General features: G+C 45.9%; 3 protein-coding genes across 3 annotated transcripts; all 3 read right to left on the bottom strand.

Annotated features, from left to right (window-relative positions):
- Positions 1-267: 267 nt before the first annotated feature.
- Positions 268-45,531, bottom strand: CD4 (CD4 molecule). Its single transcript, XM_048504392.1, has 10 exons — positions 45,459-45,531; positions 20,529-20,632; positions 18,951-19,115; positions 18,717-18,851; positions 17,064-17,309; positions 6,828-7,112; positions 4,391-4,606; positions 3,606-3,727; positions 3,378-3,445; positions 268-298 (listed from the first exon to the last, which is right to left on the bottom strand). The coding sequence occupies exons 2-10, from the start codon at positions 20,569-20,571 to the stop codon at positions 268-270; spliced, it is 1,311 nt and encodes a 436-aa protein (XP_048360349.1). The 5' UTR covers positions 20,572-20,632; positions 45,459-45,531.
- Positions 45,532-63,180: 17,649 nt separating this feature from the next.
- Positions 63,181-74,042, bottom strand: LAG3 (lymphocyte activating 3). The gene is made up of 8 exons (XM_048504394.1): positions 73,988-74,042; positions 72,561-72,720; positions 72,152-72,378; positions 70,601-70,858; positions 70,123-70,416; positions 68,026-68,304; positions 65,929-66,047; positions 63,181-63,291 (listed from the first exon to the last, which is right to left on the bottom strand). The coding sequence occupies exons 1-8, from the start codon at positions 74,040-74,042 to the stop codon at positions 63,181-63,183; spliced, it is 1,503 nt and encodes a 500-aa protein (XP_048360351.1).
- A 20,424-nt stretch (positions 74,043-94,466) lies between these two features.
- Positions 94,467-104,220, bottom strand: PTMS (parathymosin). Its single transcript, XM_048503591.1, has 5 exons — positions 103,864-104,220; positions 99,211-99,279; positions 96,505-96,589; positions 96,329-96,396; positions 94,467-95,517 (listed from the first exon to the last, which is right to left on the bottom strand). The coding sequence occupies exons 1-5, from the start codon at positions 103,909-103,911 to the stop codon at positions 95,467-95,469; spliced, it is 321 nt and encodes a 106-aa protein (XP_048359548.1). The 5' UTR covers positions 103,912-104,220; the 3' UTR covers positions 94,467-95,466.
- Positions 104,221-128,150: the final 23,930 nt, after the last annotated feature.

The raw sequence follows: 128,150 nt of genomic DNA on the forward strand, positions 1-128,150 counted from the left end.
TTTGGGAGGAAAGACCTGTGTGAAGTTCTTCCCCAAAATTCTATTTAAACCGCCCTGAAAATGTTCTATTTGTGGAGTGCAGAATCCACCTATAATTATATAAAAGAAGGTTAGATCAGGTGTCCCAAAGAAAACTCTTTGTATTTACATTCAGTATGTCTCTGTCTTGTAATGCAGGTGCATGTTCAGATAGGTAATACAACAAGACAAAACAGTGAAATGAGCCACCGATGGATTAGGTATCACGAGCAGAGTTGTTGCTGGATTTCAGGTGTGGTGGTAATCATTGCTTTTCTTTCTGGAAGAGAAAATAGTGACATACATTCTCTATGACACAGGCCCGCAGGCAGCAGGAAAAACAGGGTGCGCTTTTACCCTAGAAGAACAAGTTTCAGGGTCAAACTACATCATATGGCTGACACAAGTTGGGTCACAGGGGCATAACTCAACTTGCAATCAGACATACACAGGGGGAACCCACCTTAAACAGCACTTCTTCACTTGATGCTGTGAGGGAGTACTGACTCATGGGGACCCCTTTCATGGGGTTTTCTGGCCAAGGGAAGGGCAGAGGTAGTCTGCCATTGCCTTCTCCTGCATAGCATCCCCAGTCTTCCTTGGTGGACCACCATACAAATATTGGCTCAGGTGCCAAGCTCTGATGACAGCTAGATAAGCTAGGTGATTTCAGCTGCTACCAAGTATACATGGAGACCTCAACAAAGCAAATAACACCCCCTTAGCCCATTTCAGTTCAGGAAAAGCACAGGGACAAAGCATGCTCTGCTCACCTGTTGAACAAATTGCACATGGAAATCAGGGCTGCCAATCTCCAAGCACCATCTGGAGATCCCTCTCACATTACAATTGCTCTCCAATTGACCAAGATATGTTCCCCTGGAGAAAATCGCTGCTTTGGAGGGTGGACTCTTTGGCATTGTGGCCCCTCCCCAAATCCCACCCTCACCAGGCTCTACCCCCAAAATTGCCAGGTATTTCCCAAATCAGAGTTGGCAACTGTAATGGAAATTAAATTCTGGGCATGGAATCTGCAACACTCATTTGTTCACAATGGCCCCAAAGAGAAGAAGAGTTTGAATTTATACTCTGCCTTTTTCTCCTGTAAGGAGACTCAAGGAAGCTTACAAACCCCTTCCCTTCCTCTCTCCATAACAGACACCTTGTGAGGTAGGTGGGGGTTAGAGAGTTCTGAGAGAACTGTGACTAGCCAAGGGTGTGAGAGGAGGGAAGCAAACTGTGACTAGCCAATGTGTGAGAGGAGGGAAGCAAATCCAGTTCACCAGATAAGAGTCCACTGCTCATGTGGCGGAGTAGGGAATCAAACCCAGTTCTCCAGATTAGAGTCTACTGCTGTTAACCACTATTTCATGCTGGACCCAAGGGAATACATAATGCAGTTAGGCTGTTAGTAAAGCACAGAGTTAATGGCATATTGGTTTTATTTCTTTATGTTGTCATTCAGGCTGACATGCTTCCGGTCTGTCTTTCACCTGTGAGCAGTCACTCTTCTTTCTCCTATCTGCCCTGCCTCTATATTGAGAATTGACACAAACGCCAACTACTTTGGCTAGTAGCTCTGGCAGTACTTCCAAAGGAAACTGGGAAGGACTTAGGGCCAAAATAAGTGGCACATGTCACACATGTCAGGTTGAGTACCCTCACCAGATTTGCTGTCACAGAAGAGTCCAGGGATCGAATGTTTCTAAGTGCTCTGGACCCAAATTGACTCAGGAGCCCAGTGTGGAGGGAGGGGAATCTTCAGCCTTCCCTTCTGCACTGTTTTCCTGAGCAAGAAAGCATGTTTGCCCTGATGCAGGTTCCACATTCGCTGATTATAGTACATGGAGCTCCACCGCACAGCAAACTGTCTGCCCCATGACCATTTGAGCTCAGGAAAACAGCAAGAAAGGCCGAAGCCAATGCTGGCTCACAAGCACATGGAAATGTTCATTTCCTAAGCTCACATGTGACTGTAGGTAGTGTTAGGGGTCCCACACCAGGTCCACACCACATATATTGTCTGCTTTGGTAATAATTTTTGCAAAACCACAAATAATTGGCACTGGTGCATAACCAAATATATCACAATATAAGCACCACACACATCAATGTATTGTCGAAGGCTTTCACGGCCGGAATCACTTGGGTGCTGTGTGGTTTCCGGGCTGTATGGCCGTGTTCTAGCAGCATTCTCTCCTGACGTTTCGCCTGCATCTGTGGCTGGCATCTTCAGAGGATCTGATGTTGGGAAAGCAAGTGGAGTATATATCTGTTGGAGTGTCCAGGGTGGGTGGAGAAACCTTGTCTGTGAGTAACAAAGAAGGCAACCAGGTCAATAGTTGAGGGCATCTGAATAGAAGTATGAGTAATAATGAAGACTATAGCATGGGTGTAACACTGGAGATAGCAAGGTCACTGGTGGGAGTATCTGAATAGAAGTATCCTGGCCTTTGTTTCTTTTGTGTATGGTCATCCTGTGTTTGTGTGGAGCTGGTTAGACACTGTCTTGACTCTAGTATTTTTCAACACTGGCAGCCAAGGCCTTGCTATCTCCAGTGTTACACCCATGCTATAGTCTTCATTATTACTCATACTTCTATTCAGATGCCCTCAACTATTGACCTGGTTGCCTTCTTTGTTACTCACAGACAAGGTTTCTCCACCCACCCTGGACACTCCAACAGATATATACTCCACTTGCTTTCCCAACATCAGATCCTCTGAAGATGCCAGCCACAGATGCAGGCAAAACGTCAGGAGAGAATGCTGCTAGAACACGGCCATACAGCCCGGAAACCACACAGCACCCACCACACACATCTATCAAAGTCTAGCTTCTTCTTTATAATATGCATAAATACACAACTCATACATAACCCAATTACAGCATTGGTCTTTTATTAGAAATAGTTGCACATCTAAATAAACATATATTGACAATAATGCTTCCAAAAAGGAAAAGACAACTAGATAACTTAATTGCTGTTTAGTTAGTTTAACCACCACTTGACAACAGTGCTCCTCCAAATATTCCCCACCCCCTGCCCCAAGCCTTGTGAATTTATTTATTAATTTCGAGCACAATTTTTATATAACCTTTCATTCATCCATTTTTAATGATACGATATTTTATGTTAGATTCACTGATGATCGATTCATGATTTACAGGAATGGGGGATGAGTGGAATTATTTTTGAAATGGGTTAGTTCCCTGCACCCCTGTATAAAGTTTACGGGATCACTCAGTAGCTCTGAAGCTAGCCTTGGATATATGTGTGGGTTGCTTATATTTTGTTATATTTGCTTTGGTAATAAGGCTATGTGCCTCTTGAGGGGATGCTTCAGTATTTGCTTACCTTTGACACTGGCATGTCCTCTTTGCAAGCAAATGTTGCTTTGCCTGGGCCATCCTCTCCACCCGCAGCTACCAAAAGAAGCAAAAAACCAAGAGTTTCTTCCACATTCTCTAATGCTCTTTTGAACCCTCCCCCCTCCACAACCTGCCTCAGCCTAGCCACTAGTTTTTGCACCTGGGTAAGACTTTCTGCCTCCCCTTTTCCCACTGTCAGCATCCAAAGGCTCACCTTTTTCCGTTTTATAGTAATGTAGGCGAACAAGCATCCGCTTACGAGAATCAGCAGAACCAGTGGCAGACCCACTCCCAAGGTCACGCTAATCAGAGGGAACTGAAGTTGTGCCTCCTCTCCTGTAGAAAAAGGTGGAGTTGAAACAGGTTATATGGTTGCCAACCTCCAGATGGGGCCTGGGGATCTCCTGGAATTATCACTGATCTCCAGGCTACAGAGATCAGTTCCCCTGGAGGAAATGACAGCTTCAGAGGGCAGACTCTATGGTGTATCATAGATCATGGGTGAAGATAAACTCCCTTCTGAAGCCTGCTCTCTTCAGGCTCCACCCCCAAATCTGCAGGAATTTCCCAACCTTGAACTGGCAATTCTAGATAGCAAGAACAAGACAAGACAGTGATTGTGAAGCCCACATGGCTTCTAGCCCATGGAAGCCTTGGCCCAGAGGCGTAGCTCCAAGGGGGCTGGGGTGTGTGCGATGCACTGGGCATGCTGCCCTGTGGGGCCATGGTGGGGGCGTGGCAAGGGTGTGCTTGGGCGTGGTGGGGGCGTTCTGGGGCAGGCCTGGGGCGGAGGACGCACCAGTGCACTGGGTGCTTTTCCACCCTTGCTACGCCTCTGCCTCAGCCAGCATATATGTTGCCATTTTTTGCATTGTTAGCTGCCTTTTGTCTAAGACAGGGTGAAGGTATTTTAAATAAAGTCAGGACAATTGTTGTTTCAGGTGCTCCAAGATGTGTGAGTTGAAACAGGCAAACATAACTACTCCCTTCGGATCGTACCCACAGTGTAATTCATGCTGATCTTCACTTCCTCCTCCACAATGAGACTGCATGTCCACAGCCCTGCTGTTCGAATTACAAGGCAGTGGGGAGTATCTACACTTTCATCCACAGCACCCCAGCGCAACCGAGCCCCAGGCGGGAGAGGAGACGAAATGTTGCAGCAAAGGTTCATCTCCCCCTTTTTAGGAAGGTGTCCTGAGGGGTGGGCAAAGACTGCAGCAGAGACAAGAAAGAGAAAGGGAAAACATGGGCTGGCTGCAGACAGCTTTTAAAGTTCAATCTTAGCCTATCTTCATCCTTATTAAGGCCCTGATTTCATGTGGCCTTCGTCCATGAAGGCCCCATGATTCCAAACATAGGCCCTTTCCGCACAGCCAAAATAAAACATTTTGAGGAAGAAAATAAAACGTTTTCTCTGAGGAGTTCCACACAGTTTTTAGCTTAAAACATTTTATTTCAGCCTCAAAATGTTTTATTGGATCCTGGTTTTAATGATCTTTTTTCCGGATACATTCTGGATACATTTTCAAAATGATTTCTTCTTGCCTGTGCGGAGGATCAAGAAATGTTTTATTTATCCTGGCTGAATTTGCAGCTCCACACCCCTTTTTACTCTGCTACTTTCTTTTCTTTGGCCATCAGCCATTTTCCGTTGCTTCAGATACTCTGTCTGCCATTTTCTGAAGTTACCTAAGGACGTTTTCTCATCTGGCATTGTGGCTGTCTACCATTTCCTTCATTGCTGTACAGTAAAAAACGTATTATTGCATGCCTATTGTGTGAACATGCCATTTTTCCTTGTTTAAAATTTTTGTGTGTTGTGTGTTCAATGTTCACAATTTTGTGTGTTTGATGACATCAAATCAGATCACACAAAAAATCAGCATGCCTTCATAGCATCAAATTCACACAGGCATATCTCTTGTTTAAAGGAACTGTTTTCACAGCAAACAACCTGGAATGTTTTATTTTTATGGGCTATGTGGACAAAAAGCACAAAAAAGATACTATCGCCTGGTACCATAACTCTATTTTTCAGGATTTTGTAACCCTATTAATCAGCTGCAAGACAAACAATGAAAATTCTTCAGTCGTTGGTAGCCCTGGTTCTAGTCAATTGCAGATTGCCACAAAGATCACATAAGTGACAAACCTCCCTTAGTAATCTAAGTCTACCTGGAAATGGCCCTGCCCTGGATATACCAGGCTAACCCAATCTCATCAGATCTCAGAAGTTAAGTAGGATCATCCCTGGTTGGTTCTTGGATGGGAGACTACCAAGAAAGTCCAGGAGTTACTACAAGGAGCAGGGACGTAGATATAGATGTTTTATGGGGGGGTTCAGGGGGCGGGGCCAGGCCCCCACCTGCCCCTGGGGGCATGGCCACACCTCCCCAAGCCCCGCCCCCAGCCTCAGTACTCATAAAAGCAGCTCTCTGAGGCCGGGGACAGCAGACTCCCCTGCCCCCCCCGCCCACCCACCAGCTGGGCTCCCAGCCGGCAGCTGGCAGTCCCTTCTGCCCTCCCCTCCGGGCAGAGGTGTAGCTAGGGAAAATGGAGCCTGGTGCAAAATCTGAGTTTTGCGCCCGCCCCCCCCCAATGGGTGGCCGCTGTGATGCTGGAATCCACCATTGAAAGTGGTGTTTAAACTAGGGAGCCCAGATTCTCCTTTTAAATCCACCTTAAAAGGAGAATCTGGGGTCCTCAGTTAAAACAACACTGAAAGTGATGCTGTTTTGTGGTGGATTATCCCCCACCCTGAAACAGCATCACTTTCAATGTTTAAACTGGGGACTTAAAGGAGGCAGACCATGGCAAACCAAACATTCATTTCTTGCCCTGAAAATCTCACAAGGGCTCATCTCATCTCAGCTGCAACTTGACTGCACTTCACACCATCAGCTGAGACTGAGATGTAGGAGGAACAACAGCAGGAAGGAAGACTCTAGCAAGAAGTCATAGTCTAACAAGCAATGATCTCTTAAGATTTTGGATTCTGGCCCAGGAAAAGTACAGGACCACTTCTATCCCATCCATTGATGAGGGAGTGTGAATGTGCTGGACTCTGGAATTCTCTTATTGCTGCTGTAGTTGTTTCAAATTTCTGCACTGACGAATCCTTTTTTTAATTGGGAAGCAACTCCATTAATAAAGTTCTGGATAATCATTGGAAGGGGATGACTCTTGAATTGGACAGACCCTTGCCTGGATATAGAGGTGATAGTGGCCCTGGTAAGTGACCCTGGTAAGAGTAGAAAGGTGGGATATGCATAAATAATTAATATGCATAATAGTTGTGATGCTGTTCTCCTCATAGTCCCCAATTCCTATGATCAATTCAGGCATACCCTTAAGATTGCTTGGCCTGAGAAATCTCACATTCCTAAATTATCCTCATGTTGCTACAAAGAAAGGGAAGAATATTTATCCTTACCTTTCATCACTACCAAATGGATGGTCTTATTCAAAGACTGACGGTTAACGTTGAGGTGGCACCGGTACCATCCAGCATCTTCAAACTGGACTTCGGATATGTTTCTCGAAGGACAGGAACCATTGCTATTGGGCGAGATGGGCTTTCCTAATGTTTCTTGGGTCTGGTGAACTTCTATACTGTTGATATATTTTTCATCCCTAGGGTCAAAGTTCAGCTCATATGAAAGCATCGCTGTGCTATTAACAGCTGCAAAGATCTCTTCTTCCAATGGCTTGAGAAACCCTGACATTACAGCAGAAAAGAAGAGAAAGAGATATGGGTTTAATGTCAGTTTCCGTCTTCTTCATTCACTGAGGATGTTCCTTTTCCTTTTAGAGTTTTATTGGCCACATTATGATATTAAGCCAATTTTAGGGATTGTTTGAAAGCCAAACAAGCTGAAAAGGAGGAGATTCTTCATTCTGAAGCCATGGAAACAGGAAGAACGAAGTTCAAAGCATCATCAAAGACCTCATCTGAAGTTTGGCAAAGCTGCCATTCAAAGTCCAATAGGGAAGCAAGCAGGCAGAAATGGGCCATTTCAGAGTAGCTGTTGTTATTGATTTTACAGATCAGATTTACTGATATGGGTACCAGAATGTCTGTCCCAAAGGGCAACTGGTATGCTTGGGAGCTGGCAAAGGTCAAACTGGCAGGGGAAGACTTAAACAAGGGGTTATGGGCAAGGTTACCAAGCTCCAAGTGAGGATCTGGAGTTCTCCCAGAATTACAACTGATATTCAGACTACAGAGATATGTTCACATGGAGGAAATGGCAGTTTTTCAGAAGGCAGAATCTATGGTATATCATATACGTCGTCCCCAGATGCTCCCCTCCCTCCAAGTACAGCCCCGAAATCTTCAGGAATTTCCTAGACCAGAGTTGGCAATCCTGCTTTAAACACCTCTTCCCCTGTGTTGTAGCTGTGACTAGAATCATGCTCCCTACCCCCATGTACTGGGAGATCAGGACACAGCATCCGATGCACCCTCAGCAGACTTGTACAGGAGCAGTTTAATAGAGAGGCGCAATAGGGTTTGCAGTCCATGCTCTAGCTTGTAAGCTAGAGCAGGGCTCACCAATGTTTCTGAGCCTGTGAGCACATTTGGAATTATGACACGATATGATGGGCACAGGCACAAAATGGATGACCCTGGAGGCAGAGCGAGCCACAAAATGACCGCCACAGATTACCTTCAGTTATGCAGTGACAATCTTTGTGCTGTAGTGGCAGCTGCTGCCAAAGCAACTTTTTAAAATGCACAGCCAACCAGAAGCCTTGCTGGACGAAAACCCCACTTGGCCCTGCCCTCATGCTAAATCCACTTGGAGAGCACCAAGAAAGGTGTTGTGAACCCGTTACTGATCCAGTGGACCTAATCCTTCACAGTGCCATTCCTGGTCTCTGGCTGTATCTCTTTCTTTTATCAGTTTTGGGATAGATTTTTCCAGTTTCTTTTTGTAAATGTGTTCTTGTGGGAGGGGGAAGAATAGCTGCAACTATTCTGCATGGGGGAACTAGGGCATGTTAAGGAGGAATAAGCTTGGAAACAACCCCCTTCCGCAAGTGCAGAATAATGCACTTTCAATCCACTTTCACAATTGTTTGCAAGTGGATTTTGCTATTTCGCACAGTAAAATCCAGCTGCAAAGTGCACTGAAACTGCATTAAAAGTGCATTATTCTGCATGTGTGGAAGGGGCCAACTTGGCAAGGAGAACAAGAAGACCATATCTGGCTCGGACAGCATGCACCATCCTTGTCTGGTTCCCTGCAACCCCTAGTCTCAGCGGCTGCAGCCCTTGGCTGATACTCTGCAAACTACAGCCAGCCAAAGGATATATTTAGTTATTTTTTAAAATCCTCCCAATCTCCCCTCCCCCATCCTGTCGGGAGAAAAGACGGAGAGCAGCCCATTGCCAGTGTCTTCTGAACAGGCAGACACAAACAAAGCCAAGGCAATTAAAATAATTTAATGCTTCCTATCTGAGGGATCCTCCAGGGATGAGAGCCAAGTCCACGATTCAAGGGAGAGAGCACAGCACAGATCCTTCCAGTGAAGTGCTAATCTTTTCTCCCCAGCCCCCAGAGGGAGATCTAAAAGATCCGGAGTCTGTCTGGATAACACACTGGAGTCCCTCCTATTGTCAGTATTATTGTAGACCATGTGGAAGGGAGGCGGAGGCAGGAAGGCAACAATTTTCCCCTCCTGCTTCTCTCTCCACCTCCACCCCCTGTTTTTAGAAGGTGAGGGAGGCAGGAAAATGAGGACCCTCCCAGTTTTTAAACCCCTTTCCAAACTTTCCCATTGGTGCCTGGGATTGCACATCTCCTCAGCAGCGTGACCAAGGGGGATGTTACAGAGAGGGAGAGAAGGAAGGTACGAAGGAATCTCATCCATTGCATGCCGTCCCCCCCAGACTCTTTCCTGTGCAAAACCTGCCAGCACTTTGCAATCGCAGCTTGTCTCTAGCAAAGCGAAGCAAGTGTGGACAGTTCCTGATTTCCTCGCGCCAGCAAGGCAAGAAGAACCTGACCAATCGACAGATTGTGTCCCCATCCAGCTTCCCAAACTCACCTCCCTAAAAAGGGGAGGGGGGATTTGCAAAGCAACATCAAGATCTCAGCAAGATGCAACCCAAGATGACACGTATTTAGTATTGAAGTTTGCTGCACAAAGAAGCAGCTGACGCACTGATTAAAGGGGTAACAACAGGTAAATGTTTATCAGGGATCACATTTCGGCTAGGAAAGAAGGAAAGATAGCATGCTGCTATCTTGCTAGCTAGGAAGAGTTCTGAGAAGAAGCAGGATATTAGACCTGAGAATATGGTATGGTAATTTAATTTATATACCGCCCTCCCCTGAAAGTCTCGGGGGGGGGGGGGGTACAACACTATAATAACAATGTCAATAAACATAACAGCAACAATAATAATAATATCAAGCAGCAACACCAATAAACATAATATCTCAAATCAGTCTAAGGACAGACAAGAAGTGACACAAAAGGATGGAGGGGTCACTAATTTTACAGCCCTCTCTAGCTGACCATCCCAGTTCCTTTGCACATTAGACATTGCTACATCCAACATTCAGGGCATGGCGTGCATAGCAGTCAGGCAAATGGCCGCAGCCTCTGACCTGGCTACACCATCCTGCTCTGTGCCCGCTGCCTGGGGCAGCTGCTCCCCTTTGCCTCATCTAAATTTGGCCCTGCTTCTGCCAGTCAGAGTAGGCAAGATCGACCTTGATGGACCAAGGATCTGGTTCAGTGTAAGGCAATTGCATGTGTCCAGGTTTCTAAAGAACAGCTGTCTAACGTGGAGAGGACAACATACATGGTAAATTCATGGGAGGACAATAATTGGGCCTGATTCACACGTTACAAAGCCCGCTGTCTCCTAAATGCCCATTACAGGTCCTGTTGGCACATATGTGCAAAGAGTCATGTGCTCAGAACTTATGCCCCAGACTTATGTGGGCCTAATTTAAATCAAGACTATGATGAATGGGGAGAGCGGGGTTATGCCTTCCTCCCTTCACCTTGTCCTAAGTCAGTTCTCCACATACTTGGGAATTAAATTTTGAGCATAGAATTCCCAGAATATGTGGGTCAACAGAACCCATGCAAACTTTTTAATGTGTTAATAGGCAATATAGGAGTCGAGAAACTCAAATACCAACTGGTACAAACCAGTGATGTACCAGGCCTAAATGGCGCCCGGGGGAATGACCGCCTCCCCACGCCCCCCCCCAACTCCTTGCATGCCCTCCCCATACCCCACTTACAGGAGCCAGCAGGGAGGCCAGGGGAGGTATAATGAAGAAGCAGGGCCTGGGGAGGGCAGGAGCCAGCCTGCAGGGAAGCCAGGAGGGGGGCAGGGCTTGGCGACGGGCAGCCTTCTTGCAGGCCGGCTCCCTACAGGCCGGCTTTGTTATGTGATGAAATGGCATGCACTCTGGGACATATTCCTGTTAGCAGTACGCCACTGGTACAAATACCCTTTAAGGATTAGGAGCATCCTTCATCACTAACCATTTCAGAAAATAAGAACCTCCTGTGCAATACGATTTTCCTGCCATCCAGGTACCAATGACTAAGCTTTTCCTACCTGTAGGGATGAACTGCTGACCCAGCAGCACCGTAAGTAGAGCGCTGGAACACCGGCGCTCCTACGGCCTTCTGGTCGCACCGCTTCCCCACCCCTCATTCCCCGATGAGTCACGGGTCATGAACTACCTGGCTCACAATCACTGGGTGTCCCGGACAAAGGGACAATGGTCTTGCCCCCAGGTGAGGATTAGGCCCAGACGCTGATGCTCCTCTCCGCACGTAGCAGCCAGGTGAGATCATGCATCACATGATGATCTCTCAGTCTCCCGCTCTCCCGGAATCCCCCCCGTTCCGGGCCTCATAATACGCCCCCGCTAGAATCATAATAAAAGGTGCCAAGAACCAGCACGCTGCAGAGTCATCATAGGAACACGGACACCCGCGCTCCCGCTGCTGGCACTCTCCACCCGATGTTATCACCGCGTCTCGCCTCGTTCTTGCGCTGCCCTCGCTGGGCACGCACTACAAGCTGGTGCTCTAAACCCGGGAATCCTCGGGGAATCCTCCACCCTGCTTTACCGTCAGCTTCGGGAAAGGGCCGTGGTACCGACGCCCGCTGGATCGGCGCGAGATCCAGGGACTCCACCTGTCAGTATCGCCACCGCTGGATCGGCGCATCCAGGGACCCGAAGTTCTAGGACACTCTCTCGTCCGGTTTAAACACCGGTAAGTATGGGAGCTGCGTGCAAAAGCAGGGCTTATGACAAGCACGTTAATCAACTAAAGCTGCGAAGCGAAATGCGGCAGGGTCTCCATAAAGAGAGGGGAGCTGCGCAAATTGGTTGAGGAGATTGGGAAGCTCACCGTCCATGGTACCCGGAGGGGGGGGACATTGAATCTTGCGATTGGGAAAACATCGGGCGCACTCTTCGCATTGCAGAGCCCTCGGGCGCCGATGTCAATGCTACTGACGCGTGGAGACAGTGTTATGTCGCCATCAGCCTGGTAAGGTCTATGTATTCCCTGCTGTAGATTGCCCTCCTTTCGACCCCTTCAGCTTCAGTTTCCCACCTCGGAATTTTCTCTATCCTCTAAACTGGACACCTGTCCTCCTTTCTGCCCTATACGCCCGGGCCTCCTTCAAATTCTCCCGCGGCTCAGCTCGCTCCTTCCCCTTGTTCGGGCTTTCATTTTCTTGAAGACACAGCACCTCCGTCACAGCCACGTAATGGCGCTGGTTTCCAAACCCTCGCAGAACGCATTAGCCATGACCTGGGCGTAAAAGGAAAACCCTGACAGAAGACGATGTTGATATCCTCGCCCCTATGCCCTTCCGCTCACTTCACGGATAATGAGGGGGAGGGTGGCATTATTCGGGCGGGTTGTCGAAAATCGCCTCTTTAGGTTATAACATCCTCACCGAGCTCCGCAGTTTACGCGAGACGTAGGAGCCACCAGCCTTAAGTGTGAGAGGCATGCTAGAAGCAGTCGCAATGAATCACCCACGGTTCCGGATGACTGGAAGACCACCTTTCGCGATGCTTTTGAGCCCTGCACAATATGTGATCTTGGGAAAGCGAAGTTCCGCCATAAATGTTTCGCTAGGGGATTGGAATTTCGGGCGGCGCTTTCACTGCTGGCAAGCAGCTTTACGGCTTCGGGATGCCTTCGCCAACCCCAACGATCAGATTGTCCTTGCCAGAAGCCACCACCCTTACGGTCGCCTCTGAGTGCGCCTACTGCTTTCATCAAGGTTCCTAATGCCGGCCAGCTAACCCAAAGCTTCTCCGCCTATCCGGCAAAACCCTGGCCATCTCTACGCTGAATTTAGAACAGGCTCCAGGAGGCTCTTAAGAGGTAGGTAGATAGCTTTAGGAGGCTCCAAAACGAGCTCCTCATGCGCCTCGCCAAGGAGAACGCCTCCACTGGAGTGCCGCAGAGCAATCACGGGCTTAGGCAAAGATCCTGAACTGGCCGATATGCTTAAGGCTTGCCAGGACATCGGATCCCCTCTGCCCAAGCTAGTCTCCTCGCCGCAGCACTCTCCACCGCCAGGGGACAGCCCCAGGATGATTGTTTCCACTATGGCAGATCAGGACACTTCCGGATAGAGTGTAGGTGGTGCCCGGTGGGGGGGCCTCATAATCCCGATGGAGGAGGATCCCCCCAGGAGACCTAAGACCCCCGAGGCCGCCAAAAACCCGGGGCCCCCAGTGCCAGAAAGGCTTCCACTGGAAAAGCGATGTCTGGCCGGGAAACTCATACCCGGGCATCTCCCCAGCCCAGGACCAAGGGGGAGAGTACTCAGGGCAGCCCCCGGAACACCAAGACCCACACCCAAACCACCACTCTCTCGTGGCATCTCGCTCACATGCACCCAGCCTATCTCCTTTAAGTTCCCCCACGCAGGTCCTCGTTGCCCCATCTCCAGTATAGCAAATTCCCATCCCAACGGGGACCATTGGGCTGGTGCTGCCAAAGGCCTCCTCCGCAGCTGAGCAGGGATTGTTCATCATCCCCGGAGTCATCGACTCCACGCATCAGGGACCCATCCACCGCCAAGTCTGGACAAACATCCCGCAGGAGCTACCCAGCGTGGAACCAGCTTACAGCTGATCCTCTTCCTGCCCCATGCGCTGCCCGCCACCAATGCAATAAAGGCCACGAGCCCCGGCAGCCATCAGGGCGCAGCTAACACCACCATCGCAGCGGTGGAAACTCCCCATCGGAAGCTCCCGCCTCGCACTTGGAGCCTACTATAGAGGGGTGTCTGTTCAAGGGCCTGTGGGACACCGGTGCTGGGATGTGACTGTCATCAGGGCAGCCGAGTGGCCTGACCAATGCAATAACCGAGACCTGTCCGCACATCTGGGGGGTGGGGGGAAAACAAACCATGACAGAGCATCCCTACCGCTCACCGTCCATTGTGCCCAGAGACTTGAGCGTCAGCTCACCGTCCATTCCCATCATTCTGGACATTCATGTCAACCTCTGGGGAAGGGGACTCATGAGTCAGGTCAAAACGACCTTAGTCTGGGATGGATAAACCCATCACATAGGGCATTGACCCTGATTGTGCCTTCTGGAAATTCACATTCGAATTCTCGCGAAAGAAACTGTTTTTTCCCTCTCCCGGGCTTCTCTCCCTTCTATTCTTCGACTAGCAAGGCGGGAGGGCCAATTGGCTGACTGGGTCTCTCCCTTGGATAGAAAAAATCTGGGCCCATCCTGGTACCGGCAGCACTGCTAGACCAGGCCCCAACTCATAGGGGTTGCTGCAAACACAGATCCACTCATGATTTGGGTGGGTGGTGTTTGCCAAAGCCGCCAGGGAAGCTGTATGAATTCAGCGTGCAGGCCCATGCGCTTGGCCAAAGCCGCCCCTTAAGGAGCGGTCTCGGCAAGCAGCATCTCCCCTGAGATACTCCGGTCACAAATTTAGCACCAATCCAGCCTTCCTGCTTTAACCACCAAGATCACGGTAAGTACATTCCCCTTGCAAAGAAAAAAAAAACCCCTTTGTCCTTGTGTGTGGAAATTCACCCCTATTGCTTCCAATCGCTTTACCTCCCTGATGTATTCGTTTCAATTCCCCAGAAGCGCTCCCAAAGTCCCTTTTGTGTTGCAAATTAGCATGCATACCCACATTTCCCCCAGGATCCGCTCGCCTCCTCCTCCTTTGAGGCTCAGACCCTCGACTTGGCGCACTTCTGATGACGCTCTGAAGTTGAAGCTTCCATCGGGATCGCTTTACCCTCTGCCCTCCCTTCTGTCAAACAACTTAAAGAAAGAGGGAGTAGGCGGCCCCCCCCATCAGAGCGCATTAAAAGCAAACTCTACGCAGGCTGCAGGATAAGCCTTCGTGATATAGTCTTCTTATATCAAACACTAAAATCCAAATAAAAAACTTGATCCTGGATCTCCCGCCATCGCCTCTCCAAGCCTGGTATAGGACCTGGCCTCCTGGCTATAACCTGGGGAAGGGGGTGTGTTTCAGTCCTTCTTCCTACAGATCTCCTGCGGGATCCCTACTCGCTATGGACAGGCCAGCCCCGGCGGAATCGGCGCCAGGAGAAAACCAACCCTTATCCCAGAGATGGAACGTGATCTCTCTGGAGGATTCCGCCCAGCTGCCCTAACGGAAACGCCACCACCGACGCCCAGACGCACCCAGCACCCGGATGACCTGGGGGAATGTCAAGGCGACCGCCAGCCAAGCTTCAAGAGCTGCTGCGCCCAGCAAGGCCACCCTCAGACGCCTGAGAATCTCTGTGTAGCCCTCTTTGCAATCATCATCACTGCTAACTTGGCTGCCACTCATCCTTTGCCTGCTCTGCTGCCTCCTGCCAGTGGCAGTCGGCCACCCCCCGACGAAGCTTTGACCAAACCAACATCTGGGAGCAATTTGCTGCCGCTGCCAACGTTTCGTCCTTCTGCCTGGGCCAGTACCTAGGAGTCGGGAGCCTGCTAAGCTCCTGCCTGCTCCTCATTGGTGAAGCCCCTGGAGACTTCCCTAGTGGAGTCTGGCTTAAGCCCCTTTATGAATGCTCGGCCCATCAAATACTCTATGAGCGTTGACTGGGGACCCGACGCCCAAACTCTCCCGTCAGGCGCTCTCTCCCTTGTCACCAGGGACTGTCGCTAATCACAAGTCTGAACACCTGCGCCTGCATTTCGTCGGGCGCGACAAGACGAGAAACCCACTGGCCCATTCAATCGCCTCGGGCTAACTGGAACTGCATGCACACGGAGGACATTCCCCGCGTGTAACGGAAATATCTTGCTCCCCAAGGGTTGGTTCTGGACTTATGGGGAGAGAACTTTCTTTAACTACATCCCTGCTCGGCTTTCTGCCGGGACTCTCTGTTGCCTTTAGCCGCCTCACCATCGTTCTGCCTCAGGCTCCACCTCGGGAGCCCGTGCGGTATACCGCCGCCACCCTACCCCTGCCCCCCGACTCTAATCTCTTGCCAGAGCTGATAAGCTGTTGCCCTCTCCGAAGCGGGAGTTCGTCTCTCCTCGCGATTCTCCCTAGTGGGAGTCCCCGGACTCGCTTCATACAACGCTAAGACCATTGGCCGGCTGGCTCGTGCCCCATGCGAAGTCCATCAACTCCACATCCATTGCTCTGGATGCCCTGGCCTCCTCGAGCAGCAGGAACTTCGGGCTAAGCGACTTTAGATAATCGTGCCGCTATTGATTATTTGGTTATTATTACATCACCAAGGCTGTGAGAATGTACATACTATGTGTTGTTTTAATCTTTCTGATAATTCCCATTTGATTCATATGAAAGTGCGTGAACGGCAAGATGTTGTATCTAGCCTGGAAGTATGATGCTGTGCCTCACTGGTGGTCAAATCTCTGGAGCTGGCTACCGGGGGGATGGTTGAGTGCTATTGTACAGGCCCTTGTATTGGCTTGATTGTGTGCCTCGCATCGCCGGATCTTTTGGTTTCTATCTAAATGTGTATCTACATGGGCTCGTAACATGTGTAAGAAACCCCTCGGACTTTCCCTTGCATCGCAAATCCAAGTTCTCATGTTGCACAAGCAGCTCGGCCAGCTTGGCTAAACGGGCGAGGAGGCGAAGGTCCCCTTAAATCGCCTCCTAACAATTCGGCCTCCCTTCTAAAATGTAAAAGGGAGGAGATGTAGGGATGAACTGCTGACCCAGCAGCACTGGGTGAAGTAGAGCGCCTGGAACACCGGCGCGCCTTACGGGCCTTCTGGTCGCGACTGGGCCTCCCACCCCTCATCCTCCGACATGAGTCACGGGTCATGAACTACCTGGGTTTCACAACCACCGGGTGTCTCCGGACAAAGGGACAATGGTCTTGCCCCCAGGTGAGGATTAGGCTCCAGACGCTGATGTTCCTCTCCCCGACGAAGGTGCCAGGTGAGATCATGCATCACATGATGATCTCTCAGTCTCCCGCTCTCCCGGAATCCCCCCCCGTTCCGCCCCTCTATACGCCCCCGCTAGAATCATAATAAAAGGTGCCAAGAACCAGCACGCGGCAGAGTCGCTAGGAACACGGACACCCGCGCTCCCGCTGCTGGCACTCTCCACCAGATGTTATCACCGCGTCTCGTCTCGTTCTTGCGCTGACCTCGCGGGCACGACTACACCTACCTAATATGGTGACTTTGTAGGGGATCATTTGCCCTTGGACGGAACACTGCCAAGTCCCACTGTCTTGAACTTGAAGATCCTTAATCTGTAGTCTCCGATTGTTGTCTTTTAGATTCCAGCGTGGTTGATGGCCTTTCTGATTGTGAGGGCCAGTCCATGCAATCATTATTTGTTCCAGATTAGGAGCATGCAGTTGCAGCTCTAGACTCTCACCTTGCAGGAGATATCTTTCTGGAGAGCTAGTCACTGTGCAGGGGAAACAAAACCCAGCCTGTTAATCCTTTCTGTTCCAGGCTCTCCCTCTCAAGACACTGGAATATGAAGGATAACTTGGCATTTATTTTTCCTTCTTTCCAGTAAGAACTTGAGGACCCTGATGGATCAGAGAAGTGGTCCATCTAGCCCAGCATCATGTCTCACACAGAGCTTCCCTGCTCCAGGTTAGGAGATTTGGGGATTGGAGCCCGAGGAGAGCAGGGTTTGGGAACAGGAGGGATTTGAGTGGGGTACAATGAAGAAGCAGAGTCTAGATTTATACCCAGCAGCCTGTCAGCATGAATGCAATGTAAGTGAAAAAGGAAGCTGTACGAGCAGGAGTGCAGAATGTACACAAAACTGTCCTGTGGACATAAACCAGTGATTAAGTTGTGAGGTTCTGAGAAGGTATTGCTAAGGAAAGGCGGTCAGAAGTCGGAGGACCTGTCTACCACAGAATGCAACTAATGCAACTATAGTACAACTAATGATTGTATTATAATTGTTGTGACCCATCCTGAGCCCTGCGAGATAAAAACCGAATAGAATGAATGAATGAATGAATGAATGAATGAATGAATGAATGAATGAATGAATGAATGAATGAATAAATAAAATGTAACTTATAAGGAGTTATATTTACTACATGAATACAATATTATTTTGAGACATTCCAGAGAATCACTTTGGTGATCTTTGTCATTAGGCCATACGCTGATTTCAGTAAGCACTGTATGTTTTGCATATTTGTGGTATTTACATTAGTGGTAGCTCTTACATAATTGCTTCTTGCTGTTTTGACTTTGATCTGTTTGCCCGCTGACATTGGATTTTTACCTTGCCTTTCTCTCCAGTAAGGAGTACCAAAGTAGCCTATAAATTCCTTCCCTTTCTCTCCCGACAAGAGACACTTTGTGAGGTAGGTGGAGCTAAGAGAACTGTGACTAGCCCAAGGTCATCCAGCAGGAATGTAGGAGTGGCAAAACAAATCTGGTTCACCCGATAAGAGTGTGCTGCTCATGTGGAGGAGTGGGGAATCAAACCCAGATTAGATTCTACTGCTCTTAAACACAACACCACACTGGCTCACCATGCCATAATGCCATAGAGACCACTGTCCAAAAAGGCTATTTTCTGCAGGTAAATTGATCTCTGTCACCTCGAGATCAGTAATAATCCCAGGAGATCTCCAGCCACCATATGGAGGTTGGCAATGGCAACCCTATCTCACAAAATGGCCAACCAGTTACTCTGGAGGGCAACAGTATGGCTTAGCGGCTCAGGCTCTGTTGTGGTCCCTAGCCCTGGGTTTCGGAGGTTTACTGCCTGTGAACGTAGAGGTTCCCTTTAGTCATCATCATGTCCAGTCGCCTCTGCTATACCCCCAACAACTTTTACCTTTCAGAATGTGAAGGTGAACATTTTTATCTATTCCAGACCCATCACAAGTATAAAGACCTCCCTCTGCTTCTGACATCTCTAAGGAGAAATTCTTGTTCTTTACACCTTTGTATTTGGTGTTACTGCGGTCAACTGTGAAGAAAATAGAAATATAAGGATAAGACAGTCATTAAAAGTATGGAACTTATTCCATGTGCTGCCTATGTATGGAATGGTGCAACTTGCATTTACCTTTCCAAGGTTCTCCTTTTATGAATTTAACAATGTTTGTCTCATTGTGCTTCCAGTATACAGTGCCCTGATCTGCGTTTGGTTTGACATCAGGACAATGAAGGGTAATAGGCTTGCCAGCAACAGTATATTCATGTCGGTCTGCTGTTACAGGTAGCAGTATACCTGAAAGACAGACAAGTGGGAAAAGTGAAAGGGCAAAGGGAGATTAATCACATGACAGGAGCATGATCTTCTTAGAACTCTGTGGATTTGGGGCTTTTCCGCATTCTCATTTTCCTCGCTTGTGTATTCCTGTTGCTTTTTATTGGGGCGGCAGGGGGGGGGGGCGTCTGTTTAGGATGTTTTTTGCTCCCTGTAGTGATTGATTTGATATTATACTGGTTTATGTCCAGCATAAAAAAATGCAGTTTAAATTTGCAGGGAGATATGATGGACATAAACCAATATAATATCAAATTGACTAGTAGAGGAAGCAAACATGTTCAGAACAGGAAAAACAACCAGAAGTTTGGGTGTGTGGGTTTTCTGGGCCGTGTGTCCATGGCCTGGTAATTTTTACTCCTAACGTTTTACCTGCAACTATAACTGGCATTTTCAGAGGCATGTCGCAATAAGATGTGTTTCTCTCCCTAATACAGCAACAGGGGTTTAATGTAACCTAGAATTTGGATAAAATGATACTCAAACTAGATATTATGGTTGCAGATCACATTTCATATCTATCTGAATCCACACATTGTCAGATATTGCACATAAACATTAGGAAGAACGTCCTGATGGTAAGGGCTGTTTGACAGTGGAATACGCTGCCTTGAAGTGTGGTGGAGTCTCCTTCTTTGAATGTTTTTAAACAGAGATTGGATGGTCATCTATTAGGAATGCTTTGATTGTGTGTTCCTGCATTGCAGGGGGTTGAACTTGATTACCCTTGTGGTCTCTTCCAACTCTGTGATTCTATCACATCTAGTGGCACCCACACATTGTTGGATATTGAGAACATCACATCTATCTGCATCTACACGTTGCTGGATCTTGCACACATCACATCTAGCAGCACCCACACATTGTTAGACATTGTATCTTTGTATTGCAACAGCAATAATTTGTATCTAGATTTTCACCTGACCAGACAATCCAGAAGATGAATGACTGCTATAGCGCCAAATACTGCAATATCCAAACACTAAAAAATGTAGCAGGAGGATCAACAAGGGTTCATACACTGACTAGATGAGCTATAAGAGATAATGACAACAGAGAAAAGCTAATGAGTGGGAAATGGGGGAAGGGCAGAGAGCAGTGGTTTCCCCTCCTGCCAGTAGCTATTTGATGACTAGACACAACCACAACCCATCTGATGTGTGACTGGGACATTTAAAGAAAGGGTTATGCTGTAATTTCACATGGAATTTGGAGCTGCAGCTATGCAGAATCCAGGGGTTCTATTGCTGGACCTGATATTTTGTGATACAGAATGGGAACTGTAATGGCCAGTCATCTCACCTTTAATACAAAGCCTGATTTCTCAGAAACACTGCCACTGTGCCCTGCATATGTCGCAAAAGGAGAACTCACCCAGGTGAAGCAGAAAGGAAATGAGAAAGTTGTTCAGGGCCATATCTGTGGATATGCACTTTCCATGCAGAAACTGAGAGCTGGAACTTCTATCCAAGGGGACCCTAAGAGCGAAAGGACCAAATCTTCTGTCAATACAATCACCAGTGCTTTCTTCCCAGATTCCCCCAAAATGTTTTGTATCACACATTAGTCAGACAATCATTTATTGAGTGTTCCATTTGTTAAACATGCCCTCTGGACTGAAGGGTAGGCATATGGATGTTCGCAATCCATTTCTCCTTCTCCCCTGGATTGTCTTAGTAATGCCTTGCAATAGACATATTCATTTAATATATTTTTATCCTACTCTTTATCCCCAAATTGGATTGAAAAATACTTGATAGGAATCAAAGGTCCCATTCACCAATCATGGAGTAACTGGGATGTTATTCAATTGAAAATACTTATATCCTGCATCTGCAGAGATTTGCTCACCACAAAACAAAATAATTAAAACAAGAATGATCAGTAAAAGCCAGGAACATAAAAACAGCAATGTAGTCGACCCACGCGGTCAGCGTAAGAACGAGACGAGACGCGGAGATAACATCTGGTGGAGATCGCCAGCAGCGGGAGACCGGAGGTCCGTGTTCCTAGCTTTGAAGCCCCCCCGCCTGCCGTTCCTGGCACCTTATTGTTACTCTATCGGGGCGTAGGGAGGGAGGACTGGGGAGTTCCGAGGATGGAGTCGGAGATCATCATGTGATGGCATGATCTCATCTGGCTACGCATGGAGAAGAGCTGCATTTGCCTGAGCCTAATCCTCACCTGGGGGGTGCATCATTGTCCCTGGCGCCGGTGATTGAGCTATGCATTGTTCACGACCACCTGTGACTCATGGGGATGAGGAGTGGGTGCGATATGACCGCAAGGTTGCAGGTCCGCTACGCCCCCAACGTTCTACTACGGCACTGCTGGGTCGGCAGCGCACTACTACACAGCAACCCCCTTCCCAACATTCAGCAGCATAAATTATATTCATGAGATTTATCAAGCAACAAGCAGATGACCAAAACAGCTTAAAAAGATGGAATGCCTCAGATAAAAGCCAGGCTAAAAAGAGAGATGTTGGTTTGGTGCCTGAGGACAGGGAAGGTAAGATCCCACCCCTGAAAAAATCCTGTCTCTGCTTCTTATCCACATAGGGCTGCCAGGCATGGCCATCAGCAGGAGACTAGGGGACAGGAACATGAGTGAGCACTATTGGAGATGGCATGACATCACTTCCAGGAGAACCCCAGAAGTGATGTCACAACTCCTTAGGAATTGTTGATAAAAACCATAAAGTTCCCAATCATTACTAGAGAAGACTAATGCCACTTCCAGATTTTCCCCAGAAGTTCATGCCATTGCAATTTCTTTATTAGGCTAAGTTTCTCTCACTGGCTGTAGTGGTGGGATATGAGTCCTGTTGTAGCCATACTCATGAAGTAAAGGAAAATAGCTTTAGGTCTGTCTAATATTATTCAAATGATTGTATTTCTCTGTTAATTTCAAACTAGGAACCTGTATAACTCAATCTTTCTTAGTTACTCTAGATCACTGCAAATAAGCTTACTGAAATTGTGATTTTCTATAAATTGTAAGGCTTCAGGCAGGCCAAAGCTGTTATTTCAGCCCACACACACGCACACCTTTGCAGCCTCTGCTGTGAGAGAAGAGCAAAACATCAAAAAGATTGCATTAACACATTTAAGTTGAGTTATCTGTCATCTCCAAGTGTAAAGGAAGTGAGCCTTTGTTTAAAGAACACAGTGCACAAGTGCTCAATTGTAAATTCTTCCTAAGAAGAGCCTTGAAGTTGAAATACAAAAGATGTGTCATTTTAAGAGCTGGGTTATTTTGCATCACTGATGAAGCAATAGAAGGCTTTCAATAATGAATGTCAGCATAGAATCACCCATTTGTTATTCTGACAACTTGTACCAGTAGATCAGTCAAATGCACAACTAAAGTGTTATTTAGGATTCTGGGACCAGGATGACTGGTACTCCCTAACAGATAACAGGAGGATGTTTAATTTTGAGGTGTTAATGGAATGTACCCTTTATTGTTTAATTCCTTTCCCATGGTGTTTCCTATATAGGAGGGCTCTGTTGGTTTGAATAAAATTTGTTCACCTTTACCTCTCGCCTCTCAGCTATTCCCTGTCCACTGCCTGGAGCTGGTAAGCCGCTCTGATACTTATACGGATATCACTGTGGTGCTTTGCCAACCCTGCCCCCACATCACCATTGCAGGCAGAGGCACAGAGAGCTGGGTGTGCAAAATGAATATTAACTGACAGGCTGGAACAGCATGGGTGGGAAAGGTCCTTCAAACACTTCTTCCCCAAACAACTATTGAACTATAGCAGTGATGGCGAACCTTTTCGAGACCGAGTGCCCAAATTGCAACCCCAAACCCACTTATTTATTGCAGAGTGCCAACACGGCAATTTTACCTGAATACTGAGGTTTTAGTTTAGAAAAACCGGTTGGCTCTGGGGCACGTGTTACTCAGGAGTAAGCTTGGTGAAGCAACCATGCAACGCTTCAAATGGGTGAATCACGATCCTAGGAGGGTTTACTCAGAAGCAAGCCCCATTGTCAGCAACCAAGTTTACTCCCAGGTAAAGGATCATGCCCAGGCCAGCCTAGATGTGTGTGTGTGTGTGTGTGTGTGTGGGTGATTTTCCACCGCACTCCCACATGATGAACTCTGTGCGCGAGTGCCCACAGAGAGGCCTCTGAGTGCCACCTCTGGCACCCGTGCCATAAGTTCGCCACCACCGAACTATAGCAATCTTTGACAACTGGTTGTCTTGTACATGCAGGAAACTGTGAATGGCTGGTAAAGCAAAATGATTGTGCAAAATTCAACAACACATGGATGTGGCCAAAATGAATGACATTTGATGTGGCAGTGTCCCTTTCAGCCATGGCTGCAGGGGTGTAATGGGGGTGGAGCAAAGGAGGCCTTTGCCCCAGAGGCAAGTTGTCTGGGAGTGCCCCTCCATCACAAAAAAAACCACACGCCTGTGGTTCCTTTAAAATTAAGTCTAATTTACTTCTAGGCAAATGGTGCTGCAGTTGGAAGGGACTGGGGGAGGGGACAGGCCAAGGAGAGCACACTTTCTCTGGTCTTGTCCCCATCCCCAGTCTCCTCCTGGCTGCTGCTCCCCTGGAAGTAAGTTGATGTGGGTGAAGCAAGGAAAGTGCAGCCTTATTTATTTTATTTTATTTTATTTATTTATTATTTGATTTCGTATACCGCCCTATCCCAAAAGGGCTCAGGGCGGTGAACAATATAAAAGCATATATAAACATAAATATATAAAAGTTTAAAATTTTCATTCTAAAACAGTATCCCACGAACCCATATGCAACCCTCCCAAGAAGAGTGATGGGTCCCGATGATGTTAGGGACCCTATACAGCAGGGGGAGGATGAAAGCAGGGCACCCTCAGCGGCTGGTCTCTCCGAAGGCCCGGTGGAACAATTCGGTCTTGCAGGCCCTACGGAACTCTCCAAGGTCCCGCAGGGCCCGGACAGCTGGTGGTAGAGTGTTCCACCAGGCAGGGGCCAGAGCCGTAAAGGCCCTGGCCCGAGGCCAGCCGCATCATTGAGGGGCCAGGGATCTCCAGTAAATTGGCCTCTGCTGAGCGCAGAGGTCGACTCGGGACATATGGGGTAATGCGGTCCCGAAGGTACGAGGGTCCCAGGCCGCGTAAGGCCTTAAAGGTCAACACCAACACCTTGAAGATGATTCGGAACTCCACTGGGAGCCAATGCAGCTGGTGCAACACAGGCTGGATATGATCCCAGATGGCACTGCCTGTGAGCAGACGTGCAGCTGCATTTTGGACCAGTTTTAGCTTCCGAATCAGACGCAAGGGAAGGCCCGCGTAGAGCGAGTTACAATAGTCTAGCCTGGAGGTGACCGTTGCATGGATCACAGTGGCTAGGTCAGCGTTGGAGAGGAAGGGAGCCAGCCGTCGGGCCTGTCGAAGATGGAAAAACGCAACCCGGGTTGTATGGGCCACCTGGGTCTCCATTGAAAGAGACGAATCCAGGTGGACCCCCAGGCTGCGAACGGAGGAGGTCGGCGCCAATGTGACCCCCTCCCACACCGGCGGCTGGAATTCCCCAATCTCTCCCCCCCGGCCAAGCCAGAGGATCTCCGTCTTCGATGGATTAAGTTTTAACCTGCTCTGTTGTAACCAACCAGCGACCGCCTCCAAACAATGCTGTAGAGCTGCAGGGGCGGTGACAGCTCCCGCCTCCATCGACAGAATGAGCTGAGTGTCATCAGCATACTGAAGGCAGACCAGCCCAAAGCTCCGTACCAACTGAGCAAGGGGTCGCATATAGATGTTAAATAACAGTGGGGACAACAATGCCCCCTGAGGCACACCACAATGAAGCGGGCACCTCTGGGAAGCTTTGTCCCCACACCACACTTGCTGACTCCGCCCCCGGAGGAACGAGACAATCCATTGAAGGACAGTGCCCCGGACCCCGGAGGCGGCCAGGCGGTGGGCCAAAAGGTCGTGGTCGACCACATCAAACGCTGCGGTGAGATCTAACAACACCAGCAGCGCCGATCCGCCTCGGTCAAGTTGCATACGGAGCGTATCTGTGACAGCGACGAGAACCGTCTCCGTCCCATGCCCAGCACGGAAGCCGGACTGGAAGGGGTCGAAAGCTGATGTTTCATCCAGGAAACCCTGAAGCTGCTCCAACACCACTCTCTCAATTACCTTCCCCAGAAACGAAAGATTCGAGACGGGGCGGTAATTGGCCAGATCTCCAGGATCTAACGATGGTCTTTTCAAGAGTGGGCGGACCACTGCCTCCTTCAACCCATCTGGAAAGACTCCTTGCCCAGTTCTCCTTATGGGGAACATCAGACTCAAGAATCTCTGCAATGCACCATAGCCATATATTATGCAAATCTGGCATAAAGTCCTCCAGGACTCGCTTCAGCAAACACATGCGCACACTGATATTAAAGGTGCTTAGCGCTTTTTGTGCTTATCACATTTGTGATCATTGTTTTTTAGCTGGCTATAGTTTGTTCTCGCTTGTGTTGGTTTTTGCACATTAATGGAGCAGAGGCAGAGCCGTATATTATTTGAAGCAGCCGAACAAGATCCCATAGGGCACGCTGGCTCTCTCCATATTTTTCCCCCCTCCCAGAGAAGCTTTGCTGTAGTCTCAGCCTGAGCCACTCCTGGTCTGAACAAACAATCATTTCAAGTGTCTATTCCATGACAGTTAACATGAAGAGAGGCAATTTAACTGGTAGACAGCAAGACCATTAACGTGCTTATTTGCATAACTAGTAAATAGTTGTATAATATGTAAGTTAAATTATCTGGATTCATAGGATTTGAAGATGGCAACCCTATATCTGGCATCTTCAAAAAAGTTTCCAGGATGAACGGCATGAGCTGTACCACTGAGTACGGTTGCCAAACTCCAGGTAGGGCTTGGTAAACTCCAGGAATTAAAGCTGATCCTCAGGTGACAGAGATCAGTGACCCTGGAGAAGATGGCTGCTTTGCAGGATGAAGTCTATGGCATTATACACTGCAGAAATGTGGGTTGCCCACACGGGGTTGGGAAATACCTGGAGGGTTTGGGGAGGGGAGGGTTTGGGGATTTATATCCCCCTTTCTCTCCTGTAAGAAGACTCAAAGGGGCTTATAAACTCCTCCCCCCACACACACAACAAACACCCTGTGAGGTGGGTGGGGCTGAGAGAGCTCCGAAGAACTGGGACTAGCCCAAGGTCACCCAGCTGGCATGTGATGGAGTGCGCAAGCTAATCTGGGTCACCAGATAAACCTCCACAGTTCAAGTGGCAGAGTGGGGAATCAAACCCAGTTCTCCAGATTAGAGTGCACCTGCCCATAACCACTACACCACGCTGGAGGGGAGGGACATCAATGGGTTTAATGCTAGAGAGGCCACCTTCTAAAGTGGCCACTCTCTCCAGGAGAGCTGTAATAGCAGTTGTAATTTCCTGGAGATCAGTTGTAATAGCAGGAAATCTTCAGCCATTACCTGGAGGTTGGCAGCCATTGTTGACCCCCTTCCCCTCTCCAAAACCAGCCTTTCCCAACATCTGTCCCCCAAATCTTCAGGAATAGAGTTGGCAACTGTATGAGAAGGATGTCAAGGTTGTGTGAACCATAAGCAACCTGAAATGACTAGTTCTCTGGGACTTTGGCGAGATGCTCACTCCTTGGTCCCCGCATCCTTGTGTGCAAATATTTTTGGCTGCCACTTCAGAGTCCCTTTTAAGAGTAAAAAGGCTCTTTCCAAAAAAAAAAAAAAGCATGACCTACAAAGCCACAGGTATCAAACCTGCCTCAGAGTTTGGAGAGAAATACATGGCAGGATCCATAAGTGCTGTTTTGTGAGTGTGTGTGTGGTGTTTGTATGAGGGTTATGTAAACAACACCTTTTGTCCTCCTGCGCATGCCCGTGCGCTTCCTTTCCCCCTCCTCCCTCTCTCTCAGCCTTCCTCCTTGGGCTTGTGGTCGGCTGGCTCTGTTCTTGCTCTTGTTTGCGGCTGGGGTTTTGTTCAGAGGCCTGCTGGGAATTGATAAAAAGGTTCTGCCGCCTCAGAGCGCCAGGCCTTCCTGTGGATTTCCCTCTCCCCACTCCACCCTCCAGGGCAGCCAGAGAACAATCTCCTTGCCACTTCCACAGTGTTTTTCAAAATCTGAACATTGTCTTTTAGTTTTGTTAAGCAGATGGTTGATGCCTGTTCCTCTTTATCAAATAACAAAGAACTGACGCACAGCAGCAAAGAAAGCTTCTTTTGAAAAGAAAAAGCTTGTTTAAAAATGACGAGATTTTCTAATTTCCAGGTTAATGTACACCTGAGAAATAATCACATAAAGGCCCTAATCAAAGGTATAATTTGTGCCAGGCAATTTACTGACAGTCCCCAATTGTGTTTAGCGGTTAAATGCTTAGCATTTCCTCCCAAAAGCTAATGCTTCAAATATCAACACAGTAGACTTGTAAAGGCAGGTCTATACGTTGTTCCTGTATGCAGAACAGAAAGATGAAGCTGAGAAAGGGTAACTTGGCAGAGGCATGGTTTGAACTGGGGACTTCCTAGTTCACAATTTAGGTTGTTTGAGTAAAGTCTTCCTTAGCAATCTCCCTTCCAAGGAGCAACCCTGATTAGCTTCTGAGATCAGGTGAGATCGGTAGAGTTGCCAGCTCCAGGTCAAAAAATTCCTGAAGCCTGAGGAGGGTGGGATTTGGGGAGGAGAGGCACTTCAGTGGGGTATAATATCATAGAGTCCACCTTACAAAGTGGTCATTTTCTCCAGGTAAACTGATCTCTATTGCCTGGAGATCAGTTGTTATAGTGGGAGATCTCCAGCATTTAACTGTACAGTTTGAGGTGAATTTGCTACAGCATCACCACTCTAGGGTTGCCAGCATCCAATTCAGCATCTCAGATCACATGTGATCCATGAACTATGGCCAACACAGTGGTTGTACACACTGAACAACGCTTATTATAAAAAATAGAATGGCCCAAAGTGCTTATGCACACGTGCCCTTTTCTATTTAGAGAACCGAACTGGAATTTCCCCCATGTCACTGTGGCATTGTGGTGAAGAGTGGCAGACTTTAATCTGTAGAACTGGGCTTTTCCCCACTCCTCCACATGAGTAGTGGATTCTGATCTGGTGAATAGGGTTTATTTCCCCACTTCTTCACACAATGCCTGCTGGGTGACCTTGGGCTAGTTACAGTTCTCTCAAAACTCTCTCAGCCCCACCTACCTCACAAAATGCCGATTGCGGGGAGAGGAAGGGATTGCAATTGTAAGCTGCTGTGAGACTCCTTAAACGCAGAGAAAAAACTCTTCAACAGTTTGCTGTACTGTAAAGCATGACAAATAAAATAATTTTAAAATTAACATTCTTAAAATTTCTGACATTTCCAAGCTTGGTTGTACCTGAGGTCCTATCCATGTATTACAGTTCCCTCATGTTCTTCCTGAATTGGTAGGATAAGCCAGTCATGGCAAGACTAGTGCTGGGAATGTAATTCTCAAGCACACAGGGCCCAATTAGAATCAGGACCACGATGCATAAGGAAGGGGATTTCACTCAATTTCTCTTGCCGTTCAGTCCTGCCTTTATATTCACAAGTGGCAAAAACAGTGTGAGCAACTTTCAGGAGGAGGCTTTTTGGTGTGAAAATGATCTCACAATAAGTTTCCTGATCCTCCCTCCTTTCCTCTTCTACCCTTTTTCCTGACTCGAATAAATAAAATTATAAGATTATAATTAGATGGTTTTATTGTATTATTTTTAAATTATATTTTTGAATTATTCTTTTATTGTATTTTAATGATGAGCACTCCCCTGAGCCTGCATAGTTGGGGTGGGAAGGTGGTCTAAAAATCCAATAAACTAAACTAAACTAAATTCCACTGATTTGTTTCACATCATGACAAAAATCAATCACACTATTATTTTCTTGTGCAGCCAAGACTACTAGATTTGGTAACTTTCAAAATGCTAACTTTAAAATATTCACAAAAATGTTACTTTTTTGATTGAAAAAATAAATCAGCTCATATCCATAAATCCAATATTAAATAATTTAACAACTGCTCCCCTATTCCTCAGGAAATCCTTGTTATGCTGTGAGCTGGCAGTGAGAGACTTAAGAGGGTCAAAAATAGGACCTGGGTTAACAGGAATAAATAAACTGCACACTGATTTTGTAACAGGTAAGAGGGCTGAAATAGTAAGAGGGAAGTCTCATGCAGCATTACTATAATCTAAGCCCATTAATTTTCTAATAAATATTTTAATAACGTAGTCCTATGTAGAGTTTCTATGGCCACTGGATGGTCCAGGCCAGAGCCGTAGGGAGGGGAAACTGTGCACAGGGCACGTGTGTGCCCTGTGCCCCCACCACGCCCCCACCCCAGAACACCATGCCACTCCTCCACACCAGTGGGTGCCTGGTGCAAGACACCTCCCCCTGTCCCCTGGGTGCTACCAGTGTCCAGGCTGGCCTGATCTTCTCATATCTTGGAAACTGAGCAGGGTCAACGTTGGTTAATACTTGGATGGAAGTCCAGGTTCACTACTGCAAACCACCACTGTTAGCCTCTTGCCTTGAAAACCATACAGGATCATCATAAGTCAGCTGCAACTTGACAGCACTTTCTACCATCAAGCCCACTTAAATTAATGGGCTTGCAGTGGTGTAAATCTGCACAGGATTATATTGTAAGGATATTTATCAGAAAATTTGTCCATACCTTCGTCAAAAAATAATTCCCAGGATTCTTTGAGGGAAATCAGGGTGATTTCTACACAGCACACTAATAACATGTGTAGCACATTATTAAATAAGCCCGGTTTCCCCTGTTAGCCTTTGTACAGGAGATTTCACCCCTCCAGGAAGCAGATGCAGACAGTCCAGGTTGCTGCGGCTCCTTTGGTTTCTCCAAAAAGATTGCTAGTGTAGCGATTTTTATAAAACCTGGGTTGAGGAAAATATAACAGGTTGAACCCATTTTAGGGAAGAGCCCTGTACGAAGTTCTTTCCCCAAAACAGGATAAATAGCTTCCTCAGCCCATTATATTTTGACTGTGAAGAAACCACCCATGACCGACTAATACAATGAATACATTTGTAGTGTCTCTAGGTCCTTATTTGTAGCTGGTTTTAAAACATTTTTGTAGAAGTGATGAGCTACAAACTCCTGAGTTTGTTCATACTTGCTTGTTCATAACACTATTCATTGAAGAATGGAAGGCACCCAATATTCCAGTTCTATAACCCAAGCTTCCCATAATCTTACATTCCCTTAATTCACCAGATGCTGACAAACCAACCCTCCAATTGGCTCTCTACATCTGTCTTTTCTTCAGACTCTTCTTCACACATAATGTTTTCTCTGAACACTACTAAAAAGGCAGGTGGGGGAGTATACAGCGTATGTGTAGTTGAGGCATGTGTCTATTTTATCATTTGAACACAAATGGGAAGCCATGGTTCACAGCAGGTTCCCAGTGAGGGAACCAGCATGTGTAGTGGTTAGAGGGTCAGACTATGGAGAGTCACGTTTGTGTAACCCCCATGCTCAGAATGGGTTGACCCAGAAAGGGGTGGAGACCCAAAGCAGGAGGAGGCTGCAGAGCTCATGTGGTTTGGAGGAGACAAGGCTACCAGACTCGGACCTTGATTTGTATAAGCCCTTAACACGTTGTTAAGGATTTTTTATGTTTGTAATGGGTGAGAGTTCTCCTGGAAACCTTCATCATGTTGAATCCTGTTCACCAAGCCCTTGGAGTCTTCAGGAGCCAACCCACTTGCAAAGAAGAATTGGACTTGGCAATATCAGAAGACTGTAACTAGAAGGACTTGAAATGAAACCTGAACAGGACCTTGAAGTGTGATGTTAAATGTTGATATTTGATGTTATATGTTAAGAAAGTAAACCATTTTGTTTTTAAAATTTGTTGTTGCAAACTCATTCCAAGTTCTGCCCCACAGAACCCACAGATAGAGGTTACATTTGCATCCCTGCTCTGCTATGAAAACACACCAGGATGACATAGTCACTTTCCCTCAGCCTAATTTACCTCAGAGGGTGACTGTGGTGAGGAAAGAATGGAAGAAGGAAGAATGATTTGTAAACTGCAGAAAGTCCCTATGAGAGACAGAAGTGGGCATAAATATCTAAATTTAATGTGGCACTCTCTCATAGGCTTAATAAGAAACCATGTACTTGTGTGGCACCTGTATTTTCCCAGTTGGCCGCTGTGAGTTCTTAAAATGGGACTGCCAATTCCCTGGCAATGTATATATGTGCGGAGGGGGGAACCTGTTGCCTCGGGTCAGATGTAGGTAAATGGTCACATCTAACAATTGGTAGTCCTACAGATTGCCAAATCTCAGGGTCTTACCCTCCTTTTCAGGATCTCCAGAGTAAGCAACAAAACAATCTAGGGAAAAAATCTGCTTTTCTTGAGAATTTTGCTATTTGCTTCCCGTAAAGCACTGCCTTGGTGGCTGCAGGCCCAGATAAGATCTGCCCAGACATAGGGCTTCCAACCACCAGGTGTGCCTGGAGATCAACTGAAATTCCAAGAGATCTCCAGGCACACCTCTCCAGGCAGAGATCAGTTCCCCCGGGGGGAAAAAATGGCTTCTTTAGAGGGTGGACTCTAAGGCATTATACCCCGCTGAGATCTCTTCCTTCCCCAACCCCACTCCTCAAAGGTTCCACCCCCAAATCTCCAGGAATTTCCCAACTTGGAACTGGCAATCCTACTTCTCAGCAGCCAATAAGTTACACCACATCCTAGTAGAGTCAGTGGCTTAGATACCCCAGAATATTCCACGGGCAAAAGTATTTCCACTTGCAGAGTACAAAATGAACCCCGAAATGTTCCTGGGGAACCAGGGATGCCCAAGAGCAGGATTTCAGGGGAGCATTTCATGAAGCTGTGGCAAGAATGTTTGTGAAGGACTGTTTGGTGTGTCAGGATGGTGAAGAAGGGGACTACAAGAAGTCTGCCTTGCAAAGCACTGGCAGTCCTCAGGGGGCAAAACATAGGGTCAAAGGGTGGAGCTTCCTCGCTCAGCTCGGGCTTCCTGGATGATTTTGCACGCCAAAATTGCCCCTCTGTTGCCACAGGCAATGCCCTGATGCAATCGGGAGTTTTGCACAGCCCCTGGGGCTGCAGCGTGGCTGCCATGTTTCTGCTTCGAAGCCAGCCCACAAAAGTTGAGGTCCTTTCAAAATGCCCCTTTGTTGCTCTGGAGGCTTCCATGCAAAACTCCTCCGTAGCAGAAACAGGGCCAGTTTTCCTGCCTCCCCACTCTGGCCTGACCCACCAATGGACAGGCGCTGAGAAGCAGCATCCTCCCCACCCCAGAGAAAAAAACGGAGGGAAAAACCGTGGTTTTTAGAAAGGAGGGAGAAACCTTGGGCAGAAAAATGACGTGTGCAGTCTCTGCGAACATGAGGATGTCGATTCTCTTGCACATGCAAGAATTGTAGATTTACATTTTAGACCGGGGGAGGGGGGGGAGTGGAGGCGGCAATCCCATCGCACATGCAAGGATTTTAGACGCGGGAGGGCGAGGGCGCCGATTCTCAGCGCCTGTTTTGTGTTCAGAGTCATGTAAAATTAAAATAGTGAAAGTGAGTGGGGGGAATGGGGCAAGATTCAGCCAATCCAAATACAAGAAATGGACGCTGCCCACACATGCATGAAAGAGACTATGGAAGAGTTCACGGTGCTTAAGCAGTGCTTATGGGAAAGCCCCGAGCTTGTGGGGAACCATTCGGAGCTTCCCACACCAGCCCTGACTCAAGCGAAGGACAGAGATTGGCAGCAGTGGGGAACTACAATCAGGGAGAGAAGCCCCGCAGCAGATAGACTCCCTGGCTCAGCAGAGCAAAATCAGCTCCAGAGCAAAATCAGCCCCTGACGGGTACATGCAACAACTTCCTGACAGATTCCTGATAGCCTTATGAATCCAGCATCTCTCACAGCAACAACGCTTTTAGGGGAGAGGTGACTCGGATTGGGCAGCAAAGGCTGAACAACATTGCAGAGGAATAGGAGGGAGATTCATTGTGTAAATAAATAAAATAAATAAATATTAAATGCCAGTGCTTTCACACATCACCACGTGTACTCTGGGGGATTTCTTATGCTGTTTGTTTGCAAGTGCATAGAATAAAAGAGAGAACTGAAGATTTTTTTTAAAAAATGGAATGTAGTATTTCATGCTCCTGATTTTGCCAAGTTTGCCGTGTGCTGATGCGGTATAGCCATTTGAGTTGGACTAGGGAAATCTGAGTTCAGATCTCTGCTCTGCCATGAAGTTCACTGGGTGACCTTGGGCCAGAAGGAAATGGCAGACAACCATGATGGCAGATGAGAAAACGATTAGGAAACTGCAGAAAATGGTGCAGCCAGAGAATCAAAAGCAGCATAGGAAGAGGGGGGCATAGAGCTGCAAATTTGGGCTGGAGAAATGTTTCAGATTTGATCACACAGCAAAGGTAAAATGTTTGGAAAACATTTCAGACTCAAGAATCATTTTAAAAGGAGATTCATTTAAAATGTTTTGAGGCTGAAAATAAAACCTTTTCAGAACATAAAGGGGGCAAAAAACCATGCAGCAATCCACAGAGGAAACATTTTATTTCCTGCCTCAAAACCTTTTATTTTGGTTGTGCAGAAAGGGCCTGTTTCTCTTATCCTAAACTAATCTCACAGGGTTGCTGTGAGGATAAAATGGATAAAGAAAGAACCATGCACACTACCAGGGGCGTACTGGCCCAGGGACGAGGGATACCTGTGTCCACGGGTGCATGCCTTTTGGTCACGTGAGGGTGGTGCCGGATGCCCCCCCCACATGATGAATCAGTGTGCGCCCCCCTGCCTTAGCACCCCTCACCCCTTGCGGCCGCCCTGCTGGCTGGCTTCTGCCCTCCCCAGGCCCTGGGGAAAGCAGCAGCTGGCCTCCAGGGATGTGCAGGGAGGTGGCACTCTGCCCCCCCCTCCCCTGCAGCCGGGCTTCTGCCCTCCCCAGAGCCTGGGGAGAGCAGGAGCTGAGCCGGCCTCCAGGGGATGTGGTTTTAAAAGCACGGAGACTTGGGGTGGGGCTTGGGGCGGGGTCCTTTAAAAATGCAGATGCACACCTCTGAATGTGGGTGGGACATTCCAGTTGCTCCCTTTTTAGACAGATTTAATTATTTTGTATATCACAAAGTTAAGGAGAGCAGGTTGCATGCTTTGTGTTTACATGTGTCATGATTTCAGTGCCCAAAACTTTTTTTCCATGCTGGAGAAATAGGAGTGGGAGGTCCTACTTGAGGTCCTGGGGTTGCTAGAGATTTTCCACCATATATGTTCCCTTAACAGAGGTGGAAGGGGGAGCTGTGATGATGGATCAGCCAATCAGAATGCAGGAAAAACAGGCTGTTTGCGCCTGCATAGCTACATATGCATTGTAAAAAAAATAGTGGGTTTGTGCGAAGAGGCAGAAAGAAAACGGATTGTTTCTCCCTGACGCATTGTTTCTCCCTGACCTCAACCTCAATGGGCACCTATGTGAAGGAACAGAATGGACCCGGATGCAAAAATAACGGATGCAATCCATTATTATTATGCTGTGTGGAACCACCATAGACAGAAGTTCCAGGTGGCAAGATTTCATTACTTTTCAATGAGAAAGCATTGACAGTTAGGGCGGTCTCTATCATATTTGATTCAATTACAAATTATAGATTGTGGTACATAGGAGCCAGAGCAAGCAACAACACTCCCCCCTCAGACTCCCCAAAACAACCCCTGAACCCTGATGCACTCAGAGATTCCTGCATCTCTCTTGCTACAAATCTGACTCCAAACTCTTCTTTGCTTGCTCCACTCTCTAGGTGTGTTACCACCTGAAAACTGTATTCCAGATAATCAGGAAAAATACCCCCCCACCCCGACTTAGGCCGGGCCATTAAAGTTCTTTTGTCAAGCTCTCCAACCACTCAGTCAGTCAGTGATCAAGAAACTTTTCATAGCTACTTGTCCCAGCCAGAGTTGCTTTTGGTGATGGTGGATAACTCACAAAAAATGCTTCCAGTCTGTGCAAAAGTGCTCTAAAAGTTCATTTAGCTTAATTAGAACTACACTTAAGGCCTTAATTGAAATCAGGTCTCCTTCACCCCCTTCTGGGACAAAACAGGCTTCCCTGCTAAAGGCTTTTAACCCACCCCAGTCTTTCCTGCTCACACCAGGTGAGCATATTGTTTGCCCATATTGCATGGTGAGGGAACAAGTAAATGAGTGGCTGTTAGGAAAGCCAGTAGAATGCCTTCCCTCAGCAGGACTGAGATATGAATATGGATGCTTCTCAGTTTCCCTGTTACTCAAACTGCAGGTTGCTGGGCCAATGGGTTTTTTCCCCCACTGAAGTAAAATTAAGGGTACCTTTTATCCCTTCCTCCAGATTACTTTCAGAGAAAGAACGTTTCCTGTGTTTCTGTTGTGGACAGCCTTCTCTAAGTTATTCCACTGTGTCTCTGAGCTATGCCCAACTCCAGGTGACCCATACGCAGAAAGGGTCACAGTGTGGTTACTCTCTCTCAATGGAAGATGTTTGGAAAGAAGCAAGGTACCCTGAGAAGTAACTCCAACAGAGTTTCAGCAGGCAGTAGCTGGGAACTTTTGAACCTCACAATAAGTCTTTAATTATTGAATGTATTAATTTTTTATTGAAAGTATTTACTTCAAAAAACTAGCTGTTCTGTGTGGGGAAATGGTGGGAATTTCAGATACCTAATTGGTAGATTCTGCACAGCACAAATATTATGTCTTTAGGATGTTATAAAAAAAGTGTTTTGGGGAAGAATTTCACACAGTTCTCTCCCCCAAAATAATTTCAGCCCGTTATATTCCTCTCAACCTGGGGTTTTAAAACATCGCTAAACTAGCGATCTCCCCCAACCCAGGTTGAAGATGATTCCTGCCTGCTGAGCAAACAGGCAGGAAACATTTTACTTCTCCCACCTAAACCTCTTATGTTTGTTTCTGCCGCTCGTAGCCGCCATTTTGTGTGCTGCAAACAGATTCTCCGTTGAGATTCCCCATGGAGATTTCCTCTGCTTGCAACTCATCCATTTGCTATTTCACTGTAAAAAATGGATGAATAAAGTTTGTTTTGCCTGGTGATTCCTTGTATGTGCTGTTCATCCTTTTTTTAAAAAGGGGATATCTGCAAAGCTACAGCAACACGATTAGAGAAGCTGCAATATATGCGTATTTGTGTCGCCGTAGCTTTGCAAACATCCCCCTAAAAAAAAGGATAAACGACACATGCAAGGAACTTCTAGGCAAAACAAACTTTATTCATCTACTTTTTACAGTGAAATAGCAAATGGATGAGCTGCAAGCAGAGGAAATCTTGGTGGGAAATCTCCACAGAGAATCTACTGCAGCACGCAAAATGGCGGGTGCCACTGTGAAACTGACAAGAACTCCGTGCAGGAAAAACGATCCATTTTGGCTGGCAACGCTTGTGTTCTCCCGCAATGTGGGAACACAAAATGCCAAAATGGACCTTTTCATAACGTCCTAATGACATTATATTTACGCTGTGCAGAACCCACTGTTGTGAGCCACTTGGTGTCACAAAACAATATAATGTGGTGCTTTGTTTGAAGAGGTCTTAGCTGGTCCCCCAAAACTGGTGTGTATTACAGTTAAGTAACCTGATCATCCATTAAGGCAATCTGAGGACTCAGCACAAGACATGAAAGGAGTCCTTAGTATGTTTCTCTCTCTAAACGTCACGTGTCTATGGGCCCAATTTAGATCAGAAATCCGTGGCACAAGGGGTGGTGGTGGTTCAGACTTCCTCCTGACCAGAAACAGCTCTGGGAAACTGCTGCTCCCTTGAGCCATTTCAGATCAGGAGAAGGAAGGCTTAATTCTCCTCTCACGGCAGTCTGGATCTGAACTGGGCCTCCATGTACCTAGATTTTCGACAGAGAAATATGGAAGAAATTGTATTCTCAAAGTTCTCAGCATCCTGCATGACTGGGTCCTATGAATACAGAAGGAATGTCTCTTTAGATGACTGTGTCAGCCCTAAGGATGATACACATTCTTGGTTTACAGGTCTTATAACTAGCCACTGGAAAACAGGCCCAACATCCCTTTATATTAAGGGGATCCGCTGTTTCCCCCTCTTGGGGAGGGCTTTAAATATGGGTCTTATTGGACCCCTTTTAATTATATTAACCGCTGTTTTTAAAGGGATTTAGTTATTATATTTTAAAACTAGTGGAGCCTGTGCAAATTGTAGTTTACTTTATGTAGTTAATTTTGCTCCCTTTGTTTGGTTTTATTGTTGTAGATTCTATGTTGTACATCGCCCAGAGCCCCTCGGGGATAGGGCGGTATAGAAAACCAAACTAAACAATAATAAATAACATGCCTGCTTCCCACAAAATGGATAACCCAAAATGTTGCCAGGAGGGTGGGATCCCTGTGGGGGCCTGGATGATTTTCAGGAATTGTGGGGAAACACTGGGGGGCTGAGGGGGCAGATTCCCCCTTTTTTTCTAGGCCAGAGATCCCCACCCTTCTTGAGTCTGTGGGCATATCTGGAATTCTGACATGGTGGGCACAGTCACAAAAAGGCTGTTGTGGGTTATCTTCATTTTTGTGTGTTGTTTGTATCTCAGTTTCTCCCTTTGCATGGCTGTCCGTTTTCATGAAGGAATCGAGCTGAAGTACTTCAGTTAATTCTGCACAAACCCCTGTTTTCTTTGTATTTACAACGCAAAGGGGGGGGGGCGGGGTTCCCCTGCTGGGTGCTCTCTTTGCTGCTGCTGCCGCATGGCCATCTGCCTCAGCTTCTTGCTTGGCTATCCCACCCTGCTGCCGCCACTCATCCAAGCGCAGGAAGGAGAGGAGGAGGAGGAAGGCACTATCCTGCCCCTCCAGTGGGACAATGCCCAGCTCGCTGTTAGCCGAACGGGGCGAACGTGGGTGGCAGCGGAGGAGGAGGAGGGGTGCCGGTGGCGGCGAGACTCTGGATGAACGCAGGGGCAGGAAGAGCAGGCGGCAAGGCAGGAAAAATAAATTAGCCCTTCTCCCGTGGTGTTTGCATGGCAGCGGGATCAGTGCGGGATATTTTAAAAGAACCGCCAATTTAGTGATTTTTGAAAACCCCAAGATAAGGGAAATCTTGCAGGGCGGGCCCAATTTAGGACCAGAAGCCGTGTGAAAATCATGTGCAGACCGGGATATTTCACCTCCCCATCCCAGGATATTTGGACCATGCAGAAAATGCCTTAGCTCCACCCACTTTCTAAAAACACTTGGAAGACACTAAGAAAGCTGTTGGTGGGTGTCACTATACCCATGGGCACCACATTGGAGATTGCTGGTCTAGGACCAATATGGAAAAAATGAAATAAAAAAAAGCAGGAAGCCAAAATGTTCTCATGAAATATTGTGTCAAGACATGTTCATTTCTGAAGTTTGGCTATAGAAATATTTTTTTTTCGTTCTGTGCTTTTCTGTTTGATTTGTTCTTCCTCAATGTTGACATCCACATACATTCTAGTACTATGCCCAAGGCCTTATTTTTATCACTATGCTGATGGTTTATTCTATTTTTTCAGTATATTTAAAGATAAATGTCAATGTCTAAAAATTCAGGCTGATTTCACCCTGGGAAGATTCTGTTTCCATGTTTTCTGCTGCAACAAACAGGGGAATTTCCACGGGCAACAGAGAATCCAGGCTGCCTGCACTTTCCTCCATCAGTGGCCATCTCTCCTGCATCCCCCATCTCCATGTTACCAGAGGGCTTATTGATGACTTTTAAAAAATCAGTAATTATTGATTACTATAACCATTTATTGCTGTGATCTAGCTCTTCTGAATTCCTAGCTTTGATTTTTAAAAAGAAAGTCATATAACAGAAAAGCTTAGCCGCTTGCACATTCATTGTGTATCTCTTTCATCTTCCTGAATAATAAGAGTTTGGATTTATACCCTGCCTTTCTCAAGGAAGCTTACAGACTCCTTCCCATTCTGTCCCCACAGCAGGGCCCTTGTGAGGTAGGTGGGACTGAGACAGTTCTGAGAGGACTATGACTGGCTCAAGGTCACTTAACAGGAATGTAGGAGTGGGGAATCAAATCCTGTTCTCCAGGTTAGAGTCCATCTGCCCTTAACCACTACCCCACATACACCCTAAAAATGTATAACCTTTTTTCCTTCATTAATATCTATCTGTCTATATCTACATTTATATCTGCATCTGTATGTAACAATACTCTTGTATGTGTTAAGTCATACAGAGAGCACTTTGGGTTCTTAGTACGTGAATTAAAACTTCCCAAAATGTCCCATTAAAATTGGGGATAGTTTCTGTTTCAAAACTGTGGCTTCAAAATATTTTCAGAAATGTTATATCTCCAGGCAGTATTCTCAGTGGAAGGATCTGTTTGGGAAACTTTATATTAGAAGGCAGCAGCAGGCTGCCAACAGGCCTGGAGAAAAATGCTCTAACAAGGCTTAGTGTGCAAAAATGGGCAATTGAAGCTTTTCAAGGCATGCAGGTCAATAGCATCAGGTGATAAATCACATGCTATGACGCTTCTGTTGAAGGAACAGTACAATTTTTTTCTTCGAGTGATTGGCAACCCTCCGAAGGCAAATGAGTTGCAATTTGAACACAGAGCAGTTTCAAATGCCTTTAGTGAACCATTTGATTTGTATGTTCCTGTTTTGTGTGACTTCATGCACAATTATTCACAGGATACTTATGGCAACTCTCTATTGTTTTTATGGCAGGTCCCGTTTTCCAGCCAAGCCACCTTAGCCAGTGTTTGGGGCAGTGCAGAGGGAAGAGTTTTGATGCTCTGAAGGGATTCAGCTTGAATTCAGCCCTTAGGTGTGCAGGAGATGACTGGAATCCCTTTGGGTCTAGTTTGCCAACATACAGCCCTTCGATGTGATGAGTGAACCTTGCTTGGAGTGACAAAATGATCTTGAACCAATTTTGGACTTTATGGATACTTGAGATGTGAGGCAATGGGGAGGGGTGTATTTGAGCTATTTTACTCTGAAAAAGTATTTAAAAATTCTGAGGACTCCCCCCCACCCCCTCAATTTTTTCCAATGGAGCAACTGGGACACTTTGAAAAGCACTGAAAAACATTCCTATTATCCCCCCCCCCCCACGTCCCAGTTTTTGAAATATGTCAAATGATAGAAAAGGCAAGGTTTTACTCACTCAAAATGTGTAGAATGAAAAATACATGTAAAACTCTATGAGGGATCAGAGAATAATGCCTACGTAGATATACATACAGCTTATTTTCAAGACAACAATTAATATGCTACAACAAGTTTAATTATACTAAATTATTAAAGTGTTCCATGTTGTCAGTGTCACGAAGTTTAACATGGTATCCAGATCTGATGCTTGTCCCAATGTAGTTTTATGAGACATGCTCCAAGTAATACACTTTATTTTTAACTACAAGATTTGTTTTCTAATTTCAGTTTTTCCCTTTCTCACATACACACAAAAAATAAGATAGCTATTCTAAGATAGCCTAGGGTGCAGCAGTTTATACCTCTCTCTGGAGTATTGGGTATATATTTGCAATTTTGCTTGTAGAAATCTAAGCGAGTCTCAGCAGGTTTACTCAGAATAGCCCAACCTGGCCCAATCTCATCAGATATGAGAAACTAGGCAGGGTTGGCTCTGGTTTGTATTTGGAAGGGAGACTACAAAGGAAGTCCAGGATCACAATGTGCAGGCAGGCAATGGCAAATCATCTCAAAATGTCTCTTGCCTTGATAAACCCATGACCGGTTGCCATAAGACGGCTGCAATTTGATGGCATTTTGCACCATCATTCTGAAATAAGTCCTGTTTTATTCAGTGAATTTTACTCCCAGGGGAATATTCTTAGAATTGCACCCTAAAATATTCTTAATATAATAACAGCCTAGCTCCTTCCTTCCTTCATCCCTCCCCCATTCTATTCCCCTTCCTTGAGCATCTAGCTTTTTTGTTATGCCAGAAAGTGTTAGAGGCCGCAAATTCTACACACCCTTGTTTGTAACTGGATTCTCCAATGAATATATACGTTTAGGATTGGACTGTTATTGCCTTAAACATTAGTGACAACAACAAACCCAATATAATGCAGTTATGACAAAACAGTTACATATGATTCAAATTTATAAGATAAATATGTCAAATTGTTAAAAAGTCAGGAATCCTTTAAGCAAGTGGTTCTGAAATGGTGGATTGGGCTCAAAGTGGGTCGTAACACTCTCATAGGTGGGTCGTAAAGTCTTGAGATTAAGAAAGGAATGGGAGGAGCTGTTACAGAGGAGGGAGGAAGAGGAGAGGTAGTTTGGATTTATATCCCCCTTTCTCTCCTAGAGGCTTTCAAACCTGTTTCCCTTCCTCTCCCCACAACAGACACCTTGAGATGTAGGTGGAGCTGAGAGAGTTCTGAAGAACTTTGACTGACTCAGTGTCATCCAGCAGGCTTCATCTGTAGGAGCAGGGAAAGAAATCTGGTTCACCAGATAAGAGACTGCCACTCAGGTGGAGTGGGCAATCAAACCCAGCTCTCCAGATTAGAGTCCACCTGCTCTTAACATCACAGAGGCACTGGGAAGCTGGGAGGCAAATTTGTGTTTGCGCCTGCATAAGACCAAAAAATACAGCATGCTGCTCAGTTAACAGTGTGCGTTTATAAATAGTAAATAATAAAAAGCAAATTATAAACTTGTCATTGTTAACTGACGTGAGAAATAAGTGGTGGAAAGTACCACCAAGTTGCATCTGACTTATGGCGACTCTTTGTGTGGTTTTCACACGAACAGAGGTGGCTTGCCATTTCCTGCCTCTGCATAGCAACCCTGGACTTCCTTGGTGATCTTCCATCCAAGTACTAACCTGAGCAAACCCTGCTTAGCTTCTGATGAAATCAGGCCAGCCTAGGATGTCCAGGTCAGAACATCTAGAAATCACTCCCTGAAAATTCTCCCTGAAAGGGATAAATTTGCACAAGGTTACTTTGCAAGCAGGTCTCCAAAAGTACAGTAAATCCTAATTCAAAAAAGTATGACAGCTGCTCACTGGGTTGTCAATTTGTCATTATGCGTATTTATTTATTTGTTTGTTTGTTTTAAAAACCCTTTCTGTTCTTTTCCATTTGTTTGCCAGTCAAAAACTAAGGCAAACTGAACTCGAATCGAAATTAGTAGGAAAGTGGAGAATGAATGCAAAATTAGCCTCAAGCATGCAAGATTCAAATATAAATTCCTACTCTACCACAAAAGCTAGATGGGTGATTTTGGCCCACTCTCTGCCTAACCTACCTCACAAGAAGGTTTTTATAAGGTTAAAATGGAATATGCGGGAACCTGATAATCCTCTACAGCCCCAATTCCTTAAGTTCTTTTGAATAAGCATTTGAACGGGTTTTCTTAACAGGCCAGGATCATTTGCTGAAATTCCAGCAGGACAAAAACCTGCTATTGGGCCAAAGTGATATTGATATCTGCAAAAGGCAGACTGAAGAATTTATTCGGCATTACACGCATGCTCTTTGGAAATCAATCTGTCAGCAGTGGCTTTGCTCAATTACAAGTTGTTTCTGGATATCTTTTTCAGCCGTCTTGTTTCCTTTGTTACTTTTCACTTCTGTTTTGTTTTCTGCTCCTTCTTGCTTCTGATAGTGGAAAATGTCATCAAGTCGCAGCCGGCTTATAGAGACTTTTCACAGGTGTTTCAAGGCAAGTGATGGTTTGCCATTGCCTGACTCTGCATAGTAACTCTGGACTTCCATAGTGGTCTCTCATCCAAATGATAACCACAGCTGACACTGCTCAGCTTCTGAGATCGGAGGAGATAAGGCCAGCCTGGGCCACCTGCAGTTTATGGCTACTTACTTCTACCTTAGTGGAATTGCAGGAATGGCTTGGTCCTTAGAAAACAAATGGAAGTGGAACGCTCTGTCAAGTAAGTTCCAGGACCTGCAGGACTTAGTACAATTTCTCAGGGTCTGAAAACAGAGCTGTTCCACCAGGCTTATGGTTGAGGACAACAATAGTATTCCACATATTTTGGCCTCCCCTTCCTGCCTTCCCTTCCTTCCTCTCCCTAATTCCCCTCTTCCCTTCCTCTACCCTAACCTCAGTCTTGGTGTGAGTGAGGTTTTAGAGGATATGGTTTAAATTTTAATTACCCGGCCTCAGTGGAGAACTTTGGCACCAAGATGTTGTTCGAATTGGCTTTTATTGATTTTATTGCCAACTGATGTTGCAGGCTGCTGTCCTGAACCCATCAGGGGAAGGGAGGCTCATAAATCGAAATAAATAAATAGTACAAATGAATCAAGCCACATTTGTTTATTTATTATCCTGCCCTCCACCCAGGAACTGTGCTTAGGACCCCTAATAATGTCTATATACATATGTAAATATATTTTAAAACACAGTTAAAATAATAAAAGCTCCAAACTATCCCATTCCACTTCAGGGGGTATAGTCAACAAGCAGTGGTCACCCAGTGAATGGTGATTTAGAAGTATGATCTTGGTGTTCTTTAGGTACTTACACTGAGAACATGTGGATGACTATCGGAGTGTCTAATGTGTTCCAGTCTAGCTTCTCATTCAATTAAGAGCTGTGCAGAACAGAGATTTTTGCAATTACGTTTCAACATTAATACACTTTTGATAGCTCATGTGCAGATTTGACCACCAAATTTGCCCTGCTCTGAGTTTGATGAGGCAGGCCTGAGATATATACAAATTTTATAAGGTGACAGAATGGGAGATGAACAGATCGGATCGAGAAATTATCCTGCATATATCACACTGAAATGAGCAGAATGACGGCATGCCCTTGCATTGCATATTTGATATTCGTGTTTTCTGTCAAGTTTGCACAGGAGAAATGTCCCTATGTAGTATTAGAGTGTTGGCTGGGATCTGAGAGATTCAAATATAAATTCCCACTCTACCACAAAAACTAGATGGGTGATTTTGGCCCACTCTCTGCCTAACCTACCTCACAAGAAGGTTTTTGTAAGGATAAAATGGAGTGACCTTGGGCTAGTCACAGCTTCTCGGAGCTCTCTCAGCCCCACCTACCTCACAGGGTGTTTGTTGTGAGGGGGGAAGGGCAAGGAGATTGTAAGCCCCTTTGAGTCTCCTGCAGGAGAGAAAGGGGGGGATATAAATCCAAACTCTTCTTCTTCTTCTTCTTCTTGAGGAGAAAAGCAGGGTATAATATCTAATCAAACAAGTAAACAAGTGACATATGTGTGTGATGCATGGGAATGTTTTTACCCTCAGGTTCAAAAAATGTCCTGGGTAGGTCCTGTCTGCTCATCCTGAAGCATATTATGTACCATATGGAATAGTATTTCAGTCTAACTGGAAGGAGCAGTGTGAATGGGCCAGAAAAGCGGTGAAGTCCTGGGTGATGATTTAAGCAATTTGCAAGACAAGTGGAAACAAAAATCCTAAGAAATTCAAATCAAAAGGAAGATGCGATGAGCAGGGCAGAAGAAGAAAAAGGAGAATGATGGGAAACTAAATAAAAGATAAAGGATTCCAACCAGATGCAGAAATAAGCAACTGAGAAAAAGCCAAACTAGAAAACCCCTCTACGGTCTAAAAAAACTCTAGAGCAGACAACGGAAAGGAAAGAGACAGATGTTAACTTGCAAAATATTCCAATAAGATAAATTGTGGAGTCATCAATTTAACCACCCAGCGTTATTTAAATTAGAATAGCAATTGATTTGGATCAGAGCTGCAGTGCAAAGTACAGAGGGGGAAATCCTTCCCTCCCAATGATTTTGCCCATCAAAACTGACCATTGCTATCTGGGACTGTTATTAGCCTTGGCTGGGGAAAAAGACAGGCACTCTCTGTTGCCTGTCTTTTTTTCTCTGCCTGGGCTCGATAATAACCTGGACACAAATGGAAAACCAAATGGGTAGAAAGAATAAATCTCTTAACCTACACATACAGTGATCCCAATCTAAACTGGTTCCCTTTTTTAATTGTTGGGAAGATCCACTTGGATCCTCTGCTTCTTGACTAGTTTATTAAGCGTAGTATTGGTGTCACACTTCGTACACTAGAAAGAAAGTAAAATGTTACCCAAAACAGAAAGATCTTGTTCTGCAAATAAATGGGAATCAAGACATAATTTTTACCTCACAGAAAATATTTTCCAGAAGAGCAAATGTGCTAGATCATCAATAAAGTTATTAGGCCATTGTTTAATCTGAGGTTGAGAAGTGAAAGTGGGGTCCTTACCTCCTGGTTTCTGCTGCTATTTCTCCTCTGTCCTATCTCTCTGCAACTGTTGCTCACCAGGTGTTCACTGATCTATGAACAACAATAACTCTGACAGTAGAAAGCGGGGAACCAAACCCTCGTTCTTACTCTCAAACCAAAGAGACGTTTGTTGATGCTGTCATGTTCAGAAAGCCACTCAGCATTTTTTCTTCTCTATTCGTAAGCCTCCACTCCTCAGTGGAAAGCAACCAATAAATTGGCACGGGGCCAGACTTCTCAAAGACTTTTAGTGAGGGAGGAACTTGGATGCTTTTGGGAAATGGGCCGCCTGAAGTTTTTAGGAAACTCACCGCCACTGCTTCAGTCATAACTTCTAATGAATTTTTTAACACCTCTCTCTGTGATCCAGTTTCTCACTGAATTTTCCTCATAAGTCATAGTTGGGCTTTGCGTAGGAACAACAGGCCAAATATCATCACTTTTAACCTTTGCTATTTTGGTTGCACTGTTTACAATTATTTTCTTTGCACGTATGTCTTGGTGTCACAGTTGCCTCTTATAGCTGGTGCAGTCTGGTGGCATCAACATGCCATTAAGTGGGGCATCTGGCAGCGCCCGCTGCCATCAACCTCCGCTGCCTTTCGCTTGAGCACCCTTCCCCCAGCCACTTGTCGCAAGCAGTCCACGTCCAATATTCCCGTCTGTCCTGGCTGCCCAGTTCCATCAGAGGACAGCATGTGAGTAGAGCATGCCCAGGTGCACACATCACCCAGTGCTGTTGAGGAAAAAGTGACCTTAAGCATAGGCAGTGGGATAGGGTCATGAGCGGGCAGGAGAAGAGTGCACAGGCAGATGGGGAGATGGAAAGGGATATATGACGGGGGACCTGGTGGGGGGCAGAGGAGGAAAGGGCAGTCTTTCTGCCCAGGGCTAAAAATCTGAAGTCAGCCTTGCATTATTCCCAGTTCCCTCAGGGGTCCTGTCAAGCCAAATGGGCCCTGGTGGTTTGAATGCCCTAGCTCTGGGGTGGGAAATTCCTGGAGAATTTGGAGCCTGAGGAGGGCGTGGCTTGGGGATGGGCAGGACCTCATCAAAGTATAATGCCATACAGAGTCCACTCTCCATAGCAGCTATTTTTGCCAGCGGAACTGATCTCTGTAACGTGGAGATCAGTTGTAATTCTGGAAGATCTCAGGCCATACCTGGAGACTGACAACCCTATCTGATCCTGCAGGATCTTTTTCAGCCTTGTTAATCTTGCAGCAGCAGCACAAGCAGCAGGGAATTCTGGGAAGCTGCAAGAACATTCTGAAGGTGACAGGTAAAAACCATTGGTCGTTCTGTTGTTCCCTGACTGACTGTGTACTGCTAATCAATGCTATGTAAAAGTGCCTTTGACTAAGATACTGTATAAGCTTACTATCACAACCAAACTGTAACAAACGATGAGCCGTGAATGTAACAATATATATGTGATACTTTGTTGATATGTATATATACTGTTTATTTTTCTCTTTCTGTTGTTCTCCTTATGTTTATGAACTTCTGAGGTAAAACAGCTGGTCTTTTGAGAGCTAACTTAACGTGCCACACAATCCACATTTTTGTTCATTACTCTGCTTGACAGGATTATATATTTTAAATATACCTGTTGCCCTTCAGATCTCAGGATATACCTGGAGATTGGCAACCCTATCTGATCCTGCAGGATCTTCTGACATGGAAGTGGAGAACTGTACTGCAAAACATGCAAGTTTCCCAAGAAAGCATTTTTATTTCATTTAATCAACAGTACTTTTAACTCAGGCCTGTGATTTTGCGCAGCCTACTAATTGTCATTCCCTAACTGTAGCTCAAAGAGTTCAGCCTGTGATTTACACAATATTCACCCTCCTCCTGTGCCTTTACTGTAACAATTTGCCAGAACAACTTCACACTCTCTGGAGGTTCAGTTTCTTAACTTCACAAGCGGCATTGATTTCTCACCTGCTTCCTAAACTTACTGCAGCAAAGTTTAACTAAATTAAACACTCCACTCTCTGTAGACCAGACTTACAAAGCTTATTGAAAATGGTATCACCTATAAGCTGATCAGAAGGTGGTCTAGATAGGCCCAGATATCATCTCTTCTAAAATATCACCATCCCCATTCAGGTGTCTTTAGGAACTGGCCAACATCCACAGTTAAAATTGTCCCTATGTGGCAAAAAAAAGTTGTGTTTTAGGGTCAAACCAGACCTGTGTTGAAAGTTAGAACTCCTAGTAATTTTTTTCCAAACTCAATTTGCAATTTTTAAAATTTGTGGGAGCTCCAGTCATGGGCTTCCCAGAGCACATCTGGTTTGGATCAATTAGCTTGGTATTCTAGACAAGAGTTGTTTGCTTCTTAGATGACTCAACCAGCACAGTTTGATGGGACATTCTGATCTTTTTTTAAAAAAAAAACACGGAGTCTTATGTATTCTAATTTTTTTAAAATCTCTTAGGCCAAGGTTAGGGTAAATGTCTACCTGACCTCTTGTTGGCTGAACAATGTTTAGGAGAAAGTGAAGTCCACAGGCCACAAAAAGTTCCAGGGGCCAGTTATGCTTATTACTGGGTCAAGCCTATTGAAGTTCATCTTAAGGTCAATCTTTATACATCTAGAATAAGATGGAAGCTGCTTCCTCATGGGGATTTTTGTCTGAATGGAAAGTAAGAAAGTGTCCAAGAGGAAGGTCCTCATGATGCCATACTCATTTTCACAACTTGTGGGATTCTCAGGGGTTTCAATTTTGAAGTAGATTTAAAATAAACCTGATTTAGTCCGTCTGAAAGGGGAATCTTCTGAGTGATTATAGAGGACTGTCCCTGTGAACTATCCTTACACCTTCAGTTGTGGGCTGGGAGTGTAATGGGGGTGAGAGCATTTGGGGGGGGGGGCAGAGACCAATGTCACCTGGAAGTGATGTCACAGCATTGTGCAATGCTCTAGGAATTCATCCAATCTCTATTAAGACAATTCATAGAGCTTTGCACGACTCTGTGATGTGGCTTCCTGGCATTTCCCCAGAAATGATGTCACCTCATCATGCAGTGACACGCATGTCCTTCACTCTTTTGAGCAAGGTGGAGGCCAGAGTACTGCAGTGGGATGTCACCTGCTGCAGCAGGCAACCTGGTAAAGCTATTCTCTCACCGCTGGGAGTGGGGAGGCACTAAGCTCTGTTTTCAAGTGGCATGGGGCAGCTTACTACCATGTGCCATTCCTACTTCCCTGTAGCCTTTTAAAGTGCTCTCCCACTTCCTCTGCCAAGCTGCATTATAGCATTACAACATGGCTTGGTAGTGAAAGAGGAAATGCAGGGAAAGGGGGCGTTCTATGCTTCAGGGACCCCAGTATAATTACCATTACTTTAGCACAGGCACGGTGAAAGATAAGGGAGGAATGGGAAACAAGTGCCAGCAGCAAGCAATGTGGGAACAAGTTTGTGTGTGACACCATTTCCCTTTATTTCAACTCCACTTGCTGCTGCTGCTAGATTGCCAGCTCCAGGTTGGAAAATACCTGGATATTTTGTGGGTGGAGCCTGTGGAGGGTGGGGTTTGGAAAGGGGAGGGATCTCAGTGAGATATGATTCCATAGAGTCCACACTTCAAAGCAGCCATTTTCTCCAGGTGAACTGGAGATCAGTTGTAATTCCAGGAGATCACACCTGGAGGCTAGCAAGCAACCTTAGACTGTTGCTAGGACGTGGTTTCTTGTTCCTGTATGGATGCAACCAAGGTTTATCTTAGAGTAAAAACACAGTTGTGAGTGTTTCAGTGTGATTATCAGATCATGATTATCTTCTGGGGCAAAACTACACATTTGTATTTGACCCTAATGCAGTAATGGGGGCAATAATATGGCTTGGAGTAGTAGGCTAGAGGAACAGCTTTTGTGACCCCTGAAAATGATCTGTCTCAGATGCATTTACCAGGCTGGGGAAAAGGACAGGCATAATATGGACAGCTATCTATTTTCCCCTACTGAGGCTTAAAACGTTAGGGTGGGAAAGCTTTTTGATTGGGGAAACAGCATGTGTTCAGCCCCTCTTTCTCAGAGCTGAAGCCCCAGCCAGACTTGTCTCCCCTTTTAGGGCAAAATAAACAAGTCCCGTCTGTGTCACATGTAACTTGGTTTTCTGCCACCACCACAACAAGGAGACTAACACCAGATCCTGACTGAACACGCTGTACGTAAATATATTTCATGGTGTTGATTTCATTTGCCTTCTTTTGGAGGAATAGGGTGTAGGGGGTGCTGTGGTTTCTCACCCACATTCTGTAGGTCTCTTTCTCTGAATCCCTGTCGAGTAACTGGGAGGAAATCCACAAAGCCCCTGAAGCTGCTGAGATTTCATCTCATGACAGCCTCCCACTCCTTCCGTGCCACTGCCACCCCTTCCTCATGTGGGGTGGGGGAAGATGCAGTGTTGGTTTACAGGTGTGAAGCCAGGAAGAGAGTCTCTGTCTTACCCGCAATAGATCGTAGTCAGCCATGTCTGAATTGGTGAACAGCTGTCGTATGCATTCTATCTCATAGAAGAGGCCTCAACCAGGTGAACGGATGGTGGCCGCAAAGTTTTGAGAATCAACAGCAAAGTATGAGATTGTCAGGACTTTGAGCCACAGTTCACAGGGACGTGGGGTTGCCAACTCATAGGTCAATTCCCCACTTCAAAAATGAAACTAGATACGAACGGGTTTTGTTAGAATCAGGATCTTTTGAGCACGGATTCATGCTCCCCACTGCAACTCATCTCCTGGAAATACTTAGATTTCTATCGCGGTTTCAAGAATGCAGCACTCCCCACGATCACGCGATCGGCAGCAATCGGCAGGGTGGGTCTCTGTTCCGACTGGCTGGAGTGCTGTTTTAGCGGCCGAATCTTTTTTTTTACATATTTCTTTCGACGAATCCACGTGTATATGTGTACACGTCATCACAAAGCTGCCCAATGTGATTTCCCCGCCTCTGGTGCTGGCTTTTGATTGGCCAGCGTGTTGTGGCACGTAAATTTCAAGTGACTTCCTGGTTTTCCGCGGGTTCGCCATTTAATATTTTTTGGCAGAGTAACAAGCAGAATGTAGCTTTGTGCACAACTTTATGATAAGAACAGTTATCTAGCTAAAGACCAGCATTTTAACCTCAGAAATCATTAACATAAGAGAGCTTTACTTAAACTGAGAGAGAAATAGCCTATATACATAAATAAAGTATCATACATCGATACATTCACAATTCATTGTTTGGTTACAATTTCAAGCATAGTCTACAATATTAAACATTTCAGTCAGAGCCTTTTTGGTTAAACACAATACATCTTTCCTCAGCAACAGTCAGGGAGCAACTGTTTCCAACTGTCACCTTTAGAATGTTCATAGAGAGCTCCCAGAATTCCCTGCTGCTACTGCATGCAAGGCTGTAAATTCCAACATGTACTGCCTCAACCACAGGCCTAAACATCTCTGATCTGCCCAAAAACCTTCAATTTTGTTTGCCCATGGTACTCTGAGGGGACAAGTTGGGCAAAAACCACATGAGCTTTGCACAGCTCAGGAGGTTTTCAACATAAGATTGCCATGGTCACCAGCAGGGGATAGGGATGTCAGATCCAGATTGGGAGATTTGGGGATTTAGCCTGAAGAGACCGGTGTGGAAGTGAGCCCACTTGGGGGGGGGGGGGATGTGAGACATTAAAATGTAAGTAATGGCTGACTGACTGGAGAAGAACGAGCCTCTGTGTTTTATGGACTGTCATCTAAATCCAATTGTTTATGTAAAATCACCCTTTAGCTTTTCAGTCCACTGTCCCTCTCCATGCTATGGTTAGGCCTAGATGGGCATCCTTGATCCCACAAGTGACTTCTAAATTGTGGCTACTTTCTCTGTGTAGCTTGCAAAAACTGGCAGGCGTTAGAATTCTGTTTTGCTCTCAGCCTCCCATCTGAAGCTTCCTCTGTGAACTGGCCCAGGTGTCAGGTGTTCCCCCAGGGGCCTTCTCCTCTTTGAAGCTTTTGACAATGAGCTTCAAGGAGACGTTCCTGGGTAGCAACTGGGCATTTTGCTCTTCTTGTTAAGTAGACTAAACCTCATTTGTAAGCATTCCTACTGGTCAGGGATGCCAGCCTCTAGGTGTGAACTGGGGATTCCCTGGAGTGACAACTCATCTCCAGACTACAGAGATTGGTTCCCCTGGAGAAAATGAATGTTTTGAAGGGTGGTCCCTGTCCTCCCCAGGCTCCATTCTCAAATCTCCAGGAGTTTCCCAATCTGGATCTGACAATTCTACTCTGCCCCTTGCCCCCCCCCCCCCCAATTCCCTGCTGATGACCAGTGGGAACCTAACAAACCTAGGCCCATTTAGCAAGGATCCAACAGTTTTCTGTGAGGGAGGTTGAGCTCAAGACTTCTTGGCTAGAAGCCAAAGCTTCTGTCTTGAAACACTCCAAGTAGGTCAAGAGAGAGCTACCATAAGTCTTTGGGGCCATTTCTGCACAGCACAATTATACTGGGTTACAATCGGTATCTTACAATCTGGGTCTATTTTATCCCGGATTCTCCCTTCGCATGGCTGCCCATTTCTGTGAAGGAATCGAGTGAAGACCGGGAAGAAATACACAAGTTTGTTTCACACGAGCCCAGATCTTTTGTATTTACACCGCAAGGATATACATGCATGTGCAAACATCTCCAGTGTTCTGCATTCTGATTGGCTGTTGTTTCAGGCGGCAGCTTAAATTAACATCTCTGCCCAGCCTGTTGAATTGCTGACATGAGCGGGGGGAAATAAAGCACTCCCTTTTCCCCAGGTCTGGATAGGGCCCAGCGCAGACCTCAACGCGGCAAGCGGCAGCAAAAAACAATGGGGCACAGCATCATATCACATTCCCATTCATGCTCTCAATTTTTTGTGGGAAATGACACACACACACACACACACACACACACACACACACACACACACACACACCGTGATATACCCAAAATGTACATCTCCCTAGCTATGCACTCTGAGCAAATAGTACATGTACAGAAAAGAAAATGTGAACTCTCATTCTATGTGACATGTTTGTGTTGTTTTGTCTTGAAGTATCAATAAAATTATAAGGGGAAAAAAGAAAATGGGGACTCCACTCCTGTTTAACCCAGGCAAAATAGCACCCAGTTGATACCATGAGCAGAAAACGTGCTTGTGGAAACATTTCGGGAAGGGCAGGCTGCAACAGTCGGTGGCTCAGCAGAGTTGAAAACTGACATGACGTCAGGTGGGGAGATCAGGGGGGCGGGGCAGGGAGATCGGGAGGCTGGGTGGGAAAAATAAACTGTTTCTGCTCCCATGGTGTTTCACGGTAGGGTGTTCAATGCAGGGTTTTTGAAAAAAATCACCAAATTGTCAGTTTTTGAACATCCTGGGATGGATTTTCAATATCACGGGACAAACCCGCTTTAGGACCTGGAACCGCATGAACTTCTTGGCCAAACCAGGATATTTCCCTTGCTCAACCCGCAATATTCGGACTGTGCAGAAACGACCTGGGAAACAGCAAATACCTAAAACCGTAACCATGGGTCTTCAGCCAGTTATCTAAGACCCCATAAGTAGACTGCAGATAAGGTGGCAAACTTGGCATTGGGAAATTCCTGGAGATTTGGGGGCAGAACCTGGAAAGGGTGAGGAGAGGAGGGAGCTCAGCACGGAGCTCATCATCCAAAGCAGCCATTTTCTCCAAGGGAACTGATCTTTGTAGTGTGGGAGATCAGTTGCAGTGACATAGCTGGGGGTCATGGGGGGCTTGAGCTCCAGGCACCCCCCAATGATCATGTCAGAGGCACATTGCACCCCTTCCCCAAACTCCTCACCAAATTTGGAGCAGGGGCTCAGTAGGGCTGACCTCACCCAGTCCCAAACTCCGCTTTTTTGCAAGGTTTCTCAAGGTTTTGCAAGGTTTCAAGGTTTTTATAAAGGTTTCTCCCTCCATGTTTTTTATTCCACTGCAAGGGGGGGAGGCGCCCATTCATTGGAGGGGTGGGCCAGAGCAGCAAGGCAGGCAAAATGGCCTCGTTCTGCTGCCGAGGAGTTTTCACAGCAGCCGAACCAACAGGAACGTTCAAAAAGGTCCTCAACCTTTGCGGTTCTGGAAAGTTCCAGAGCAAAGCCACTGCTGCGAGGAGGCTGCAGTGCCAGGAGCTGTGCAAAACTCCCCATTGTGCTGGGGCATTCCCCATGCCAACAACGGGGCATTTTTAGCATGCAAAATCAGCCCAGCAAGGTTTCCTCTATTTTACTCCAACTGTGAAATCCAGCCAGACAACAGACAAAAATGATCTGACTGGCCTCTACAAGGGCCAGGGCTTTTACAGCCCTGGCCCCTACCTGGTGGAACAGGCTTCCCAGGGAGATCAGGGCCCTGCGGGACTTACAGAGTTCCTGCAGGGCCTGTAAAAAAGACCTGTTCCACCAGGCGTTTGGCCAGCCAGATTAAGACCAACGATGCCCATTCCATCTGGCCCCTGTGGGCACGGGGGGGGGGGGGACATATGACCCATCTGTGTTTTAATGTTATAATGTTTCTTGTTTTATTAAGAGGATTACTGAATTGCTGCTGTTTTATACTACTTATTTTATATGTTTTATTGTTATTTAGTGTTGTTCACTGCCCTGAGCCCTTGGGGGAGGGCGGTATAGAAGTTTAATAAATTAAATCAATAAATAAAAATAAACTTCAGTAGCTTTAAAGCTTTGGTTTCTTTCATCCAGATTTACTTTCAGAGGTAGGAAGGAACAGACAAGAGCCAGAACTTGGTTTTAATTTATTCTTTGCTTTTTTAATTCGTGGCTTTCCATGAAATGCAAGAGATCTTTATCGTGTTTTTTAAAACTGTGGTTTTTTCGTATGTTCTTTCTGTTTGCCTTTACTTCAGGGTTCTGATTGATATCATTGTGCCTAAATGAGCTTGAGTGATAAACAGTCACAAGACAGGAAAGTAGAGGAGGGGAAGCTTAATAGTGCTTTCAGTTTAAGGATGTAAAGAAAAATAAGGCTATGGAGGCAGAAGGCCTGGGAAGGCCTGGTCAGCATTTAATATAACAGAGGTGAATAGTCAGGAAAAAAAGTGAGACAGCTCTATGTTACAATTAGGGTTACCGAGGTATGGGTGGGACCTGTAGTTAGCATTGCCAACTCTGGATTGGGAAATTCCAGGTAATCTGGGGGGAAGGGAGGGATCTCAGTGGGGTATAATGTTATGGAGACTGCCATGAAAGCAGCCATTTTCTCCTGAGAAATTGAGCTTTATGGGCTGGAAAAAATTGTACTTCTGTAAGGAAGTTGGCAACCTTACTTGGAGTTCTCCCAGAACTCCTAGACAGTCAGCTGCCAGCATCATGACATCACATCTGGTTTTTCACCAGAAGTGACATCACTAGATGGCATGTTGTCAGTGTGCCTGTTCCCACCCATCCCAAATTCTCCCAGAGTTGCCAGACAGAGCTTGGCATCTCTACTTTAACTGTATCAATCCTTGTTATATTAATACCCTTGGAGTCTCCTCTTATGTTCTTATGGAAAACATGCAGGATAATGATAGGATAGCCACATCAAAATGGTGACTTTTCCACTGAAGAACAAGAAAGGCCTTCCCAAAAAGGCCATGCTGACCTCCTCCCCCTCTGACCTCTCAAAGTGGCTATGTGGGGGATGATAGTATCTGCATGGAAAAAAGCCATGTGGGGTGGAGACTGTAGGATAGAGGAGAACTGGGGAAAAGCTGATTGGATGCAACCATTATGGTAACTCCAGGCTGGGCCATTCTTAGATATTTGAGGGTAGAGGCTGGGGAAGATAGGGGGTTTGTGGAAAAGAGGGATCTCAGCAGGGTGCAATGGCATACACGTCTCCCCTCCAAAGCAGCCATTTTCTCCAGGATAACTAATCTCGGTAGTGTGGACATCAGTTGTAATTTCAAGAGATCGCAGCTCCACCTGGAGGATGGCAGTCCTAGACACAAAATACAGCCTGGCATGAAAAGGGGCATTTGTATCATTCAATAAAGATTTGTATTTGATCAGGAGGTACAATCACTGAACAGGCCCTATTTAGCAAAGCCAGTGTGTCAAGGTTGAGGGGAGGTGGGCTCGGAACAGGAATTTCTCTTGTGCTATTCCATCCCACACCCTAAGGTACCAAGACAAAAGTGAGGAGGAAGGAGGGGATTTCCAGCACGTAGCTCGTTCCATTCAGGCAACATTTAGGAGAGGAAAAAACAAAGTCTTTTGTGTGCAAGATTTATATTCCACGGCCCTATGCACTAACCATCTAAGCTCCCCAGAGTTCCCTGGAGAAAAGACAGGACAAAAATGAAATAAACAACTGCCTCACCAGAGAAAGACAACGTGCATATAGAGAATCACACTCTCTCCAGAATGTTGATGAAGGGAAATTATGAACTGGGATGTTTTTCAAAGATAGCAATTTGCCAGCAACAGATTTTCAACGTTGCCTCTTTATTGCTTGCAAAAAAAAATAAAAAAATTAAGAGGTCTTTACTAGAACATGGGTTCCAAGACTTTTGTTCAGCTGGGCTCACCTGCTTCCCCATGACACATCCTAATTAACATCTATTCATTTAATAGCAGCATGTGGCACACACACACCCTCCACATTTGCAGTTACCTATATCTGTGGGTCAGGACAACCCAGAGGCTGTGCAGATTTTTCTACAACTTTGAGGTACTCCCCAGGTTTACCAAAAAAAATTGAAAAGTTTTTTTTAAAAAAAAAATCTTGGGGTTTTTAAGTTCCCGCAGATTAAAGAAACAGTGGAGCCTGTGCATGCGCGGACAGCACTCTTACCAAGGGAAGTGGCAACTGCTGCTGCAAGAAGCATGCCATGATTGGCTGCAGCACATGCTGGGGGCTCTCTGGCCCAGGCCACAGAATATCAGGAAACGCTACAGGCTTGGAGCAGCACCTGGGCACTACGGCAGACATGGCCTGGCTTCAGGGCGAGGGGTTGCTGCTGGGATTTGGAAAGTGCCAGTCACACAATCCAGCAAAGAAGGAGTTAATTGTTGAATGCTAATTAGTTAGTGAGGTCAGAAGTCAGTGACCAGGTAATTGATACCTACTGGTTAAGCCGACTGGCACGACTGGCATGAGATACATGCAGTCGCACACGTAGGCATTAGATATATATTCTTTGTTGCCCTCTGCACATGCACAGTAGCAGTTCTTTGTTAGCAATGTGATAGTTTAAGTAGTGGCCTGGCTGATGAGCCAGCTAGTTAGTAAGACATTTCTTGTTTTATCTCCCAAGTTACCTTACCCTTATTCTTAGTAAGTAAGTAAATTATATTTCAGTAAAAGCAACTGTCTCTGTCTCATTATTGCACTGACTCTGTTTTATAAGCAATATTTCCCAACAGTTGAGCTTGGAGCTGCACCAGCTCCACAATTGCTGGGGAGGGGGGGAGATGGGATTCTCCCCCACTTGTGTTAGATGTAACATATACGCATTAACTTCAGAAACTCCAGCGTTTTTGTCTCATTTGAATTGAAATGAATTCAGCATTCAAATGCTGTCCCAATACAGCACAACCAAATTCGTAATGTGATGTTTCTTTTTAATGAACTGCTGTACTCGATGTATCTGGAACTGCCAGAGTTGATCATTACGCTTTTTCCCCCCTAGAAAAAAAAAAAGGTTGGTTATAAATACGTAAATCCTTAAGCCTGTATAATCCTTTGCTTTCCCAGGCTGCAAACTGTTGTTGTTTTTAAATCCAAAAAGGGATTAAAGGCAGACCAGTGTTTCTGAAATGCAAAGGACCGCCTGTTACCTGGGCACTGAAGGACCATCACAGTTCAGATTCACACAGTGGTTAGGAAAAGGAGCACAGGAGGAAATAATTTACCTGTCCAATCTGCTTACAGGCATTGGCCTTGAGCATTCGTGCATAGGGCTGCCAACCACCAGGTGGCGCTTGGAGATCTGCAATTACAACTTATCTCCTTGATAACACAGATCAGTTTCCTTGAAGAATGTGGCTACTTTTGAGGGCGGAGTAGGGATGCCAGCCTCCAGGTGCGATCTGGGAATCCCCCAGAATTACAGCTCATGTCCAGACAACAAAGAACAGTTCCCCTAGAGAAAATGGATGCTTTGGAGGGTGGGCTCTATGGCATCATGCCCCACTGAGGTCCCTGTCCTCAGGTTCCATCCTCAAACCTCTAGGAATTTCCCAACCTGGATCTGGCAACACTACTGCTGAGGGGCCCCCCCATCCCAAAATCTGTTCTCCCTAGGTTCCACCAACCCTCAAATTTCCCAACCCAAAGCTGGCAACCATATTCGTGGGTGAGTGTTCGGTGGTGGGATCCAAAAATTTTAATAACAGGTACCGATGGTGGTGGGATTCAAACAGTGGCGCCACTGCACACACGCATCTCCAGTCCCTATTGGGCAGGGAGGTTGCTTTAGTAACCCCTTCTCGGCACTCAGAAAAAATTAGTAACCACTTCTAGAGAAGTGGTGAGAACTGGTTGGATCCCACCTCTGTGCGTGTTGCCATGTTAGTAGTTCAACCCCACCCCAGGACTTTGTGCGAAGCATAAATGGACTTCTCTGCTTGTTTTCAGTGTGCCATGGATTCACTGGTTTTTATTACAGACTTTTTCGGGGGGGGGGGGGGGCCAACATTAGCTACCTTGCCCACAGGCAAAATTGTACCAAGTCTTGTCTTTTAGAGGAGAGAAAGGAGACAAATTGGATTTATACCCCTATTTTCTCAACCATAAGAAGTCTCAAAGCAGCTTACAAACTTTTCCCTTCTTCTCCCCACAACATATACCTGGTGAGGTAGGTGTGGCTGAGAGAGTTCTGAGAGAACTGCAACTGGCCCAAGGTCACCCAGCAGGCTTCATGTGTAGGAGCAGGGAAACAAATCCAGCACACCAGGTTAGAGTCTGCCACTCATGTGAAGGACTCGGGAATCAAATCCGGTTCCACAGATTAGAGTCCACTGATCTTAACCACTACACTATGTTGGCTGGAGGAAGAAATGTTATACTAATGTTTGAGGTGCTTACCATGGAGTACAATTCCCTTGTTTTGAAACATCACAGTGAGGATCTTAGAATACATGTCTCCGCTAGGACAGATAAGTGTCACTTGTCACCCTGCCAAGAAGGTGATGGCACTGAGCCACCTCTGTGGCCTTTGCTGGCTTTTGTGTGAAGCATGTAAAGGAAACCATGGGGGAATGTGTGAAGCTGTGACCACAAAAGATGCACCAACTGGTGGAAAGACTGCATCGTCCTATTGACAAACTAATATGGTGGGAACTGCTGACAACAGTATTGCTTCTTTGTGGTACAGCTTCCCAGCAACAGGCGGATAGATATAGCATCAATTGAGCGTGGCAATGCACCCTCAAGCTTATATGGTATGTCCCACAGCAATTTTGCCTTCTTGTTTTGTTTTGCTGCTGTTTAAGGGACAGATAGTTCTGGAATCTTGGCGTTTTTTTGACCATCTGTGCCACACCATTTCCCCCTCATTTATATCTTACCCTGAAGTTTCTATTTTGGACTCTGGCTTCTCTAAGCGGTGCGAAGATTCAGAGGCTGTGCTAGGGTGGGCAACATCCAGGTGGGGCCTAGAGATCTCCCAGAACTATGGCTGATCTCCAGACTATAAAGATCAGTTCCCCTGAGAAAATGGCAACTTCAGAGAGTGGATTCTATGACATCACATCCCTGCTGAGGGGAAGGGTAGGGTTGCCAATACAACTGCCTGAAAACATCCTGCCCTTTAATGGGATATTATGTACCATGTGATGTTATTTGCCTCCATGCTAGGTAAAGCATAACCTGCAATTTTCCACACATGAAGCCTCTATTCAGGGGATGGAACACTTTTTCTGCAGACCCGTTCCCAACCACACACGGAGGAATCTGAAGGCACTCATCTCGTGGTCACAACCAGAATTGGGCCTGCTTGCATCTGGGAGGCACATCTAAAACAAAGTCGTTGATCCATGGCCAGACTAGATGTTACACAGAAGGCACATGGCCTGTCTCTTTCTTATAAAAAAATTAAAAGGGGCCCTGAGAGGATGACAGTTGAGTGGAGGGTTGACACATCAGGGGGTTGTGTAACCTTTTCCTGTCCTGTTTATCTGTTCAAAGTCATATTTCCCAAGCAGCTGCCAGTGTGGTGTAATGGTTAAGAGCAGTGGACTCTAGTCTGGAGAACCTGGTTTGATTCCCCACTCCTCCAAATGAGCGGCAGTCTCTTCTCTGGTAAACTGCATATGTTTCTTCACCTACCTCAGTCCCACCTGCCTCACAAGGTGTTTGTTGGGAAGGAGGGAAGGAGTTTGTAAGCTGCTTTGAGACACCTTACTGGAGAGAAAGGCAGGGTATAAATCGAAACTCTTCTTCTGCTTCTCCCAAAATTCAAGGAATGTAGGTGAAGTAGAATAAAAAATATCTCTCAAGGGAGCTCTTACACCCTGCCACGTTTCTAGCATGAGCCGAAGACCATAGCTGACCTCACATGCCATATTGTGTGATCTTTTTGAGAGCTTTTTTTTAGATTGAATTCACCAAAATTGGGGGGGGGGGGTGTCTATCACTTTAGCATTTCTACCTCTGCTCAGCCCCACTCACACTCTGCATCCAGAATCTGCCTTGAACCACAAAACTGTCTTTCACTGGGAGCAGTTGATAGGTAAACATGGCATCTTTTTTTTGGGGGGGGGGAGCAGCCAAGGTCAGTAGATGAAGATGTCAGTGCCTCTTCTGAAGAAGCTAAGTGTCACTTTTCCCCTCAGTTTTTGAGCCATGATATACCACTAATTTAAGCAGTCACCCTATGCCCCATGAGCAGACCCTATATTGGTTTCCCAGAGAGGCTAAAAGCAGCCAGGAGAGTGACTGCTCAAATGGGAGGACTGCTCAAATGGAAAATGTTAAGCCCCTGCTCGCGAGTTCTTTGCTTTCTGATTTCAGTCTCAGCAGCTGTACAGTATAAACAAGACCCTTTTATACCGTAGCACTGACAAACACCAGATTTGATGGGCGGTGCCTTGGCAGGCTGATGTTTCTGCGGAGGTAATACCACAACCTCCACAATGGCCCTAGGAATTTCTTCAGTCTCTATGGTAAAGACTAGAATGGCTCAGAGGATGTGACATATCTGGGTGGGGGTTGGAGAATTTGACATCATTTCCAGGTGACCTTTTAGGAATCCCAGATTTTAAAAAACTATGTGAAGAAGAATGTGCTTTCAAAACTGCTGTTCGTGTGGTGTAATGGTTAAGAGGGTTGCACCAGTATCTGGGAGATCTGGATTTGTGTCATGGAAGCTTATCAGTGACCTTGGGCCAATCTTACTAACTCTGCTCATAGGGCTATTGTGAAAATGAAATGGAGGAGAGAAGAATGCTCTAAGTTGCTTTGGTCACCTTTGGGGATAAAGGTGGGATACATATTAATTGTTATAAAAACCAGGAATAGGCTTTGTTATAAAAATTATGAACATGCACTGTCATTTGATTTCTTATTCCCTCAAGTATGTTTTTGTACCTCTGTTTTTCCCTGTGTTGTGGTGGGTTGTCTCCTTTGTTTAGCTCTAGGAATCCCTACTGCTACGTCTTTACCATGGAGTAACTCCTAGAGTGTCATCATCAATACTATTTGCTTCACACATATTTTTCTCCTGTTCCTCAAATCAATGAGGGCAAGGGACTGGGGCTGAGGCTGGAGGTGGAGTGTGGTGGTTTCTGTCACTAGTGGCACATGGCATGCCTACCCTCACAGAACTGATATGCTGTTCTGCTGCTTTATGTGAAATTGCATCCCCCCCCAGGGGGCTCCTCCCTGTAAGCCAAATGCCTGCTGCATATAAAATGGTACAAATAACACCAGGGAAACCATACAAGCCTTTTTAATAAGCTTGTAAGAAGAAGCCAACTGTGCCTTTGAGGCAAACAGATATTTTCTTAATGGAAAGAGGCTGAGCACTTGGACATCATGAGCTACTTCAGTGGATACTGGAGGGAAACTGCGGACTACAGCTCAGGGAATACTGCTACTTAGCATTTTGAAGGATGTATTGTCGAAGGCTTTCACGGCCGGAATCACTTGGGTGCTGTGTGGTTTCCGGGCTGTATGGCCATGTTCTAGCAGCATTCTCTCCTGACGTTTCACCTGCATCTGTGGCTGGCATCTTCAGAGGAATCCTCTGAAGATGCCAGCCACAGATGCAGGCGAAACGTCAGGAGAGAATGCTGCTAGAACACGGCCATACAGCCCGGAAACCACACAGCACCCAAATTTTGAAGGATGCATTGGAGCTTTTTAAGAGCTTCATCTGCGACCCTCGCTGGGCCTCTTTCCAACTATTTTTTAAAGGTGGTCAGTGGAATCAGTATCATAGTGCTGATGCAGGGTAGCAATGGTACGTCCTGCTTAGTTTGCAAAAAAAAAGCAAGTTTTGATTGAGGGACTCCATTGCGTCTTAGCTTACGCTACAACTCTAAGCAGAGTTATACTCTTGTAAACCACTTCATCTCAGTGGACTAAGAAGGGGACAACCCCACTTATGATGATTCACCTCGTTGCTTAGCTATAACACCACATACTAGCTATTGAGTTAGACCATATCTTCACAGACAACATACATTACAAACTTTGAAGGTGCTTCCTGGGCAGCAGAAGCCATATGGGTTCATTTTATTTCTCATGGGAACTTTGGAGAGCCTGGGGAAAAATATCTTTACCCTTTAATTGAGACTTTAATTAATTAAAGGCCATGAAAAGCATCCACAATACATTAAAAGGACAAGACATTTTTCTTCAAGCCGATTGGCAATGCAATCTCTGAGTTAAATTTGCTTGAGTGTACAAAGTACAAAGAGTGTCCAAAAGACCACTTCACACATTATATTTTTAGGCATACATCTATGACTGAAATACTAAAAATGCAGGGTGTGGATGCTACATACATGTTTGCAATGCAAACAGATGTATTAGAAAGGAATGCTGAGCAGAGAGAGTCTGGGTGGGTGCTTACGGGGAATTTCAGAACTGTCTTGCAAAGTTTAGGTGTGACACTTCTTTCAAATGCTGTGTCTCCATTCTGTTCTCATAAAATCTATCCAGCAGCAGTCACAGAATCACTTAGAAGCCAAAGGTATATGATTTATCTTTACAGTTTTGAAATAATAATAATGTGAATTAAATGTGCTGAAAAGCAATAAAACATTTTAAAGGTATTTCTATAGATACAGCATGGTTGTGAAAAAAGTTAGTCAAGTAGAAAGAGTCAAAATGCAGTCAGACGTAATCTATCCAGGGCCAAGACACTTGTGAGTCCTGGAGTCCTGATTAATATTTTTGCATGCCTTCTTTAAAGCTCACACTGCCCACAACAAGCAAACTCCCTTCCTGTAATGTTTCCCTTGTTTTATTTTAAATAGCTGCCTTGGGTGCCACCTCCCACAGCAGACCAGTGCAAAAACAGAAGGCCTCTCAGAGCTCTCCTGCACCTGTTTTCCATCTCCAGATCAGACCCAGCATTCTGCTTTGGGTTTCACAGGAGAAAAGATACAGCCCTGGACTAACCAAGAGCTCATTACACCCCTCCAAGTCTGCATTTCACAGGGCCTTCCTGCCACCTTTCACAGAACTTCTCTCTTTGCTGTCATCATGGTTCTGTCTGCAGGACCTTCTCTTTTTGGGCAGCATCCTTGAACTCTTTTCTCAGATGGGCAGCTGCTACCAGTCTATCCAGTGCTGGGATGTTTAGTGAGCGTGTCTAAAAGAAAAGAAAACATAGGGAGGAATTGGAATGGTGTTCTCTCTAGTTAGCAAGTGGCTGAACACTTTGACAGCAAAGAGAATCACAAGGCAAGCCCAGTGGTTCAGATCAAACCAACTCCATTACCATAAGTCAGAAACAGGGCCACCCTAAGTGATGGAATAGTCAACAGATGGCTGCCTGATGGCCACAAATGGGACATGGGGACATTATGGAAGGAGGCAGCATGGGGAGCGGAAGAGTTATTTCTCCTCCAACCCTCTTCCCCAGCATCATGACTCCAATCCCAAATCCTTCTGCTGCTAAACTCCATGCATGGACGTAGGTAAGGGTGGGGGTTCTCAGGTTTGAAAAAAAAAAACCCATTCATGTCCGAAGCTCCGCCCCTCTGTTTGTGGGTTTTTAAAACATTTTAGTGCTTTTTTGGTTTTTAGCTTGCAGGGGGTGCATTGTTTGGGCTAGCAGCACCAAACATTCACGGATTGTTTGGGGGACTCTCCTGATGATACTACCCGGGTTTGGTGAGGTTTGGTTCAGGGGGTCCAAAGTTATGGACTCCCAAAGGGGGTGCCCCCATCCTTCATTGTTTCCAATGGAAGCTAATAGAAGATGGGGGCTACACCTTTGAGGGTCAATAACTTTGGACCCCTTGAACCAAACTTCACCAAACCTGGGATGCATTCTCAGGAGAGTCTCTAATTGATACCACCCAGGTTTGTGAAGTTTGGTCCAGGGCGTCCAAAGCTATGGACTACCAAAAGGGGTGCCCCCATCCCCCATTGTTTCCAATGGGAGCTAATAGGAGATGGGGGCTACACCTTTGGGAGTCCATAGCTTTGGACCCCCTGAACCAAACTTCACCAAACCTGGGTGGTACTCGATAGGGAAGAAGACTCCTAAAGATACCCTGAAAGTTTGGTGCTTCTAGTTTAACAATTGCACCCCTGACAACAGGCACCCCCCAAATTTCCCCAGATTCTCCTTTTAAATCCACCCCCTTCAGCATGGATTTAAAGGGAGACTCTGAGGTCCTCAGTTTAGAAGAAGAAGAAGAAGAGTTTGGATTTATATCCCCCCTTTCTCTCCTGTAGGAGACTCAAAGAGGCTTAAATTCTCCTTGCCCTTGCTCCCTCACAACAAACACCCTGTGAGGTGGGTGGGGCTGAGAGAGCTCCGAAAAGCTGTGACTAGCCCAAGGTCACCCAGCTAGCGTGTATGGGAGTGCACAGGCTAATCTGAATTCCCAAAATAAGCCTCCACAGCTCAAGTGGCAGAGCAGGGAATCAAACCTGGTTCCTCCAGATTAGAATGCACCTGCTCTTAACCACTACGCCACATTGAAAGTGATGCTGTTTCAGGGTGGGGGATAATCCACCCCAAAACAACATCACTTTCAATGTTGTTTAACTAGGGACCCCAGATTCTCCCTTTAAGGTGGATTTAAAAGGAGAATTAGGGCTCTCAAGTTTAAATACCATTGAAAGTGATGCTGTTTGGGGGTGGATTCCAGCATCACAGCGGCTGCGCAGGGGGGGCGGGCACAAAACTCAGATTTTGCACCAGGCTCCATTTTCCCTCTATGCCTCTGCCCAGAGGGGTGGGGCAGGGGAGGGCAGGGCAGGGAAGTCTGACATCCCCGGCCTCGGAGAGCTGCTTTTATAAGTGCTAGGCCAGGGGCGGGGCTTGAGGAGGCGTGGCCATGTCCTAGGGGTGGGTGGTGGTGTGGCCCCCCCAACCCCCCATAAAAAATCTATACCTACATCCCTGACTCCATGCCTGTGTCATATATTGATATGTCCGTACACCCCCGCCCCTTTATTGTGAGTTGGTGTGTGTGGTAGGTGCAGGAAATTTTAGATTGTGTTTGGGTTTTTAAGATGGTTTTTCTGTGATTTTGCTATTGTGATTTTACTGTTAAACTTTTACTGTTGAGATTTTACTGTTGTTGGATTTTTACTGCTGAGATTTTACTGTTGTGATTTTACTGTTGTACGGTTTTTATTGTAACCTGCCTGAAGACCTTGGTAAAGGGTGGGAAATTAAAGGTAATAAACAAACAAACCCATAAATAAATAAGTAGCCAAGGTCATCATTTGTCTTTTTGCGGGGTAGTAGAGATGAGGCTTCCAGCATTATATCAGGTATTTTGTTCCCGGCCTGGCTAGCAGTAATGGTAGCCAGAATTTCTGTTCCCCCTTTGGAGTCATCCCCAACCCAGGCCAGAACAGAGGGGGGGCATGGGGGTCAGTTAGCATGAGACTAAGATGTCTAATGAGACCTACTTGCTTGGCAAAAGAGACCCTTTGATAAAGAAACTTGATATTGTAAAGAAATCAAAGGAGAATCTCTTGGCACAAAATATTAATATTTTACAGAAGATCCATAATCAAAATAATAAAAGATTAATATAGTTAAAATTCAGATAAATAAATGCAGATAACTGATTACAAAAATACTTAATGAGCGGTTTGAAATGGGGCCCACATTTCCCACCTGGCCTGGGCCTATTATCAGCTTTGCACCGGCCTGCCCTGACCTCCCGTTAGGCTGATTGATACTCAGGAAGAAAATCAGCCGTGTGCCCAGAGGTGGCAGATGCCCACAGGCAAAGAAACGAGGGGCCCAGGAACTTACCCTGTGCCACAAGAGGATCAGAACTGCAACAGAGACCACAAGGGCAAAGAGGAAGCTAATCAGTCCATAAGTGATCTCCTCAGGCATCATGTTTTGTGCTGGACTAGCAACTTGGGCACCTACAAAATAAACCTTAGATTGGCTGCAATGGAACAGGCAGATCAGAAAGGAATAAAGCTTAATGTCATGGGGGTGTGAAGAATCAGCCCTCCCTTAATCCTGTTTTCCTGTGGGGTTGGGGGAAACTGCACAGGCAAGTGGATCTCTATCTAGCTTGGCTCCCCTTTCTTTATGCCTCAAAACCTGTCTCTTTGAATAGCTGCAGCCTTGAGCCCAGCCTTGGCCGGGAATGGGCAGAGTATAAGTGTAAGAAAATAAAATACAAATAAAGTTGCTAACTTCCATGTGGGACCTGAAGATCTCCCAGAGTTACAACTGATCTTCAGACAACAGAGGTCAGTTCCCCTGAAGAAAATGGCAGCTTCAGAGGGCGGACTCCATGGCATTATATCCTGCAGTGCTGAAGTCCTTGTGCTCCTCAAACCCTATTTCCTAACCTGGACTAGGACCTGGCTGCTTTGGATGGCTGCCATGGCATTGTACCCCACTGAGGTCCCTGTCCTCCCCAGACACCACACACCCAAATTTCCAGGAGTTTCCCAACCTGGATCTGGCAACCCTATCCCTCTATACAGTGGTGGGATTCGAATGATTTAACAACTGGTTCTGGTGGTGGGATTCAAATAATTTAATAACTGGTTGTTTACAAGCAGCATTTTAACAACCGGTTCTGCCGAAGTGATGCGAATAGCTGAATCCCACCACTGCCTCTGTACCCCGCCGGTTGCTGGGGTAGGGGGCAACCTTAGGTGGGTGTGGAAGCTGTGGAGTGGAGCAGCTGAGTTGCAAGACAGGGGGTCACACCCTGGAGAAGATGCAGCAGGAGAAGCCGAGACAGCGATCAAAGATATTTGGGAAGCAGGAGACTATCAACACCCCCCACAAGGATTTGGCCATTCAGTCACAAAGCATAGGCCTGTTACTTCTTCATCCCAAGGGCTGTAGGTACACAGAGACACTCAAAATCGGAGACTGAGCAGTCTTAGACACAGCTTACAACTATAAGGTATTGTCTGAGAATACACTACAATTCAAATCCCCTTAGCCTCATTTATCCAATATTTCAAATTGGTTTCCTGCCATTAAGGAAAAAATTAGATCTCTTGGCATATCCACAGACTCTTTTTAATCTTTCGGCATCTGAGGCCTTTTGAAAAATAAAATGCAGTTTTTTGGAGATCCAAGTGCAAAATCTTAATAGTGCAACCAACAAGGCTTGCTCCCCTTTAAGACTGGGGATTCTACAATGCAGGCCATGCTGCTTCATATCTTTACCATCTCCAAAATCCGAACCAATGTAGAGTTTTTTCTTTGGCCAAATTCAGAGTTATGCCATCTGAAATTCTTTATGGAAATATCAAGATGTTACATATTCAGATAAGCATTGCCCTTGCAAAGTGAGCGGCACTGAAACTATCCAGCATGTTTTATTTTATTGTCCTTTTTTCGGAAATTTGAACAAAGTTTCTAAGCCCTGTTTTAGTAAATAGGACAGGACTTTCTGATGCTGCAAAATTGTTCCTTCTCTTGAATTCCAATCTTGAAATAAGCGAGAAAGTAGCAAACATTTTTGCAAGATGCAAAAAAGTTGCATCAAAATCAGGCTGGGAGATAAATTGTTGTTTACTTATTCAATCTTTAATGTGTGATTATGGCTTGCTCTTCATTTTCTTTATGGTTTGATCATGGTTGTTTGGTATGTTTTATATGCCAATAAAGGTTTTCTGTCTTCTTGTCAGTCTGTCAGAATCAGAGATGGAAGCAGCCGTCTCTTTCCATTATCTTATTGAATCATGCACTGAAATCAGGATTTAGTGGTTGCAGGTATGTGGGTGTCAGGCAGCCCCATTCTCATTTTTACTCAGAAGCCAACCATGACAAGGTCCACGGGATTCACTCCTGTATGTACAACTACTACCTTACACCTAGTCAGACTGTGACGCTTGCATGAAGAAGAAAGAAAGCGGGAAAGAATACCTGCAATTTCCAGGTGATACTGCACAGAGCCCAGCCTCCCTTCTGCACTGTGGATGCTGCACTCCCAAATCCCAGAATCCTCAGGCGACACCTTGGAGAACTCTCGGATCCAGCCGGTGGTCAAGTGTTCAGAACTCTTGAAGGCAGCTTTGGAACTATTTGAAGGCTCTGGACCCAACCACTTCCATTGAAAATGCACCTTTCCTGGGGCATGGCTCAGATTGCAGGTGAGCACCAAGTGAGATCCCTCCAGGACTGGCCCCTCAATGCTTGGAATGACTGGGGAGAAGGTAGGAAGGAAAAAATGCATTGATTGCCCCAGACTGTAATTTCCTTGCAAATTCACATCTATCGCCTGCATTAAAAATGACACTATCCCTGGCTTCCATTCATTGATCCCTGGCATCTGATACTAAGCTAATGTACATTTAAATGATTGGGGGCGGGGGGGGGCGTAATGTGAAGGCAGCATAGCATAGCTCAATCTCCTCAGATCTGGAAAGCGGCCTGTACTTGGAAGGGAGACTATCAAGGAAGACTCTGCAGAGGAAGGCAATCAATGGCAAACCACCTCTGCTTCTCACTTGCTTTGAAAGCCTTTTGCTGGGGTCACCTTAAGTATTTTGCAACTTGACAGCACTCTGCACACACACACAAAACTTTCCTGTAGGTAAGGTGATGAAGGAAGGTCAAGGTAGTGCCCCATTTACTTTAAGGAAAAGATGTGCTTGTTATGGGAAAGGCCATCATTAATATTGTATTTTCTATAGCTGTAACAAGGGAAGGAAGAACACAGCATGGAGTAGAGCCTATCTTGTCAGATCTCAGAAGTTAAGCAGGGTTGGTACTGAGGTGGAAGACCACCAAGGAAGACTCCCCAGAGGAAGGTATTGACTAACCACCTCTGCTTCTCACTTGCCTAGAAAACCTCTTGCTGAGGTTGGCATAAGTCCTCTGTTGGCATTTTACACTTACACATTGTTGTGACGCACCAAGCCTCAAACAGTCAAGAATCTGCCTTAACTTGCAGCTTCGCTAACAATTTGTTGCTGGGTCTTTTTAAAAATGATGGATCTGTTGATTAAAGTTTGCAGCTCAGCTGACTTGGTACTTTCCTTTTCTTAGACTTGCAGGAAGAGAATATGCCTAAAGACCAGTTGCACTGAACTGGCTTTGCTAATGGAAGGAGTTCCTTCTGTGAACAAAAGGCAGGAAGGAACTTGAACTTACAGGAGAGAAAATCTTGCATACTAAAGGTCTCAAAACTAGATCTTAAAAGTGAGCAGGCCAGAGGTGGTGGGATCTGCCCGGTCAATGGGGATCAAAGAAAGAGCTGCACAGAGGGTCAAGCAAGCAGAAAATACTTGTCGAGGGAGGGAGTATAGATGTACTAGAAATAGCTGATGTAGAACACAGAAGAGATGGATCTACAAATCAGGTTTGCACTTCAACTCAAAAGGAGGCAATAAAAGGGCCAAAAGGGACCTGACAAAGGTCATGGATCTCTCTCTATTCATTTGTAAATGGTGACCCCCAAGAATGACTCCAGTTTGGATTGGAACCACAAGGGGAGGGACTGTACAAGTTTAAGCTTTCATCCCCTACCTGATTTTGGTAATCGAAACCAGGGTCTTACCCATGCAGACCAGTTTTTTAAGGTACCCGTGTTTCTTTCCTTTAAAGTGCTAACAATAGCACAGCTGTTAAGTGACACTGTACGGGGGTGGAAGGTTTAATCTACCTTCCCCTCTGTGTGCAGCCTCAATCCAAATCAGGAGAGATGAGGGGACATGCATACCAAAAGAGTTGTTTATCCCCTATGAAGATGGTATTCTGATGCTAAATGCTCTGATGTGACCCATTGCGTGAGGAGAATACACTGAGAACAGGCAAGGTGGCAGGCAAGAGGCTCTTTTCAGTTGTTAACAATCTTGGCTTTCAACTCCCACCTAAGGAGAGATTGGCCTACCCACAATCCTTCCAATACATGTAGATACCATTTTGTGTGAACGGGCCAATGCCCATGTTTTCCAGCTTCAGTACATACAAGCACGTACCCTCAAAAGATCTGGGCATCCTACCAGATGTCTGCCTCACCTGTCATTATTACCAGAGTGACATTCTTAGAGATGGTTGTGCCATTGATGGAGACTGCACAGAAATATTGGCCGGCACTATCTGGCCCCACAGCAGGGAGATACAAGGCAAGATTCTTATTGGTTCCTTGATGTTGGTTGGACTTGGCTTTCAAGTCATCTCCTGCCACGTGGCTCCAACGCACAGCTACCTTTGAGTTGTCGTAGTCCAAGGGATTGAAATTCAGTATGCAGGGCAGGTAAATGTTGGTTCCTGTTGCAGCATAGACTACAGGCCAGGTTGGCCCAGCAAATCCTGCACAGGGAAGCAGAAAGATGGTCCAGGGTATTAGACAGTATCAGTGTGGACCTGAATTTGAGATAATAATGTCTATTTGCTCATCCAGAGAAGATGGAATTGAGAGAGAAGTGGAGTCTCATTGCTCCAGATGAAACAATCCACAGTTTGGAGGAAGCTGAGATGGAGATTGATCTCTTACCTAAGACTTGAAGGTGGTGTGTGACAGAAACTCGCTCTCCACCTGCATAGGTCAGCTCACAAACCCAGGGCCCAGAGTCACTACTGATTGATCTGGAGATAAACAGAGATTGACCTGCAGGCCAGAAACGACCAGATGTCTTGACAAGGTGATTGGCAGAGAACCACTGGATCTTTATGGGCTTTTCCGGAAGTGTGGAGCTACAGGTTAGCTTAACAGACTCAGACTCAAGCAATGGACCAGGAGGATTTGCACTTACTGTGAAAGGAAAAAAAGAGAATTAAATGTAAGACTCAAGTAGGGTTGCCATCCTCCAGGAGGTACCAGCAATTTCCCTGGAAATTATGACTGAGCTCCGGACAATGGCGATCAGTTCCCCTTGAGAAAATGGCAGCTGAGATAACTTCTCATCCCCACCCCCAAATCTCCAAGAGTTTCTCAAACTGGAGACCAAAACCCTAAATTCAAGCCGTATCCTGTTTCTTGAACAACAACCCACTCCTTTCTGAGTTGATTTGAAGAGGGACTACAAATTGGATACTAAATGATGAGATGGTTTAGGAGATTCAGCTGAGTTAACCCTGAGTAAATCAAGACACCTTCCAAAAGCCTTTGTTAATGCTGCCACTTGTATTACATAGAGGAAAACATATGCTTGGTGGTGAAAAGTGATGTCAAGTCGCATCTAACTTATGGCGACCCTGCAGTTTTGGTAGGCCCTTTCGCTGGGCCAAAATCAACGACACGGTGACCTGAGGGGAGGCCGGTAAAACGCCGCCCCTGCAGGCCGCAGTTCCCGCACCCGAGGTCGCACCTGACTGCCCTCCCCTCCCCAGGGCGGCGGTCAGGTCGCCTAAACAAATAAACGCCTTTAAAGGGTTGTTGTTGAGGGGAAAGAATGTCTTCCTCGGGCGGCGCTGCGCTAACCGCGCCACCGGGAACAAAGCCTTGTTTCCTTCCCTTTTCCATGTACCTCGTGTCGCCATCCTGCTGGCCTCCTAAGTCCCTCCCTCGCTGTCCTCCGACCCCTGGAGGTCGGAGGGCAGCATGGGCGGGGCTGAGGAGGCCAGCAGGACGGCGACACAAGAGGTACATGGGAAAGGGAAGGGGGGAAGAGGCGGCTCCATGCGGAGCCGCCTGCCGTCTGCCGGCCTCCGCCTCCACGCCTGCGGAATTCCTGCCGGCATGGAGGCGCCCTTATGGCTGTGCGGAAATGGCCAAAGCTAGAAAAGAATAGAAGTATTTTGCCATTGTCTGCTCTTCACAGTGACCCTGGACTTCCTTGATGGTTTCCCATCCAAATACTAACCAGGGCCAACCCCACAGCTTCAGAGGTCTGATGAGCTTAAACTATTCTGTACGATCCAGGTCAGGGCATACATGCTTACTCATTTCAAAGCATACAAGTTTAAAATTTCCTAAGGGACTATTTTTAAAAACCTAACCAGCTACCAAATACTGCCCCAGATTCCCCAGGTAGCTTCCCTGAGGTTCTTGAGTCAATTGAACTCTGCTTTTTATGAGCACCTTCTGAGCATCAGATGCACTTACCTGATACCACATCAAGTTTCAGCTCACAGTGATGCGCCTTGCTGCCATATTTCACTCGTGCACTATATCTCCCCACATCTTCTCTTGTAGCAGGCTTGATCTGAAGTGAGAAATCCCCGTGGAGAAAGTCCTTGTCCTGCACTGATGCACGGGGCATCATGGAACGGGCCCGTGTTTTGAGACCGCTGGCTGCCACTTGGAGTACCATGTGATGTACCTGGGTGGAACTGGAGGTGACAAGAGAGAGCTTGTGTTAGTCCTGGCAAAAACAAGAAAAGGAGTCAGAAGATAAGTCAGAGAGCATTGGGGTCAATTGGATCAAGGTAATGGATGGAAAGCAGAACAAATGAACTAGAAGGAAAAGAACAACAAAGATCCATCTGGGGTAAGAATGGGTCCTTCCTCTTACCTTCTTCCCCGCCACTCCCATCGAATCGACAGTCTCTTGTACAGCTCTCCTAAGCTGCTCTCCAGCTTCTGAGGGTTCAGGTAACAGGGAAGGACTGCACGGCCCCCTTCTTCAGCCCAAACCCTCTTTGGCTCTCCTGCTTCATAAGAAACATTTCTAGCTGCAGTGAGAACACAGATCCAAACAAAGAAAATATAAGGTGAGTGGAAAGGGGATTGGGTGTCTCAATCTAGCTTCACAGGGTTGTTGTGAGGTAAAATGAGGGGTTGAGTTTGGAAGGAAGAGCCTTGGGCTTAAAAACATGGAGTGGAACTGAAGAAAAGCCTCAAGTGAGCTGGAAAGGTTCAGAATTTAGGATTGCCAACCTCCAAGTGGTTAAGACTAGAAAAACTGGAGTAGCACAACTTGCAAATTGCCAATGATAATGAAATCATGCAAAAAAAAAGGCACCTGATTAGAACTGTCTCAACAATCACCTTTAAGCAGATGTGTTTTGCTTCTTGATAATTTTCATATAACTAAACCCTAGTATGTACACAACATCTCTAATCAGTACTCTACTGGCATATACATATATCTGAAGATAAGATTTGCTTTCAATGTTTTGAGTCATCTTGGTGTAGCATCCCTGGGTCCCTATGCAGAGGCAGGCAATGGCAAAACATCTTTTGCTTTATTGAAACCAGTTGGTAGGTAATGTAAGACCTTGAAAATTGTGTTAGTGGAGCTTGACTTGAATATCGTTATTGATATAAATTGTAATTGCTGTTCTCAGATAGAGTTTAAACATCCTCAATACAAGATACTGAGGTAGCGTATTAAGCATATCTGTCAGGTGATATAGATTATTTGAAGTGTAAACTACAGAATTTTAATGTAAATCTTATGGAAGTTTTTGTAAGCTTTGGCCCAATTTTCTGATATTGTACCCATTTATTAAAGATGGTCCCTTGAATAAACCTTCGGGAGAAATGCTGAAGTAATCATTTTGCGTCGGGACGCAGGAGTGCTACACCAAGACGACTCAAGGAATTGAAAGCAAACCTTATCTTAAGATGTATCTATCAGCCAGTAGAGTATTGATTAGAGATGTTGTAAATCTACTAGGATTTGGTTATATAAAAACTACCAAGTTTTATGAGACAAGTCTATTCTTTTTTACACAACCTCCAGGAGGGGCCTGGAGATCTCCTAGACTCTCCAAGCTGCAGCGATCAGTTCCTCTGGAGAAAATGGCTGCTTTGGAGGGTGAATTCTATGGCTTCCTACCTTCTACGGTCCCTTCCCCAAACTCTGCCCTCCCCATCCCCAGAATATGCAGGTATGCCTCATCCCAGATTTGACAACCCCAGTTCAGATGTCAACCAAAGCGAAAACCTACATGCATCCCCCAATATTCTTGGCTACATACCACCCCTGTTTCTTACCACTGGTCGTCAGGAGATTGAGGGCAACTGACCAGGAAAGGAAGATAAGTCTCATGAGGGTGGCATCAAAGGACCTACGCTCTGAACTCATAATTCCGCTCTGAAGGGAAGGTTCAAAGAGGCGCGGGACTGTCAAGAGGCAGGGAAGAGGAGGAGGATCTCTGATCAAAGGCCTTGTTTGGTCACCCTTTTATGGCAGGTGGGCTGCTGGTTTCCTGACAGGGCTGAGATGAGACGCATCACAACCGAGAAATCAGCTCTGACTGAAACATGTGCAGGAAGACAGAGAGAAGCTACCAGCAGTTCTCGAGAGCCTGTGGAAACTGTCTCATTCTGTCCATTTGCGAACCGCTGTTTTTCTTCATGCTTCTGCTTACAATGGAAAAATGTATATAGAAACATACCTCGCCGGAAAGGCCCTCATGGTGTTTTGCTTTTATCTTTTCATTGTTTCCCCTTTTGTGGCAATTTCATCTTCATTCATCTGACCCTGGCTTTTCAAAACACCTTGCTGACATTATTAAGGAGACAAAGAATATTCATAAAATTGAAGCATTTATCTGTGTGCACCAAATAATTCATCCTGGAAAAATAACTTCCCAGTTGTATTGGATCCTTACACAGAGGGGTGTATCTGGTTCCAAGCCCTTCTAAGAATAACAAAAAATCAATAATAAGCATCCTCCATTCATAGCGACAACCCCAAAAATATCTTTTTCTACCCTAATACAAAATACAAATAAATAATTTACCTAAACAAAAACTTCAATGTGTGCTTGCATGGAATGGACATTGTGAAGCAGTGAAAAGGATAAGCAAGAGAAATGCTGTCCCGGCTGAATGATGAAAGCTATTTTCTCTGAAAACATTAAAGTCCCTTTTGAAAACACCACAAGCCTCCAAAGACGTGTTCAAAGCCAATAACATACCAGCAACTGGCCAGCTTGTGGGTTTCCTATATTGTTCTAAGGACTCTGTATTATTGGTATAGAATGACTTATGCTACCTATGTCTACTAACAGACTTTATGCCTAGAGCCTGTGATCAGCCAGTAATACATTTTGCTGCTGGAATTTGAACGAAATTAGAAGCATTTACTGTACATTGTGTAAATATCACTAGTTTAGTAAAAATTGAAAGTATTCAGTCGTTCTGACTGTTAGCCGCTTTTCTGCAAAATTGGCTACTTGGTCTACAGATTGTGGCTGGAGATTTTCTGGGATTACAGCTGATCTCCAAGTGACAGAGATCAGTTCATCTGGAGAAACCCTACCTTCCTCAGGTTCTACCTTAAAAATTTCCAGGTATTTCCTAACCTAGAACTGGTAGCCCTGTGCCTAAGAAAATGATGTCATCAGGCTACTCAGGTTGCTAACTCCAGATTGGGAAATTCCTGGAGATTTGGGAGAAGGAGACTGGAGAGGGCAGAGTTTAAGATGGAATTTAGCCAGCTATAATGCCTCAGAGTTCCACCTCCAAAATAGTCATTGTAATTCTGGGAGATCTCTGGTCTTCACCTGGAGGTTGGCAAATCTTACCACACCTAGCAGTTGGGAGTTGTCCAAGCTGTGTGGCCGTGGTCTGGTAGTTTTTGCTCCTAACCTTTCATCAGCATCTATGACTGGCAACTTCAGAAGCATGTTCCAGATATCTCTGAAGATGCCCACCATAGATGCAGGCAAAACGTTAGGAGCAAAAACTGCCAGACCACAGCCACACAGTCCAGAAAACTCACAACAGCCCATTGATTCCGGCCATTGAAAGCCTTTGACAATACATCTTACCACACTGCTCTTTCACTGCTTCTGAGGGCAAGGACAGCTGAGGTCTCCCATCTCCCTGCACCTGACTTCCCTCTACTGCCTGTCATTTGTGAAAAGACCCTGTGCCCCAAGTGTGGGTATAAATGGACATTCGATGTCTTTTCTGCTCAGCAGTTTGATAGGAGGTTCAGAAATCTATGTAGATGCGTTCATGGCTCTTTCTGGGTTTTGAGCTTTCCTGAATAAAAGGGTGAGAAGGAGAAACAGCCTGGAAGACTGAGGTTTCCTGTGGCACCAGGAGCTCCCCCCTGAGAGCCAGCATGGTGTAGTGGTTAAGAGCAGGTGTACTCTACTCTGGAGATCTGGGTCTGATTCTCTGCTCCTCCATGTGAGAGGCAAACTGTTACCTGGTGAACCAGTTTGCTTCCCCATTCCTACATTCCTGATGGGTGACCTTGAGCTAATCACAGTTCTCTCAGAACTCTCTCAGCCCCACCTACCTCACAAGGTGTCTGTTGTGGGGAGAGGAAGGGAAAGGAGTTTGCAAGCTGTCCAGAGTCTCCTTATAGGAGAAAAAGGCAGGGAATAAATCCAAACTTCTTCTTCTTCTTCCCTCATGAGGGGGCCAATCTGGTTGAGAGTTTTTTGTGCTGAGTGAGGTGCTGAGAAACAAGGGCTCTGTTTTACTCAGCAGGCAGCACTATCTTTAGCAGTGACGTCTTTGATGTTTCTGTCTTTCAACCCGCTCTAAATGCTGACTCTGGTGAACAGCATTTTGCTTACCAGGGCTAAGATAAAAATCAACAAGCACTACAGTGGCTGAGAAGGTTGCCAACTCTGGGTGCAGAGATTCCTGGAGATTTAGGAATAGAGCCTGGGGGAGGGTGGGGTTTGGAGAGCAACCTCCGTTGGGTAGAGTTGCCATGCCTGGCCTGGGAAATACCTGAAGATTAGAGGATGAAGTTTGAGAAGGGTGGGGATTGAAGGGCAACAGGTATATTTGTATATGACCCTGTTAGCAGAATGTAGCTTTGTGTGCCACTTTGTGTGCCACCTAGCTGAAGATTAGCCTTTTTACCTCAGAAATCATTAAACATAAGAGAGCTTTACTTAAACTGAGAAATAGTCTATATACATAAACTACGTATCATTTATATATTGCTACATTCACAGTTCATCAGTTGGTTACAATTTCAAGCACAGTCTCCGAGCGCCATTTTCCCCCCATATGCCGCTGTGGCCCAAGGACACCCAGAAGGCTTCATGGGGACAAGTAGGAAGCAAACCCGGTCTTGAATTTTAAGTCCGCTGCACATGTGGAGAAGAGGGAGAAAGCAGAGTATACAATAAATAGATGAATAAATAAATTCAGGCAGACAGATCTGACCCACTAGACAGAGGATCTACCAAGGAGTTCTCCTGCAGAAGGCCCACTGAAATTCTTGGGAGCTGAACAAGGGCTTTGAGGCAGATGTGTTAAATCATGTTTTGAGTAGGTCAAGAAACGTCTTTGCAAAGGAAAACAGTCACATGACCTGGCTGTCTGTTAACTGGATTACAGGCAGGTTGACCTTGTGAAAGGAATCCAATAACACAAATCTGCCAAAGACATATAAAATTGCGTCCCCAAAAGCTTATGCTGAAGGGGGGAAGAATCTTGGAAGCCTTTAAGTTTCCTGTTCTAATTTTGCCACAACATAGCTAGCCCCCTGGAATTATTATCTTCTGTGTACATGGCAAGCTTTCTTTGAAAGACAGATATACCCTGTCCTGTAAAATACAAAATCTGCCACAGGTTACAGAAGAGTGCTCACTAAGAAATGCTTTAGATGGTATCATGTCCGTGACACACTCCTTATATTGTCAGAGCGCTTGAAATGAAGCTGAACAGGAGCTTTGTGAACCCCTAAAAAAAGGCAAACTGATTTATTGCCACTGAAAAATGTTTGCAAACTCCTGCCATTTGGATTCTGAGTTTCTGCTGACTTTTCCTTTTTTATTTATTTATTTGTTTGTTTGTTTGTTTGTTTGTTTGTTTGTTTATTATTATTATTTATTTATTTGATTTATATCCCACCCTTCCTGATAGGGCTCAGGGCGGCAAACATCAGAATAAAACCACACAACAACTTTTGTGGTGCAGTCTTCTTGCTTAGACAATTGGGAAGAAGGAACTGGATTTGCTGGCAAACCAAGGCCCCAAACCTATTTGACCTGTGTCATTTTTGCCCAACATTTCCTTTTTCTTCTCAAATATTTTGCAGAAATCCAGAGGGCTAGCCATGTGTTCGCCCATTGCAGCAAAATTAAACAGGAATCTAGCGGTCTCTTAAAGACTTTATTTCCCATGTACAGTTTTGTGGATTAGATTCCCCAATGGCTGGGTGGTGGGTTTTTTTTTTTAAAAAAACCCTTCTTTGGAAGATTTATATTATTGGATTCCTTCCTCAAAGTCAAACTATCTATAATCCAATTAACTCTCTGCCACATCATGAGACCATTTTCTTTTGCAAAGATGAATCTTGACCTAAGGAAAGCACGGACTAAGGCATCCATTTGCGATGCCTTTTTAACTGCTCCTGTGAATTTCACTGGGGCTTGCACAAGAGAATTCCTCTGCAGAACGTGTACCCTGTGGGTCAGATCTGTCCGCCTTAATTAAAAAGGCCCTTGCTTCTGAAGCTAATCTTCCAATGCAGATGGCACTCTGTGCAGCTGAATTTCTTGAAAGGGTATGGGGAGCAAAACAGGGGAAAATTCATACACCACTGAGCATCCCTTATATTTCCATGAGGAAATTAATGTTTTAACAAGTAAATGTTTAAAATGCATCTTTAAAAAAAAATGGAGTAAGCTGCATATTCTGCATATTCAGCTGCTGCCATTCATTAAGTCAAATGATAGGTATTCATGTGTGAAGATACCCTGCCCTACATAACGCAGTATAAGCCAGGGAGTTCAGCTCTTTGAGTCAGGCAATGCTCTCAAATTGGGTTATTGGGTTGGTGGGTTGAATTAACGAAATTGCCAATATTCTGCAGAAACAAAAGCTCACATGATGGTTTTTTTTAAAAAAAACCCTCAAACAAATGTGATCTTTAACATTTCTATCCCATCTTGGACTCAAGGCAGGAAGCAGTCCAGCAAACTTCCACTGGAAGTGCCTAGGAAATAACTGACACTTGGGCCCAATTCACCTGTTACAAAGTCCTCATGTCCCCTGCTTGTCTGCCCCTGGTTCTGGGATTTCCACACTCATGATTTCAAAGACATGGCTTGAAACAACAATCCCTCAATGATTCTTTCTTTCTTTCATTGCTTAAGACATGATGAAACATTCTGAAGAACTTGAAAACTGACACACTGTTTTGGGCCATTTGGTTTGACCTTCATGTTGGGTATAAATTCTATTTTGTTTCATTTATGCATGCACTACTTACCTTGCAATGTTTGCTTTGCAGTGGAGTCTTCCCACTTTGTTGCTGTTGTTTACACAGGGATTCTCCTTGTGCAAAGTGTCCCTAGCCAAGTCACCATTTTGTCCATCCACAGCTTCCTCATTGTTTCTGTCCCACTGCCATTTGGAGAGGTTGCCTGCTGCCTCCCCGCCCCCCTGCCGCTGCCGCCATCTTTGGTCTAGCATTAATTTGCAAGACCGTGTCAATTTCTTCTAATCCTTCTGAAGTGGTGAAGTATGAGGAACTGCTGTGGTGTGACGAGGAGAAAGCGGGGAAGAGTGAGAAAAGCTGAAGAAAGCTAAACACATGGTGATCGTCGCTTTCCCTGTGAAAGGAGAGAAAAAGTCACAGGAGGATCTGAAGGCAGGTGTGACTGTCGAAGAGGGGGAAATGTGTGCATAACCAAAAATCAAACCAAAGGAAATGTACACTCAATGCAAAGGAGACCACAAGTGCATAAATGGCCATTTAAATGACTGAACTGGAAGCTGAAAAATCACAAACTAAAAATAAATCCAGTTTCTTCCAAACTGTTCAAGACATTTGCGGAACTTAACTGGGAACTCTTCAGCTGCTCTTAAGTTTTGAAGGACACTGTATCATTTGTGAAAATTTGAGATGTTTTGGAGGAACTTTCACTACTTGGGACATTCTTGTGAGCTGTACAAGTTAGCCAACAATCTATTTAGATTGGGAAAATCCATTTCCAGGAAAAGCAATCTAGAGCAGAGAAACTGGTGGGTGGGAAGGGTACTAAACCTTTCCCACCTCTGCTGTGTTATATACATTCAAGCTGGGGTGGGGGGTTGGAAGCCACAGGAGGGGCACATGATTTGGAGTGCATTAGAAGGCAGGCAGGCAAAGGGTTATGTTCCTCCACTAACCCCCCCCCCCCCACCTCTTTGCAATGATTTGGTTCAAAATGGGCCATCATTTGATTGCTACGTGCATCTGTGTGTGACTATGGGATTAGAGCATACACCAGTTCATTCAGAAGTAAATCCCATTGCCAGTTAAATTGGGGGGTGGCAGTGGGGACATGGGTTGCAATGGAGTAGGTTTAAAACTAGATTATTGTCAAAAGGCTTCTAAATAATTCTTGTTTGGGGTAAGGTTTTGTTTCGACACTGTGTTAAGAATACAGAAACTTATGAAGAGCCCGGCTGGATCAAACCAGTGGTCCTTTTGGTTTAGAATCCCTTTCACATAGCAGCCAACAATCATGGTACTCACCTTCAAAGCCCTAATGGTATGGGCCATTAGGCCCATGTGGACCATTTCTGTCCTAGTACAACTCGCAAAGAATGCTATGCTCAGCAAAATAAATAACTGTTGATGATCCGGTAGTCGTAAAAAATATTGCATCCTGGCCTTGACATTACGACAGCTAAAATCTGGTGGGAACATTGTCCAGAGAAAGTCACAGAAAATGAAAAGGTCAAGAACTTGTGGGACTTTCAAATCCAAACAGACAAAGTGTTAGCACATAATACACCAGACATCACAGTGATCGAGGACAGTACCCAGTGACAGCAGGGTCATTGAAAAAGAATATGAGAAGGTCACTAAATAACACGATTTGAAAATAGAGATACAGCGACTAGGGCACAAACCAGCTGAGGTTGTTCCAGTGGTAATCGGCACCCTGGGCACCATTCTGATAACACTAGGGTGGCACTTGAAACATTTTCAAATCAACAAAATCAACATCAGTCAGATTCAGAAGGCAGTCCTGCTGGGATCCACACAAATACCACGCCAATACATTACAACATCCTCTGGGTGAGGCTCGAGTTACAATGAAAGGCCCACAACAATCAGCTAAAGAACTGGCAGCCGTGATATTAAATGAAATTAGATAATAATTATCGATCATGAGGTTTACTGCCTCTGAATTAAGAGGTTTGCTGCATAGTCAGGGGGATGCATGTCTGAGTAAATGAGATGCATTCTTGAAGTCATGTAACTGCCAGATATAACCAATCAATGCCTTTTTGATATATGTAACCATGCTGCTATATGTTACCACTGCCATCTGTGCATTCTTTCCTTGACCTACACTTTATGGCTTTGCATGCTTTGTAGTAAACTAGGATCCCCTGTATCTTCTGTCCCGTGAGAAAAGAGTTACAACAGTTCAGGAGACCAGGTGGCTCCTTTGCTATCTCTGACCTTGGGGCAGTCTTGGTTCCAGACGCTGCCTCTGGGAAGTTGAGAGGGGGAATTTGTTAGGGGATATATATATGGGTCCATAAATACAAGCTTTGTTAGAACTGGCTTTGCCAAGTATGGTGCTTGAATACCTCATCAATAAAGGCTGCTGATCACTACTTCAGAGTCCATTTATTGACTTAAGATTCTGAGACCTAACATTAATATTACATCAACTGTTACTTTTTATATTGCAAAGATGTCAAATTTTCATCACTGGCGTGTCATCTGGAAGCCAGCAAATCAATCAGTCAATCAAATATTCCGGCTGGTTACTTTTTTCCCTCTTCTCAGGTTGGGTCCCAAAACTATAGCCCCCCCCCCCCCGGCTTCCTCTATGGGAGGAGAGCAGGGTCACATCTTTTTTGTGAAACCACTTGAAGTTTTGAAAAAAGCTCCAGAGGCGGTATGAGGGTTTTCCAGCTCCCAGAGCGATCCTAAGCAAAATGACCCTCTTTTGAATCCATCGAAGCTGATGATCAATCATTGAATTCAATAGCTTTAGAAGGGTGTGACTCTCCTCAGAATGTGTTGTGGACCTTCCAATTAATCCCAATTGCTGGGAAATCAGGTTCATCTCATTATGGGCCCTGCTCTTAGCACCATCCATTCCTGGCAACATCTGACATCTGGGTGGCGACTGTCATCTGACACATCTGGTGATGATCTTAATTTTCCACTGCTCATTTCCCTTCTGGGCAGCTGAATCCGTAAGATTGATACATGAACTGCAGAAACTTTGGGGACAGCAAGTTCATTCAGTCATCACAGTAAGCTATCCTCCTACTCTAGAGTTTCCTTTGTAAAGGCATGAAGGAGGCCAATCGATTCTCACGAGATATCGCCTTGTTTTACCCCCTTACATACTACTGGTTACTGGAGTCTTATACAGCTAGCCCATGTGATAGCAAACACCATTATTGAATGTTAGGGTGTGGGAACGGTGCCCCATCATGAAATATGATCGGATGGACACCTGAGGAGGAAGATTTGAAGAAGAGTTGGTTTTTATACCCGCTTTTCTTAACCGTTAGGGAGTCTCTAAGTGGCTTACAATCACCCTCCCTTCCTCTCCCATAACAGACACCTTGTGAGGTAGGTGGGGCTGAGGAAATTCAGAGAGAACTGCCACTAGACCAAGATCACCCAGCAGACTTCTTGCAGAGGAGTGGAGAAACAAATCCAATATTTCCAGATTAGATGGTAGCGCTCCTAACTCCCACACTACGCTGGCTGCCATTAAGAGTGGTAGATTTATCAATTCATACCTTATGGAGTATACCATATTGGTCTTGTAACAGTCAGATGTCAGTTGTAAGTTTCCCTCAATTCCTGTAAGTGGGATGTCCAATTTGACCACTTTGTCGTTGTGGGAGAGGACTCAAAGAGGAGCTATCTGGCCCACTGGGGAAGTCTATGTGTCTACTACAGTAGTATGTAGTGACACCCCCCCCCCCTTTTCTGGCTGTTTCAAGTTGGGGAAATAGTGTGGGGGTGACATCCTGATTCCACATGCAATGAGGACCAAAGCTGAATGAGACACCCCCTGTTGGATAATTGAGGAGAAATCAGCAACTCACTAGAGTTGCCAACTCTGGGCTGGGAAATTCCTAGAGATTTGGAGGCAGGGGGAATAAAGCCTCAGTGGGTTGGGTTTGGGAAGGGGAGGGACCTCAGCAAGCTATAATTCCACAGAGTCAACCCTCCAAGGCAATCATTTTCTCCAGGGGAACTGATCGGTGGCCATTCCTGGAGATCTCTAGATCCCACGCAAAGATCCCTGGCAACCCTACAACTGTGATAGAAGGCCGGAGCCTCTGACCCAACCTAGGTACTTTGTAATGAACAGAAACACACAGAGCACCATCCATTGGGAAGTTTTCATCAGATTGGCAGACCTCAGGGTATGACTTGACATTTCAGTGTTTAACGCCTCCTTAGGGCCGCCATGTGAAGGAGCCACGTGCAAAGGTCAGGGGTCAGCACTCTGGTGAAGCTCATGCAGCAGCTGCTTCCTACTGATACACCCCTTGGTATATCAGGGTCAGTACTCTGACCGGCAGCTGCTCTCGAGGGTCTCAGATCTTTCATATTTCCTACCACCTGATCTTTTTTTTTTTTAATGGAACTGTGGGGATCGAACCTGGGGCCGTCTGCATGAAAAGCCAGTGTTCTGACCTGGAGCCATGATCCTGGTCATTCTAGTCAGCTTTGCAAAAAGACTTTTCTGACCGACCATACAAGGGTGTATCTTGGGGGACAGGGGGTCATTTGACTCAGGAGCCATTCGCCAGGTCACGTGCGGGTGCATTTTGCCTCTGTCGGAAGGCTCCAAGCAGGCTCCGGCTGCGCCAGTCCAGACTGTCCTCTTCCATTCCTCATCCCTGTCACAGCAGGGATAAGCAGCAGACCCCTTGCATGCCAGGCCCCCTACTCACAGCTGCTCCCCACCCTGCTGTGCCAAGGCATCCCAAGGTTACCCCTGACTTGAGGAGGAGGCTTTTCCTACCTCCAGGAGCATGGGGCCAGGCATGGGCTGCTTTGCAGCTGATCCATCCCTGGGCCAAGCAGCGCCTGTTGCAGCAGCGCCTGTGATGGAGATGGAGCCCCGGTGCCACAGGCTATCAGAGCAGCAGTGGCGGTGGCTCCTGGGAGTGCAATGAGGGCATTGTGTGCCGCTGCCTTCCCACGTCCCCACCCCCTTCTGGTGGGCTTGGAGCATGGCGCTCAGCTGGCAGGAAGCAGGTTCCTGCAATCAGGAGCAGACTTTGAAGGGCAAAACCATTGAACTTTGGTGTAAAGCTGGAGGCGCTTTTGCCGGGTTGAGGACTGCATGTGTAACAACCCTGCTTTTCCTTCTGGAGGGGGCAGACAGCAGCTGGGGGGGGGGTTGCCGTTCTAAGTAGATATGCCCCTGCAATCATGCCAGAAGACATGCCCTTTGGATTTTTCATTGGGGATCCAAGATGTCTTGGGCCTGCCTTGTTCAACTGGTGTTTCTTTTTCCTCTGGGAAGGGGGACGCTGCTTGTTTCCCACCAAGACTATTCCACCTCTCACAGTCATCACTACATAACTTTGTCCCAGTTCTTGGTACGCTTGCAAAGATAACTTCAGATGTCGTGCCTGCCAGCACGTTTAGTGGTTTCTAACAGTGGAAAATTCCTCTGCTTACCTCTTGCCCGCTCATAACAATACCGTCTTGTGGTGTTGCTTGGAGATTCTTGAAAACAGAATGTTTTGTTGAAAATTTTGCTTTTGCACAAACAGAAAAAAATGTTTCTGAAGATGGTGGTGCTTTTCCATGGCGTGCATGTTTCCCCCTCCTTTTCTGCTTTTAGCTGTCAAGGAATATTGCACAATGCAACCCAAAATGCAGATAAACATTCCAGCTGGGAGCAGACAGAACAAAGTCCACTCGCTGGTCACAAAGAGCAGACTGGCGGAGGCAGTATGTCCACAGTCCAACAATGTGCAACTCTCAAGGGTCATGGTGGGGCTACTACTGTTGCTCTACCGCCAAGCCAAGCCAGCAATGGTTTGTAATGGAGAGTATCAATGCACTATAGGGAAATGGCTCACTTCCAGCCATCAGTGGCCCTTAACTGGCACCCCTGGGTTCAAGAAAAGCCTGTGCAGCTTAGCTACAGAATCTTGGCTCTGATCAAGACAGCATCATTGCAGAATAAAAAAAGGTAATGATTTCTGTGCACCAAGTCATTACTGACCCATGGGGGAATCATTACATCACAACGGTCGATTTTGCACACCAAAATTGCTCCTCACTGCTCTGGCTGACCCCATCAATGAACAGGTGCTGAGAAGCAGTGACTTCCCCACCCCTTGGAGCCGTGGTGGGATTCAAATAATTTAACAACTGGCTCCGGTGGTGGAATTCAAATAATTTAACAACTGGTTGTTTACAAGCACCATTTTAACAACTGGTTCCACTGAAGTGGTGCGAACCTGCTGACTCCTACCACTGCTTTGCAGTGAAAAAAAAACAGAGGGAGAAACCTTGGTTTTTAGAAAGGAGGTAGAAATCTTGGGCAGAAAAGCGGCGTGTGCAGGAGCCGCGAATGGGAGGGCGGTGATTATCTCACACATGCAAGGATTGTAGATTTGTATTTTAGACCGGGGGGTGGGGGGGTGGAGGACGGTGATCCCGTCGCACAAGCAAGGATTTTAGATGGTGGGGTGAGGGCGCCGATTTTCCATGCCTGTTTTGTGTTCAGAGTCATTTAAAACTAAAATAGTGACAGTGAGGGGGGGGGGGGAATGGGGCAAGATTCAGCCAATCCGAACGCAGGGAACGGAGGCTGCCCACACATGCGTGAAAGAGACTACGGAAGAGCTCACGATGCTTAAGCAGTGCTTATGGGAAAGCCCCGAGTTCATGGGGAACCATTTAGCCCTGACACGAGCAAAGGAAAGAGCAGGGCAGCAGTGGGGGACTACACTCCCCAATTAAGCCACGGAGCAATTTCGATGTGCAAAATCGGCCAACGTTTACTAGACAGACTTTGTTGCAGAGGATGGTTTGCAATTGCCATCCCCAGTCATCTACACTTTAAGCCCCAGCAAGCTGGGTACTTATTTTACCAACCTCGGAAGGATGGAAGGCTGAGTCACCCTGGAGCTGGCTACCTGAACCTGACTTCTGTTGGGATTGAACTCAGGTCATGAGCTGCTGGACTGCAACTTACCACTCCATGTCATGGGGCAAGTTAGGGTGATCAAATACTCTTAACAGGTCCTGTTTGGGTCAACCATATGGATAAATAGTTTTAAGCAACTTTGGAAAAACTACCGATGAAAACAAATGCAAGGTGCGTGGAGCTCCCCAGGAAAAGAGTGGAGAATCAGAATAATAAGTAAAACTGATGGAATTTTACCCATCTCCAATTAAACACACAGGCCATTTATACATGCAGTGCTTGCCACATGGCTGTGCGCTTCCCAGTGGGTTTTTCCCGCAGTTCTTTGTTTAAATAGGATTCTCCTACTGCAAAGGGTCCACAGCCGAGCCAACATTCGGTCCACCCCCCTCTTTCTTGTTCAGTCCGTGCGAGAGGGACTGCTGGGGTGTGAGCGGGGAAATCAGGGAGAAGCAAGAAAAACCAAAGAAATCAAAACACATGTTGATTCCATTTGCTTTTCCTGAAAAGTTGCACTTCAAGAGTGTTCGGAAGCCACAGACATTCTCAGGTCTTAGAGTGTGAAGAGTTCCGGAGAGGGGAAAATGTGTATAACTGCTCAATTCAGAGGAAACCAAACATGCATAACAGGCCACCGTTTGCTAGGACAGAATCCACTGTTAGTACCGTAGTACAATTATTCCTGCTGGAATCAATAATGACCATGGCCTCTAAGGGCCTTTTGCTCAACAATGCTAAAGATGTGGATGTGGCAATTTGGAGCCGGCAGGGTAAATGATGCACTGTCATTCAGAGGTGGAGTGTTCATGAGGACATGTGGGGCACATGTCCCCAGGCGCATGCCAGCTGGTCACGTGGGGGGGGGGGGCAAAGAATCGCCCCACACAGCCTTCCCCTTGGGCCTGCCCCGCCAGGCTGTTCCTGCCACTGAAGGAGCAGCCTGGTGGGGCCGGGCCAAGGGGCAGCCCACGGCAGGCTCCTGCCGGCTAAGGTAAGTGGGGCACAGAGGGGGCGTGGGGGTGATGGGGGTGGCAGTGCACCCAGAGCAGGTGTTGCCCCGGGCGCCATCCCCCCCCCACGACTCTGCTGTCATTTGTGGGGGGGGGGGAAATAAATAACAAGATTCTCCCTCTCTCTCTTTTTGGGTGGGGAGCCTCTTTTTCTGTTTACACCGTAGCTGTTTATTTAATAGCTGAATTTAAGCCTCGCTGATACTTTTGCATGTTGCAAGCAACATCAGAAGTCCTGATGACAGATGAATCATGAATAAAACAAACAACCTCACACTGTCACTCCCAGGCACCTGCTTAACATATGCAACAAGTTTCCTGGGGGAAAGAACCATTCCAAATACTCCCTTCCTCGGGCATTTACAAAGTGTTGACGCCTCCAAAACATCCCCAAATGCATAAAGAAGGAACGAAAAGATCTTGGATGTGTTTCAAGACTTTAAGTAGTTTATACAGTCCTACAGGAACTCAACTACATGGTTGTCAAAGAGTGAGAATTCTTCTTCAGGTTTTCTACTTGAGGGTCTCTATTCAGGTTTGCAATCATTCTCATTGTCTATGTAGGATCTTTAGAAAATAAAAAAACATTCACTTGATATTGTTCAACTTAAAGCACGTGACTGAGATGCCCTAGAGCCCACCTTCCAAATTCTCCATTTTGTCCAGGATAATTGATCTCTTTTGTCTGGACATCAGGTGTAATCCCAGGAGACTATCAGATACTACCTGGAGGTTGGCAATCCTAATCTTTGCCACCTTCTCCCCCTACCACTCAGGAATCCACGGTGGACCATAAAATAACTTGTGAGTGCAGGGCTGCATTAAGGGTTTTCGTAGGCCTTAAGCATTCTTGTATTTGACTCCCCTCCTTGCCCTGACATACCACTAGGAACAGACAGATATCATTCAAAAAACCGTCCTATCCACCTCTGTGGCATTCAGAAGGTGCATATCCATTAAAAAACAGGAAGTCAAAAATTTTTCCAGTTCCTTAGCCCTTGCCCATCCTTCTCTCCATATATTTTAATATTGGATATGACAAGGTGGGGAAGGGTTCAAAGCAGGAAGGAAGGAAGGAAGGAAGGAAGGAAGGAAGGAAGGAAGGAAGGAAGGAAGGAAGGAAGGAAGGAAGGAAGGAAGGAAGGAAGGAAGGAAGGAAGGAAGGAAGGAAGGAAGGAAGGAAGGAAGGAAGGAGTATTGTTGATGAGAAAATAAATATCTTTTTTTAATTTCTGTTTTTTCCCCAATTTTTTTTGTTAATCCTGTTTTTGTTGGCCCTAAAGTGTCTAATGGAGAAGGTGACCCTAATCTGTGACTGACACAGGACTTTAATACAGTACTAAGTCCATACTGGTTCAGTTTTTAGTTCATTGTTTTCTTGGTTTCTTAACTGATCTAAAGAAATTCGAATAAGCCAAGAATATTGTGAAATCTCTGTAGCCCATAGACTGAAAAAACAGGCCTCCAGTGAACAAAAGGCAACAGTGAAGACTGTGAAAGCAGTGTCAAGTTAATACCACCAGAGGGAGCCACAATGCCATCTCCAGTCTTTTTTGGAAGGTTTTTTTTCAAGCAGGAAAACTACAGCCATGATTCAAAGCAGAAAATGGAAACACTGATTCTTAGAAAACTCTAAATTGTGTCAGAGTCACTAGCTGGATTTCTCAGATAGAAGAAGATTGACAGGTTCTTAACAATTTGGCTGGGTAACCATGGATAACAACTAGTAGCGTTGGAATCTAGTAGCGTTGGAAAACTATCTTGCACTTTTCTTACTCTCGGGGATCTGTAGCAGCTCACAACATCGTTCACCTCTTCTCTGCTTAATTCTCACAACAACCCTGTGAGGTAGGATCAGCTGAGAATAGACTATCGGTCCAAGTTGTCCTAGACAGCTTCTAAAGCAGAGGGATGATTCAAACCTGACTCTCCCACATCCCAGTCTGACACTCCAACCTGTACACCGCACTGGCTATAATGAATACTGAAACAGTGAAATGACCTTAGTGTAACTAAGTGAACAGCCTTTATTATTGTATTGATTAGTACTGCATTTTTCAGAATTGCCTCTATACCCCTACTTCTGCATTCCTTGCTCCTCATCCCTGGTATTTGTTTTTCATATCCTCCTATATAAATGCCTGCCCAGCAAGGACTCCGTTGCATTGTATCTGAAGAAGTGGACCTGAATCTATAAAGGGTTCTGCTGAAATAAACGTGTGTTATATCTCGCCGCTGCAGCAAGACTTCTGTTTTATTTGTGCCTGCAAAGGTCTAATGCGGCTTCTGGAATTATTAACAACGGTGATTTTATTCATTTATTTATGGCATTGTTTCATATCACAGAGGGATTCAATCAAAGGCGTATCTGTTGATCCATTTAAAATTTCAATAACTTAAAACACAAATACATTTTTAAAATTCTAGTACTAATACATCATTTTAAATCACAAATCAGTTTCAAGCTTTTCCAAATATTGCTGTGCTGTTTCTGTTACAAAAGCAAAATTGTTCAACCTAAGTGCTTTGTGTGCCATCAGCATACACTCCTTTACTTTATGGTTTTCCATTTGTTTAGGGTGTCTGCATTCACGTTTAAGGTTTCCGATCCATCCCCTTTTATGTTGCAAGTATCCACACCACCCATGTCCAGTCCTAATTCTATTTAATTTACACCAAATTTTCCTCTGTGCCTTAAACCCCAACTGTGGTGTTTGGGGATTAAAATCAATATGTTCATTCTGTCTTCCACGGCCTCACCATCTCTTTCACCATTCCCATCTCTGTTTTCCACGTGGTGTCTAAACTGTGCAGTACTTAAGCAGGTGGATTCCCAGATTTCAGTCTTTTTATTTTGAAAATTGGTTGTTTAATTATTTCTTACTTTTTCCAATTCTCAGAGTTGTTTTTGTCAACGACATGATGGAGGAGGTATGTGATTCAACACAGGTGGCCAGACTACTAGTGTAGATTTTAGACAGCCATTTATTAGTTGCATAATTATGTTAAGTTGAATCTATATGAACACTGTTGAGGAACAATATTGAGGAACAATATTCTGCTGTTGAATATTCCAGGGCTGAAGCAGAGATTCTGTGAATGTCAGCCTCCGCATCCCAAGAGGTTCCAGCAAGTTTATGAATAAAGTTATTTCTTGTGTTCAGTTCTACAGCTAGATTTGTCAGGTATGATTTACAGCTCAATGTTTGACCAAGTGTTATTCCTAGGGATTTCGGATTAAAGTCATGTTTTAAAAGGACTCCTTGATCATTAACTCTTAGCTGTGTTCATGCTGTAGCATTCTTAAGGTGGAAGTAGCAAACCTCCGCATTAGGACACAATGCCCATATTTCAAAATATCAAGCTTCTTCAGGGCCTCTTCAAGAACTTCTTCTAGAATGGCGATAATGCTGACATTGTATACATGATATAGGCTCCAACTTATCACGTCTGATTCTAAGTAGGAAGAGCTTGTATCTCAGCATCCTGTCCAACAGGGGGAAAAGCTTCTTCTTGGGGGGGAGGGTATATGTGTTACAGGAAATATAAGAAGGGTAGCATGAGAAAAGGGAGACAGTTACCCCTGTTTGGCACCAAAATACAACTTCTACTATCTGGCTAGGCACATAAATGTAGTCCATGAGGTGGTGGAATGTGCTGTCAATCACAGCTGACTTCTGCCTGCCTGCAATCTGCATGACAACCCTGGACTTCCCTGGTGATCCCCGTCCAAATCCAAACTAGGGTCAACTTTGCTGAGCTTCTGGGATTTGATGAGATTAGGGTAGCTTGTGCCCTCCTGGTCAGGGTATAATTAAACCACCCAGCAAAATTATATTTCAGAGTACAGATTAAACTGCAAGGGACCATACTGGGTGTTCCTCTGGGGACTCCAGTAGTACATCTGCTCTGGCTTTCTGAATTCTCATGCTGAGATTCTTCCCAGTCCTGGAGACATGGGGGAGGAAATGCCACAAGGAAGATGCGTCCATCACAGACTCGACACCCTCTCTGCCTACCCCCATTCTCTAAGGGCCAAGCCTCATTTTCCCCACCCAGGTAGGCAAGACTGCCTGTGTAGACCTGCCCAGGTCACATACACCAGTGAAAATTTGAGCCATCTGAGGCTCTTCTGTGTCCTCCAATGTAGCAGCTGCCCCATGTTTCAGACAGGGCTACAGCCCAGTGGGGGGTTCTGGTTGGCAAGTGGTTCCCATGTAGTCCAGAGAGAGATTTTAACCACTCGGTCTCTTGCAACACTAGAGAGAAACTTGAAGCAAACGTTTAACGTAAGGAAGAGTTGCTCGTTCAATATCCAGCTGAAGAGAGAGCTGCGTGGCGCTTTGTGCCAGAACCCCGACATGCAAGCCCTTCTCCTCCCTTCAAATACAAACCACAGCTGGCTCTTCTGGGCTGATGGTAATTGGGAATGTCGTTTTCCACAAGCCATACAGCAAGCATCAGCGTGCGCTTCCAAGGGGTCACAAATCTTTTGTTTTGCTTTTGCAACTAGCTCCCTCTAGATGTGCTGGACAGAGATAGATTCTTTCACCACCAATCTGTTTATTGTGCAGAAATATACAATCCGTAACCTTCACGCTGTCGTTTAGCAGCTGTGTGTTTTGCCACCATTTTGAGCCTCCAAATTAAAAAAGAAAAGCACACGGGAAGGGGCTACAGTTGGCTGTAAATGTTACCCTCCCACAATGCCAGACAAATCCACAATTACAGGGTGACAGTGCAGTGGAGTATGATGTGGTAACTCTGAGTTCAGCGTCTGAGTTGAGTGACCCCTTCACTGGAGCAGCTACACTGTCTTTTGAGTTGAAGGAGGAGAGTTTGCAGGCTTCTTGCGAGGATAAAATGGGGAAGAAACCACCCACAATACATTGCCCTCCTCTGAGGAAGGTGGGGGTGTGTGTGTTGGATTAAAAGGGGAAAGGAGCACCAGCTACAACCAGCATAACTCCCCATTTCAAATGTGGCATGGTCTTGTGGCGCAGGCTAAACCCACAAGTCAACAGAGTATCCTGAGAGTTCTGCTGGATCATAGTATACAACCACTGGTTTGGGGCAGTCTTTTGGAAGGACCTGCTGCCGGCATGCATTCATAGAGATCAAGTGTGCCACGATCGTTCCTTCTGTTTTTAGAAGAGGGCCAGTGGGAGAAAGCCAATCTGCAGCAGAGAGGATTCATCAGTGGGTTTGGCCCTTGGCTCGTTCCTCACCACAGAATGGGCCTCCTGGTGCTTGGCTTCCATTTCCTGTCTCCAGCTGTCTCGGCCTGCTATCCATGATCCTGTCTTTGCCCCTGGTGAGGTCTTCAATCTGTCTCCCTCTTCCTCTCTCGTGGCTCTGATGTCATATGCTTGCAGCTAGGGTGGTGGGGTCGTGGTGGACTTGGGGCAGGAAAGACCACTGATCAAAGCTTTATTATGTCCCTCCAGACCAGGGGTCTGCAACCTGCAGCTCTCCAGATGTTCATGGGCCATGCTGGCAGGGGCTGATGGGATTTGTAGTCCATGAACATCTGAAGAGCCGCAGGTTGCAGACCCCTGCTCCAGACCTTTCTCTGCCCTGCTGTCAGACACAGAAAAATCTCATAAAAGTAATCATCCTGCACAGATCTTCAGAGTGAGAAATCACTTACTAAGAATTGTCCAACAAATTTTATTCTCTTCTCTTTGGGCTATATCAGGATTGTAATTCCTTTGCTCACTACTACTGTTCGAATAACACAGCATAGTAAGACAGTATTATTACCAATTACTATTCTTACAATAGGTTGCTGCTCTCATCTTGTACATCTTGTATCCCTGGAGCACTTCCAGAGAGGTATTTCCACCTGCAGTGTTTTTATTTATTTGCATTATTGATAAACTGCCTTTAGCATTGAAACTCAGTGTAATTCGATGGATTCAATAGGATGAGAAATCTAATAAATAATGTAATAGGACTAGGATTACAGAAGTCTAAAACAAAGCATAAGACTTAGTCAAATGAAACAGTGAGGAAAGTGGTATTACAAAAGTAGAATGCAATGCAGTGACTGCTAGATAAAACATACAGCAAACAAGTACTACATACTATATGTAGTAACATAGTCCTCAGCCCCATTCTTTCTAAAAGTGTCTTCCTGAATCATTGTTATAAAATAGCCATGTTAATTTTAGAGAGATGCCCTCCTGAACAATTTTTTTTACAGTTTGTGAAATGCCAGGAGTATGGAAGTCGTCCTGATCTCTTCAGACAGCCTATTCCACAAAGGACAGCACAACAGGATATGCATGTGTATGGTCAGTTGCTGATCTTGCATATTTGTAAGTTGGCATCCTCAAAGGGCCCTGATCTGATGACCAAAGCTGTTGGGAACAAGGAGTCTGTAGGCATGAAAGTCCAAAGCTATGCAGGGCTTTCTATGCAATTGCCAGCATCTTTTGATTGATGCTGTAACTGATGAGTGGCACACACAGAGTAATTGAGCCCAGTAACTGATGAGTGGCACACAGAGTAATTATCAACTGTTCACCTTCCATCTCCTGCAGCAGGCCAAAACACACCCCAAATGTTGCTTCAGGAGTGAATCATTGACCACCCACCCGCCCACCCAAGGAACAGCACTTTGGGATGCAGCAAATGAAGGCAAGGAAGTTGTATTCAGGCAGGCAACTCATTCCACTCACAGAAATATCTCTAACTTTATAAACATTAGACAACTACTATTGTTTCCTACACGTTCATGTACTCTTTACAGCAGTGGTTACCTTTTGAAGCCTTGCAGTCAACTTTGGATTCTGACATGGCATGGTGATGCCACCACAAAATGGCTGCCAAGGCAGAGTCAGACACAAAATGGCTGCCACAGCTTACCTTCAGTCACACAGTGAAGAGCCTGGTGCTGTGGTAGCAGCTATTGCCAAAGTAGTATTTTAAAAAATGCTCACCCAGTCATATCTTCAATGGCCAATGAGAAGCTTTGCTAGGCAAATGCCCGACCTTGCCCCATTCACTTTCTAAAAACACATGGCATGCCCCACGAACAGTGCTGGCAGGTGTCATGGTGCCCACGAGCACAATCTTGGGGACCCCTTTCTCCTCATATCTAACTATGCCTCAACTGATGATACCCATGTATTTGACAGAGAGGTTGCTACTCCACAAAACCTTCCAGCTGTTAAGTTGCTGTAAGATACTTTGGATATTTTTTGTAGCAATGAATCAACACAGCTATTTCTTGCAAAGAAAAGACCCATTAGAGCCCTTCCGCACTTTTCCCCATCAAAGTGCTCTAAGTGAGGATACTTTGTATTTTGCCACTACGCACAGCCTGCATTCAGAGGCAGATATGTATCATGACAGACGGACTCGGACAGCACGAAATCTTTTTGAAAGGTTTTTATTTACAGTGCTAAACAATATATATATTTATATTTCTCATCCTCATAATGTCTGTGCCATAGAAAATACTGCAGATGGTTCTGCTTTAATTTACAAAGAAAAAAAAGGAACAGAAGAACCGGAAGGGAACGACGGAGAACTAAAAATTTGGTCCCTAATTCATTTTTCAAAGACCCAAAATGAGGAAGGAAAAAAAAAATAACAAACCACTGAATCACATATGATTTTACACATTATAAAACAAGCATTGCCTCTGGAAGAAAAAAAAACAAATCACCAGATACAGCTTGCTGCCTTGCTGTGTAAATTTGTACAAAAATGTATTAATAATTAAAATCTTTGTTGCTATGCATGTTTCGTCGTTGTTTTTTTTAAAACCCACACATTTCTTTGTTGTTGCGTTTTTTTTCTCTCTCTTTTGCCTTTTCCCAGCCATGGAAAGGGAACCAGGCAGAGAAGATCAATGGATCACTGCCAAGATGCCCTGCCATTCGATCCCCCCGACCCCAGCACCACACACGTCCCACAAGTTTGTGGAACTTTGTAAGGGACCGAAGGAAGTAGAGAAAGGGGGATGTGGTTGATGGAGGGCAGGGAGCAAGGGGTGTTTTTTTTCCCCGCAGAAGAAGTGTCAAAATGAAAGCAAGTGAGGATCTCAGTTAGGCAGCAGTCGTGAGCGGGTGCTTGCAAAGTGAACATTTGTGGGGAACAAGATGCTGGAAGGGGAGGCGGAGGGCGGATCAGCAACGAGGTGGAGGTTAAAACTGTAGGGAGCACTGTAATGTGGGACAGGGCCTGGGGCAAGAGTAGAGTTCCCTTCACTCCCTCCCTCCCTCCCTGTTGGAGAGCAAACTGAGTGCCTCCTCCCCCCTTTGGGACTGTGGGCCTTAAAAGAGGTACCAGCGCAGGTGGGAGGAGTGAAGTGAGGGAGAAGGGGCAGACGGACAGTAAAGAAGAGGATGTGGACACCGGCAGGGGCGTTTCAAGCAGAGGAACCATTTTCTGTCTTCTTTCGCTTTGGATCCACTTCATCCTGTACAGACAAAGGAAGAGGAGTTTGGTGGTCAGAGCGGGCCACAGTGTTTGCAGGTTGTTCTGGCCTTACAAAGTTAAGGGGAAGAGAAGAGACATCTCTGGTGGAGGAAGCCATATTATTAGGCCAATGGCCACTTTTAAATCCCCCCCCCCCCACACACACACACACCCAGAGCCATGGTGGGCAGCAGGAGCTGGGGCCAGGGGATCCCCCAGTCCCATTGTGGGCTGGACAACCCTGGGCTAGATCCTTTACAACAGGAGGAGAACAGTGGTCATGTATTCTGAGGGGAGAAAATTATTGTCGATGACGGCCTGGAGGAGTCTGAATGCATCTGCTGGCACCCCTGCTGAATCAGGGCTGTCTTTCCAGCTTTAATGGTCCTTTTTACCCGAACTCTTTTGCGCACTAGAACATTATCTAGTCACGACTCTGTGCTGTGCACAAGAAGGACAGTGCAAGAGATGGGAAGATTCATCTCCTGGTTGAGGAGAATTCTCTGCCTGCTCAAACAGGAGGCAGCAAACAGTGAGAAGGAAAAGAAGGTGGAGCTGAAATAATTTCCTGTTCTGATGTAGGCAATCAAAATGCTCTGGAGATGCAAGGGAAGGAATGACAACATCACTTTAATCTAAAATCCTGAAGGGAATTTTGCAAGGTTCCACTTAGGAGGCACGTCCGGGATTCCTCCTCTTGTGGGTGAGCTTGTAAGTGTTAAGAGAGCATATTTCCAAGCCGTTCCTTAGTTTGGCATAATTGACTCCAGCCTCACTCGGTGTGTTTTCCACAAGAGTGTCTCTATACTCACCTCCTCCTGCTTCTTATCTGCGGATCGTTTTACTGCATGTGAATCTGGCTCCTGATCATTCTCATCATCTAGGAGGAAAGAAAGAGGAATTATAAACTGCTCAATCTGACATGGAATTTAATGGGGTGTCCACTCACAGTTCCATTCCACAAACCACACAGGCTGCCCATGCTCACCTTCATCATCCTCATCTTCATCGTCTACATCTTCAGGATTTGCATCTTCATCATCTTCCTCTTCCTCAGCACCATTTTCATCGTCCTGCATAAGATGAACCCATGGAAGAAAGCAGAGAATTGTAAAATCTCCATCTTGATCGGCTTTCTTACAGCTTCTTGCCTTTTTTTTACAGGTGCCCCCACAAATTTGCCCTAACCAGGATGGCACAGGCTGGCCTGATCTCACCAGAGTTTGGAAGCTAACCAGGGTCAGCACCAGATCAGTGGCGTATTTGCCACTGGGCGCTACTCTTCTGGTCACATGGGGGTGCAAAACTGGCCCCCACAAGACCAGCAAGATGCAGTGGGGGGGTGGAGTCATGCGCCCTTGACCCTGTCCATGTCGATGACACATGGTCGGGGTCAAGGGCGCTTGAAGACAACGAGGCAGCAGGACTTCCTGCTGCCTCATTGTCTCCGAGTGCCCCTGATCCAGCCCATATTGATGTCTACGGGCGCCATTTTCCCCTGGTACGCCTCTGCACCAGATAATATTTGGATGGGAGATGACCAGGGAAGTCCAGATTTGCTATGCAGAGGCAAGCAATGGCAAACCATTTTTGAGGACCTCTTGCCTAGAAAACCCCACAATTTTCACCAGTACCACAAATGTGCCTTTTTAAAAAGAGAGACAGAAAAAGAGAGAGATTATAATACTCCACTCTTCCTCAGTCTTCCTTCCAGGGATGGATCTGTTTAGCTCCCGCAGCAAAATTTCCCCCAGTTTGTTTCTACCATCCTCTAGGTCTCTCTGGCCTACCGAGGTCGCTTAGAGTTCTTAGTTTCTGGTCTTTACAACCTCTTCTTGGCGCTCTCCCACACGGACACTTGCTCTCCTGCTTCTCATATCACACAGGAGCCCTCTGAATGTGCTTCTTCGCCACTTTCTTAGCACTGGGGTATTTGCATGTACCTCCAACACTCTGGTCCTCACAAACTGCTTAGCTCCAACATGTGACATATATGTTTTGGTCTGACATGTTCTGTGGATGAGGGTTCTCAGCTGGGCTTACTCAGAAGGAACTAAATCGGAGGATATATTTTTCAATGGCCACTATCCGTGGTTATTGCTGCTGAAAGCAAACAGCTTTGGCCTTCCTGACTGGAAGAGGGACTATACAGTAGATGGGCCTCCATCTAATATAGGGAGAAAATTCTACAGGAAAAGCTCATTCCTGCTTGTGAACGACATCCGAAAACAGACCACTATGAGTCGAAGTGGTATATTCATATATTCTTATGAACATCCATCCTATGCTGATGCCTCTGTTTTTTTTCAGGGACAGCTTCTTCCTGTTCTGAGCTTGGATAATTATGTGGGATGGCAGTTGGAGGGAAAGGATTGGGAACTTGCAGGCCCAGGTCCAAATCCCCACTGAAGTTACTGAAGTGACCTCAGGCCTGTCAATTTTTTCAGCCTGGCCTCTTTTACAGATTTATTGTGAGGTTCAAATGGAGCAGAACTATGTTCATTATCCTGGGAGGGAAGATGGGATTTTTAAAACGTTTTGTTTTTAAGCTACTTAAAAACAGGTAAGTAGCGATGGCCCCTGAACTAAAGAACACCAACTCCATGTCCAACCACTGGGGGCATCAAATCTTAGCACCCAACCCTGTGGTGGTGAACCTATGGCACTCCCAATGTTCATGGACTACAATTCCTATTGGCAGGGGCTGATGGGAATTGTAGTCCATGAACATCTGGAGTGCCATAGGTTCACCACCATTAGACCTCACTGAGTTTCTCTCAGTGAATGCTAACAAGTCAGAACTGGCAACTGATTACCAAAATATCAACCTGCCTGCTTATGATTTTCCCCTCAAGTAGAAGATATCTGCCTTCTCCCCAGTGGAGACTTTGTAGCCAAAATATTTGCCTGCCATTCAACTGGTGAGGTGCATTTCCCTTGTCTTTCATTTCCATTATCTTTCCTGAGAAGTGGTTGGTCAGGTTAGAAGAAATAAAGAGACTCTGAGTCCCATCTCATCCCACACTTTCTGGAGTATGTGGCGTCTGGAGAGGATCCTCCCTGCTTCTCTGTCTTAGATTTCACCTTCCATTTTCCAGTGAGTCCCAAATTTATCCTGAGTTGACTCCCAGATATTCCCTGCCTCTACTATCTAATTCCTAGCTAACTGGGCACTCATATTTTTGAACCACTTGCTTCTATTTTCTGACCCTTCCAGTGTCTCTCATTGAAAGAGAATCCAGAGGCATAAGAACCTGCCATTCTGCTCTGCAGAGTTTACTCACCCCATCGTGACCCCACAGGCAATCTCAAAGAGTCAATACTGCCACACAGAAGTGAAAGGGGAGTGGCCTAGTTCAAAATGACCTCCAAGCACCCCCTCCCTTGTCTTTTAAGCAATGTTTCATCTTAAAAACCCAGGGGCTTAAGAGTCTTTCAATGGACATACAAAAAGTGTTTTGGGCATGCGAAAGAAAAAGGCAGAAAGTCCCTGGAGAAGCACAGCAAAGGGTCCAAATCAGCATTTTCCTCAAAGGCAAGTGTATGGGGCACTTAAAGAATGAAGGTTAGCATGTTCATCCCAACCAGGGCCATAAACTGATGGCTCCAGTTTTAAAGTACCCTCTATTTGCCCCATCCCTTTCAGCCCCACTGCTTCCCACTACTTCTTCAGCAGACACAAACCCCATTTTACCTCTATAATCTCCTTCTTCTCCTTACGAGCAGATTTCTCCTCATGCTTCTCCTTCTTCTCTTTCAGGTCCTACAAAACAGGATAAGGAAATCTCTTAGGCCCAATCATGACCCGATGCTGTCCAAATCAAAAGCTAGCTCTGAGCTCCTGGAGCACCTTGCTGAAAATGGGCTGCTACACACAGAAAAATCCACAATTCTTAGGTTTCAGCCTGCATCAAGTTCAAATCAAGCCAGAGTCCAGCACGTAAGGAACTTCAGACAGCAATCCTACTCAGGTGTATCCAGAGTGATTTACTCCTGGGAAAGTGTTCTTAGGTTGGCAGGACTGAAGAGCAGCTAGTACAAGAAAATCTTACGACAAAATAATGAAACATGTAAAAAGAACATGGCCACAAGGGCTGCTGCATTAGTCAGAAGCAACACGGGAAAAATTACGACTGAGGAAACATTTGGCAGTTGGTTCATAAATGTCATTTCTTTTTTTAAAAAACCACACACAATATATCACAGAGAGCAAGAGCTTGTCAGACTTGGATGCATGAGGAAGCACAGATAATGGGAACCAGGAAAGGAAGCTGACTGAGGCCTTGTGGGCATTCCGTTGCTTTAGTATCATTTGTTAATGTACAACTGTGAAGCTCCCCTCCCTCCAATGAATCAACAAGGGCCACGATCCACCACTCTCCTACACATCTGCCAACAAGGCTGGCACAGAATTCCCCTCTGAGGATCGCACAGTGGCCCACATATGCCTTTTGCTCTCGCTCACCCATCATGACGCCCTAAAACTATGGTGGTGAACCTATGGCACTCCAGATGTCCGTGGACTACAATTCTGGCAGGGGCTGATGGGAATTGTAGTCCACGGACATCTGGAGTGCCATAGGTTCACCACCACTGCTCTAAAACCTGCAACCTGACACAGGTTCCTGATGCTTCAGAGTAGCTGATTTGGTGAGTTGTTGGTGGATTTGTTTGCTATTGAAACCACTGTTAAGTGGCTTTTCCTAATCGCCGTTTGATTTTTCTCCACAGAGTTAAGATGGGCAACATCTGGCTTGACAAGAGTACATGTAATCTGGGAGTCTTAACAGACCACAAGCTGAACATGAGTAAACACTCTGATGTGGATGCTAAGAAAGCCAGTACAATTCAAGGCTGCATCAACAGGAGTATAGTGTCTAGATCAGGGGTAGGGAACCTGTGGCTCTCCAGATGTTCAGGAACTACAAATCCCATCAGCCTCTGTCAGCATGGCCAATTGGCCATGCTGGTAGGGGCTGATGGGAATTGTAGTTCCTGAACATCTGGAGAGCCGCAGGTTCCCTACCCCTGGTCTAGATAGAGTGACATGATAGTACCCTCTATTTTGCATTGGTCAGATCTCACCTGGAATGCTGTGAGCAGTTCTGAGTACCACAATTCAAGAATGAAATTGACAAGCTGGAGCATGTCCACAGGAGGGTGACCAAAACTGTAAAAGATCTGGAATCCACGGCCTATGAGGAAAGACTTAGGAAGCTGGGCACGTTTAGTCCAGAGAAGAGACGATTAAGGGTGACATGATAGCCATGTTTAAATATTTGAAGGGATGTCATGTTGAAGATGAAGCAAGTTTATGTTCTGCTGCTCCAGAGACTAGGATATGGAGCAATCAATTCAAACTATGAGAAAAGAGATTCCACCTAAACCTTAGGAGGAACTTCCTGAAGGTAAGGGCTGTCTGACAGTAGAATATGCTTCCTCAGAGAATGGAGAGGTTTATAAACAAAGGCTGGATTGGATGCCCATCTGTCGGGAGCGCTTTGATTGTGTGTTCCAGCAAGGCAGGGGGTTGTACTTGATGGACCTTGTGGTCTCTTCCGACTCTCTGATTCTGTGAAAACGAATTGCTACATTTTATGGAGACCAGCCTGAGAGTTCAGCTGCAATGACGATGAATGTTGGTCATTCTATACAAAGACCCACACACAGTTGCTGTATTTCATTAGAGTGCACAATTTGCTCTCATTGTTCACAGCCTGTTTGGCTTTGGGTTATCTACACAGCTAGATGGTGCTATTAGCATAATTGGGCTGTTCTAGCGGAGGAAGTGAAAGATTTTGTCTCTGACAGCTACCTTTAGAGATAACAATAACAACCTTTTGTTATCTACTGGAGCTTTTTCTAACCACTGGAGGCTCTATATTTATTTCAATCATCTTTTTAACACTCCTATAATGTAGGCCAAGATGGGGATCTGTGATTGAGTGAAGGGTAACTTGGCTAATACCACTCAGTAAATTCATTCTTGAGGCCAAATTTACTCCCCTCTCAATGCATATACATATTCCACGTCCTGAAACAGAACAATTCCATTTATTCATGGGGCAGATGAACAAAGAACGAACAAAAGAAACCCCCAACAAACGAAGCTAAAAATTGGTTTACCTAGAAGATCCATGCCCAGATCTGACTAAGAAGGCTGAATCTAGAATTCTGCTTCACACTATAAGTCCCTGGAACAAAACAAGTAGCCTTTTCCCAATACTGCCTCTAGGGCTAACAGTTGTTGGTCAACCAAATCTCCATGAACTTGCTTTAATCTGATCTCTTTGCACATTTCACAGCAGGAGGTGGTAACACCTCTTGGTATCAATTCCCAACAAAGACCTGGCAGATCTAGCTGCCTATGTACTGCACCTTCATGCTGATAAAACTAGCAATGTAGATAGGCGTGAATCAAAGGAGGAAAAACAGGCGCATGAGAACCTTTCTTTAAAATGGACTGTGCCATAATTTCCCACTAGAGGGTATCATGTGTTTTCTCCAAGGCATGTAAAACAGGCCACAGACAGAACGCTGGCCTAGATTACATGCAGTCTCGCCTGGATTTATCGTTTTGTTGTTACACCACCATTTGACATTTCCACAGTCAGACTAGCAAATACAAGCGTGGAAGGATCTTCTCCGTCACAAGAGACAAAAATATCTCCCTGGCTGGTTCATGAGCTTCCTTCCCAATGCCAGCAAGGTTACAGACAGTGATTGACACAATTTTCTGAGCTCCGCATGGGCATGGTTATGGCATCTAGCATGGTCTCTTACAAGTAGTTATTCTAACCCATAACCGGCACAGGATTTACAAGGTGGCAACCGGAAAGCTACTGAAAAACAATTCCTATGGTCCATATCTGAAAAGTTGGGGCGGGGGGAGGTGGCAATGTGACCTTGGTGAATGGTGCTTTGATTCAGCCGAGATGGCATACTGTTGTGTAAATGGTTTTGGATTTTGCTTTACAAAGGGGGTGGGGGTTCTGCAGCTCCATTTCTGACATCCTTTGTATCTTAACTTTCTCATTCAAAATCAGAAAGGGCACAAAAGCAAGTCTAAGCAGCCAACAGGAATTTAACCTTTATTCCCTGTGTCCCCGGCTGGCCTAGAAGACGCTTATAGTTATTTATTTCCCCTCCGGCCCAAGAGAGCCGCTTAAAGATCTCCTCGGCAAATAAAATAAAATAAAACCAGGACCACCACCCAGACACAGGCTATTATTCCCTGCCTTTCTCTTTCCTCCTCCCACTCCTTTCCGGCAAATAAGGGGACTGTATTCTCCCACGTCTCCTGCTGTCCTGCCCTGGATTAAAAGAACGCCTTGTTTGTAATAAGGGCAGAAGACAGGGACTCGTCTGACACGTGCTCAGTCCCTTTGCAAGAACTAAATCGAGCAGTCCCGCCGGTGGCATTAGGAAGACTCGGACTGATTTTTGTCCCAAACTTCCACTGGGCTCCTACTGCAATTCCGCCCTCGCTTTTCATAAAACCAGTCTGCTACAACCCGAAGCAAATGCCCCTCACCCCGCAGCCCCCTAAATAATCCAAGGAAGAGGGCACAGGTCCGCGTCTTTCGGAATCGCGTGTTTATTGTCGCCCTGGCGCCCCCGCCCCACTCCCAAAGCCAAACATTCGCCCCATCGCAGCCAGCCGGGTTGGTCGCTGGCGCGCAGTACCCCGCTGTAAAGCAGAGCACAAAGGCTGGCATGCAGGCGCGCCAGGGGGGCTCTTCAAAGGCAAGCAACCTGCGTGCCCAGATGGTGGCTGGCTGGCTGGCAGGCGCGCGCTCGCTCGCACGCACACACCGCCTCGCGCCGGCTCTTAATTGCCTTCCATCTTCCCAGGGCTTTGTGCCGTGCGGGCGGCCGCCTCGCCGTTCGTTTCCTAATAAAGCAGCACCAGGAGGAAGGAGGGTCAGTTCAGCTTGCTTCGTTTCAGGCACCGGGAGGACCGGTCTTCTTCTCGCCCCCTCCCGCCCAAAAAAGTGGGCGCCCGAAATGAGTCTCTAAGAACACGAGTGGCCATTCAGACCCACGCTCGCCCCAAGCCACGGCTGCCCCTGAGGGGGGGGTTAGCCCCCCGCGCTCAGCGGACAAGGGTCCTCTGGCCAAATCGTTGGGAGGGGGGGGGGGGAGTGTGGAGAAGAAAAGAAAAGAAGGCGAGGCGAGGCGGGCACCAGCCAGTCGCCCTCCTCGCCCCTCCGGAGTTGTTGCTGCTGCGTCCCCGAGAGAAACCTCCGTGCGCGCGCGCTGCAATCCCTCGCAAAACCCAGCGCGGGGTCCGGGTGGGGGGATGCAAAGGGCGGCGGCGGCGGCGCGCTCGTCTTGGGCGTCTCACCTTGGCGCCCAGCTCCACCGGAGCCTCCTCGGCGGACTTCTCCGACATCCTGGAGCGGCGGCGGCGAGCGGGAAGCGGCGAAAGACAAGGGGGGAGACAGGGCAGGAGAGCCGGAGAGACGCCGGGCGGGCGCTGGGGCGGGTGGGTGGCGGGCGAGCGGGCAGGGACCACGTGCGGGCGGCTTTTCCCCGACGCTGGTGGCGGCGAGGCGGCAGCTGCTGCTCTTCTGGTCCCGGGCGCCACAAGCACGGGGGCTTCCTCCCTCTCCCACGGTGGGGCTATGCCAGAAAAGGGGATTTATAGATGGCTCGAATCGGTGACGAGGAAGGCAGGGAGAGAAGGAGGGAGGGAGGGAGGGACCCGCGGGAAGGGAGGGGGACGGGGAGGGCTGAGCGCGAAAGGGGGCGGGCGGCACGCCGGGGCGGGAGGGGGATCCATGGGCCGCGGGGAGGGGACGCCGGCGCTGCCCTTCGCCTGGAAAGCCTCGGCGCGGACGGCTCTCCCGGGGAAGGGGGCGCGACCGCGTTCCTCAACCCGCGGGGCGCCCTTGCGAGTCCTTGCCACTGTTCCTTTGTTCACCTTCGCCACCTACACGCGAGCGCGCGATGCACGCACGCCCTGCCCGGTGCTGCTGCTTTGGGGCCCGAGAAACACCGGAGTGCTTGCTGGTACTCACCTGGCCATAAGGACCGCGCAGGATGTGCCGTCCAGAGGGTCTGGGTGGGGAAGAGCGCCCTTCCCCCGCCACTACCTGTTTGATCGTCTTAAACCAGCCATGAGGTTGTGAGATGCCTGTGGGTGCTTTTCACCTGCAAAATCGTGGCTGGCAGAGTGGGGTCATGGGTGGAATGGTGTGGGTGGGCTACATCCTGAGTTCCTATTGTGGACATTCCCAGAATGGAAACCTGTGTTCTGTCACATTTAAGAGTTAGCATGAAAGGTGGTGAATCTCCCACAGTTAAAGGCAAACCCCCTTTGCCTCTAAGCCTGCCTGCAAATTCCTAGAGTGGGATGCAGAATCCACACCAAACTCTACACAAGGTTCCCCTGCAGCAGACAGGCTGTGTGTTTTGGGCTTTGCCAAAAGCATTTTGATTCTTTGCCCATCTCCAATGGAGTGTTGCCAAAGGATAACTGATCCATAGTGCCTGATCTTGAATGTACGCTAATGCACATATATAAATGCATCACAGGAACTTCTTCAAACATGAATTCGGATTTGTGGCAACCATGCTTTTCTCGTGGTTTGGTGAAGTTTTGAAGGGAGTGGTTAAAAACTGGCAATTCTCATCCAAGCTAATGATGTGTGGAACCAGAGGGTGATGGTTTTGTTAGATAAATCCTACTGGAGTCAAAAGTTATATTCTGTGGACATTCTAAGCTTTCAGAATGTAATATGCACCATAAAATTGGACTGAAAGTTCGTGAAGATGATTCTAGGTATCTCAGTTTTCAAAAGGCAAGAGCAAAGCTTTCCCTTTCCATAAGATTCTCACAATATATAGGAATGACTAATTTGGAGACTTTGTCTCGGTAGTGGCCAGCTTCTGGCACAGTTGGGTTTATTCTCGTATTTGGGGCTTTGAATTAAAGGGCTGCTAAATTTATATTTTTTTAAATCTCAGTTTTCACCCTAACCAGGAACCAAAATGGCTTATGAAATCATTTCCCCTTCACCACCTTATATCCTCATAACAGCCTTGTGAAGTAGGCTAGACTTAGGACAGACTCAGGATCACTCAGTGAGATTCCATAGAAGAACAGAAATCCAAACACAGTTATCACAGAAACACTGACCACTGCACTAGGCTGGCTTTATTATGGAGCCTTTTAAATTTGACATGTTGGTGTGTCTCCTCAGCATGTCTGGCTACTGGATATGATAGGACTAGGAAACAGAAACATTGATTCACAAGTGGGGCTGTTCATTTTATGCTAAAGCACACAGCTTTAGCATTTTGTACTAAAGCATCCAGCCTTTGAGAATGGCCTGGGACTCATTAATTGCCAGAATAACCTTTTGGAACACTCACTGTCAACTCAAAACACCACATTCCTACATTCATTTGCAAGAGATGCAGGAACAAAATCTTTTCATTACTCTTTGTAAACTAAATCGGACAAACCTTGCAACTCAGATTCACTTCCCCACCTTATCCTTTCTCTCTTCTACACTGTTAGCTTACATCCTTGGGAAATTCCCTCGAATGGGGCAAATTTCCCTTGAATTACTAACGCACTGAGTGTTATGGCATCTATGTGCAATTAACAGCCTTGTGTGAAAAAGTTCCCTGTTCCTTCCTACATTCCCTATCTCATGCATTCCCCTGCCTTCTTCCCCACCCCTTATCTTTTTGGTACAAATGGCACTGCCAGTCTGTATCAAACAACCCACTCACTCTTGAGTCCTTCAGCTAATGGCCATTCTGTCTGGATTCTCCACTTGCATTTTAATACCACAGCATGACAACCAATCCCCACTGTAGTCAAAAAAGAAGGAACGGACATCCGTTTGAACGTAGAGCCCTCGCTTAAGCAAAAGAAACCAAAATGACACTTCTGCATGGAGTGTCCAGTCAAAGCCACAAGAGTAAAAACTAATGTGTGCTGTAATGTATTACTGGGATGGAAGTGATCAATATGTATCGGCTATGGGTTTTGAAATAAGGCATCCCCCCCCCTTATTTCATGGGCTTGGATTTCTCAGGCCTTCAGGGGTACAAACAAACTATGTCTTGGTGATGTAGAGGAGTCCTCCCAGCCCACTGTTTGTGGTTGTGTCATAACTGGTCAGTGTTACTGGCAATGCTGAGGCTCACTGGATATCTGCAGATTTATTAGGGCTTTGAAGAACTGAAAGCATTCAGCAAATGCTGAGCCCTGCTGAGATAGGGCAGTATATTAAATCTAATAATAATAATAATAATAATAATAATAATAATAAAATCTTTAACCGCCCTTTCCTGTGTTTTCTGCCAGTCAGATCAGGCCATTTTCTGATTTTGTTATACTGAGAGAATCAGACAATCTTTCTTGAGATAGGTGTAGACATTGGGTTAGATCTGCTACCTTCTAGTGAAAAAGAGGGGAAGAGACCCCTTTAACCAACAGAAATGGGCGTGCTGGAGAATTGGGGAAGACTTGAGTAAAAAAGCTGGCTGGATTGAGCCCAGTATTCTGGAAACTCCTTCATAAGTACAACAGAACTGTGAAACACAGTGGTTCCCAACCTTTTTTCATTCCTGTACCTCTTGGTAACCCATTTCCCTAAAATTGTACCCCCATATTAGCAAATCCATTACATTGTTTTTTTTGCAAACCCCCAAATGCTGTGTTGCATAACCCTGGGGGAACGCGCACCCCAGGTTGGGAAGCACTGATGTAACAAACAGTCAATTTACAGTGTTACATGCCTCTATTTTTATGTACAGTGCCAGAAGCAGAGGATCAAGAAGCAAGTGTCTCTGTTATGCAAGAAAGAGACAAGATACCGGGGTCCCCAACCTTCTTGAGCCTGTGAAACTTTGAGAGGGATGAATGCCATCCCAAAATGGCAACCACAGGAGCGGAGTCAATCCCAAGTGAAATGGAATGGAACACTTCCCTCTTTGCAACTAATGAGAAGAAAGAAAACCTAAAACCCCTGCCTGGTGGAACATGCTTCCATCTGACATGCGGGCCCTGCGGGATCTTGGTGAATTCCGCAGGACCTGTAAAACCGTCCTGTTCCACCAGGGTTTTGGGGAGGCCAGCTACATATTCCCTCCCCCTTATGCCCCCGTGCTGAGTGCCACACCGCTTTTGGCACATTCGGTATAACATCTTGTCAGCACGGCCTGTTCCCTCCCAGCCTTTGGATCGGGGCCACCATTTTTATACCGTATGCTGCTATGTTTTTATATGTCTTATAGATCTGATTATGAATTTTAATGTATTATGTATTGCTGTATTTGTATTATTGTATTTACATTTACTGTACACCACCCAGAGCCCTTCGGGAGTGGGTGGTTTCCAAATCAAACAAATAATAATAATAATAATAATAATAATAATAATAATAATAATAATAATAATAATAATAATAATAATAATAATAAAAAAGGGGGAATGGAACAGATACTGACTAATAGAACCCCAAGTACTTACAACTCTTCATAATCTTCCAGTGGAACACCCTTTCAATTGAATGAGGGCATCCAATTATAAGCCTTGCCTTACAATAGCACTACCCATTTTCTGAAAAACTTGGTAGGTGCTAAAGGAAGTACCAGTGGGTGTCATGATGCGGCCAGTGGTGGGATCCAAAAATTTTAATAACAGGTTCCGATGGTGGTGGGATTCAAACAGTGGCGCTGCCGCACACACGCACCTCCAGTCCCTATTGGGCAGGGAGGTTGCTTTAGTAACCCCTTCTCGGCACTCAGAAAAAATTAGTAACCACTTCTAGAGAAGTGGTGAGAATTGGTTGGATCCCACCTCTGATGATGCCCAAGGGCACCATGTTGGGGAACTTTGAATCAATATATTTTGGAATATATAAAACAAACACAAAATATTCCAATTAGTGAGGTACACCAATGGCTCAAGATGGAGGCAACATCCAGGGCTCCCATCTAAGTTGATCTGCAGCAATACTGCTTCTTCCACTACCAAAAAGAGGGCAGTCAATTATGAAATATTCTCATGAAGCTGATGATTTTATCTCTGGCCAGCTGGTGATTTTATCTCTGGCCAGCTGGTAAAGAAATCTTCTCTTTAACAGTCCTCAGACAAAGTACCAACGTAAAATTTGATAAAGAAAAAAAAATTTCAGAAATATCCAGCCCGGAACTTGTTTTATCCCACTCGTTTCCTTTCATCAAAATTTCCCTTCTCAAACTTTTGTCCTTTACACCAAGATAGGAGCAAGTAGTTCCATAGAAGCAGTTAGCTGTGGTGACTGCTTCTATCATGTTATTGCTGTGCACAAAAAGGTGTCTTAAATAATAAGTCTTAAGAATATAAGTTTTGCTTTAATCTTAAAAGTTGGTATTCCAACCATTGGCTGCCATAGAAAGCACTATGAAGGACAGGACTATAATAAAAAGAACAAGTAGAGGGAGATGACATAAAATTTCAATAACACTTGTTTCTTGATTTTAAAAAATCAATGGTGGATTGATGGGGAATTTTTATATTCAGAATGCTTTCAAGTTCAAACAATAACAACAGCCCAAAAGTTGTACAATTTTTGTATAAGGACCAAGCAACATACCGTGTTTCCCCGAAAATAAGACAGTGTCTTATATTAATTTTTGCTCCCAAAGATGTGCTATGTCTTATTTTCAGGGGATGTCTTATTTTTCCTGCGTTCTGTTTGTGGGGCATGCTTCCAAACAAAAACTTTGCTACGTCTTACTTTTGGGGGATGCCTTATATTTCGCACTTCAGCAAAACCTCTACTATGTCTTATTTTTCGGGGATGTCTTATATTAGGGGAAACAGGGTATCACAAGATTGTGTCTGAAAACATTACTGTCCCTACCTCTTTATTTTTTTGCATGCTGTACTCAACAGCCAGCCTGAGAAAGAGTTCTGTTCAACACAAGCTTCCATGTCTGCTTTTGTTGGTCTTAGATCTTTAAATGTGGAGTCAGCAGATGTAGCCTCTTTAGTGCAGGAGTCATTCTTTATCTGAACAGAGAGTTGGGTTTTTTAATTATGTGTAGGTGTACTCAATGTGGCACCATTTCTTTAACCTTAAAATCTAATTTTGTGGCACCGTTGTATATATCTTACTTTTTTATTGTAAGTATTATTATCCTATTTTGAGCATTTCATTTCTTAATTGCTGTTTTTAATTAGTGTAATCTCTTATGAGTCTCAGCAGGAAAGGCAAGCAGATAGATAGATCAGTTGTGTGTCTGATTATCCTAGATATGTGTCTATACATGCAGCCTATATTTGGAATTGTCTGCAGAGTAGGAAAAGCATTAATTGTGTGGCACCTTAATACATTTTCATTGTCACACAATCTTTCAGGGTCAAGGCCTCTGTGCAGTAAGTCTTTGTGCCTAAGAATAAGAAAAATCAATTTGTAATATGGTTACTGGCTATTAAGGAATCCTGACCTGCAAGGTCCAGGCTAGCCTGATATTTAGAAGCTAAGCAGCATTGGTCCGGGTTAGAATTTGGATGGCAATGGCAAACCACCTCTGAATATCACTTGGCTTGGAAACTCAATGGGGTCACCATAAGTCAGCTGCAACTTGACAGGTCTGTGGCATGTCAGGTTCTATTCTTATAGGCGAGATGGGGCTGTTTGTACCAGGAGGAACCTGTGGAGATGTAATTATCCTTGAGGTAGTGATATACCTGCAAGATCTATACTACTTTAGGCCCCAAATGCTGCATCTCCTCAAATCTCCAGCAAGGTGGCATGACAAAGATCTCTAGCTCAGCCATTCTCTATAGAGGGCAAGTGCAGGCCCCTGCCCCCAAAGTAGTCTACAAGTCAGGAGGTATTTTAGATTTACGCATGCAGCCCCTTATCTCTGCTTGCAACCAATAGAGGATAATTGTTTTATACAGCTCATCCTGCCCTGAGAATAAAATCTCAGGTTTCTTCTCCAGACTTAAAATAAAATGGTTGTGTCAATGTGTTGTTGGCTGATTGTTCCCAAACTACAAAATTAGTGGCAGCAAGTCCTTTGAGGATGGACAGGAGACATCTTGTAAATCAGAAATCAAAGTGAACATTAAGGAGTGATTGAGGGACAAAGGTGATTGTATGTTATCTCATTAATATATTAACGTGTTTTGATGCCTTTTTTTCCTTTAAAAATATTGCACATTGTATAGGTGATGATGAAGGCTAAAAACCATCACTCCAGCCTTGCCTTCTTGTGCTGCTTAGCTTTCTGCATGCAAGAAGGAAATCAAAGCAGCCATTTAGAAGTGACTGAGGGACAAGGGTCTCATCCTAGTTGTGTATGTGTTCTTTCATAAATATACCTGGACAGCGTTTGAATGACTCACTACCTTGCTCTGGTAGCTTTATGAGGGCCTGAAAAAAAAAAAGAACAATCTAGCAGCAATCTGGTTTCACACTTTAGTTTTAGATGTTCTGGGGAAACTGCCTTATGGGTATTGTCATGACGATGCCGCAATAATTTATTTTTTTATGTACGAGTGTGTGTGGTACTGAGCCCTCGTTTGGGGAGTAGGGAAAATTGCTACTCTGGTGTGCACAATATGGCGAGGCGCCTGGTCAAGCCTCAGAGCTGAGGCTGTACGGACCACTTCTGGCTCCTGCTCGCCCGTCACTGGAATTTTCCACTCCAGCTGCCTTCACTCCCCGCCTCTCTCCACCCCGCCACCATTCCCGGATTTGCAAATCAGGCTCCGCGAAGCTCCTCCCTCTCCCCTCCTCCCGCCAATATTCACAACGAGGCGGGACTAATAGGTCTGCCAGCGCTGGGGGGAGGGGAGGCTTTTTTCCCGCGCTCTAAACGGGAGCAGGAGGAGTCCATGTGGGCTAAACGGGAATACGCCGAGCTTTGCTCCCCTTATAAGGAGGGCAGGGGAATGGTGACGGGCGATTGGTTCATTCAAATGAGCTCTTCGCTTAGCAACAGGCATCTTATTGGCTGAGTGGGCCGAGAGAAAAAAAAGGGCTATGCTATGGAAGAAATGGAGGGAATGGGAATGAGGCCATAGGGGAGGAAATTGGGCAATGGGTAACAGTTTCCGTGGCAACCGAGGGGAGGTTTTCCCCTCATGAAAAATGGTGGGGCGGAATGTTACCTCCTGAAGGGAGGTAGCTGGGGATTTAGGGTTCTTATCATCGAAATAAAGGGGGTGGGCAGGATTTATCTTGTTGGTTACCTCAGTATATATTTTTTGAAAACTAGGTTGACCCATCTTTGTGATGAGGGAGAGAGGACGATAAATAAATAAATATCACACAGCTATGCAAACACCTGGGGTGGCTCTTGTTAGATGCATGAATAGCCGTCCTTTCTTTTGTTAAAAACACAAAAAAATCTCAGCTTTTAAAAATACCCAGAATTTGAAAAATAAATCTCCCTCGCCCTCGGTTTTTCCACAAGGACAAGCCCTGCTATTAACGGGGGTGGGAGAGGCCCTAAACAGCAACCACTCCCTAAGGAAAAGCTGGTTGCTTGGAAGAAATCCTTGGGAAGGAGGGATTCCTGGGGTGGCACATCCCAAGCGCTGTAGCTCTTAGCTCGCCCGTGTACTACTTAGTGGGGTGAAAAAGGCTCAGCACAAACAGTAGTGTGAGCAGACCAGCCAAATAGTAACAGCTGTGGTGTTTCTGGAAGGTGTTTAAGTACTAATGTAATTTTATGGGGCTGAGACTGTAGTGTGCTTTCACTATTGATTGAGAGACAGTTTTGAAGCATCAAGCTTCAAGCACAAGCATCCCTTACACCTTAGGGAAGGGTTGTGGCTCAGTGGCTGAACATCTGCTTGGCATGTGGAAGTTTCCGGAATCAGTCCCCAGGACCTCCAGTTAAAAGGATCAGATAGAAAGTGATGTGATCTCCATTTTAATTTTTTGCATACCTTTGGGTTATAAAGAGAAATTGAGATCTATGACACATGATGGTACAAAAGATTTCAAACTCAGTATGTCTTCCAAAGGTGTCTGTATGTGAAAATGAGAATGTAAAATACTTGTTTCTAGCGTAAGTTATTATTTGTTATTGCTGCAGCACAAGAATCTTTCTCAGTAATTCCCTGTGCTTGCCAGAGAAGAAGGTGACAATAATGCTGCTCCTCTGAAGATTTTCCATCTTGGTCCCTCAGTTTTGTCAGCGGCATATCCTGCAGAGAGAAAGAATGCCCGGTTTCTTTGTTTGGCAGGCACCATATTACACAGAACCTACTCTTAGATCTATGAGACGGAAGGGTCCAGAGATTGAATACTTGATGGAGGAGATATTTTTGTTCCATAGTGTCTATGTTGTACTTTTTGTCACCATGGCAGATTTCCTTAAATTTCTACATTTTCTGCAAATTTCAAACCATGAGAGAGATGAAAGGATATAGAATTATGTGTTTATTTAACAACATAGAATTATGTGTTTATTTAGGTATGCAAGAAAATTCCTTTGAATTTTAGAAAACAATCAGCATAGTCTGGAGTCTTATATGATAGATTCTAAAATTTCCTTTATTCAGTTAATCTATATATATAAAAAGCTAACAGTGTTTTTGTTGATGACAGTATACCTCAGTAACTGCTGGGCCAATTCCTCTGAAAATTCCCAGCCACTATAGTCAGCCAGGCGAGAGTGTTTTTAGATGTTCACATACCTGAAATTTCACACCTGGCCCAGGTAAAACACCTTTTTCCTGGCGCTCCCTGGTGAAGGACATGCAGCTGCCTGTGTGTAACTGTCACCCTTAGAATGTTCGTGCTGCTTAGAATGTTCACTCAGATGGCCAGATATGAGCAGTGGAAACAGTACATAGGCAGTAACTCCAGTGGAAGTGAAACACATACACACACATATACATGAGGGAGAGGGAAGGGAGGGAGAAGGAGAAGAGTTTGGATTTATATCCCCCCTTTCTCTCCTGCAGGAGACTCAAAGGGGCTTACAATCTCCTTGCCCATCCCCCCTCACAACAAACACCCTGTGAGGTAGGTGGGGCTGAGAGAGCTCCGAGAAGCTGTGACTAGCCCAAGGTCACCCAGCTGGCGTGTGTGGGAGTGTACAGGCTAATCTGAATTCCCCAGATAAGCCTCCACAGCTCAGGAGGCAGAGCTGAAAAACAAACCCGGTTCTTCCAGATTAGATACACGAGCTCTTAACCTCCTACACCACTGCCACTGAGAGGGCGGGGTGGCATCAGAGGTGGGATCCAGCAAGTTCTCACAGGTTCCCGAGAGTAGGTTACTAATTATTTGTGTGTGCCGAGAGGAGGTTACTAATTGGTGATTTTGCCACGTGATTTTTGCCTTAATTACGCCCCTCCTCTCAGCAGTAGCGCGCAGAACTTAAAGCAGTCTAGCAGGAGGTGCACCGGCGCAGGTGGCAGCCTGCACCTGCGCGTATCTCGTTTCCTGCCCAAGGACTGGTGCAGCGGCTGTCCCTTTGCCACAGCCTCTTCCAGGAATGCCCACGCCCCTGGAATACCCAGCCACGCCCCCGTCGTGCCCCGCCCAGCCCCATTGGTGCTACGCCACAGTTTGAATCTCACCACCATGGGAACCTGTTACTGAAATTTTTGGATCCCACCACTGGGTGGCATGCAAGGGAAGAGGGGAAGGGAGAGGAAAGGGAGAGGGGGGGAGGCATGCAAGGGAAGAGAGAGAGTGAGAGAGGGGAGACAGTGAGAGGTGGCATGCAAGGGAGGGGAGGCAGGGGGCCCAGTATCTTGATATGACCCACCCACCCTAGCGGAGGGAAAGGGAAGGGAGGGAGGGAGGGGTGGCATGCAAGGGAAGAGAAGTGAGGGAGGGACGAGAGTGAGGGGCGACATGCAAGGGAAGGGAGGGAGAGGCCAGGCACCCTAGATTCCCTGAATACTGTGGTTACAGTTAAGAAAACCAGGCATGCATTACTCAGGAGTAAGCTCAATACAGCAACCATGACATACTTTGAAATGTGGCTGCAACAAGCACTCCCCCTCAGAGGGTTTCCCCTGTAGTTTACACCCATTGCCACCAACGAAACTTACTCCCAGGTAAAGGATCATGACCAGCCAGCCTAGATGTGTGGAAGGATATGACCAGCCAGCCTAGATGTGTGTGCCTTTCCATTCCCCCCCCCCCCCAAGGAATGCAGGCACACACATCACTGACATTGCACAGTATCAGGCTGCTTGTTTGCATGAGCACATACTGCTGGCCTCTGCAATTGATTTGCTGCTACTGTTCCTTTTCCATTTCACCACAATAAGCCACAGCAACGCGTGGCCGGGCCACGCTAGTAGCTTGATAAATGTGTAACTCTAGATATCAGTCGAATTACAAAGACAACTGTCTCTCGAGACTTACTTTGGCTTCAGTAACTATTGCTCAAGAACAGACACCTGTTTCCAAGCAAGAGTTCTGCATAAATCCACTAAGACTGCATATAGATACACCTTCCAGCAAGTTGCGAGTGAACTCTGTTGCCAGTCTTTAACTTCTTTGAGGCATGAAAGCAAGCCAGTACAGGTCACTACAAAGTACCAGTGAGAAAATTAATCCCTCACATCTTCTGCTTTGACCCCACCCACCCACCCACCCCGGGCAGGCAATATTTGTACTTTTCATCTCTAGTTTATCTCTCATAAATTTGACTTTCCAGATCCACAGGAGCTTAAGGTGGTCTCTTCACTTTACACATGAAAAGGAGACAGATTCATTTCTGCATACTCCCCTGACATCATGATGCTCACATGGAAAAACAAAAAAAACACAGCACTCTGCACCACAAGGAGGTGTGGATACTAGGTGTCCTGCAGCATTTACCTCTCTGGGAATCCAGAGATAGGTGTTCCAGTCCCTTCTTGCAAATACACATCCTTTCAACAGGCCAAAATACACAAAAGGGAGCATGGAGAGCCCATCATATCACACAGATACCTCCACAGGTCAATTGGTTGAAGTGACTCCCCAACAATGAAAAGCCATGGCCTCTCCAGCATAATAGGCCAGATCCAGGAGAGAGGGAATTATATCTAAGGAACAGCCTGAAGGCAAGAAAAGGGAGAGAGACACTTGGACAGCAACCAGAGGACACTTAATAAAAGGTTTAGAGAAGACTCTGCTGTTGTCTCCTCAACAGCTCACTGAGAATCTGCACATGTAGGAAATAGGTTCAAATCCACTCAAGGGGGACTCTGAGAAGAATGAAAACTTCTTTTGACCATCAACAAGACTATTACGTGTGTAATCTAGCTTAACGTAGTCCATTGTGCAGGATGGGGCGGCTGCCCAGGGTGCATGAGGACACGCTTAGTCACGTGGGGGCATCACGTGGGATGTAGTCACGTGCAGAGGTGGGATGCAGCCTGCCCCCAGAGGTGAGTTTACTCATTTTTTCAGTGCCGTGAAGGTTGCTAAGGGCATAGCCTGGCCCTCCCCTTCCCCTCACCCCCTCACCGGCTGCTCGCATCCCCTTGTTCCCCTTGCCAGGCAAACAGACTCTGCAGCCAGCAGCACCTTCTCGAGTTCAGGCTGTGAGAAGGAAGCTGAAGGCAAACAAAAGGAGGGTGGTACAGTCAGTCCCAGCGGTCTCGACTCTCAGCAGTCGATCTTCAGCTCTCTCCACCCCTCCCTTCACACACACAGACTCTCTGGAGCCAGGAGGCGAGGCCAGCTGCATGCAACACGTCCCGTCTGGAGTCTGGGGAAAGAAAGGGATTGGGTGCGGGAAGAGACAAGGTAACTAGCTTCAAGACTCAAAGTGGGTCAGAGGCAGCCAGGGACCTTTCCTCAGCTAAAGTTTGCTCCTCTCCTCTGGGATGCAAAGCAAATCCCCCCCCCTTTTCTCTTTCCCTCTCTTCTGTCTGCAAAACGGGCTTTGCATTTGCTATGGGGACTAAAAGCGAGGAGCAGCAGGAGTCTGAACTCAGTGGTTGGTAGGAAACACAGGGCAGGCATTCCTCCCAGTGACCTGGTAATACTAAGCTCCCTGCAAGTTTCCCCTGAAAATTGCAGCATTAGCCCCTCTTTGGAAAAGATCCTCCCTTCACCTGCTTTGTTTATCAGATAAGACTCTGTCTTTTGAGTCAAAGGTATCAATGACATCAACCCTCGGATTTTGTGATCCATCATCCTTGGGATTCTGGGTTCCATTCAATTCCCACTGGCTCCTACCAACCCTGTACACAATCATTGAATTGCTTACCTTGTACTCAAAACAAATTTTTTAAAAAATATCCATTTTATTTTACACTGTAAGACCCCCTTGAGTTCTGCCCAAAATGGAAAGGAGGTTAAGAAACATTTAAAATAAATAAGTAAAATTAATAAAGAGCTTCCTTGACATTCTAAAACTTTTATGTTGCTATTCATCTTCCATTGGTCTAGTTGGTACAGAAGGAGAGGCCTACACCTCTGATTGGGTGGGGACTTGCTGCCAGAGCTCCCTTGCCAATGGCGAGGGGTGGTGGGGATGCTGGCAGCCTGCCTTTGTCTCAGGTTCCTTGCAGTCCTTTGGTGCCAGGTGCAGAGCCGCCAGGTATGAGTTCTGGGCAGGCTGGGAGTCCAGCATCTTGGACTGGATGGTGTTTTGGGGTCTGGAGCCTGAGGGATGGTGGAGGGGCTGGAAGGATTTCTCCTGCTTCCTGAGAGACTTAGAGCCCTTTTCAGTGGTTTTCTGTTGGTGAGGGAAATAATAACAGTTCATTTGGGGGGACTTTTGTACCTGGGATTTCTGTTAATGTAATGGGTCACTCCACTCTTTAATTGTTGTGTCCTTGTAGTGGGTATTCACAAGGTGATGGCCTCACCCTAAAGCATTCCCCCACTTCTGGTTGTGGTGGGTTTTCCAGACTGTGTGGCCTTGGTCTGGTAGATCTTGTTCCTAACGTTTCACCAGCATCTGTGGCTGGCATCTTCAGAGGTGTTAATCCCAGAGAAACTGGTTGTTGTGTGGGTTTTCTGGGCTGTGTGGCCGCGTGGTCTGGTAGATCTTGTTCCTACTGCTCGCCTGCCATCTGTGGCTGGCATCTTCTGAGGTGTATCACAGAGAAACTGGTTGTGGTAGAGTTTTCCCAGGCTGTGTGGCCGGGTCTGGTAGATCTAGTGAATGAGCCTATAATTGTTATAGTGAATGAGTCCTACCGACTTTGTCATTAATATCCTTTGATGTATCTGTGCCTGGAGCCTGTGTGTGGTGCGGTGCGTTTTTTTCCTGTTTGTCACTGCTTCACATCGCACTTTTTTACCTTTGTTTGTTTGTTGGTATTATTGGAACAATTGTAAAATAGCTTTGGTTTCTCTCCTACTTAAGAACATAAGAACTAGCCTGCTGGATCAGACCAGAGTCCATCTAGTTCAGCACTCACCACTGCTACTGCATGAGTGGCCCACCAGGTGCCTTTGGGAGCTCTCATGCAGGAGGTAGAAAGTAATGGCTCCTCATGCGGCTGCTGCTCCTAAGCACCTGGTCTGCTAAGGCATTTGCAATCTGAGATCAAGGGAGGATCAGTGATTGGTAGCCATAACCGATTTCTCCTCCATAAATCTGTCCAACCCAAAGCTATCCAGGTTAGTGGCCATCACCACCTCCTGTGGCAGCATATTCCCAACACCAATCACACGTTGTATGAAGAAGTGTTTCCTTTTATTAGTCCCAATTCTTCCCCCAGCATTTTCAATGAATGCCCCCTAGTTCCTAGTATTGTGAGAAAGAGAGAAAAATTCTCTGTCAACAGTATTTCTACCCCATGTATAATTTTATAGACTTCAATCATATCCCTCCTCAGCGTCTCCTCTCCAAAATAAAGAGTCCCAAACGCTGCAGCCTCTCCTCATAAGGAAGGTGCTGTAGTCCCTCAATCATCCCTCGCTAGTTCTTCTGCACTTTTTTTCTGTCTCTTCGAGCATCCTTTTTTGAGATGTGGTGATTCAGGAACTGAACATTAGTAATTCAAGTGCGGTCGCATCTAATGGGTTTTAGAGTATAAGGGTATGACAATCCCCTTGTAGTTTTATTATCATAACTCCTTTCCCACTTATCCCTGCATAGAGTTTGTTGCTTTTCAAAGTTGCCATGCATTGAGTTGACATTCCCATGGAACTATCAGCAACTAAGAGCGCCTAAATCCCCTTTCTTAGCGGTCTGCTAGACTGATAGCACTGACCTCTTATGTATGTGAAGTTTGGATTTTTGCCTCTATGTGCATCACTTGCATTTCCTACATTGAACTGCATTTGCCATTTCTAGCTCCACTCACCCATCTATCAAGGTCCGCTTTGAGCTCTTCAATCCTTTGTGGTTCTCACCCACCTGCTAATTTGGTATCATCTGCAAACTTCATACCACACTACCCACCCTACTTCCAGGTCATCATTTATGAATAGGTTAAAGAGCACTGGTCCCATAACGGGATCCTTGAGGACACCACTCCCTATATCTCTTCATTGTGAGAACTTCCCATTTATACCCACCTCTTTGTTTCCTGTTCCTCAACCAGTTTTTAATCCATAGGAGGATCTCCCCTCTTATCTCTTCATTGCTGAGTTTCAACAGTCTTGGTGAGGAACTTTGTCAAAAGCCTTTGGAAACTAAGTAGACAATGTCCACTGGTTCCCCATTATCCACATGCCTGTTTACACCCTCAAAGAACTCTAGTAAGTTTGTAAGACAGGATCCTGTTCTCTCTGCAAAGCCATGCTTGACCCCTTCCTCAGCAGGTCTCTTGCTTTTCACATGTTTAATAATTTCATCTGTAATGATAGATTCTACTAATTTACCAGGAACATGTCAAACTGACTGGCCTTGTAATTTCCTGGGTCCCCCCCTAGTCCTTTCTAAAGATTGGTGTGACATCGGCCATCTTCCAGTCTTATTTTTTTATTTATTTAGTGTTTAAACTTTTATATTCACCTTAACTCCTGTAAGGGCTCTTGGGTCTCAGGATGGAGGCTGATTTCAGGATAAGTTGCATATTAAAGTGAGAAGACTTCAGCAATTTCATGCTTGAGCCTTTAAGAACCTTTGGATGAATGCGTAATCTGGGCTAGATTTGGTAGCATTTAGTTTATCAATGGCTGCCAGAACTTCTTCCTTGTCTACCACTATCTTCTCGCTAGTTCCCTCGGATTCCCTCCTAAGAAGCTTCTAATTCAGGTGCAGGAATTTTCCTCACCCTTTCTTGGGTGAAGATAGATGCAAAGAATTTGTTCAGCTTCTCTGCACTCTGTCATCTCTTTTAGCACACCTTTTATTCCTTTGTCATCTAACTGGCCTACCGCTTCCTAGCTGGCTTCCTGCTTTGGATGTACTTGAAGAACTGTTTGTTACTGGTCTGATGTTCGCAGCTACGCGCTCCTCATAATTCTTTTTTGTCTCCTTACAGTTAACTTGCTTCTCTTTACACCATTTGTGTTCTCTGGTAATTCTCTATCAGTTAAGTTGACTTCCATTTTCTAAAGACATCTTTTCCCCCACAATTCTCCCTCAACCTCCCTTTGTTAACCATGGTGGCTGGACTGTATGCTGCTCTTCCAAAACCTTATGGAACACATTCCAGCTGAGCTTTGAAGACTGTGGCTTTAAATAACCCTCCCAAGCATCTTGGACAGTTTTGATTCTCTCTTGATTTTCCCTTTCAGCTTCCCATGACTATCCCCCCTCATCTCTTTGAGAAATCTCCCTTCTGAAGGCAAATGTAACTACATTAGTAGTTGTCACTTGTTCACATGCAGAGTATACAGAATCTGACAGCATTAGGACAAGGTTCCTATCGGGCTCAACAACACTGACTTCCCAAGCATTCAGGTCCTGGTACCACATCGTAATTAGATCTAGGATCACCTCTCCTGGTTGGTTCCACAAACCATCTGCTCTAAGTCACAGACATTTAGCATATATCAAGGAATGTTCTCTCCCTACTATGACCCGAGGGATTTTCCTGTTTTATATGGGGATAGTTAAATCGCCCATTACCACCTGGCTACATTTTGCTTTTATTGGCCTCTCTGATTTCTTTTCCATCTCTGTGAATCCCTCTTGTGCACTTTGGTCAGGGGACGATAATATATTCCTAATGTTAAACTATGCTTCACCCCTGATATTGATATATCCACAGTTTGTAGAGGAATCAGCTCCTGCATTGTCTATTTTATGTACACTACTATGCTCTCTTGGATGTAGAGGGGCCACCCCACCCCCAATAATGCCTCTGGGTCCTATCCTTCCTGTAGAGCCTTGTAACTTGGGATAAACAGCATCCCACTGGTTCTCCCTATTCCAACTTTCATGTCTCTGGGTGGATGCCCACTATATCAATGTCCTCCTTCAAACTCTGTACTCCAGCTCCCCCCCATTTTAGGTCAAGGTTTCTACTATTAGCATAGAGACACTTGTATATTCTGTCTCTGTCCCTAACCTGGGATTTATGTGTTTTTCCCTCTAGCCTTTGTAGACACTCCAATACTTATCACATTGCTATGCTCCCTTGCTTGTATGTATTGATTTAGAAAAAACCTCTCTCTGTCTGCATCCCCATAGATACTGTATTCTGAACCGAAGTCACCTCTGCTCCTGTCGGCTTTCCCCTCTAGGGTCAATTTAAAAGCTGTTCTGCCACCTTTTTTTAATGTTGAGCCAGCAGCCTTGGTTCCTCTTTGGTTAAGATAGCTCGTCCCTTTGTACAGGCCTGCCTTTGTCCCAAAAGGTTCCCCAGTTCCCACAAATCTGAAACCTCTGCCTTACACCACCTTCTCATCCACACATTGGAGACCCCACTGGGCTTTGCCTAGCTCACTCAAGTGCTATGGAACAGGTAGCATTTCGAGAATGCCACCTTAAAGGGTCCTGATTTTAACTGTTTCAGTTAAGCTCAAATTTAGCTTCCAGAACCTCCGCTGCATTTCCTAACAATGTCATTGATGCCCATGTGGGACCACAACTGTTGACCTGCCCCAGCACTGTCTAATGCCTATCTAGACGGTTGACATCCAAGTAACCTCGCGACCAGGCAGGCAAGTCACCATGCGGTCATCATGCCTCTCTCACAAACCCAACTCTATATTCCTAATGATCAAATCACCCACTACAAGTGAGCCCCCACCTCCTCGCCAGGGGTACTTAACAGTGAGAGGATATCTGACTACTCAGCTAAGGAAGGGGTCCCATCTAAGGGAGCTTCCACCACCTCAGACTGGCACCCTGTCTCACAGAACTTATTTCCAAAGACTAAGTTATTGTTGTTGTATTTTCTAAAGTTATTTTCTAAAGCACTTTTCACAGTAAAAAAAATTTTTTAAAGCATTTTTTTATTTCTGCTGTGTTGCATGGCCCATTGCTGTGCTCAGATTTGTGAGTTGGGGCATATTCTATAATGTGATGATTTAGAAATGACCTGGTGCAAAAAAAAAAAAAATTGGTCGTGGTGGGTGGCCTGGGGCATAACCCCAGGTTTCTGCCTAGGGCTGCCAGTTTGCCCTGTTACTCTGATTGGCTGCACATAGAAAATGACTAGATTAGGGTCTCTTCAATTGCTGCCCGAGATGTAGAGATGCCTCCAGGTGGCACCTGGAGGGATCTTCTGGAATTACAGCTCATCTCCAGACTTCAGAGATAAGTTTACTTGGAGAAAATTGATGGTTTGGAGAGTGGATTTTACAACATTGCACTCCACTGAGGTCCCTGTCCTTTCCAGGCTCCATTCCCAAATCTCCAGGAGTTTCCCAACTTAGATCTGGCAACCCTACCACCAGTCCTGCAGCCCTGCAGTGCAGTAGCAACAGAGCTTTTACATGGAAGATTTCACCATATTCTCTTTTCCCAGTGCCCTGTGGCAGTCATTCCCCCTCCTCCCCCAGCTCCACACCATTGAGGGAACCTTTTCAGCTGCTTTTCCCCATCCTAAATTAGTTATTGACATGTTGGTATACTATTACCAATTTTTAAAAGCATGAGATAGGACAGGAAACTTATGCCCTATCTGCCAAATAACCATGCATTTACCAAACTGCATGAAGAATGGAGTGTTCTAAAAGTAAAACAGATGAATGGGGTGCCAACTGTCACATTCCAGCAAGGTACCTGTGCTTTTGAAAGCTATGCCGACAGATAACAGAAACTCAGGTAACGCTGTCCTTGTCAGTGCATTCCAGCTCCAGGTTGGCAAATACCTGGAGCTTTTGGGGGCGGAGCCTGACAAGGGCAGGGTTTGGGGAGGGGAGGGGAGGGACTTAAATGGGGTATAATGTCATAGAAGGAGCCCCATGGTGCAGATTGCTGAACAGCAGTACTGCAATCAAACCTGTGCTTACAACCCGAGTTCGATCCGGACATACGTCAGTTTCAGGTAGCTGGCTCAGATTCTCAGCTTTTCATCCTTCTGAGGTTAGTAAAATGAGTGCCCAACTTGCTGGAAGTAAAGTGTAGATGACTGGGGAAGGCAATGGCAAACCACCCTATAAACAGTCTGCCTAGTAAACACCGTGCTGTAACATCATCCCATGGATCACTGATGACCCAGTGTTTGCACAATGAACTACCTTTACCTACTGGAATACAGTCCACCTTTCAAAGCAGCCATTTCCTCAGGTGAACTGATCTCTGCCACCTGAAGATCTATTGAAGTGATGGTGAACCTTTTCAAGACCGAGTGCCCAAACTGCAACCCAAAACCCACTTATCTATCGCAAAGTGCCAACACAGCAATTTAACCTGGGCATGCATTACTTGGGAGTAAGCTTGGTGGTAGTTGGTGGCTTTGCTTTGAAGCAATCGTGCAACACTTCAAATGGGTGAATCACGACTCTAGGAGGGTTTAGAAGCAAGCCCCATTGCCAGCAAGCGAGCTTACTACCAGGTAAAGGGTTGTGCTTTAGTTCTTCCCATGAAAATCAGTGGGGTTTAACAGCACTTAACAGGGTTACCTACATGTCGTGCCCAGCGGCCCAGGCCAGCCTAGATGTGTGTGTGTGGGGGGGCGATTTTCTGGGCCCCCCACACATGACGAACTTGGTGCACACGTGCCCATGGAGAGGGCTCTGAGTGCCACCTCTGGCACCCGTGCCATAGGTTCGCCACCACTGATCTATTGTAATCCCAGGAGATCTCCAGCCACTACCTGGAGGCAAAGCAAAAGCTATTGTGAAGATTTAGCCAGAAGCAGCAATGGATGGTGCTGTTGGCAGTCATCCAGAAATGTGCCTGTGTTCCCTGTTTCCTCCACTTACATGTGGAGTCACAGTGGAATTACATTCTGGTAATGTTCTGCCAGCCCATCTGATCTCACAACATGAGCTTTTTTGTGCTATGCATACATAAACATATTCCTTCTGTGTGGGAAACACTGCTAGCAACTTTTGAGGGAAGAAAAGTTGTGGATCCAATAGGTACAAGTTACACAAGAGAGGGAATGGAATAAAAGTTTGAAGTGGGAGAGCCCCTCTCCCTCATATGTTGGTAGGCCTTAGCATTCCCAGCTGGAAGAGTGGAGGGTCAGGGCAATGTTTGTGTCTTGAACCTGAATACTTGAAAGACTTCTGAACAGAGCACTGTTAGTTATTTGTGTAAAGTGCCTTTTCCCTAAAGTGCCCCTCACCACACTGACACCCCCTCCATCTTCTGTGGCTTATATGTTGTTTAGGAGAACTGTGATTGACTCAGTTGGTATCCAGCAAAGGTTAGTTGATATCTTAAGCTGTGCCATGGCCATGCAGTAGGGCTGGCTTCAGCATACCACGAAGAGGGGCAGCTGCCAGGGCCCGGGAGTTCTGGTGGGGCCCACTGCTCCTGACCCCCATCCACACACTTCCCCTCCCACCTGTTTGCACCTGTTCTTCCAAAAGCCCAGAGTCACTGAGGAAGGGCACCTGGGTGGTACACAGTGGTGGCTTTCCTGGCATCAGCATACTCAGGTCGGATGCATAAACTGGCCAGTGCTGTTGGGGAAAGGGTATGAATATGTGGCAGGCATCTGAGCATGGCCTGCAAGCCAGGGAAGGATGCATAGGCATGGAGGCATGCAAATGGGCTGGAAAGGAGGGCATGAGGGGAGCCCTGATTGTGGGCAGATGGGAGCCCCAGTATCTGTCTGCCCAACCCTCCCCACCCCCCAACTTGGCCTTTCTTTGCAAGTGTGATAGGAGGCGGTATATTTGTGCAGGAGTAAGGAAAATGTGATTCATTAGACGGAAGTGGCTTCTACTAGAGAAATACACTGCAAGACAAATGGGATTTAAATGTCTTCTACATAGCAGGGATAAAATCTCATTGCTTTGGTGGATCTTTTGCAAGTGAAACTCAATGTTCATTTTCTCATACCTTGAATGGAATAGAGATATAATTTACACTTCAAGTTCATTCATTTTTATCACTCCTGTGATTCCTTGCAGGCCTCTAGGTCACCACTATATCTCATAGGCAAGTATCTGGCCCCTGTGCTAGATGTAAAAGCAGCAAAAAAAAAGAAAAGAAGAGGATATTTAGAAACAACAGAGGTGCTGCTACATAAATGCAAGATTTAATTGGTATGAATAAAATTATTACTTTGTAAAGTATCCTAAGACAAAGAAAAACAATCCTAATGACTCTGATAAGAACTGAATATTCCCTGAGGGATGCAGAATGTGGAGAGGCAGATAAAGGGAGAGGCAGATAAACGGAGTGAGACAGAGGTGGAAATAAGCCCTGCTCATGAACCCAAGAGCTTATATAGTCCTGTAGAGGGAGAACTTGAGGGTGGTTTCAACATTTCCCCCCCTTCTTGGAGTTCTTCAGACTTCCATGTTGTTTAAAGATAAGGTAAAAATTATTTTTAAAAATAGAATACTCTTTTTACCTGAAGAAATTGTTTATTTATAAATGAAACAGGTAGTAGGAGCCCTTTCTATTTAAAAGAATATACATTAAAACCACAATCCTATGCAAAGTTACCCTAGTCTAAACCCACTGAAATGAATGGGCTTAGACTTTCCAAGCAGACATTTCTTCCAGGGTAACTGATCTTTGTAATCTGGAATCTGCTATAATTCTGGGAGTTTTCCAGGCACCGTGTAGAGACCGGCCACCTAAGATTGGGCCTAGAGGGACTCTGCATTTTAACAGTGGCTCAGTAAAATTAAATATGTGCTGCTCCCAGTGGTGGGATCCAAAAATTTTACTGTGGCGTAGCACCAATGGGGCCATGGCCGGGCATTCTGGGGGCAGGGCATTCCTGGGCGGGGCTGTGGCAAGGATGCAGCCGCTGCGCCGGTCCTTGGGCGGGAAACGAATGCACGCAGGCGCAGGCTGCTACGCACACCGGTGCACCTCCTGCTAGACTGCTTCAAGTTCTGCGCGCTACTGCTGAGAGGAGGGCGTAACTATGGCAAAAATCACGTGGCAAAATCACCAATTAGTAACCCCCTCTCGGCACACACAAATAATTAGTAACCTACTCTCGGGAACCTGTGAGAACCTGCTGGATCCCACCTCTGGCTGCTCCTCAAGAAAAGGATTTAATGCAGCACTGTTCTGTAGGTCACGTTCATCAACAGGGCCCGATCAGTACACTAATGCACAAACATCTTAAGGTATACATTTGCTAGTTATTGAGATAAATTGTATGTTATAACACGTATGAGCAAAGCACAGTCACCCTGTGGAGGGAGGAGTTTGCAGTGATCTTCTCTTTGAAAGAAAGCATGTCTCCATCTGTTCTACAGATGAAGCAGTTGGTTCCACGCAGCGAGTCAGCTTCCAGGGAAAAGGCTAGGGCAGAGAGAGAGGTTTCCTCTCTTTAGTCAACTGTTTGATTGAAATTGTAAAGGTCATGCAATAAAATTGGTTGTGCAACAAATGCTTTAAAAGCATGCTGATGGCTGAAGCAGATGCAGCAGGGCTTTCTCAAAGACTGTGTGTACACCCATACTTTGTTTCTTAAGTGTGGGCCACCCCATTGTTATATTTCTTAGTGTGGGAAAATTAGTTAGGGGTAAAAGAAAGCTGTGAGTGGTGATTAGCAAACATAAGCAGTTTCTGATTGTGTGAAATAACCCTGCTGTGTTCTTTACTGCTGTCATCCCACCTAGTTGCCCAGAGAGAGGGCAGCAGGGATTTGGGAGCCTCACCCAAGGCTCAGCTTCAGGTCCTCTGGATAATCTCAGCTCTGGGAGGAAGGGCGTCCTTGAACACAGATGGTGTGACTTTCCTTTCCTGTTGAACTACAACCAGCAAGGATGGGATGGTGGAGGAGATTGACAGGCAGAGATGGGCTTGAGTTCCAGCACCTCTTAAGACAAGCCGTCTGCATACTCCTACCTTTTAAAAACAAATAAAACCTGCAGGAAACCAAAGCCTCTGCCTGACTCATTCTCCAAAGGAGTCCTCCTGCAGAGAGTGTAAGTTTCCAATCCCTCCCAAGCAAGCAAGAGGTTGAGCAGCAGGCCAGCAAGCTCTCCCTGCTGCCTAGCAGCAGATGCAAAATGCTAGCTATGGAGCACAGAGACTGTCTTACTCCCTCAGACTCTGTTGGGGTATGTCAGCCAGAATGTAAGGTTGCCATCTCTGGTTGGGAAACACCTTGAGATTTGCGGGGTGGAGCCTTGGGAGGGACCTTCACCCGATACAGTCTGCCCTCCAAACCAGCCATTTTCTTCAGGGGAACTGTTCCCTTTTTGGAGATAATTGTAATAGCAGCGCTTATCCCAAGAGCCACCTGGAGATTGGCACCCTGAACCAGAAGGGAGGCCTGGCACCCCCAAACAACAGGCCAGTAAAAGCTCCACACTTGTTAGAAGGCCAGCGGTGGGACACAAGCCCTCTTCCCCTTTGGTACTGGTTAACCCATTTCTTTCCACATTTTGAAATAAATACATTTTTTAAAAAAATTTAGCATACCAAAAAATCTAGGTCTGGGGAAACAGTTGGGTTATAATACAACTTTAACATTCCCCCAAACGATGCACAAATAGGCCATATGCAGCATACAGATGCAGGCCTTCTCAGAAAGTAAATAAGAGCAGCCACCTTGCAGAGTCTGGGGTTTGCTTTCTCTGACCCCGTGTCAGGTGACCAGCGTGTGGCCAATAGAGCTAGACAGTACTTGCTTCAGACAAGCTTTTTGGCGGTTCTTCTGGGTGTTTTCTTAGAGTTTAATTATTAATAATTTTTTTATCTATTCTACAGTAGCCTAACCTTTGCCTGATGGTTTGCAAACAGTCTGAGGAAAAATGATCATGTTTCCTCTCCTGTGTGGATTTTCTCAAGTAAGAAAAGAAATGCATGATTAAGTGGTTACGAGCAACTGAAAACCTTTGGATCACTTAAGATGTTGCCTCTAATTAACTGGGGAAGGGGGACAGATTCAAACATTTTTTAAAAGTATTTTTAATGTAAGCTGGAAGCAGTGTTCTCTTTCCTCTCCAACAAAGGAAGGACCAAGACTGCTTGCTTCCATGGCAGTGGAAGGTAGAGAAGGCAGTAACATCCACTTTGCCTTCCTTCTGTTCTAGTCAGCTACTCCTTTTAGCTTTTGAAGTGCCTGTTTTGATTTTTTGACTAGTCAGATGGGACTAGTCAGATGTTCATTCAGCAGTGAGGTTCCTTTTTGGAGACAGGGTGCACCTCCTGTGGAGAGGGCAGGCCTGCAGCCCAGACTTATGCACACCATGG

Source organism: Sphaerodactylus townsendi, linkage group LG07 (genome assembly GCF_021028975.2).
Source record: "Sphaerodactylus townsendi isolate TG3544 linkage group LG07, MPM_Stown_v2.3, whole genome shotgun sequence".
NCBI classification, from domain to species: Eukaryota; Metazoa; Chordata; class Lepidosauria; order Squamata; family Sphaerodactylidae; genus Sphaerodactylus; species Sphaerodactylus townsendi.

Coding starts and splice junctions, on each gene's coding strand:
- CD4 (XM_048504392.1), bottom strand. CDS start 20,571: ATGGCCCTGAACAACTTTCTCATTTCCTTTCTGCTTCACCTGG. Junction 19,116..20,528: donor TTCCTTTCTGCTTCACCTGG/GTGAGTTCTCCT, acceptor TCTGTCTTTCAG/GTATACTGCTACCTGTAACA. Junction 4,607..6,827: donor CCATTTGGTAGTGATGAAAG/GTAAGGATAAAT, acceptor TCTCTGCTGCAG/TCTTTGCCCACCCCTCAGGA.
- LAG3 (XM_048504394.1), bottom strand. CDS start 74,042: ATGAGACTTATCTTCCTTTCCTGGTCAGTTGCCCTCAATCTCCTGACG. Junction 72,379..72,560: donor TGGGAGTGGCGGGGAAGAAG/GTAAGAGGAAGG, acceptor TGTCACCTCCAG/TTCCACCCAGGTACATCACA. Junction 70,417..70,600: donor ACACCACCTTCAAGTCTTAG/GTAAGAGATCAA, acceptor TTCCCTGTGCAG/GATTTGCTGGGCCAACCTGG.
- PTMS (XM_048503591.1), bottom strand. CDS start 103,911: ATGTCGGAGAAGTCCGCCGAGGAGGCTCCGGTGGAGCTGGGCGCCAAG. Junction 99,280..103,863: donor CGGTGGAGCTGGGCGCCAAG/GTGAGACGCCCA, acceptor CCTGTTTTGTAG/GACCTGAAAGAGAAGAAGGA. Junction 96,397..96,504: donor TGAAGATGAGGATGATGAAG/GTGAGCATGGGC, acceptor CTTTCCTCCTAG/ATGATGAGAATGATCAGGAG.